The sequence below is a fragment of the Periplaneta americana genome, chromosome 15 (genome assembly GCF_040183065.1).
Source record: "Periplaneta americana isolate PAMFEO1 chromosome 15, P.americana_PAMFEO1_priV1, whole genome shotgun sequence".
Lineage (NCBI taxonomy): Eukaryota > Metazoa > Arthropoda > Insecta > Blattodea > Blattidae > Periplaneta > Periplaneta americana.
The window spans coordinates 171613818-171757996 of NC_091131.1; the positions used below are offsets into that span (position 1 = coordinate 171613818).

General features: G+C 35.7%; 1 protein-coding gene across 1 annotated transcript; it reads left to right on the plus strand.

Moving 5' to 3' along the window:
* Positions 1 to 29221: 29221 nt before the first annotated feature.
* On the plus strand, positions 29222 to 98332 carry LOC138715761 (uncharacterized protein CG3556-like). The gene is made up of 5 exons (XM_069848808.1): positions 29222 to 29299; positions 47162 to 47366; positions 51723 to 51969; positions 75388 to 75542; positions 98093 to 98332. The coding sequence occupies exons 1-5, from the start codon at positions 29222 to 29224 to the stop codon at positions 98152 to 98154; spliced, it is 747 nt and encodes a 248-aa protein (XP_069704909.1). The 3' UTR covers positions 98155 to 98332.
* The last annotated feature ends 45847 nt before the right edge of the window (positions 98333 to 144179 follow it).

A 144179-nucleotide genomic window follows, 5' to 3' on the forward strand; every position in this document is an offset into this window, starting at 1 on the left:
AGTAGGCTTAGAACCCAACCACATTGGCTTCGAAACAGAAATTACAGACAGGGATTCTGGCAGCCTAACTTTAGCAGGGTACCGCAAAATCGAGGTGATTGGAGGAGGCAAGAGCAGGAGAGAGGTAGACGAGACGTCCTATAAGAAATGGCCTCACAAGGGTGCAATAGGCCACCTACACAGTGTAACGTGGGAGAAAGTAGGAATAGAGACATGAATGGACGTCAGCAAAGTCCGGTCAGAATGAATATGGGTCGGGAGCCTATAAATAGCAGAAATAGAGACGAGATAGCAGTGGAACCGAATGCATCACACTCGGGAAACTGCTAGACAGAGGTCTTAAGGGTTCGAAGATTTCTGTAGCTAAGTGCAGTATGTCACTATCAAAAGAATCCACCAACGCGGTAAGCGTAAAGAGACAGAGCGAGATTACTAACCCAGAGTTAGAAAATAATGGGACTTATGTATTGCCGTATATAGATGCTAGAATATTTGGGATAAAGTGTTGTGTGTTGTTGAACTCGGGCTCCACAAATAATGTATGCAGCTTGGAATTTTTAAAAAAAAGTTAGGGATCTAGGAATAAAACTGCAAACTCTACCCATATGTTCACTGTACTGCGCGGGCGCCCTAAGCAAGAAGAAGGGAAAGGTGAAATATCAAGTATGGTTCGAGTTAGAGTGCGGAGACGTGAAATTAAATGCAATTTTTCTTGTGATACAAAGGTTGACTACCGACATCATTATTGGAGTAGAAAGCTTCTAAGAATGGCACGCACTATTAGATTTCAGGCAAAATAGACTAGGGCTTACGGCAGGTGACGGCATGTAGGACATGTCCCATTCAGTAGGGATAGCACTCGAGCGGAGGTAGACGAGAGGACCGCGGAAGAGGTAGAATTACAGGAAGAGTTATTTTTCGTAGAGCATCTCAAAATTTGTAAGAATATAATTATAGAGGTTAATCCGTGGGAAGGTAACGAGGTAACTAGGGGAGTGTGTCAGGTAGACCGCGGAGAATGCGAGTTGTGTATCGGCGAATTAGTCCAGGCGAGACAAATAGGACGTAATCACATTAGCGGTAGGGCCAGCTATCGTAATGAGGATTCGCGTGGCGATCTTAGGCAGGTAGACGCGTCTAACAATAGGAGGACAGGTACTTTCGAAATAGTAAGAGATAAAGTTAGCCAGGCACACGGCCTGAGTGGGAGTGAAAGAAAACACTTAATGGATGTTGTAGGTAGCCATTTAAATGTTTTTTCAGTCGCGCCGGGTCTGTATAGAGTGTATACACACAAAATTAAGGTGGTAGGAATGGAGGAATTTCGGCATAAATGTAGATCCATTTCCCTATCTTTACGGGATCAGGCAGACGAAGTCATAAATGATATGTTAAAAGATGGAGTTACAGAAGTATCAGACTCGCCTTACGTTAATGCATTGTGCTGGGTTAGAAAGCCCAATGGGAGCTTAAGAGTAACGATCGATGCCCGACACGTTAACTCGTTTTCAGTCAAAGATAATTTCAGGACGGAGTCAGTGGACACTATGTTAGGACGTATCAGTGACTGTTCTATATTCACTAGTTTGGACTTGACCAGTTCGTATTGACAGATTCCACTGGACGAGGACTCGAGAAAATTTATAGCGTTCTTACATAACGGGAAAGTTTATCAGTATACCCGATGCCCATTCGGCATCGCGAGTTCTGGATCTGCGCTACTAAGGGCACAGTACATTGACGATTTTCTTATATATGGCAATAATGTTGATAGGCATATTAGAAATATTGATTTTGTACTTACTAAATTGAGAGAGGCTGGTATGACAGTCAAGCTGGGGAAAACAGCATTTTTTAAAATTGAGACAGTTTTCCTGGGTTACGTAATCTCGTCTGACGGAACTAGACCGGACCAAGAGAGAATTCAGAGCATTGCGAGGATCCCGCCGCCGCGGAACCGGAAACAGGTTCGTAGATATCTAGGTATCCTACAATACCAGAATCGGTTCCTCGTCAATTTTGCTAAGCATGTAGCCCCACTCAGAGCATTATTGAAGAAGGATACATCTTTTAGTTGGGGGTCGGCAAAGCAGGAAACATTCGATCCAACGAAACTGCTTTTCGCCGACTCAATTCTGTTGGAAAGACCTAACGACAGCCTACCTTTTCAGATATATACTGATGCGTCTTCATATGGATATGGAGCAATTCTATGTCAGACCGATGAGGATAACAAGCGACATGTAATTGCCACAGCTTCTAGGGGACTGTTGCGTACCGAAAGCAACGCATTAATCACGGAACTAGAGATTTCTGCTGTGTACTTCGCACTACAGAAGTTCCGTCAGTATATCTTCAATAGGCAGATCATCATATTTACTGACCATGTCAGCCGAGCGTTTCTGAGTAGATGCAAATTGACGAACTCTAGAATATCTAGATACGTGCATGAAATTTTGGCTCATGATGTGACGATTAGACATATTCCGGGGGCAGACAATATCTTTGGTGATTGTCTCTCACGTTTGAATTCGAAATCGGGGCTACCGGAAACTATCACCGCCCCCGCGTACGAAATTGCCGTGATGAGAATTGATTCCACGAGGAATGGAGCTCTGACGGGAAAATTTCGGAGAATTGCAGATTTGCAGCAGAAGGATTCCACGGTAAGGGCCTTAATGGGCAAAGCTAAAGAAATCTCACAGGTGAAAGATGAAGTATATGGATTGCGCTCTGGTATCTTGTATAAATTGCATGGTAGGGATATCCAGAAGTGGGAGATATACATACCTGCGAGTATGGAGGATGAACTTATAAATAACTTTCACTTATCTATGTGTCACTCTGTGAGTGATAGGATTATTTTGACTCTGTCAGAATCGTTTTATATTAAGCAACTGGCAAAGAAGGTTAGAAGGGTAATATCTCGCTGCGAGGTCTGCCAGAGGGCGGAACCTCTAAATGTAAGGTATGACAATGTACCACAGGTCATTATCAGGGCTAGAAAGAATGAACTTCTAGCAGTGGACGAACACGGTCCAATGCCCACATCGTCCTTCGGACACAGGTACATATTTGTTACGTACGATGTATTTTCAAAATTTGTAAAGATTTACCCTCTAAGAAATATCTCTAGCAAGTTGTGTGCTGATAAGATGGTTAGAGACTACATACCGACTTACGGTCCGGTAACAGCGGTGCTGAGTGACAATGTGTCGGCACATAAATCGAAAGTGTTTTGCAAAAGGCTGGAAGATGCGGGCGTGAAGCTATACAATTGCTCCGCATACTTTCCGAGCGGTAATCCCTGCGAAAGAGCGCTTAGGGATATATCATTGTACCTCCATATTCTGTGTCACCGAAACCATAAGGACTGGTTTAGGCAATGTGAGGTGATAGAGAGAGTCATGAACCACTCTATCAATCCAACGACCGGAACAGCTCCGATCAAACTGATGTTAGGGATCGATCCTGATCCCATGATAAAGAGTTTGCCGCAGGCAATACAGGAGGGTGAGCCTCCTAGTGCGGAACTACTGTGTAAACTAGCTTTCGACCGAATCAGGAAAAAGGCTGAGTATAGACTCGGTAAAGCCAAAAGATATGGCTGACTCTTTGTTTGAGGAAATACTTTCCATTACATAAAAATGGCATGACGTGCATTCAAAGATGTATGCTGAAATTTCCTTGGAAATTCCATGGCAGACAACTACATAAAACTTGTTGTGGAAGCCATGTCACGTGCATATGAGAAAATGGGGTGTAATATGTCTCTCAAAATACCCTTTTTACATTCTCATCTGAATTTCTTTTCTCCCAACCTTGGAGCGGTAAGCGAGGAGCATGGAAAAGGAGTTCATCAAGAAATATCTGAAATGGAAAGACGATATAAAGGAAGATCATCATCCAGGATGCTTGGAAACTATTGTTGGTTCGTTGTAAAAGAAAGTATCGGGTCTAGTTATAAACAGAAGTGATCCAGAAAATTCGTTTAATGTAAGTTCAAATTTCAAAATTTTTCTCATTATATGCATGAAATATTTTTATTGTTGTTCTGTTTTAAACTATATAACATCATGTTTGTATCGGGTAAACATTTTTCAAATATTATGAGGCGTTTTGAATCCCATTGTCATTTTACCAGAAGCAGTGAAAAATTAAAAACAAGTTTTTCATTAAAAATTAAATTCATTTTCCGCGGAAAATGGTACGTGATGGGGCAATTTGGATTTTAAATTCAGATTTAGGGTACACATAATTATTAGTAATATTCATCTATTTTTGTTTCGGAGCAAGATAAAATATAAAAATTTGTTCAGTGTAACCACAGATTACACTGCCCCGGGGACCACGACGTAGACGTGAATGGAGGTTTTCCCTATTCAACATATCTAAATTGTAATAATTTTATTTTCCCATGTACTTCATTATTTTCTATATGTATCTGTTTATGTGAACTCTCATATTGATCTTTAACTTCTCACTCCCCTTTTTTCGCCTATGACGAAGGTAAAACCATTCTACGAAACGTTGTGAATTCATTTACAACTAAGCAATGTAAAAATAATCCAATCTACATCTCTCCTATACAACCCACCATTGTTTTCTTCCCTCTAGAAGCTATTTTCTGAAGCCTCGCAGTGCGCGCCTCGCACAAATTCGGCCGGACGAATCTGTCCGAGGTGACGCAGCGAGACCTCTCTGCGACGCTGCGCAGACCGAGCATCTCGCAGCTGTAGAAACCACTCACTATCTCTAGTGTAGTCCAGATTTGTGCAATGCAGGCCTTGCACCTCGCACCTCGCATGCGTCGATTCAGAAAAACCAACCCTGACCCTGCGCACCATTTTCGCAATGACGCTGAAAAGCTTGTGGTTTCTCATCCTGCGAGTTCGCGTGAATCAGTTGGTGAGCGCTTGTTATGTCCAATGGATTTCACCGTCTTGCTACTTTTGAAAGAATAAGCCAAAATTATCCTGCATTGTTAGTGGAGAAGACAGTGATATCTTCATCAGACTATTTGTCAACGCTATATGTATCTAATTCTAATATTTTTCTTGTGACGAAATTGGATATATATATAAACTGAAGAACGAAGAGAAAGAAGAAAATTTGAAGCAAGTTTTCAAGAGAAAGCCACTAAATTAGAATCCACACCTGAAAATAATAATGAGTACTGGACTCATTTTAAAAAGCTGTAAACCAAGGCTATCTAAGCGCCTGCACTGCGTGCTCTCAAGAACCTGCAAACCATTTCCTTAAGAGCGATGATTGCACTTTATCTTGCTGAAAAGTGAATCTTGTTGGATTTGTAATGCTTGTAGTATGAGCACGTAATACAGGCGATTTAACATCCCTGCTGTGAACAGATAACAGATTGGTTGATTCACTGGCTGAGAAGAAGCTACCTACTGAAAGATGCACTGGAAGGAATTGTGAACGGGAAAAGAAGTTCGGAGCAGAAATAATTATCAGATGTTACACAATATAAAATATTTGAAACGTATGTGGAGACTAAGAAGAAGGCATAAAAGATGGAAGATTGAATAATGCTAGATTTGCAGTGAAGGATCTATCGTTGGGACGAACACTGTCAGTGAATTAATACGGTTTTACTGCTACATGCACAGCATTTGCGATCAGTAGACTGTCTTTTTCTACTCTATCTAGGCTATCTAATTTCAATTTTTTTCTAGATACGTCAGTATTTTCTTCATATATCCGTTCTTGCGAACCCTCATGTTTGTTTTTCATCTCTTACGTATTTTATATTCCCCTCTTTGCAAGCTATCGTTGGTTAGTCAAGTAGAACAGGTATTTGTAACGACTCCGACGAGTAGGCTACCATTCTTACCTCTTATTTTCTCACCTGAATAGGGAGATAGAACCAATCATCGAAAAGCTGTGAATTCCTTTAAGTTTAAGGAGTGAAAAAATGTGAATTTACAACTTTTCTTTACCACCCACCATTGTTTCTTCCCTCTAGAACCAAAGCTATTTGCTGAGGCCTCGCAGTGCGCGCTTCGCACAAATCCGGCAGCGCGATTCAGTCCGAGACGACGCTGCGAGACCTCTCTGCGAACCTCTGCAGATTGCGAACTTCGCAGCCATAGAAACCACTCACTATCTCTCATGTAGTCCAGAGTTGTGCGAGGCGGGCCTCGCACCTCGCACGTCACATGCGTCGGTTCAGAAAAACCAAGGCTGGCATCACCTGATGCTCGCTGCTCCCACATAGCAGAAAAAATTAAAAGAAATTTAAGAAATTTTAAAAAATTTTCAAAATTTTCAAAAATTTTCAAAATTCGACGAAATTCCAAAAAATTTCAAAATTTTCATAATTTTAAAAAATTTTCAAAAATTTCAAAATTTTCAAAAATCTTCAAAATTTTCAAAATTTGACGAAATTCCAAAATATTTCAAAATTTTCAAAATCTTCAAAAATTTAAAAAATTTTCAAAATTTATCAAAATTTTCAAAAGTTTTCAAAATTCGTCGAAATTACAAAAAATTTCAAAATTTTCAAAAATTTTCAAAATTCGACGAAATTCCAAAAAAAATATATTTTCAAAATTTTCAATAATTTCAAAAAGTTCCAGATTTATCAAAATTTTCAAACATTTTCAAAAATTTGTCTAAGTTCCATAAAATCTGAAAATTTCCAAACATTTTCTCAATTTCTCAAAGTTTTCAAACGTTTTCAGTACTCAAATGACAGGACCGATAGGCTTGAGGCTACACATCGAGCAGCTGGCAGCCACGGCATTCTCTGGGCTAAAAACACTGGCAGAACCTGCATGCTCGCTGCTCCCACGTAGCAGACCAATAATTATAAAAATTAAAAGAAATTTAAGAAATTTTCAAAAATTTTCAAAGATTTTTAAAATTTATCAAAATTTTCAAAAATTTTCAAAATGTTCAAAATTTCCAAAATTTTTAAAAATTTTTCAGAAATTTTCAAAATTGCCAAAAAAATTTTCAAAATTTTCTAATATTTTCAAAATTTTGAAAAATATTCAAACATTTCAAAAATTTTCAATGCTCCCCCTCACAGGACCGAAAGGCTCGAGGGTACATCTCGGGCAGCCACGGCATTCTCTGGGCTAAAACACTGGCAGCACCTGCAGACTCGCTGCTCCCAACTAGAATAATTTTGAAAATTAAAAGAAATTAAAGAAATTTTCAAAAATTTTCAGATTTCGTCGAAATTCCAAAAATTTTTAAAAACTTCAAAATTTTAAAACATTTTCAAAATTATCAAAATTTTCAAAAATTTTCAAAATTTTCAAAAATTTAAAAAATTTAAAAAATCATAAATTTCAAAATTTTCAAAAAATTTCCACAATTTTCAAAAATTTTCAAAAATATTCAAAATTCGAAGAAATTCCAAAAAATTTTCAAATATTTTCTATACTCCCCCTTGCAAGACCGATAGGCTCGAGGCTACATCTGGGGCAGCCACGGCATTCTCTGAGCTACCAAACTGGCAGTACCTGCAGGCTCGCTAGTCCCACCTAGCAGACCAATAATTATAAAAATTAAAGGGAATGTAGGAAATTTTCCAAAATTTTCAAAAATTTTCAAAATTGGTCGAAATCTAAAAAAATTTCAAAATTTTCAAATTTCTCAAAAATTTTCAAAAATTTCAAATTATTAAAATAATTTCAAAAATTTTTTAAATTCGACGAAATTCCAAAAAAAATTTCAAAATTTTCAAAAATTTTCAAAATTTATCAAAATTTTAAAAAATTGCAACATTTGTCGAAATTCCAAAAAATGCAAGAATTTCCAAACATCTAAATTTCTAAAAATTTTCAAATATTTTCAATACTCCCCAGGCAGCACCGATAGGCTCGAGGCTACACTTCGGGCAGCCAGGGCATTCTCTGGCCTACCACACTGGCAGCATCTGCAGGCTCGCTGCTCCCACCTAGCAGACCAATAACTACAGAAACTAAAGGACATTTAAGAAATTTTCAAAAAGTTTCATAATTTTCAAAATTTTCAAAATCCGTCGAAATTTCCAAAAAATTTCAAAATTTTCAAAATTTTCTATAATTTTCAAAATTTTCTAAAATTTTCAAAATTTTCAAAATTTGCAAAATATTTAAAAAATTTTCAAAATTCGACGAAATAAGAAAAAAATTCCAAATTTTCAATATTTTCAAAAATTTTCAAAATTTGTCTAAATTCCAAAAAATCTGAAAATTTCCAAACATTTTCTAAATTTCTCAAAATTTTCAAATAATTTCAATACTCCCCCTGGCAGGATCGATAGGCTCGAGGCTACACCTCGGGCAGCCACATCTTTCTCTGGGCTACCATACTGGCAGCACCTGCAGGCTCGCTGCTCCCACCTAGCAGACCAATAATTTTAAAAATTAAAGGAAATTTAAGAAATTTTAAAAAATTTTCAATATTTATAAAGCTTTCAAAAATTTTCAAGATTTTCAAGATTTGCAAATATTTTCAAAAATTTTCAAAATTCGACGAAATTACAAAAATTTAAAAATTTTCAAAGTTCTCAAAAATTTTTTTTTTTAATTTTCCAAAAATTTCAAAAATTTTCAAAATTTTTCAAAATTTTCGAAAATTTTCAAAATTGGTTGAAATTGCAAAAAATCTTAAAAAATTTCCAAACATTTTCTAAATTTCTCAAAAGTTTCAAATATTTTCAATACTCCCCCTGGCAGGACCGCTAGGCTCGAGGCTACACCTCGGGCAGCCACGGCATTCTCTGGCCTACCACACTGGCAGCATCTGCAGGCTCGCTGCTCCAATAATTATAAAAATTAAATTAAATTTAAGAAATTTTTCAAAAATTTTCAAAATTCGACGAAATTGCAAATAATTTCAAAACTTTCAAGATTCTCAAAAATTTTTTAAAAATTTCAAAATTCGACGAAATTCCAAAAAAATTTCAAAATTTTCCAAAATTTTCAAAAAATGTTCAAATTTCAACCAAATTCCAAAAAAATTCAAAATTTTCAAAATTTTCAATAATTTTCAAAATTTTCAAAAAATTTTTCAAAATTTGTCGAAATTCCAAAAAAACTGAAATGAAATTTTAGAACTGCAAATGGGCAAACACGCGATGGCACAGAAGACATAATTACACAGAATTATTACATTTAATAATAATAATAATAATAATAATAATAATAATAATAATAATAATTTTTAAAGTAACTAATTACTTAAAGGAAAAGTAATTTGACATTACAACTTGCATAGACATACATACATACATACATACATACATACATTACATTCATTACATTACATTACATACATACATATTAGAATTTACATTCATTCAATTATTTATTAATTCATAATTTTCTGCAAACCCAACTGTCTCTAATCTTTCCTACACCCTGCCTTCCTCTTAGTCCCCGCACATGATGCATATTATCTTGATGTCGTCTGTCACCTGATAGTTTCTTCTTCTCCGAACTCTTCTCCCGTTCACAATTCCTTCCAGTGTATCCTTCAGTAGGCAGTTTCTTCTCAGCCAGTGACCCAACCAATTCCTTTTATTTCTCTTCCTGACAAGTTTCAGCATTATTCTCTCTTCCCCAACTCTTTCCAAAACAGCTTCACTTCTTCTGTCTGTCCATTTCGCACGCTCCATTCTTCTCTTTGGCACTGATACTCGTTCACTACTTTCACTTCACTCTCATCTCACTCACTGCACTGGCACTATGGCACACTTCACTGACGCTATACGAGTAGAACACATTTCACTGACACTATAAACTTTTCATTGATCAAAAAATTTCACTATCACTATATATTGTGATCATTATAATCACTTTAAATGATTACAGACCAACTAACCAGATAAAAAGGTTATCCAGACGATTTTACGGCTGTATTTTAATATCTCTCAGATGGTAGTTTCAGTCACAACTGAATGCGGAAATTTCATACGAATTTTAATACCAGACTTTAAACACTGTAGACTACAAAAATGCAGAAAAGAATTTTTTTGAAGTAGGCTATTGCAACAGAGAGATTGCGGCTCGAATTACGAGATACGTCGTTCTATATAATAATAGCATGGTAAGTTCTCAGACACTGTTTTTCTGAATGTTACGTGTTACGGTAATCAATGATACGTCAACGCTTTTCTCATACGGTTCGTAGTTTCTTCCATCGAAAAGGAAGAATTATACATCCCGTGATAATAGAGTATCTCGAAATACTTTTTTAAATTAGGTACTATGTTTATTGTACTCGTTGAAAGACATTCATCTCTTTACAGATTTCTCACAGGAATGTACCCAGCCAATACTTAAAAAAAACTTACCTCACAGTCGACGTCGATAGAGCTGGCTCATGAAGGGGACGTTTACCTGCAAAAAACAAAACAAAACAAAACAAAACATCTCACATTAATCTTATACGACAACATACTACCACTGCCACCACCATTATTATTATTATTATTATTATTATTATTATTATTATTATTATTATTATTATTATTGTTATTATTATTTATTATTATTATTTTTATTTTTTATTTATTATTAGTATTATTATTATTATTATTATTATTATTATTATTATTATTATTACGTTTCTAATGCTTAGTTATTCGAGCTATAACGCATTTTTGGTGTAATGACGCAATTACTATTATCAGCTATCCCATGTCGCAGAAATTACGCCAACTTGCACACACGTAGACAGCGTGAAGCAAAAAACTATCTAGATAACGAGGTTTTTACGCATTCTTAACGAAACACTGATATGTTGCAATAAAATCAGTCTTTTGATGATGAGGTATTGATTTTCTATTGCTGTTTCATTTTAAGCCATAAATGGAATTAGGCTACGTGATGTTGTTTCTTAACTTCCCAACCAAAAATGGACTTACGAGGTTTTGAAAGGAAAATTGGTGGGAGCATTATTATACTGCTAATAATTCTAAACAAAATTATCTTGTTTATTAACATTATATTTATTGAAAATTAATTGAATATGTTGCAGAAATAATTACAAAAACTGTGTTATTTTAATGTGAAGAGAATTTTACATGTTAACATAATCTTTTCGCATCAACATTTTAAGTTTAGAATGGAAGCTATTTTGAGGTTTAATAAAAAATAATTTATATTGTGATTTTAATATAGCACATCTATCTTCCTTGATAAAGACAGAAAATGTATCATACCATTCTTATGAAATTAGTGTACGTACGATTGTTACTTCGTCTCTTAGATAGTAGATCATCATCATATCCTTCACGTATTAAACCCTAAAGGATCTGTTACGGTCTCATGCCAGCGCTTGCGTGGTAGTAGATAAATACAATAATTCAATACTCAATTGTAGTATTAAAATGCAGACAAATTGAATGTGCGGAGTATCATACATGTCATTATGCTTAATTATAATGTATAATTGCGAATTTAGGAATATAGGATATAGTAAACATAACCTATAATATTTCCATATGATTGGCAGGGCATTGGAGACCACTAAAAATAGACAGAAAGGGGCAACTGGGACAGTAAACATAACCTACAACTTCAACATATCTAAATATTCGTGCGGTGCAACTGAAAATTATTGAATCGTGCATTAATGAATGTACAAGAATTTCGCAATATTTACTGTAATCGAAATAAAGGCAGGTAGGTCTATTACACATACGAACAACGTAATTTTCACACCAAAAATAATATTACACCTTAACTCGCAAGGAATTATGTCTGAAGTGTCTCCTAATCATTGTTTTAAATTTTATTAATGCAATTACACTACATTTTAGAGAAATATATGTTACTTTTAATGCATTTCAATTAATTTATATGGTTGAAACGCCGCCCTTCGTGATCGGTTTAAGCGAGTCACATGGTCTGCTTTACGGCCTGTATTAGATCACGATGCAAGTGATACAGTCTATTGTTTCTAGTACACACAGCGCTCCAAGCGGCTAGCAACTATCGCGAGAAATGCAAAAAATCACCCCAAGCTTCGCGACTGTATATACTAGACTGTGTTTGTACGTTGTTTTTCACTGCTCTAGCAGGTTTCATTGTATTGTTTCTATTAATTATTTTTGGTATTTTAGTGATTGTTACTGGTACTTCTCTTGTGTACTGATAAATCCTACTGCATGTATATGATCAATAGTGTAAGTAAATAAACTAAACTATGTAAGTTTGATTTAGCCTATTATATGGTTTGTAAGTATTTTGTACGTGCATTCTATGTACCAATTATTTTTACCAACCAATCTTTTTAAGATTTACAGTATTTATTGTATACATGTAAATTTTGATATGTTATATTGCAACGTTTCTCAAACTATGGTCCGCGGACCACCTGTGGTCCTCGAGGTCTGCCCTTGTGGTCCTTCAAAAAAGACAGAAGAAAAAATAAAATTCAAACGAACTGAGTGTCACTCTATAGCTGAAAATCTCAGAGTTTGGAAATGACACATGGCAATCACCTTTCACTTTTTCTCCTAGTACTGACATTTTATGAAATTTATTACCCTATCCGTCTACTGATTTCCCACTCTACTCTAAACAACAAAAGAGGGATTTAAAGCATTATGAACATGGTGTTTCTTGCCATCTTTTCCCTGCACATCTGGCGCCGCCCTTGCAACCTGGCCAGGGACCACCCGAATTCGTAACAGAGGGCCGAACCTTTTCATGTATTTATGACTTTCTTAATAGTTTTGCCGACACCCGTCTGCAAATTGAAATGGGCACGTACTGTACGTCATACACCAATAATACAACTCTGAGGTCACAATTTGAAACTTATTTTCCAAGTAAATATGACGAATTTTCATAGGTTCGTGATCACTTTCATTGCGATATTGAAACTAACAAACTTTCATTGAGTGAAAGAGAACAGTTAATTGAACTCTCGAATGAGACGGGACTTAAAATTAAATTCCAAGCGAAAGGTATGGTCAATTTCTGGACCTCATCACAAGTGAAAAGAGAATATAGTGAACTATACAATGGTGCTTTAGAGATTGTAATTCAGTTTGCTTCTACGTATCTGTGAGAGAAAAGGGTTTTCATCACTAACTCTAATAAAAACAAAGTAGGCTATCGAAACTGACTCGATGTATGGGACTATCTCCGACTTAATCATATCAGCATACGTCCAAATATAGAACAACTGTGCAAGAATAGGCAGGCTCATCCATCTCATTAATGCGACTACCAACATTTATTTATTTATTTTGTCAATAACTTAAAGTTTATCCAAACTCTAATAGCCTTGAATTATTAAAGAAACAAAATTAAATTATATTCTATTAACATTAGCTTAATTAATATTAATATAAAATTAATTTAATTTAATTAATTTTAATTAATAATTCTATTTTAAAATATAAGTATACTGGTAGACTATTAAAATATGCTACAAAAATGATAAATTTGCTTTCGAAGGAAACAAGAGTAAGGTTGTCCGCGGAACTGTTCCGACTTAAAAAAGTGGTCCCCACTTCAAAAAAGTTTGAGAAACGCTGCTATATTGTATTTCTTCGTCATTAGACAGCTCAAATTTTGCTTTTGGTACTTCTTTCGGCTATTACTATGTATTGTATAATCTGAAGAGGGTTGTACTCAATACTGATTTAACCTTGTTGTGGTCCAACTTCGTTTCGTTGGTGCCAAGGAATTTTGTTTATCCATAGAACTGCTTTCCATCTTTGCGTTGAACTTTTATAGCATGCAATCTTATTACCATGGTTATTAGTTTTGCAAAGTGGAATATTAAACTGGTATATTGATCTGGCAATTAATTGTGGAACCTATTTTAACTCCTAAAATGTTTATCGTTTCTTTTTTAATCATTTTTCCTCCTAGATTTTACGTCTGTACAGCGGTTAAAACTTCTTGCCATTGGCGTACCGTGGGGGAGATTTTATTATATTAAATTGAGTCATCTTTATCACATGTAACTTTAATCTGATATTCGTAATGTTAAAGTATTAGTAATGTTCTTTAAAAACCCTATTAATAAAAAAGTGTTAAACGTAATAGGAAAACAATGTCACAGTAAAAATTGTATATGTTTTTTTGAAGTGAAATGCATCGAGAAGTATATAATTTCATGAGTACAAACAAAAATCTTATATAAACCCTTGCCCCTAACAAGAAGTCTTGCGTACGCCACTGTCTTTTCCACATACGTATTTTTACATCAAAATTGGCGTGTAAACACTAGCCTATGCCAGGCCTTTCCCTGAGGGCAACATAATACAGTACTAAAATGACATCCAGTTCCTTAAAAGTTTGCTGGGAGTCGAACTCGGGATCGCTAGGTTTCGTAGACACTACTTCATTAGAAACCATGTTATTTTTCTGCGTAGGTCTACAGGTATTTATTATCATTTTTGAGATTTCATTTACTCCAAGGCAGATAACTTAGTAACATCCATAGAAAACATTAATAGTTTGGAGTTTCGGAAATAATTTTAAAGATTGCGACGAGCTGATATTGTGTACGATAACATTTACGGGCTATTCCATATGAAATCGGACAACGAAATACCATGACATATCAGAATTGTCTGAAAATTCGTACAGGCGTTTAGTATATGGGAAGTAGTAAATGTTTAAATTTTGGCTTTCATTAGCCAAGTAGTTTTTCAGATAATATTCCTTAAAATGTTGCGTATTTTGTATATTCTTCTTACTTTAAACGCGTACTACTACGCCTGGCTTCAAAATAAAAACTTAAGCTATAGCTAATTTTGTAGTGCACATTTAAGTGTATTAAGTGGGTGTAACACATATGTTTTATTGTTTGTGGAAATTATGGACATACTGTTTTTTTTTTTTTCGTTGTTGGTAACTCTATAGCACCTATTAGATGCTTTACGGTTGTGCTAACAGATGGAGTTACTTGTCAACAATACTGTTTTTTTGTGATTTATAACTTGTTACCACCAAAAAAGTTTGGATATAAAATACTTTAATATTAGTTATTGTTGGGACAAAAATCATACAGTTTTTTTAAAAAGCTATTTTAAATGAAAAGCCTTAAAATAAATATTTCAAATCTCGCTATTAAAAATACGCGCTCCCTGCAGCGTCATGCGGAGATGTGAGAGGAACCAGAATATTCTTATCAGATGGCCTTGAGTGGTTTTGAAACAGCTGGTGTGTTGTCACAACACAAGGAATGAGACGAATACGAGACCCACCAGCAAATCTTCTGCGTGTGTTATTACAGGGTGACAGCGGATATTCAGTTCCAGTGTTTGAAAGTTTTCTTTTATTGTGTTGCAGAAAATTCAACAAAAACTACTATATTAAGGTACGATAATGATTACGTATTGCCTTAAAAGCAAGAATTATAGCTATCAATCGTGCTATTACAGAATCAGGTCACAAAAATAAATGTGCACATTAACGGCACTGGAAAGTCAAATCCTTTTTTATAGGTTGCCCAAAATGGAAAATCGTTTTAGGACAGATCGCTGCTTCAACCCCTTCCAACGATTACACAGAAAAAGGGCCACAGAAAAGTGGAAGGTAGTGCCAAATTGGATATTAGAAAAGTTTAATATTCCCATTAACTTAAAAAAAAAATCTCTGTGAGAATGTGTAAAACCTGTTCCGTGCAATTATACAAGACTAGACCATCCCCTACGGATATTACCGGCACTTCTAAATATTGTGCGGAACAAATTACAAATCCCAATTCTGATAAAACTGATGTAGAAGGTAGTGCAGATAACCCAAGTGTTACAGAGGAAAGAACAGGAGAGGAAATTATTGAAGTGGATAATGCTGATAATACAAGTGACGGTACTATTAATACTAGTACAACAACTACTACTACTACTTCTAATGACTTTCAGAAAGAAATTGCTATTCCAAAATTAAATCAATCGCTCGCTTCTATTGGGGAAAGTCCACTAAAAAAAAAAGAAGAATGACACAAAAGAAGTACGCGAAAACTAAAGCCAAGAAAATTGCAACAGCTTTAAACAGAAAATTTTTTCAGCAATCAGAAAGCAGTGACACTCAGTAAGAACCTGAAGACGAAATATTTGAAAATCTTAAAAGAGCATTCACATCCACTGACAGTAGGAATAAAAAAAATTGAAATTTTAACTTTGCTCCCTTTGTCATGGCCTATTTCAAAGATTAAACAACATTTTGCAGCAACAAAACATATGATTCGAGTAGCTAAAAATTTAGCAAAGAGGGGACTTTTAATGTGTAGCCCAGACAAGAAGAAGGGACAGTCTTTGACAGAAGAAACAATAACTTTGATTCATGAATTTTACCACTCAGAAGAAGTAAGTCGGACAATGCCAGGGAAAAAGGGTTTTGTGACAGTGAGGACAGAAGACGGCAAAAAAGAACATATTCAGAAGAAGTTGGTTCTGTGCAATCTGAGGGAATTATATCAGCAATTTAAAGATAAATATCCTTCCATTAAGGTAGGCTTCTCCAAATTTGCACAGTTGAGTCCTCAGAATTGTGTGTTAGCGGGTTCCTCTGGCACACACACGGTCTGTGTCTGCCTAATCCACCAAAATGTTAAACTGATGATCGACGGAGCAAATTTGGCAGCACTGACAAAGGAAGAGGATTTGCCAATAAAATCCTATAAAGATTGTGTTGCTAGAATCACATGCAATCCTGCACGTCCCATGTGTTATTTTAACAAATGCACACAGTGTCCCGGAACAGAAAATTTAATACAACAATTAGGGATTATTTTTGAGAAGTTTATGATTGACAAAGTAGCCTACAAGCAGTGGATTTGTGTTGACAGAACTAGTCTCGAACAAATGGAAAAGGACACCGATGAATTTATACACGTGCTTCTCGAAAAACTGAACATGCTCAAAACGCATTCATTCATAGCTGCACAACAGAATGACTATTACTCTGACGTGAAAACCAAATTAAATCCAGGGGAATACGCAGTAGTTTTAGATTTTTCAGAAAACTATGCCTTCATTGTACAGGATGAGGTGCACGGATTTCATTGGAACAACCTTCAGTCCACATTACAGCCTTTCGTCATTTACCATAGAAACTACGATGCTCTCCAGTGTGTGTTGTAATATCTGAATGCCTAAAACACGACTCTGTCGCAGTTCACCTCTTTCAGAAACGTTTGGTAAATTTTTTAAAACAAAATTTGCAAATGTGAAAAACTTTATTATTTCAGTGACGGTGCGGCCTCCCAATATAAAAACAGAAAACAGTTCATTAATTAATGCCATCATGAGGAAGAATTCGGTGTAGAGGCGCAGTGGCACTTTTTCGCAACTTCACATGGCAAAGGACCGTGTGACGGTGTCGGAGGTACCATTAAGAGATTAGCTGCAAGACCTAGCCTGCAAAGGCCCGTCGATAAACAAATAACAACTCCACTTGAATTATTCAAATGGGTTGAAACGGATTTGCAAGCAGTTACAGTTTCTTACTGCACAAATGAAGACTATGCCAGTGAACTAAATGAGTTAGAACGGAGATTCGAACTCGCCCGAACAGTGTCTGGAACAAGAACATCGCATGCCTTCATACCTGTCTCCACATCGAAGCTGGAAATGAAACTTTTGTCCCAAGCTTCCGATAGTGTTGAAGTAGCCATCAGTAAACAGTAACAGGTTAGTGTAGTGATTATGCAATTATTTTAGTATTCAGACAAAATACATCTTTCATTTCGAGTTGTTTTCAAATGCGTGAACTACTCGCATGACGCAACTTACGAGCTGCTAGCGTTGGCCAACTACGCGCACGCTCAGCTTGCTGTGGGATGGAGCCGCGCGGCGAAGAAATCCACCATGAGAATTCCTTTCTTTATTTTAATTTCCACACTTACCCAAAGAAAATTTTGGATCTGTAAATTGTGTTTTATTCTATATTAAATCGCCGACATTGTCGTATTTTTATGTTTGAGCTATTTCGTCAAGAAAAAAAGTAATATTAATAAATCTGCCTAGTCAAGTGAATAAGAATTTCTAAAAAAATCCCTCCTAAGTCATTATATTACTCTCTGAGTCTGCTTTAAAAAGAGATGTCGTTGAAAATTCTACCACTAAATGTCTCTGATCAATGTTCTTCCAAAGCTAAGAATTGTATGAAAGTACGATAAAGTTGACGCTCTAACCCACCATTAGGCTTGTCCAGTAAAGGTCTTTCAATGACAGAAGCAACGTTTTTTTTTAATGCGAGGTCAGATTTTCTGAAATTTTGTCCGATCTCACATGGAACAGCCCTTACAACAAGGACAACACTATGTTAGAAAGAGATAGCAATACGCTCAGGCGCTCAGCAATCGCGTCACGCTTTTAAAGCATTCAGTAGTGTCTCCAATTTAGTACAGAGCTCACTGGTCGAAACTGAACAGCTGACACGAACTCGTAATAATAATATCATACGGACTCTGACTATAATAATAATAATAATAATAATAATAATAATAATAATAATAATAATAATAATAATAATAATAATAATAATAACAATAATAATAATAAAAATAAAAGGTATCCCCGTAACATGCCATGAAGACACTTGGGGGCATGGAGGTAGAGCCCCATGCTTTCCATGACCTCGGCACTAGAATGAGGTGGTGTGGTCGGCACCACGCTCTGACCGCCTTTTATCCCCGAGAAAGACCCGGTACTCAATTTTATAGGAGGCTGAGTGAACCTCATAATAATAATAATAATAATAATAATAATAATAATAATAATAATAATAATAATAATAATAATAAACTATGAGTGAATGCCAATATGGTAGACCTACATAGTGTGCAGGCAATATATAGTAGGTATAAACCGTAATCAAGATTTCATGCTAATAAATTTACAGTTACAAAGGAAAGATGCACGGGCAACCTTACATCAGCTAATAATGTCCCGTATGGAAGTGACAGGCCTACAAAAATCAGAATGCCACAGTGTGGCGAACAATACAAAAATATAGTGGAGCGTGTGGTTTACCTGAGCTAGGCGTTTCAGATATTAGTATCAGTGGCCTGATAATGACGCGGAATCAGGCCTATTTCAGTTTATCCTGATGACGTAAATACAGCGAAACATGATAGTGATGTTATTTCTGACGATTCTACAAGTTGGATAATAAAATTAATCCCTTCGCGATCACATCGTCAATGAAAATTATGTTATTCAAAATGAGAGAGTGATTTTAAAAATACACGCAGGTAATATATTGATTTTCCGAGGTATAATTAAGTTAAAGTGTGTTCTGTAAAACTGCCGTTAACTGAGGGAGTAAGAACTTAATGTCTTGCGACATTTTATAAATGCACGAACACTATAAATCGCGTTAGAAACACACACACACACACACACACACAGCTAGTTAAATTTAAAACTAAATTCAAAATAATTCTACCTCCATCAACACAAAACGACTGTGAAAAGAATAGCCATGACAGAACACCAATACTTGCTGTTACATCGTAACGAAGATTAGATTCTTCCAAACAAAACAGCTGGCTACCACGTGCTAACGTGAAAAAGTCGCGAATGTCAGCATGGACTATGGCCGCAGCGGCGGAGCTGCAGCACCCCCAGACATTTGTGGCTCTTGTCTCGTTTTATGTTGTGAAATACTTTTATTATATAATCTATTTAGCGGTTCGAATTTTTCATAAAATTTCGCTCTCATTGACATGCACGCAATCGTTAGTGAAGTCACTTCCTCCCCTGGTGCTGCCAGAGCGAAGCCAGAGATAAGGACTAAGGGTGAAGTCACTTCCTCCCCTGGAGCTGCCAGTCTCGTCTCGGATGCTTTGCGCGTTAGTTTTACCCCTCCCCTTCTGCTGCCCCTTGCCAGCAAATCCAGAGTTTCCAAGAGCTGCAAAATTTGCAGCATTTTGTCAGTAGCGCGCAGTTTTAATAGTAATTTACGTTACAAGAGCGGTATGTTAACGTTTTCATGGTCGAGGAAAAGATTGAAAAAGCGAAACGTAGTTGAGCTTTTTTAATTTCAGAGAACATGAAAACAAACATACCGCTCGTGTATCGTACATTATTTTGTGCGAAGATCGTTTATTACATACCTGAAAGACGAATTTCTAATTAGTTGCAATGAAATCTCCATGTTGGTTTCTGTTTCATGACGGCAACTTCGGAAAACCAAAATATCTTTCTTCAACATTGTTGCTATAAAATGTTTTCAGTGATTACTATACTCCAGCAGGCCGTGATATACGTCTGTCTCTTTTTTCCCCCAGTCTATAAATGCGAACTTAAAACAAACGGTAAGGTTATGTAATGATTTATTTTTAATTTAATATTTTAACAATATTATTTATATAACATATTGCAGTAATAACATCCGCATCTGGAATTTTGTTGATTTTTTCACGGCTTCCTTAATGTTACTTGTATCAGGAATGCAATAAGTTTCGTGGAGTAGTAGACTTTACTTAATTTTTGCAAATATTTAAAAACAATAATTAACATTGCAATTTAGGTGAAATTGCAGTGGTAAGTTTCCAATTTATAATTATTACAATGTTAAACGTCTCTAAAAATAATATGTTAAAAGCCTAAAGCAGTAAAATGAATGTCGCGCTTAAGCGGTAAGAAGAGGAAAATTGTTATGTGTGTTACGTTGGGAATACTGAATGTGGTATTTCACACTTACCGCTTATTGGTACGAGACGATAAAAGTCACCCTCGGCTCTCTTTTTGCGCATGCGCCATCGGTGTAGTATTTCCGTTTCCGGTGTGATGCTGGGCCTCGTTGTAAGCATAAAAATTTTTTTATTCACCGCATTCTAGATTCACCTTCGTCACGATCATATATTATTTACATTTCGGTGATACAAGTTACGTAATTATAATAATAGTGCATTGATAGATTTCACAATTATTACTCCAGCTCCTGTTATCCAAGTCAAACCTTATTTTCGTATAATTGTATTCCAGAATATTTCCTCATAAGTCTTGATAGGCTATATGTATTAAGAGTTAATTTCTGGTGGTAGTATTGATATTAAACTTGGCTAACACAATATTCCATCTACAACTTCAGAGGAGCGGCAAGAACTAGCGCTGAGGTAGTTCTGGATATTTCAATTGTAAACCAACTTACGAATCTCGTGATATGCAAATAAATATCACCAAACGTAGGTGCCAACTTCAGAGGGGCTGCAAGACACTTTGTGTCCAAATTTATAAAACCAGGGGCATCACATCCAGTAAAATTAAGAGTGATCTCAACCTTGTTAACAATTCGAAGAGATATTCCTATGTAAATAAAGCGGCGGAACTAGCGCTGAAGTAGTTCTGGTGATTTTGGAAGTGAAAATTGTTGAATTTATAAGGGTTTCTTTTTATGTAGATACAGTTGATCGTATATGCATCATAGACAAATATATGCATGGCGTAACAAAACCCTAAACTAACCAAATCTAACCTGTCACAGATTCGTATATGCAACATGTATATAAGCGGGGAATTACTTCAGCACTAGTTTAGCCAAAAATTGAATTAATTTGTTTGAAAGATGAAGTAGGTTATAGGCCAAAGATTATTATTTGAACTCTATAGAGAGTAGTGGTTTGGTTCGACTGGAACATCTCGGAAAAAAGAAGATATATATATATATATATATATATATATATATATATATATATATATATATATATTGTGACAGCGACGTGAGATTCGAACTCACCACCAGCGTCCCGCGAGAGAGAGCATATCGCACGGGCTTCATGAAGCATGAGGGACGGCGCGACGAGGGGAAAGGGAAAGGCCCACGCGACGAGGGGAGAGTGCACGCGCAACTGCTGCATGCGGAGTAAGGGGGAATGGACCTTCTCGACCCTTCCAGAAAATGCGTCGAAGTGGAGATATCCAGATAATTCTCTACACACCTGTAGAAGGTTCTCGCAACTATGATTTTGCTATAAAAGAAGAAGCGCCAGCGAACTAGAGTAGAGTTTTCAGTTATTCCGTCAGTGAGTAAGCCAGAGCAAGCAAGCCAGAGTTCGACTCGAGTGTGCGTCCGCATCTGCGTCAGCATCCGAAGGCCTGAGTTCGAGTGCAGTGGACCGCAGTTGGAGGGACCTGAGTTCGAGTGCAGTGGACCGCAGTTGGAGGGACCCGAGTTCGAGTACAGTGAACTGTCTCTGAAGGTCTGTGGTTCGAGATACTGTGAACTCGAGTGACTGAGATAGAAGAACTGTGAACTGAGAACTGGTAGTTCTGATTTGTAAATAGTGCTTTGTAAATATTAGTTAAGATTAACAGTTCATTGTTGTGCGTAATAATCCAAGTAAACTGTCATTGTCGTCGGTGGAGTGCTATAACGAATACTTTGTTGAGTGAAGATCCAATTGTTGACGAGAGCGTTTAAGGTGAATTGTAGAAAGGAATTATTGTTGTGACGAATAAATTACATTGTTGTAACTAATAAAACTCACAATATTTATTATTACTGGTATAGACCTATATTCATTATTATTTATTATTCCACAGTTGAGTAACAAAATGGACAAGGAACCAACCAAAAGAACAAATCGGGACACCCTTAGAACAATAGCATTTTAAATATCATGGTAAATTAGGAAACATACCACTAACTTTATGAGTTCCTGTAGGCCCTAAATGTTTTTATCCATCTATATCACTGATAGAGGAGGTCAGCTGTCGAACATGTTAGTAAAGCAATTCACAATGCCGCTATCTTTCCTGAATTTGAGATCGGTGAATCTTCACACACGCAACAGAGTGACTCCACTTCTCTATCCATGATCCACATTTTTGTAGTTCAGTTCAAATCTATGAACTATTGGGATCGAACAGTAATGGTCCTAAGTTTTACCAAGCGGAAATAACACAGAGCTAACAGTTAATTAACAGTGTATGGTAATTATGTAGTAATAATCGGCCAGGCCTCCATATTCCCGCAATAGAGGTCCAGGGCACCTTCGTTATCATATGTATTTTCTTTTATTAAATTTCGTTTGTATATGATTAACTTTTCTTCCAGTATCCACTTTACACCCTGGATCTCTGTTGTAGTAAGATGATGGCCTGGCCGATATGACCTGTCGATGGTTTGTTTCTACACAATTATTAAAATATATGTGTATACTTGGTAATGTATCTATCCTGGATCTCTATTACGGGAAGATGGCCTGGCTGATGATTACTACTTAATTACCCAAAATTTAAAACTAACCATTATCAACACTCGTTTTTAGGTTGATTTTTTTTGTTATGATCGTCGTCGTAGGTGTGTGCTCGTTAATTGATTAGCAACGGCTATATAACTACTGATAATGGATAAATGCTTAATAAAGAAAATTGTCCCCACTGAAAGTGCAGTGAACGGGAATACAATGATAAATTGGGTTATATTAATGACAGTGAAATTAATGGCTCATCGTCGGGTGGCGATCAAAACCTTGTAATTTCAAAACTGAAAATTTTACAAGAGAAAGATATAATATTACTAATACGATATCATGTTCACGTGCTCTATTTTATGTACATGTCTTAAATATCTGTTTAAATTCGACTGTTTACTAAATATGGTACTGCAATGTTTGCATACCACAGGCATTATTACAGAAGTTTGAAAACTAATCCATCAATCTCGAATGAAAGTAAAAGAAATCCAGTTCACAATTACTGCGGTAAATAAAACATTTTTATGCTTACAACGGGGCTCAGCGTCACACCGGAAGCGGAATTTCTTCACCAATAGCGCATGCGCAATAAAGGGAGCCGAGGGTGACTTTTATCGTCTCGTGGTTAAAAGCCCAAAGCAGTAAAATCAATATCCCACTTAAACGGTAAGAGGAGGGAAATTGTTATGTGTGTTTGGTTGGGAATACTGAATGTGGAATTTTACACTTTCCGCGGATTGGTTTTGTGCGGAAACCAAGCAAATACGCACGATCTCGCACAAAAATTATTTATGAAATGCTTACAGAGGTGCGGTATATATGACAGCTGTCGTTTTGAGAAGAGCTTGATCTCGGTAGACTCTATCTCAGTGCCATAGTCTTTTGCTGTATTCTAGTTTTCAACTGTTGCCTATCCTGAAAACGCTACAGTACTGTATCTACATCTGTGTGAGAAGTTGAAAACTGAGAAACAAATGAGTTTGTGGTTTGTTGTGATGTTGTTGGCGCGATATTTATTTTGTTATTGTTTTGCGCAATACTGCTTTCTAATTGTATATGTTGTAAATTATAATTTTAAACCGTTTTAGTATAAATACAGTGATAGGATAAATAGTTGAGAGGCAATACATTTAATAGGCATAGTGTGGATAGTTCACAGGCAGTGTATATAGTACGTACAGAGTAAATCATTTTTAGGAGTATAGGTTAGGTTACACTCACCTCAGATGTAGGCTAACAGTGTATATAGTGTGTATTTCTTCATTAGGTTAGTAAAAACAAGGTGTGTACTGTGCTATCTATTATCTAGTGTATTATTAATATTTCTGTGATGGGAAATTGGTCTAATTCTAAAAAGGCAAAAGCCAAATCTGCAATTTTATTGCTGCCAGGCGGACAAAAAATAGGGTCAATCTAGAGTTTACAACAGCCACCTCCAACGGACTCGTAACGAATATTCACATGTTTATCACTGGGATTGTGGCGCTGGAAATCAATTTTGAACACTTTTATCACATCCGCTGCTTCTTCTTCTTCTTCTTCTTTCCGACGCTATATCGATCCTTCTTTCGTTTTTGGCTTCGTGAGTGTCTTGTGAAACAATTATCGGATCTGTAATTTCAAAGGATATTGAGAGTCTGACTGTATTTTTTTAAATTTTCATTTTACAAATCTTCATGTGGGTATGTAAGAGTTTTCCTACCTGGATTTCATTTTCAACTAGTATGTCTGGAATCTTCCAGGGTCCAAATCCTAGTTTTTGGCTGATGTCGTGTATTAGTTGGTCTATGGATTGTTTGTGTAGTTGACATTGAAAGAACATATGGTTTATTTCTCCTGACTGTTGTTGACACTCACACAAAGAAGATTCTCCCCTTCCAATGAGGTATAGGTATTTTGGAGTTACTGCTGCATTATGCTTCATTTTGTTAATTACTGAAATGAATGGTCGTGTTAATTTTTTGTGTAAATACCATGGTTTGTCTGCCTGTGTGGCTTCTGTGTTTGTCTTATATTTTGTTTTATTAAGTCAGTGATCTGAATGTTTATTGATGAGGCAGGGTTGGATGTTATGGCTGCTTTCGCAAGAGAGTCTGCAATCTCATTACCTTGTATGCCTTTATGTCCCGGTATCCAAATTAATTTTACTTTGTTCTCCTTTCCTATGTTATATATTAACTGTTTGATGTTTATTACTATCCAGGGGGTCTTCACAGAAAGGGCATTATTTTTATTTTTTGTAATGCACTCACAAGGAGAGGACACGCTCTGTATATCACTGAATGGAATAAGATTGTGTGAGATGGAAGTACAAGACGTACTGTTTGAAGTCATACCTGATATGGGTGGCCAATGACCCCTCGTTTTGAAAATATTGGCTATTGTTTGTGACATACTTCCGTTAGGTGCTCAATAGGGAAGCATTAGCCTGTGTAACAGCGTAGCCCATATGGTTGATGCTGAGTTGTCATCCAGGCAACCCGAGTTCGAATCTTAACTGGTCCTATATTTTTTTCTTTTAATAATGATTAATATTGTGATCACAGTTATCTATTTACATACCTATATCATATTTCTCAATGTATTGAATGCTTCATCATGTTTTAAACAAATTACTAATTAACTACATTGTATTGTAAAGGATAAACAATGAAATACTGCTCACGTAGGAAGGTAAGATGTGTCACTGGTGTCTGTTCTATTTCTGTAGCAGCTATTCCATTTCATTTTGTACCTGATTCATTATGATGTCATAAAAACATACATATTTTCTGCACCATGCACAGCAAATGAAAGAAGGTTGTCCACAGTCACACACATTTTTCCGCACTTCTGCTGCGAAACAGATACCCTTCACACTCACAAACACTTCTCGTTCGTTTATCAATTTTGATGCATACAACGCATATTTCAACATGGCTTTGAATATAGGAACTGACAACTGAAAGTGAATTAAAATAATAATAATAATAATAATAATAATAATAATAATAATAATAATAATAGGCCCTATCAAGCTTTAAAAAATGAAAAGGCATTAGAATTCGAACTCAGGTTGCCTGGATGACAACTCAACACCCAACCATATGAGCTACGCTGTTACACAGTCTAATGCTTCCATATTAGGCACCTAATGGAAGTATGTCATAAACAATAGCCAATATTTCCAAAGCGAGGGGTCATTGGCCACCCATGCCAGGTATGACTTTAAACAGAGTGTCTTGTACTTTCATGTCACAAAATCTGATTTAATTCGGTGATATACAGAGCGTGTTCTCTCCTTGTCAGTGAATCCACGAATATGAGTATAGCTTTTTCTGTGAGGTGCTTTGCTGAGATAAGGCCTGCCGAATTGCAAATAATTCTGCTGTGCAGATGGACGACTCTTTGTGGAGTTTGATTTTCCCTCTACCTGCTGTTGTTGTATTTACAAATGCTGCACCCACCCATCCGTCAGTGTAAATCTGCACTATATAGGGCTCCTGTTCTTCCATGTTGGTTATAAATTCTCGGATTCGTCCCGTATTTGTCTCTTGTTTATTGAAGGTTATGGTGTCTCTGTATGTATGCTTTTTTGGAAAACCTCATACTGGATGCAATATAGTGGAAAGCAAGGGAAGATTGGACAATGTGGAGTGCAGTAATATTCTGTAAAAGTTTGGATTATTTGGGGAATTTGATATCGTATAGGATGTTCGCTGTTTTGGATTAAGTGTGTGATTCCTTTGAGCTTGTTGTATATTGGGCCTCTTGAGTTGCAGAAACTGTGAATATGAATGAATCTGTGGCATGCTAACTTTCTCGTGTGACGTAACGACTGGTACTGTCATCCTCTGAGGAGTTTAGTGCTGAGAGGAATGTGGTTCCGACTAGTCTAGCGCGATTCTGGAGTGACAGCGGCAGTCTGGAAGGAAGTACAATCATACTGAAAACATTCGCTCAATTTACGAGAGCGTTATGCCTATTAGTTTTCTAACGTATTTTTGGCGAGATAGAGATACAACCATTCCTACTTACGTGTTCAGAGAAGGCAAGTATTGTAGAAAATTTTATTTATTTATTTATTTATCTATTTATCTATGTATCTATCTATCTATGTATCTATCTATCTGTCTGTCTGTCTATCTATCTGTCTGTCTATCTATCTGTCTCTCTGTCTATCTGTCTGTCTGTCTGTCTGTCTATCTGTCTATTTTGGTGAAGTTAGTGCCATCACACCACCAGAAATACAAATACAATAAAATAAATCAAAAGAAAAATCATAATACAACTACAATAATATAAATGAAAAGAAGAATCATACTATAAAATTTAGTGATTAGTAGAATTGAATTAAATTTATAAAGTAATCAATTTAAATATACTGTAGGCTACTGCTGAACTCACTTGAGAAGTAAAACTACTTGATTTGTATTAGAAGATGCCACCAACAAATGATTTTCGCATGACATTATAGGAATCTGTTTTTCACGATACCAATCATGCATATTCTAAAAATCCAATGTAATTAAACCAAAAACTTTTTTACAGCATATTTCCTTAAAAATGACTTGTAACGGTGAAATATTTAATATAAGTAATTCATATAATGAAATTTTCTCATGAAATTTCGGCCAATGTATGGGACCAGTGCCCACCCAGCATCGTGATGCACTTGTGGAGCTACGATAGTTAGTGAAATCCGGTTGCGAATGCCAGCTATAACGGCTGGGGGGATGATCGTGCTAACCATACGATACCTGCATTCTGGTTGGATGATCGTCCACCTCTGCTTCGGCATGTGGGCGTGAGGCCAGCAGCCAGCTGGTCAGTCTAGGCCCTCCAAGGGCTGTAGCGCCACAGACTATTATTATATTAATTCATATAATATTAACATAGCTGACATCAAGGAGATGTATGACAAAAATTGCAACAATACATTTAATATATTAATAACAAAATCATATAGGCCTAGGTAAACAATATGTATATGACATATTCACACACTACTACAAACTGAAGACTGCATATTTTTGGACGATTAATACTTCCCACTCTACTCGGCTCGGCTTGGTTGTAGCAACAAAAGAATCTACCTGCAGCCCCCCCTCACCGATGGCAAGAATACCTCAGGTCCCAGCACTAAACTCGTCGGAGGAAGACAGTAGTTTATTGTCTTTAGTACAGAATGGGTATATGGTTACAAAAAACACTACAAATTTACAAAGTACACTACAATTTTACACACAGAACTGAATAAGATAATAATAATAATAATAATAATAATAATAATAATAATAATAATAATAATAATAAAATGTAAACAACAAGTAAGTAGAAATCAGACATAATATATAACATACAGAAAGAAAGAAAAAAAGCATAATAAAATGTGAACAGCAGGTCAAAATAAATTAGACATACAAAGTATAAAAAATAACAATTATTGATAATAATAATAATAATAATAATAATAATAATAATAATATATGATGATGATAAAAAATAAGAATAGTAATAATAATAATAATAATAATAGTAATAAAATAGTGCAGTACAAAGCATACAATGAATACAATATTTTAACGTACACACAGTAAGGAAAATTACGATTATATATAGCTCAACTTATCACATTATAGATATACCATTATCGGAAAATATGAAAACAAAAATACAAAATAAATTGAATATCACTAGAACATAAAAAATGTGAATACGTGGAAACATGCAATACAACACCTGTCATAATAGTAAGTTAGTTTGGCAACTCGTCATAAGATAATTTTCTAACTTGGATTTGAAAGATTTCAATGTTCGGCAGCCCTTGACTGCAGGCGGCAGAGAGTATTGGTGTAACTTTTGATGGGAGTTGGATGAAGAGAGAATTTACAAATAATTATGGGATGGGCTGTGTTATAGACATTCTGACAGACCTCGTAATAGATTTTGAGATTCTCTCCAAATAAGCTTACTGCCATAGGCCCTACATGTTTTTTGACAGCAAAAAATCTTGGCAGTGGGAGTCCAAAATTCCATTTTTGGTATATTGGGCACAAATCAAAGTGTGATGCCTAGGAATTATTTAGGGCCATCTCCAGCAATGGAGGTAGAGGCTGGAGAGAGGCTCTGGGAAAGATCAGAGAAACTGAGTTTCGATATACTATGCTTTTGTCAGATGGTGAGTCCAAGACGTTCAACCATCTGCAGAAACTAAATGTATATGATAATTCACATCCCATCATCAAAGATGAGTGCCTGAACCATATTTCTAAGAGGTTAGGTTCTGGCATAAGAAGTGAAATAAAAAAAATGGAAGACAAGAGGTATAAATTTGGGAGGCAACACTCGGGGTAACTTGAAAGACACTACAATAGTGAAGCTAGGACACTATTATAGGGAGACTATTCTATCCACTATTCCTGATGTTGTAAACATGAAGACTGCTGTGTTGGCCACTCTGTACCATTGTAGAAGCACAGATTCCAAGCCAGAACATGATAATTTAAGTGCCCTAAAGGAGTGAACTCATGGTGCTTCTATGATAAAACCAAAGTGAAGGGAGAAAAGCCAAATTCCCATAAAGAAATGGTCAATACTCCCTTTAATGACACCCGTGTGACTAAAATACTACCTGTATACCAGAGATTGTCATGAGATACCATTTTAGCAGATGTACAGGAGAAATGACACAAAATCCAAATGAGAGTTTGCATAGTGTCAGATGGGCAAAGTGCCCAAAGAAAATTTTGTGTCCAAAAAAGAAAGGTACATCTGGCAGTAATTGAAGCAGTTAGACAATTCAACCCGGGGTCATACCAAAGAGAACTCTCCAGGAGACCAACACAACCTGTGTCAGAAATAAAAAAAGAAAATTTGCAAACAATGAGACCATTGCCGCATCAAACAAAGTATTTGACGTTGTTTGGAGATGGAGAAACACAGAAGACAGAAGGAAAGGGTTGCCAGAATTCACAGGGAGAACGTTTTGAAGCAGAAGGAAGGAAAAACTTATGGTTGTGGTGAGTGCCAATTATTAGCATATAATATATAGCCTACAATAAACTTTAAAACAAATTTCCCGGAACTTTTTTTTTCATCATTTTGGCATGTACTTTTTATAGTAAATATAATCCAATCGTCTTGAAATTTTTACAGTTAGTAGATACCTTGCCCATAAACATGGCCTAGTATGAGTTTTGCCAAATTTTGATTTTGAACAATTTTAAGATTTTTTCAAAATTAATTTTTATTTAATTTTAAATTACAAATTTAAAAATTAGGCCTATATAGTTTTTAAAATAATAGTAGTAAGACAAAATTGATACTAGGTATTATTCTCCTGCCGTTTTTGTACATGTTAAAACTCTGTAAAATTAATTTAAATTTTTGACCCAAAAGTATGTGTTAAAAAATTATGCTTTTTGTTTTTTTTCTTCTAAAAGTGTGTGTGTATGTGTTTTTTTTACAGTATATATTTCAACATGCCCCATTACATAGGTTGTAATATTACATGTTTTGACATTTCTAGATAATTACATTTTTAAGATTGCAAATTTACCAGTTGCGTAATCAATAAATATCTTTGTGATAAGATATATGATGAGAATAAAATTATAGTTAAATACCATTCCAAATTATGAATCCTTACACCTTCCTACTTACAAACTTACAAATTACATTAGCATTATTAATTCAAGATTATAAGACCCTATGTTTCCCTAGTTACAATTTTAAATTCCATTAGCACCAATAATTTAAGTATATATCACTCCTACATTTTCCTAGGTACAGATTTCAATTCAGTAAGCAATAAACACTCAAAAGGATAAAGATAATATACCAGTAAGTTACACAGATAGATCAAAAGACATTAAGGACATGGACATAGTTCCACAGTATCAGTTTTACAAATTATACATACAATTAGAATATAATCATTTTAAAATATAATTACAAATTACCAAACCCCACATAAGGATAGAAACACACTAAATTATAATTAAAAATTATCAAGACTTCACTTTCACTATCCTATGTACAAGTTTTGCAATTTCACTGTCAGTTTGATGTTTCACAGAATTGTGAAGTCTATACTACAGACGAAGGTCGAAAATATTTGTAGATAGTTGGAGGCCAGTGCTTCGCATGTTGTTGGCCACTTGCCTCCTGCTTCTTGGATTTTTCTTATCATGTCGTTCCTTTGTCTGGTCACTATGCTACAATCAAATATTACGTGATTGACTGTTTGTTCCTGCTGTCTGCATGGGCATATGGGAGACTCTATTATTCTAAATCTGTGGAGATATGCCCTCAGCTTTCCGTGTCCTGTTGTCATTGCTGTGAATTCCGGGGAAATGGGTACCTTTCGGCTCAACCTCCTCTTGACTGAGGGAAAAAAGGCTTTGCTTATCCTTCCTTTCGTCGAATTGGACCATTGTTGCTGCCACATGTCGAGCCCCCTCTTCTTCTCTCGTGTCTGGCTTAATCGGGATAAAGATTTCTGTGGTAAGTACATTAAATGTTATCGATCATCATGCAGCTATATGATTTTGAGGCATTACTGTTCTATCTTCACCACTATCGCTGAGGAGACGATAGAATTGTTGGCTTCTTTGTAATATCACATACAGCAACTCTATTTGAAATGTCTTTTGCTTTGCGATCAAGGAACTTATAATACAGTACTGGTAGATTTTATCCAAAACAACATGCTGCACAAAAGAGTACTGTATGTTTGCTAACTTCTCACTAAATACACTTCTCAACAATAATGGAAGTCGGCAGTCGTATTATTTCAGTCATGACCACTTGTACTGATTCTCGTAGTCACTGTGATAATAAAATTCAATAAATTATTTAAAGATTACATTGAATTCCGGAAGGAAGATCAAAACTAATCAAAATGGTAAAAGTTTATATGGATCATTCTGCACTTCCATGCAAGGTTTAGGCCTATACAGAAATACAATCAATCAGTCAAAGGACATTATGGAGCATGTCCACTCCATGTTGATTTCACAAAACGCTTCCACTCTGTTCAGTCTTTTGCTAGTTCCTTTTAGTTGGTAATTCGCATTTCTATGCATTCCTTCTGAATTTCATCTTTCCATCTACTTCGAGGTCTTCCCAGTGGCCTTCTGTTGTTAAAAGTGTTCATATATATTTGTTGCAGTCATCCATACGTATAACATGTCCTGCCCAATTTAATCTTCTGGTCCATATTACATGTACAATTGACGGTTGATTATAAAGTTTGTGAATATCATTATTATGTCGAATTTTCCACTTGTTTCCAAGTATAAAAAATTGGACCAAAATTTTTCCTCGACACTTTGTTTTCAAAAACTATTAATTTGTGTTTTTCCTTTTTAGTTAAGCTCCATGTTTCCGATTCATATAATAGTACAGGTTGGATTAGTGTTTTGTAAAAAACGATTTTTAAATTTCTGGTCAAAAAATGGGAACGTAATAAGTTGTGAATAACATAAAAAGTTTTGTTTGCATTATGTAGGCTGTTAAGTATTTCATGTTTTCTGTCATTAGAATTGTCTATCAAAACACCAAGATATTTGAACTGATTGACTATTTCAAAAGTATAATTTTTTATTTTAAAACTATTGGGAATCCTTTTTGTTTTAGTGATTACCATATATTTTGTTTTACTCGTTAATATTTAATCCAATGTTTTGTGCTTTTTCCATTAATTCAATAAATAGCTGTCTTATTTCAAGCTCATTCCTTCCTATTAATAATAAATCATCAGCATATGCAAAAATTTTATGTTGTCCACCCAGGTTTATTCCATCTGGTATTAAGTCTAACTGTCGTATTATCTTCTCTAATGCTATATTAAATAAGATTGGCAAGAGAGCGTCACCTTGTTTTAATCCTGTTTGATTTACGAATTCTTAGTATTTAGTATTTATTTATTTATTTATTTAACCTGGTAAAGATAAGGCCATCAGGCCTTCTCTGCCCCTTTACCAGGGGATTACAAGTATAATATGAAGAATAAAATTACAATTAATATTAAATTTACAATTACAATTACAATAAACATTAAAGTACGACAAGATACCTGATTAATGAAAGCTAGAGATTTTATCATAGAATATTTTTGTATTTACTGAATTACAAATTAAACCTAGAATAACAAAATTCTATAGTGATGAAATTACCGGATATTGAGATATTTTGTGGTAGATTAAAAGAACTATTTACAAGAAACCATGTCTGAACGAGTCTCAATTACTGACCAAGTGCCTAGTAAGTTTGTGTTTGAATTCAATTTTATCTCGACAGTCCCTGATGCTAGCAGGTAACGAATTCCAGAGTCTTGGCAGGGCTATTGTGAAAGAGGATGAGTATGAGGAGGTGCGATGGGATGGTATTGTTAGTATTGTTTCATGGCGAGAGCGTGTGTTCAGATTGTGGTGGGAAGAAAGGTAAGTGAAGCGAGACGACAGGTACGAAGGAATAGAAGAGTTCAAGATTTCGAAGAGAAAGAGAAGTGAATGTAAATTTCTTTTCTTATCTAGTTTAAGCCAACCTATTGCTTCCAGGGATGGAGTAATACGATCATATTTACGAACATTGCTTACAAAACGTACACACAAATTATGAGCACTTTGAAGTTTTGTTTTGTTGTCGCTGGAAAGGTCAGTCAATAAAATGTCAGCATAGTCAAAATAGGGAAACACAAGTTTGCACAAGGGACTTTTTTAAGCAAGAGGGAAGATGAACATTTATCCTTTTTAGCACATGGATAATAGAATATACTTTTCTGCAGGTTTCTGTGATTCTTCTGATATAATTCCATTTGTTACTACTTTGCTTACCATATCTTTCATACATATTTTACATAATCTGATTAATTTCAAAGGTATTCCAAATTCGGCCATTATATTCCATAGACTATATACAATCTATACAGAAATATGGTGTTTGTAATTCAATTTTAGATCAGATTTCAGATTTGTTTGTTTCATTCTGATTGATTGTGATGTGATTTACAGATACGCTGTCTATGGTATTGCTTGCTCTGAACTGCATTGTTCATGACCACCGGAACCGAAATCTGGACCACTAAGTAAAGAAGCCTAGTGTAGGTCTGGCAGAGCAGCAACATCCTGACGGCAGCTTTGGAAACCTCCACAGCACAGCTCTGGCTGTACAGGTACAAGATCTTATTCAAACATGCAAACCGAAGGTGGATTTTGAGAGATGTGCACAAGAAAATCTCGTTGCTCTTGCACACAGGTTTACAATGATGAGTTTTAGAGGTGGCTTGCCTATATAAAGAATTAATCAATCTGAAATGTAAATGAATTATTCACTGTATCAAGTAATTACGTATATTTTAATAAAATCGATTATTTTAGGGCAGGTACTTGTATTTAACATTGACCATTGTACCGCCTTCACATATTGATATAAATGAGCCGTTCAGAGCAGAAGTGGTGTAAGTCAGGAATGGGTAATGAGGGTTAAAGTAAACATTCTGTAAAATACAGAGCAAAGTAGCAATTAATATTCAGTTTATTTAAACTATTAGTAGTCAGTGAATAGCAAGAAGGACTTATTAATTGCTACTTTGCACTGTATTTTACAGAATTTTTACTTTAAACCTCATTACCCATTCCTAACTTACACCACTTGTGCTCTGAACGGCTCAACTCTACTTGCTAAGTAATTATTTTAAAATGGTAGAGCTGTGATAATTATAAATAAAAGCATATCTGATGATTTAGTGATTACTATGCTTGCATTTCAACTCAATCCTGGAATAGGATGATGGATTTTTAGACAGAAAGATTTTTTTTTTTTACATTTTCATTTCATTTATTATATTCCATAAATCTTACATTAGCAATGAAGATTTAAAATGTGGAACAAGTTAAAATTTTACAATATTACAATTACAATTACAATTTTTACAATTTTGCAATTTTCTACAATATTTTGGCGAGATGTAGTGAGATGAGGTGAGGTCCGAGGATTCGCCAAAAGATTACTTGGCATTTGCCTTATGGTTGGGGAAAACCTCGGAAAACCCCCAACCAAGTAATCAGTCCAAAGGGGGTTAAATGAAGTGTGGCCGAGGACTCGCTATAGACTATCTGGCATCAGTCCCACGGTTGGGGAAAACCTCGGAAGAAACCGACTTTCGTTGGATGAGAGAATAAATCTGTGGGCCTCATTTACATGGTTAGGTGTATGTAAATGGTATTTTTCTTTGATATTGAAGACAGAATTCTATATTGGTAATATATGGAGTGTCTCAAAAACAGATCATCGAAATAATTGAAGGGGGTTTTTTTTTTTTGGAAAAAAAATTAAACATGTCATTTCTTAAGGTGTTACAGAAACTTCGGGAAACTGAAGTACATTTATAACTTAAATTGCCTCATAGAAATATATTATATGTAAATATAGGTAACTGTGGAAAGTGGTTGTTTTAAGAAAAAATTCTCTCTTGTGGCTGAAATGTGCCTCTCCTTTAATCTTCTTTTTCTTTATTACATCCTATTTATTCTCTTTTCGTTGTTTACGTTTCTTCCATGGGGTTACTTCTGCACCTAAAGATGACTCCATAACTAATACAACAATTCGCGTGTTAAAGTTTATTTTTTTTTTAGATGACTTTTGCTGTGTACATAAAAAGCAATACTGCCAGTCTACTACAGTTTAAAATTGTATGCATAAATGTTTCAAGATGATATGAATGGGATATTTGTAAATGCTACCATCAACCTGGTCAATGGCTGTGTTCACAAAAAGTCTTTGGACTATGGTTGTTTTATGAAAACCATTGAAAATTTCCACTCCTATAACATAAGACTAAGGTATTTTTTTTTTTCCACTAACAAATAATTCAGTATAACAGGTGGTTGTGGAACTTGGACTCTCACTTTGAGAGAGGAACAGAGGTTAAGGGTGTTTGAGAATAAGGTGCTTAGGAAAATATTTGGGGCTAAGAGAGATGAAGTTACAGGAGAATGGAGAAAGTTACATAACACAGAACTGCATGCATTGTATTCTTCACCTGACATAATTAGGAACATTAAATCCCAATGTTTGAGATGGGCAGGGCATGTAGTACGTATGGGCGAATCAAGAGCTGGGGAGGCTGAGACATAGATGAGAAGATAATATTAAAATGGATTTGTAGGAGATAGGATATGATTGTAGAGAGTGGATTAATCTTACTCAGGATAGGGACCGATAACGGGCTTATGTGAGGGCAGCAATGAACCTGCTTGTTCCTTAAAAGCTATAAACAACAAATAATTCAGTAGATAGCCACTACAATACACTCACCACATGCTTATTATCTTAAATTTGCAATTTTTGAACTATGGTTCTCTTTTAAAAAGCCCTTCAATTGTAATAATAACCACAGGGTTAAGAAATATGCCAGTAAAAATACCATATTCCTATTTAAAATATTTTTCAAGTTTTCGTTCTCTGAATTTGTTAAGCCCTAGTCCCAATAATGAAAGTTAATCAATGTTTGAAAGGCCGAAAGAAGGGCAAAGAGTATGTGTTATTTGTAGAAAAGACATTCCCTATGTTTTGTTAATTTTCGCTCAAATGATTTTCATTTTTTTAATAAGTAAAATTATGCGAAATCAACCTAACTCAAGAGTGATTAAACAGATACGGAGAGCTGTTCTCTGATTGGGCGGCAAGTCAGAAGTTGAACAGTTCAGAGCCAGGTATAACGCTAATCACAAATTATGTTTGATATCTCTAGAACTACTTGAGTTCGAAGATTGAAACCTTCGGCTTTTGTGTGTGTTTTTTTTTTAAATTCAGGAACATTCCGGAAATGTCGGTTTATTTTTTAGACACCCTATGTATGATCACAGTAACTTTATAAGAAAATAGTGGGAACATGATTCATAGTCTCACTGTGCTACTGCACTCCATCTGTGTTCTTTACAGGTTTGATGTTAAGTTCCATCATGATGTGCTCATTTCTTCTGTGATCAAATTTGGTGTGACCTGCAATCTGTCTTATGAAACTCATTCCACAAGCTGTCATTCTGCTTATATCCTATCTTTTTAAGTCTAAGCTTCTCTTACATAAGCCTATCAGAGGACAGATCTCGCGAGCGGCTTAAGCGAGTGTATTAATTTTTGGCCTCTGAAGGCTTCAATAGGCCTACATTGTAGATAATACCCATTGTTTTTGTGTATTTTTTAATATCATCTCCACCTTTAATGGCTAGATTATATCCCAAATGATTAAATTCATTCACCCTCTCCAGAATTTTGTTGTCTGGATAAAAAATTTCACTTCGGATGGGTTCTTTACTACAGAATGCCATGATTTTTATTTTTAAGATTAAATTTTCATATTTTATTATTTACTCATTTTATGAAGATTATAAATTGAGCTTGGTAAGTCATTTTCTGAAGGTACCAATAACATTAGATAATTCTCAAAAAGTAAAATATCGGTTGTAATATTTCTGTTTATTCGTATACTGCAATAAGATGTTTGTTTCCATTTATTGATGAGTGCATATATTCACAATAAGTAAGATAGGTGATAAGCCACATCCATATCTTGATTGGTCTCCAGTCTGTTAAAATATCTTCAATTTTGATCCATATTTTGGTGGATTTGTTAGAATTTAAGAAATAAATTTAACGTTAATGTACAGTATTTCAGCTGAAGAAATATATTTTTCTCTAGGCTTATACAGAGTCTCTAGATAGACGTTTATCTGTCATTGTGCATTCGCATGTGTTGCTGGCAGAGTCGGATATTCATATCCCCCTGAGTCAAGCACATAGATTGCTCATACAAATTACAAACTACAATAACCACCTACCTTTGTCATAGAAAATGTTTGAAATGATGTCCTTGTGCCACCACACATCTTAAAATTTCCCTTCTTATATTGTTTCTCAGGTCTTCCAACGTATGAGTGTTATTTGAATGAACTTTATTTTTAATTTCCCCATAAATAGAAATTGCATACAGTAAGATATAGGGATCGTGCTTGCTATATTCCCTCACTGATGGCCATATCTTCAAAGATTTCCTCAAGTAAAGCTAACGACAGATCAGCTGTATGCGTTATAGAGCAGGCTTGTGAAAAAATTCCTGTGTACAATCAATGTCAGTTAATTCATCAAGGAATGGTGTGATTATGTTATCCCTGTGCTTTTGTGCATTCACAGTATTTTTTTAATATAATCAATCAATCAATCAATCATTTATTAATGTCATGAGCAACAGTTTGTTTTAATAGATACAAAATAAAATAATATTTTACATAAAATATAAAAACAGATGAATACAACAATACAAATGAAATACAATACTGGTAGTAATAATAATAATAATAGTAATAATAATAATAATAATAACAATAACCAATACTAATAATAATCGTAATAATGAAGAGCAAATATATCTTACAGTGGAGTCAAGAAATTCACTAATACTATAGAATGGATGGTTGGTTAACCAGTTATACAAAACAGATTTAAATTGTATATAACTTGTATGATGTGCCTTTTGTGGTAACTTATTAAACATTGTTATAGCAATAGAATTGAACCATTTTTTGGACTTACTTAATCTAACTCTAGGTTATGAAAGACAGTAATTGTACGAGTACCTTGTATTATAGTAATGAACTTCTGTTTTAGGGTGATAAGTGTTAAGATTTTTCTTAATTTTCATTAGACATTGGAATAAATATATATATATATATATATATATATATATATATATAAATTTATGACAGTTAAAATTTTTTCTTGAATAAATAGTGGTCTACAATGAGCGTCATATGCAGACCCTGTTAAAATACGTACCGGTATAGCTTTTTTTTTTTTTTTGTATAATAACAATCTTGGATATACTACTGCTATTTCCCCAAAATGAATACCATATGGTAATATACTATTGAAGAAGATGTAATAAGAATTTATGAGGTAGAATTTTGGTATTAAAGGTTTTAAATGTCTTAATAAGTAAATTACTCTTGATAGCTTAATACTTAGCAAATTAATATGTTCATCCCATGCTAGTTTAGAATCCAATACAAATCCTAACAATTTTACCTATGACTGAGCTTTGGCGTTCGATGTATTTTTCAATGAAAATATTATATTTTGAGTTTTATTTAAATTTATACTGAAACCATTCACCCAAAACCAATTTACTGCAGTATTATATGATTTCTTCATTGCTGAATTAAAATTTTTATATCGTGTGTGATGAATAAAGAATTGTATCATCTGCAAATAATACAGATTCACAATTAACATTTTCTGGAAGGTCATTCACCATAATCAAGAATAGGAGTGGTCCCAAAATGGAACTGTGAGGCCTGTAAGGCCCTATAAGTCTGTAAGCATTGGCATTTCGTCTGCAAGATCGGGTTTTTCTGCACTGTAACATCTGTTCTGTGTTGCTACGTTACCATGTAAATAAAACCGTGCTTCATCCGGGAAAAAAATTAAATGTGGATCAATAGAGCCATTATTAACATTATACAACACCCAATTACAGAAATTTACTCTATTCATATCACATGGCTGCAATTCCTAAACAAGTAAGGTACATTAGCCACCTGCGTGGCTCAGTTGGTTAAGGTGCTTGCTTGCTGGTCTGAAGTTGTGCTCAGGCGCGGATTCGATCTCCGCTTGGGCTGATTACCTGGTTGGGTTTTTTCCGAGGTTTTCCCCAACTGTAAGATGAATGCCAGGTAATCTATGGCGAATCCTCGGGCTCATTTCACCAAATACCATCTCGTTATCACCAATGTCATCAATGCTAAATAACCTAGTAGTTGATACAGCGTCGTTAAATAACCAACTAAAAAAATAAGGTACATTGCTATTTTCGAGATCTTATAGTGGATATTCTTGCATTACTGTATACATTTTCTATTTATGGAAGAACTTAAAAAAATAAACTGTATTGGATTAATTCGCATATGTTGAAAGAACTGAAAGACAATATAAGAAGGGAAATTGCAGCAAGAAGAAGAGGTAATGCGTGTTAATACAAATCTTCTTAAAAGATGTGTGGCAGCACAATGAAATGATTTCCAACATCTTCTATGACAAAGGTAGGTGGTTACTGTAATTTGTATGATCAGTCCATGCACTTGACTTAAGGGGCTATGAATATCCAACTCTGCTAGCAAATAGTGTGCTTCCTGAACTTCTATTTGAAGGCTCTGTAATATTTTCAGTGATAGGACATATACCAAAGTTATACAGATGTAATGCATTTCGAGGTATTTCAGAGTACCAGTAGTTGTTTAGTCAACTGTCCGAAGGCAGGTCTGAACCTCACAAGTGATACAAGAAGGCACCATTTATGAGGCAATTAGGCCAGGAAATAATAAAGTAGAGTGGTCAGTTTATTTCTGCCTCCATTGTATACATCACCGACTAGCTACATATAACACTAATCAGACTTTAGATGCATACAAACAATTGTTCTTCTTCTGACATATATCGTCAAATGAGATGTACTGCCTGATAATAGATATACATATCAGCCAGAACTTCGATTAGAGGATTATTTCAGAGTAATAGGGTAAATTTTTATTTTGCCTAGTTTGTCCATTTAAATTTAAAAACTATATTAGGTCCGATAAGCTGTACAAGTTATCAAAGATTTATTGTTAAAGCCATCAAACTTATAAAAAATTACATAGTAATGAACACAAATACTGGTATACAATTATTTACATGTTGGATGAACGTTTTCGGTTCAAAGAACCATCATCAGGTATCTCGTAGACACTACAAACAACTTATGTTATAATGTAAACAAACTGTGTGACATAGATTTTAAATGTGAAATATAATTGTACACTTTGATTGATTATAACAATGCATTTGAATAGGTAAGAAATAGTAATAAAATCTATATATACAGAAATAAAATTGTTAAAATGTGATTAATCGATCAAATATGTGAATTAAAACTATATAAGAGGTGACAGTAAGACCAAATCCATATGATTAAAATACGTATAATAGAAGTAACATAAAGACTGCATTTACAGGATGTCAAGTCGGTGTGCAGGTACAAATGAATGGAAGTAGATATATAGCTTCAGATGTAGATAACAATTTCTATGTCACCTCACATGTTTCGAACGTTATGTTCTCTTTATCTTCACATGAAACTGTACAGTATCTACTTCTATTAACATAACGTTCATGAACATTTGTCGCTGGTCCCTCTACAATACCGGACACACACTTTTCTCAATCATTTTCGTAAGTATTTACTTCATTTGTGTTCCCCCTTATTGCAATTTTTACATTACTTGAATGGGTTATTTATGAAAGGGCCTAAGTCTTGAATACTAAATTGTTAGCAATTAAAGAAAAACTGCTTATAGGCCGAAATTTTGAAATTAAGGCTGAAATAAAAATTGTATCATAAATTGTACTAAGCATTTAGAGTGTGAAACTTAGTCCTCTTCATATCTAAATCAATGTATCTACACCCAAAGAGCAGTTATTACATTACAAACTCATTTTCACAAAATAATGACTTAGGCCCTTTCATAAATAACCCATTCACTTGATTTTCAAAATTTATTAACTCTTAAAATTAAGTTTTCCTAACATAGTAAAATTTCTACATATTATTTCAGAATATAAGACTTCAAATTTTTCGAACGTTACATCCTCTTTACCTACATATGAAGTTGTATATCTACTTCCATTTATTTGTACCAGCACATTGATTTGATAACCTGTAAATGCAGTCTTCATATTGCTTCTGTTATACATATTTTAACCATATGGATTTGGTCTTATTTTCACTTCTTATATAGTTTTAATTCACATATTTGATCGATTAATCATATTTTAACAATTTTATTTCTGTATACTTAGATTTTATTACTATTTCTTACCTATTCAAATGTATTGTTGTGCAACCGTCACTTAGGTCGCACTGATTGCTAGCCGGATGGCTACTGCGTTCGTCTTCTGCTCATTCTCGTCAGGATTTCTGACATTACCATTGTACACAACAATGGAAAACTACTTTTCGGGAATAACTAGAGCTCTCAGGATACTATAGGAAGCTACATGACTACTAAACTAAGTCTGAAAATGATTGCGTTATTGTACACTACTTGATTTATTCTATATTTACAAAAATATACAAAGTTACTTACAATGTATTTCATCAGATGACGCCATGCCGCTCAGATTCACGCTCTCTGTGAGTCTTCACCAACTAACCAACTGCCTCACGCGTCTCCTTTCCAACACTTTTTATGTTTCGGTACCCGTTTCCCACCCGGGTTACCGACCACGCCATCCACCAAGTGAGATGGTCTTAAAACACTTTTGACTTCATGTACTTACAAATATCGTCTTAATCAATCATTTCTTATACTTAATTTTAATTTAGTGCATTATAGTGACAAGTCACTATAATGAAATTACGCGCAAGAAAAAAGTCCGAACAATGCGTGACATAATTTAACCAATTAAAATGCATGCTTTGTCCTACTGGACCAATGGGATTGGGCCAGCAACAATCTGAAGCGTAAGAATACTTTCGTTGTAGGCAGTGATTTTACCATGCGCCCGACAAGACTGTCTATTAGAGTCGGGCAAACAGCCTCTTACTCCCGCTCGTCTCGTAGGCGAGACTGGCTGGCCGATAACGCCAGTTCCGAGAATCGTATTCTCGAGATTGGCACTCTCGGGAACGAGGAATACCGGGTCCCGGCCTGTTATCGCACGGCCGACTTATCGCTACGAAATGCGTACACTGACTGCCGGCTTAATTGCCGCTCATCACTGCAATTCGTGACTCTTTCTGAAATATTAATGTTCATGAAGTAATTTAAGAAGGCACAGCAGTGTGGTATGCAATAATACAGCACATTATGATTGTTGACATTCTTACAGAAGTCACACTATTTTTAATGAACAACACTTTCAGTCGTTACCTAATCCTAAGCTAGTCTAAAACAATAACAAGTTATGGTTGGAGCTATGATATACTTTCTCGCTATCAGCATTTCGTTGACATTCCATATTTAATCATTCGATAGTGTTTTGTATACGCTATAGTAATGGATATCATACGACTGTATTATTATTATTATTATTATTATTATTATTATTATTATTATTATTATTATTATTATTATTGCGCGTTCACATCTGGATGTTTCGTTGTTATGCAAGGGCATCTTCATCAGCATGGGTAATTATTGCGCTGTGTAAGGACGAAATAAAATAATTAATACTTATTTATATTATTATAAAGAACCAAAGACTCTGACAAAAGATATTTTTGTTTCCCAACTGATAAAATGCTGAATGTGAAATGGAAAAACTTTTGCAAGGGGAAGGACAGAATTACGAAATAGAGTACATCCTTTCACAAATTGATCATAATTACTTACAAATGCATTTTAAGGAACCCGGAGGTTCATTGCCACTCTCACATAAGCCCGCCATCGGTCTCTATCCTGAGCAAGATTAATTCAGTCTCTACCATCATATCCATTTTTATATTATCTTCCCATCTACGTCTCTGCCTCTCCAAACGTCCTTTCCTTCCGGCCATCCAACTAACACTCTATATGCATTTCTGGATTCGCCCATACATGCTAGATGTTCTGCCCATTTCAAACCTCTGAATTTAATATTCCTAATTATGTCAGGTGATAGTACAATGCGTGCAGTTCTGCGTTGTGCAACTTCCTCCATTCTCCATCCCTCTTAGCCCCAAATATCTTCCTAAGAATCTTATTCTCGAACACCCTTAACCTCTGTTCCTCAAAGTGAGAGTCCAAATTTCACAACCATACAGAACAACCGGTAATGTAACTGTTTTATAAATTCTAACTTTCAAGTTTTTTGAGAGCAGGCTGAATGACAAAAGCTTCTCAACCGAATAATAACAGGCATTTCCCCCCATATTTATTCTGCGTTTCCTCCTGAGTGTCATTTATATTTGCTTTATCATAACAACAGAGAATAAAAGAGGGTTATTATTATTATTATTATTATTATTATTATTATTATTATTAAATTAGTTACTTTACGACGCTTTATCAACTGCTATAGCTATCTAGCATCTGAATGAGATGATAATGCCAGCGAAATGAGTCCAGGGTCCAGCGCCGAAAGTTACCCAGCATTTGTTCTCAATGGGTTGAGGCGAGAAACCTCAGCCAGGTAAAGGCTGGTTCACAATAAACCGGGAACGGAAACGACAACGAGAAATAATCTATACTAATAATAAATCTGTAAGCGAAATTTTTCTGATAATTTTCGCTTTTCCAAAAATAATTGGTGTTAACATATATAATTAATTAATCATCCTGAAACCGAAAATCGCTTTTTTTTTTATTTTTGTTTGTATGTCTGTCTGTCTGGATGTTTGTTACCTTTTCACGCGATAATGGCTGAACGAATTTCGGTGAAAATTGGAATATAAATTAAGTTCGTTATAACTTACATTTTAGGCTATGTAGCATTCAAAATACTTTATTTAAAGGGACGGTTGTAAGGGGGCCTGAATTAAATAAACCGAAATATGTCGCTTATTATTGATTTTTGTGAAAAATGTTACATAACAGAAGTTTCTTCAAAAATGATTTTCGATAAGTTTTATTGCAGGCAAAATTTTGATAGGACTGATATTTAAGGATATAAAAGAGTTTTAAAATGACAACACAATACATTTCCGCCGCCGCCTCAGATTATAGTGTCGTTGTTCCGTAACTGCTATGTGCAAAATATTAAATTTTTTAGTAGGAAGAAAAATAAATTTATTCGTTCCATAGCAGTAGTGCATAGGAGATCGTGAATTCTTACATTTTTACACAATGAACTCTATTAATTTGGAGTGATTTATTAAAAGATGCATTCAAGACTAATTTAGAAAAATGTTAAACGAGTTATATTTGCACCAAATGAGTGGTCTCTGGACCAAAATGATAGCATTTTAATTATTTAAATACAATTTAAATTAAGTAACATATTAAATGATTTATTCTTCTATCAAACACGAATGTTCCCTGGACCCAGTGTTCTATTTTAATTATGTAATTACTTTATATTTATTTCTAATAAGTGCAGCGGAGCACACGGGTACAGCTAGTGTTAAAATAAATGTATTTAAATGTGAACATTCACAATTAACGAGAAGATTGCCGGAGCCTGGAAACGGGAACGTGAAAGTTAATTGTGAATGCTCACATTTAAATGTATTTATTTTAACAATATTTCCGTTATCGTTGTCGTTTCCGTTCTCGGTTTATTGTGAACCAGTCTTAACTTGTCCCAACCAAGATTCGAACCGGAAGCCGATCGTTTCATAGTCAGGTGTGCTAACCGTTACTCTACAGCGATTATTATTATTATTATTATTATTATTACTATTATTATTATTATTATTATTATTATCATCATCATTATATCATTATTATTATTAGTATTACTGTTATCATCATCATTATCGTAATCAATGGGATGATTAAGATTATGATTATCAGGATTATTATGATGATTATTATTTATTACTGTCTTGTAAGTTATCATTAGGTACAAGTATTAGAAATCTGATTAATTCTTAATTTGTTATTCTCGTTCCTATAACATAGGATAATTATTGTAAATCATATAGGCCTATATAATTTTATATTGTAACATGGTTAGAATACAATAATGATTGTTCTGTAACAATAATTTATAACGTGCACACCAATAGAAAGTGTAGTTTTCTATAGTATAGGCTGGTTCACAATAAACCGGGAACGGAAACGAGAACGGAAATAATGTTAAAATAAATGTACAGTATTTAAATGTGAGCATTCAGAATAGTTAATTGTGAATGCTTACCTTTAAATACATTTATTTTAAAAATATTTCCGTTTTAGTTCTCGTTGCTGTTTCCGTTCTCGGTTTATTGTGAACCAGCTTTTAATATTTTCATGTTTCATATCATTGTGTTACAAACAATTTTTTTATTTAGTTGCTATAAAAGATAGCCTAATTACTATAAAGTGTAAACCATCTTGGACTATATGGGTATAGCCTCATTTTCAACTACCTTTATTAAAATACCAATTAATACTATCCGTACAATAACGAGTTTTCATGCGTTGAAGGGTTCCGTACAAATTTTACGGAACAAACGTTTGAATCATGAGTCCTGCGCTAACAGGTTAACTCGCCGTTATTCGAGAACCATTAAAAATTTTGAGTGGCCATCACTTTTAAAAGTAATTTCCATAATTTTTTCTCAACATTTCTCTCGCTTTGACCCCCCATCTAACGTGAAAAACAAAAAAGTTTGCCGCTTACCAGAGGTGAAATCTGAACAGATCAATCTCCATCGAAGTTAATATTTTTTTTTTTTTTTTTTCACTTTCCAAAAATGATTTTCAGTTCGATTTGTTTTTCTATGCTTTCCTTATACATTGGGCAATCAATCCAAAAAATTACAGCGCGATTGATTAAGTACTATGGGATCTACGACATGATATATATTTAAAGAACCGGGAAATGTATAAGCCAATGCTTCCTATAGCAGCACGGCCCGAGCGATATTGCTTCCTTATCAGTACTACAGTCCCGCCTAGACGTCCGAGACTGTCGGGAGTGATCTAGTATCGGTAATCTCGGGACCAAGAGAATCTCGTGTTCTCTATCAGAGTCATTTGGCTGCGTTAAGGTACTCGCGCACTGCTCGGGACTACGGAGATTACACAACTGAGAACGGGTGATAATATGAGGCAGTCTGCCCGACTCTACTGTCTATACCGCTGGCTAAGCATCCCAAGACCGTGTATTCCGCTGACACTGTTCCTGTCTCCTATTTAATACTTCACAGGAAATCATGCCCTGGGGCATAACAGTATCATTACAGTCGACCCATGATATTCATATGAGGAGTGTCCATATTTTGGAGGTGTCCGTAAGGAGAGGTTTCACTTTATAGTAACAACATCAAATTGTCACATTCTTCTGTGTAGCTGACAGAAAAACTATTTTCACATTATAGGCTTTAGAGGCTGCAGATAGTGAACTTGCTGGCAATGGTGGCAACATTGGCCCAGTGCACTGGAACCACAGCAGTGCTATAAACTACCTGGTATCACGTCAGGCTCCTGATGGTTCATTTGGAGACGTGTTTACAACCACTGAAGTTGTGCTTGGCTTGGGACCACGACGACTCAGCTCTGTTAGAGACCTCAATTGTGGTAGTGGTAAGTGTAACATTTAATGAACAGTCAAGTGTTTACAAGCACAAGAAAATGAAAAGGATTCAAGAAATATAGAATCAAATAGATCAATCACAAATAGGTACCAGTATGAATTCAATAAAATTATATTGATATAAAATAGGCTAGGCCTAGGTACTAACTTGTATCTCTAACACTGGTAATGTAATGATTAGGAACTGGATTTTTATGTAATTACATATTATATTCCATTCAAAAGTATTGGAAAGCACGACTCCTAATGGCTTCATTGCCAAATGCAAGGCACTAGACAACAACAACATATTATATTCCTTTCAACCTAACCGTATATAAATAGCAAATCTTTGCCAATCTTGTAATCACCATTAATATATTAAAATTTGATACTACATATTTTTACATATTTACCCACATTACATATTATGGCTTGGTATTACATAAATCTACATATTTAGGGGTTTTATTCATTTTTACTTCTCTAAAAGGAAAAGAAAAACTTCTGCTGTGGAAGTTTACAATTTGGAATACACAGATTTAAAAAGCCCTTTTACCTACTCAAGAAAGGATATACAATATTTCGGGACAAAACATAACATTCTTAGTTCCAGAAAGTAATACAGGCACTCACCCCATACCACCCACTATAAATATGAGTGAGCAAAAGGCAACCTTTCTCATACAACAAAATCACTCAAAAAGTAGAGTTGCCTTCATGTGGTGGAGTGGGACGAGACGACATGATTTGTCTCGAACTATAATTGTTCTGCACACATCTTAACAAGCCGTTCCCATGCAATTTGTAACCTTACCCACCCTCTTCCTAATCCTTCCAGGGAAAACCCGTGTCAAGTCTGACATGAGCCACAATAAAGTAGCCGACTTTTGAAAAGAAGCTGGAAAGATGTTGAAAGATTAAAATAAATAGGTTTTCAGGTTATTGCTTGACCTCTTTACTTTAAATTTAGTAGACCTATACGGAAATGGGATTTTCCGAGCAATTAGAAAATATGGTTCTCGGCTGGAATAATCCTACCCTTCTGAATGTGGCAGGAATGTCACTTTTCAAACAACAGTTTGTAAATACCTATGGTTTGAGGTTTTAGTAGGTACTTTGTTTCTTACAGGGAGCAGCTAAAATGCATGTGTCCCACATCTCCTCTTACTTTCTCCTAATCCAGTAAAGCGAAACAGTGCTTGCAGTACTGTTGTTCAGTCATTTCACTCAGTTCTCTAGCTTTAGAATTTACAGTATAAAGTGCAAGTGAGTTTATCTACTGCTTTTAACTAACTAAAATGGCCTCTGTATCTTCATCCTTAACGACAAAAATAAAATTATGGATTGCGATGGATGAAGCTTTCACTACAGATGGAAAAATAGTAATGTGTCAAGTGTGCGGTAAAAAAGTTGGGTGCTCTATGAAATCACAACTGGAGAGTCTTACCTATCCTATACCTGCCAGATATTGATATTAAATATTTTCATGATTTTACATATTTTGGTACATATTCAGCTTATTTTTCTTACATAAATATGTACATATTTCACACCTTGATATTACATAAAAATCCGGTCCCTAGTAATGATAATCAACACAGGTTGATATTTGATCTTTGATATGACGAACATAAAGTAACCTACAGCATTGCTAAGTTCATCCTGTGAACAGTAGTAAATAGTTCAGGAATTTCAATCCCCTTTTTAATGTCTTAATTAATATCGTTTTACATCAACCATTAAGCAAAAAGCTCTACACTAGGGTTTCCCTTATATGGGCAAAAAAAAATATTTTTTATGTATCAGACGCGTACCCCCTAATGTTGTTCTATATTTTCACAATTTATGTAAAATTTCGACTTAATTGCATGGCTTTAAATCATGCCGACTTTGCTTTCGAATTTTAACTTCATTTCAATTTATTGATGATTAATGAACAAATCAATTTCGCAAGTTTTCTTTATTTTTCTTCTGACAACCATGGTCTTTGTCTTGTTTGAATTTATCTTCATCCCATACTGCTCACAGTTGTCATTTAACTCCACTATCAAATCCCTTAGTATCGTCTCCTCTTCTACTAACAATAGCATATCATCAGCAAATTTTATGCACTTTAATCTTCTTCCTCCTACTATCACACCTCCCATGTTCTGAAAACAGTTCTTTACCAAATTCTCCAAGTAGATGTTGAACAAATAGGTGATGAAGGGCATCCTTGTCATACTCCTCTCACTATTTCACTTTCTTCAGACATTTCTTCTCCTATCCTGACTTTGACTTGTTGTTTCATATAATTATATTGTTGTTGTTTTCTAATGCCAGGTGTTCGATAATAAAGTCATTTCATCTCTTGCACTCCAATATTTGTCAAAGATATTGTCATGGTCAGCCACTGAAGCACAGATTTTGAGGTGTTCCGAATCTATTTCTTGATTTGAGTTGCGCAATGGGCAGTTAGGGGACTGATATATTCCAATTCTATGCAGGTGTTTGGCCAAACAGTCATTGCCTGTTGCCAAACTAAATGCAGCTACAGATGATTTGCGTGGTAAATCGGAAATTAACTGTGGATTGTGATGCAGAGAGTTCCATTTTTTCCCTTGAGATTGTGATATCAAATTTTGTTTGTTGAAGTCTAAGTATGTAGATTTAATAAATCTTTTCACAGAGTAATACGTAGATTTAGTAACAGGTCTGTAAGTAGCAGTACTGCCGTTCTTTGTTAAAGCATCTGCATTCTCATTTCCCAGGATTCCACAATGGGATGATATCCATTGGAATACAATTTTTTTATTGAGTGTTATTAATTGAGAGAGCATTTTAGTTATTTCTGCTATTTGAGATGAAGGTGTGTGGCTAGAGACTATTGATAGAATAGCTGCTTTGGAATCTGACAATATAACTCCATTTTAAAATTTATTGATGTGGAATAGAAGATTCTTGAGACTTTCACTTATTGCAATGATTTCTCCATCAAAACTTGTTGTTCCATATCCAAGAGATCTATAAAGTGAGAAGAGATAGCAGGTAACACCTGCACCTGCATCTTCTAAGTTTTCTTTTAAATTCGGGATGTTGATTTTCTGTTTTAATTCTTGAACCATGGATATGAAACTTCTTTGAATTTTTAATCTACAGAGAGGACTGTATGAATGCCAATTGTTTCCTGGTAATCTGATAAGTTTTTCATTTTGAATCAGTGCTTTTTCTTCTATCGTCATTTTGATGCTGTTAATATTAGTGAGGAATCTCATAGAATCTATTGGAGTTGTTTTGATTCCACCAGTAATGAGCCTGAGAGTTTGGTTTTGAACATGTTCTATTTCGTTTATGAAAGGTGAAGTAATTCAAATTTCTCCGAAGTATGTCAGCACTGGCTGTATAAACATTTTGTATGTAGTGTTCAAAGTATTTCTAGATTATCCCCATTTCTTTCCTGCTAGTCTTTTCAGAAGGGAGAATCTTTTTTGAGCTTGTTCAGAAATATATTTCGAATGGTTGCTCAATATTAAATTACTGTCGAAATAGATGGAACAGTATAAAACAGATTGCAATGAAAAGGAAGGAAAAAAAAATTGAAATTATTTAAGCAGCAGCAAGAGCAGCAGCAGTCAATAATAATGAATTTGGAGGACAAGTATGTGTAATCATTATATTTTACTCTAATAATAATCCGTGGCACTACAGCCCGTGAAGGGCCTAGACTGACCAGCTGGCTGCTGGCCTCACGCCCACATGCCGAAGCAGAGGTGGACGATCATCCAACCAGAATGGAGGTATCGTGTGGTTAGCACGATGATCCCCCCAGCCGCTATAGCTGCTATTCGCAACCGGATTTCGCTACCTATCGTAACTCCCCAAGTGCATCACTATGCTATATTTTACTATATTCAGTTGTATAGCTTAGACAGTGACAATTAACTCTGGAAACACGATTTGTCTTTTGTTCCAAGGACAAAATGAAATGTAAAAAATGACTTTAAAGATCTACATATCATTTTATTCGTTATTTTCACTATAAAATTATAAGCTTCATTTGTTCTGAGACATTCCCTAGTCCTGTCAGAAAATTTTCACCTAGGAATTAGTGTATTTTTCATGTATTAATAGTTCCGCCAACACAAAATTGTGGACAGGTTGAGGTTATTAACCTGGCCTTCTTCAGAGTGGTATTTATTTATTCCTCTATACTTTATTAATTTCTCTTCCTTTATTAGTTTGCATATTTTATGTTTATAATTCTTTAGGTAGATTATATGAATTATATGTAATGTAGTAACAAAACTGTACAAATAATCAAAATGTTTAATTCAGGGAAAGTCAAAACAACACTCATATTTGATAAATGTTTGCTCTTCCAGTAGCTAAACTCCAGCCGTCTACAGCAACAACACTTCCTCCTACTGCTGTGGCAAGTGCGGATTCAAATTTGACAGTGGAAGGCACGACTCCTCGACAAAATCCTAAAGGAGATGACCTTGCAACTGTGACATATACATTATGGGTTGGAACAAACGTGACAGAGAATTTCACCATCAGTGTGACAGCTGAGAAGAATTCGACTTTTTATCACATAATGCAAATAGCTGCAGATCAAGATTCCCACTATGTGTGAGTATCATTTGTTACCACTACTGAAACATAGATAGCCACATTCTGATGCCTCCAAATGTGGTCTGTGATGTAGTCTGTATAGATCCTCCTGAATTCCGATATTCTCTAACACATTAATTTTGATAATTATTCACTTCATTTAAATACCAAAGTAGAGTAGAATTAATTGTATCTGGCAATTGTGGGACAAAGCCAGTGCCAGATAACTGATTTTTCCGGATAATTGGAAAATACTTTTATAGGTTATGTAAAGACACACTGTACTGCACAAACATTTTTTTTTCCATGTTGAAATTGAGTAATTTTCATATAGATAATTAAAAATAAAGTTTTGAAATACATACAATGTTTATTTTTAGTACTGAATAAGGTAATGTACATTCATCAGTTAATAATTATTGTAATACAGTAATACAAAATAGCGTAAAAATACTAAAAGTTTTCGTAACCTTATGACAATTTTAAGTGGCTGTCATGTGAGTCATGTGATGTGATGAGCAGAGTAGCCAACATCGCAACTATAAAGACTATGAACTAGCACTCGATGATTTGAGCGTAAGAACATTTTGCTTGCATTTTGTGGAATCCATTGTGCAACAGCAGCACTTAGCGGTAATAGCCATGATATTATCCTTCACTCGAATGAAATTTTTACGCATTGTAGGAACAGAGAATTTCACACTTTCATATATAGACTCATCCAACACTCCTTCGCAACTGACAAGTTCAAGTTTTAAATTGAAAGATATTATGCAAATCTAGTCTTTCAGGTAAAGCTCCCTGTAAAGCAGATTTGAATAATTTCAAGGGAAAAATTGTTCCGGGGCCGGGTATCGATCCCAGGACCTCTGGTTGAATGTACCAGTGCTCCACCAACTGAGCTATCCAGGAACTCCACCCGACACCGTCTCTTTTTCCCTTGAAATTATTCAAATCTGCTTTACAGGGAGCTTTACCTGAAAGACTAGATTTGCATAATATATACGTCACTGTGTACATTAACAGAAAACCACAATTCCAAGTCACACAGAGATTGTGTGCACTCAATGTCAGCCCACGCGAGTTGTGTGGATATAAAGAGAAAAGTTGAGACGGTGTTGGGTGGAGTTCCTGGGTAGCTCAGTTGGTGGAGCGCTGGTATGTTCAACCAGAGGTCCCGGGATCGATACCCGGCCCCGGAACAATTTTTCCCTTGAAATTATTGAAAGATATTGCCTCCATGCATTGTTTGCAAGGTCCAAGTGACTGGTACCGATGCTATCCTCTACTCCAGGGACATAACAGTTCTTTTTTTTGTTTATTTTTTCACGGGTGAACAGTGTAAAGAGTAAACACAATATTCAGCATGTGCGATCTATGAAAACCACTCACATCTTCGTCAAAAAAATGTTTGTGCAGTACAGTGTGTTTTTTCTCTTTCACATGAATTACTTTTTTTTTTTTTTTTTTTTGCCTGGCCAAAAGTGCCGTTGTTTTGGTATTGCTGGTTATTTGGGTGCCGGATATGAGAGATTTTACTGTACCTACTTATTAAAACCTTTTTTTATTAAAAGAGTTGTATTCCAAGTAAAATGTTGAGATACGGCACAGTTGCAATTATTCAATTCAGTTGCAGCCCAATTCTTTCGTTCTTTCTTTTTCGTAACTCATTCCTTGAATAAAAAAAACTATCACAGAGTGATGTACTAATTGAGTAACGAAAATCATCTCTGAAGATGTGTAGGTATGTTTAATGTTTTCAGTTGAATTTCAATTTTAATTTACTTTTGTGTTTGTCAGACTGTGATTAAGCACACACTAACGTGAATGTTGAAAGAAAACGAAAAAAAGATCGTCGATTTAATAGAAGTTTAAGTTCAGAAATTGTGAGAATTAAATGATGAGATCCCTACTAAAGATAAAAATTGACTTTGAGAGTATCATCATTACTCAAATTTCTGAAAAATCTATTTGCATACTTACCGACTCCAAGAATATACGTACCAATTGAAAGGAAGAATATATGGTCCAGTTTTTGAAAATGGATTATGGAGAAAAAGATATAATGGGGAATTATATAGCATGTTTAAAGAGCCCAATATAATAAATATAATTAAAACCAATAGATTGAGGTGGGTGGGACATGTAATGAGAATGGATGCATCAGAACCTTGTAAAAGAATTATTCTCACAAACCCTGGAGGGCAAAGGAGACGAGGACGACCACATCTGCAATGGATTGATGGAGTGGAGGAGGATCTTGTAAGATTGGGATACAGAAATTGGAGGACTGTTGCACAGGACAGAGACAGATGGCAACGCCTACTGAGGGAGGCCAGGGCTCATAACGGACTGTAGTGCCAATGATGATGATGAAATATGTACCAAACCTATATGCATATAGAATTATTCCAATTCAGAAGCAAGTAAGTAAACTGAAAGAACTCCAAAAGGAAATAACATTTCAATGGATACCTAGTCATTGTAGTATACCTGGAAACGAGAAAGTTAATAATATTGCAAAACAAGCAACTTATTTGCAACCAAGACCTCTTCAAGTGATGTCTCTATCCAGTGCTTTTGCTTCAGTAAAGTCTCATTTTACAAACCTATGGATCAACAATTGGCTCTCTTCTGACAAAGGAAAAATTTTACAGTCTGTACAAAAGAAACCAAATGACCTGGAAATGTACAAAAACTTGCCCAGACATGTTCAAACATTTTTAACAGGAACCAGAACAGGTCGCATTGTCACTCAATTGTATGTGCACCGATTTCACATTTCTGATAATCCTACTTGTCTGTGGCGTAATAATCATGATGAAGATCTGGAACACATTCTTCTATACTGTCCATCCATAAACCACAAAAGAAGTAAATTAAAATCATCAGTACCAGTTGCAGAAGACACAGCCCTGCAGTATATATTGACTACACCCCAATCCTGGCTACTAGCAACAGGCATCTATAATGAACACCAATCAAAATACCCCTCATTTCTCGTGAAAAACAACAACTGAATAGACTACAGTGGACTATATGTTGTCAGCAAACAGCTGGATACATTAAGAAGATTGATTTGATTTGATCATTAGTTCTTACTGTGGATTTGTGGTTGTTGTATCCAGTGCTGTCATGGAGGCCATACATCGTATGGGAATTTACGATTTATTTAATTAATCATATGGGAAAAAGAAAATTTTGTCTGTATGGAGCCATACGGCATATGGGTGCCTAAGTTTTGTACATGGAGATCTGTACAGATCTTAGATCATCTCTTGCTGTTCCTAATGTATTTTGTTTGATCTTCATAAACAAAAATTGTCTACCTCTGCAGCACTGGAATCCAGAATTATATAAAATAATGGTTGAAAAACAAGAAGTGCTGCAAATACGCATTCCAAGATTCATCGAGACAAGTGTGCATCTACAGTGGGGCTACATGGTATATTCTTTAAATCAAGCTTGTTTTACAATTAAAATGTAAAGCAAAACAATTTCTTTACTTCTTCTTTAATATTAAAAAAAATCAGGCGTATAGCCAATGGAAAAATTACCATGACAGCACTGGTTGTATCTAAGCCTACATTCTTTCCTTGTCCAGTATTTGTAATTTATTACTGCTCTTAGGAATGATACTTCTGTCAATTCAGTCAGTCTTTCATAATTGAGTCTTTTTCTAAATTCAGTTTTCGAAACCATAAAGCTCGAATAACCAAAAGGAAAATATAGACGTTGTGTAGAGGACTGATCAACCCCTCACTTTAACCCTACAGTAGTTGCTTAAGTTACTCTGCCACATAGTAGTCACTGTGGACTGGCACTGCGCAAGCAAATAAAAGGTTTAAATTTATTTACAGTCCTAAAGAAGTTATGGACAAACATTTTTGTGGAAAATATACATCTTAAAAAAATGATGTGCGAAATCATTGAATCATTGGAGTCTATCTATGTGGATGATAAGAGACAAGATGCTTCGTATGATATTGCTTGCACCCATGTAACCAAAACATTTTTACATGCTTCTCGAGTTTTGTCTTTGTCGCAGCAACACATGGAAGTCATAATATAAATATATACATGTATTAGATTAGATTAGATTAGGTCTTTATTAGCCAATAGAATTACGAGCATATTAACTTACACTGATTAGTGAGGACTAATTGTAGCAACAGTAACTGCTGCAGTTTTAACTGACATTACAAGTCGCTGCGGACTCTTTACTTTATTTAGCTAGCTAGTAGCAAACTGAGTACAAATTAAAATTATAAAACAAAAATGTTTGTAGCCACTACTGTAAGAGCCAGGCTCATGTACAGTGTGGTCTTAGTCAATAATATAACATAAAATTTACAAGGACAGTTTACTAAATACAGTAAGTAATTTAATTCAAACCGATGAATAACACACAAGAGCAGCAAAAAAAAAAAGAAATAAATAACGACGAAAGAGAAAAAGAGAGAAAAAAACACAATTTAATATAAATTGACAATCAGACAGAAGCCAATGATATTCAATAAAAATATGAATATAGTCGACAGAAATAGAAAGGTAAAAAATATACACATTTGTTAATATTATACATCATGAATAATTTTATAAATTTCTTTTTTAAAAGGTTCAATTTTAAAATATTTCAAATTTGGAAAATGGTTTGTAATTTTATTATAAAGTCTTGGGCCGAAACTAGCATCATGTTTAAGTGCTGCACTTGTATGACATTTAGGCTAAATTAATGGGAAAGTAGACTTTTGAATAACTCTTCTCAGGTTCTCAGCCAGGTGAGTTGGAGATTAGCTTCCAACTTTCGACGGCTAGCTCTGCCATCTTCTTCAGGGAACGAAGTGCTGTGGGACCATGTCTGGCTGGTATATATGCAAAAGTAGGGCTTCCCGCTGCGGGCCAATCAGGAGCTAGTTCCTAGTCCCGACCGCCAGGCGCATTCTGGTTGGTGGAAGCTGCAGCCAATCAGGAACTACTTGCTGGTCCCGACTGTCTGCCATGTGCTGGTGGTCTAAGCGTATTGATGGCAGGTTTCCATGCTGTACTCAGCTGTAGACCCCCGTCTCTGTTGAAATTATTGCCATCTAGATGGATTTCGATGGCTCCCTTGATAACTAAGTCCCAGTAACCTGATGTCTTGTCAAAGATGGTGGTGGCTCCGAAATCTATCTTGTGACCAGTTTCTAGGCTGTGTTGGGCTACTGCAGACTTATCAGGGTAATATAGTCTTATGCAGCATTGATGTTCCTTGCAGCGTTCTATAATTGTTCGTCCCGTCTGCCCGATGTAGCGTTTCCCACACTCACAAGGTATTCTGTAGACACCAGGTGTCCTAAGACCAAGGTCGTCCTTAACTGGTCTCAGCAAGTTCTGGATCTTTGTGGGAGGCTTATGGATGGTCTTAATCCCGTGTTTTCTTAGCAGTCTGCCAGACTTGCCCGAGATGGGCCATAGAATGGGATGTATGCCATGCCCTTCATCTCCTCTTGTTCCTCGGCAGGTGGTTTGTCCGAAAAGGCCCTTCTGAGGGCCGAGCCGATTTCCCTGTTGCCGAAGTTGTTCTGTTGGAACGTCTTATGTAGGTGATGGATCTCAGAAGGGAGCCATCGAAATCCAGCTAGATGGCAGTAATTTCAACAGAGACAGGGGTCTACAGCTGAGTACAGCATTGAAACCTGCCATCAATACGCTTAGACCACCAGCACACGGCAGACAGTCAGGACCAGCAAGTAGTTCCTGATTGGCTGCCGCTTCCACCAACCGGAATTCACCTGGTGGTCGGGACTAGGAACTAGCTCCTGATTGGCCCGCAGCGGGAAGCCCTACTTCTGCATATATACCGGCCAGACATGGTCCCACATCACTTCGTTCCCTGAAGAAGATGGCAGAGCTAGCCGTCGAAAGCTTGGAAGTTAATCTCCAACTCACCTGGCTGAGAACCCGAGAAGAGTTATTCTATATCAAACTCCGAGAAAGCCTCAATTCATATAAGTAGATTTTTGTCTTCGAGTACGATATTCATGTCTATTAGATTTGTTTTATTAGATTTCTGTGATAGTAAGTTAGTAAATTATATTATAAATTTCTTCAATAGTTCATTGTTCCTCAACTGTTGAGAACTGATAAGCAAATGCGAGTTCAGAGCTTAAAATTTGTGGCAATACTGAGAAGTCTTTTGTTGAAAGCTTTGAAAATAGGGAAGAAACTGGGATGACAGGTACGCGGGAAAACCATATTAATAGTTCTCAGTGAAGCGATAGTCCGTGTGGAACCACTGGAAGGTTAAAAAAAAAAAAAAAAAAAAATGTTGAAGACCTTAAAGAGAAAGTGAGAAAAGTAAAGTTAGCAATTCGGAAGCATAATTTCAACTTTGGTCCCTTTAGGTCACATTGTTGTGGACCTTGCTATACTTATGAACTGTATTTTATTTTAAGGGTTACAAGATGGATGACACACAGTTATGTCATTCAGCTGGTTTGCCTGAACTGCTTGTTAAATTTGTCACAGTTCATAGAACCAGTTGTTAATTTTTTTAAGTGAAAATGTAAGCTTTTTTACAGAAATGAAAAACATTAATTCGACAAGAAATTCCCCAGCGTTTAATACTGCAGTAAACATAATGCAAAAATAAACGACAATATAGCTCGAAGTGATCATATTATTATTATTATTATTGTTATTTCTCGACTAAGTATGCAAACAATCAGAACAAGAATATGATAATTATGCCTACAACCTTGAAACCCATCTGCAATTACGTCGACAGTCCTCTACCCCTTCCGCTTCAATGCTAATAGCGCATATAGAACAATGAAATGTAATTAATTGATGAACTAGTGGACTTACTCGTGTTAAATATGAAATATCTGTCCGGCTTACAGCTGTTTCAGTGCTTCACGCACCATCATCAGAGCCTACTAGATCGCGGCGTCATCTCTAACTTCTCTGCCTGTTAGGAGGGTGTGTTTTATTGTTGGAAGGTGTTGAATTGTCGAGTCGAATACTGTGTACCTATCAGACCCCTAATCAACTACAGACAGGCACCAGCACACAAACTAGCCACACACATGGACAAAATCATCAGAAACAACATAAAATTCAGAGGACAACAATAAAGAACACTATAGACCTCGTCAACAAAACAAAACAACAACACATACCACACTGTGCAACACTAGCATCATTCGATATCACCAACTTATACACTAATATACCAATACAAGACACATTACAGATACTAAAACAAATGCTCACAGATAACAACACACCACAAGAATACATTGAAGAAATCATCGAAATCACAGACATCATAACAAAGCAAAACTATTTCACACACAACAACAAATACTACACCCAAACAGAAGGATTGCCAATGGGATCACCCATATCCAGCATACTAGCAGAGATATTTTTACACAACATAGAACAAACATACATACTCAACAATGAACACAACAAGTATGCAGACAACATAATATACTGGCACAGATATGTAGACGATATACTCATACTATACAAAGGAAACAAAAGACAAATACACAAACTACACCAATACATAAACAAATTACACCCAAAACTTCAATACACACTAGAACTTGAAAACAACAACTCCATAAATTTCCTAGACATCACCATAACAGAAATCGACAACAAACACACCTTCAAAATATACAGAAAACCAACCACCACCACCACACACATACACAACACATCTAACCACCCCACACAACACAAACATGCTGCATTCAGGACAATGGTACACAGATTACTCAACATACCCATGAGCCAACAACACTACAATGAAGAAGTGAACACAATCAAATACATAGCACAAGAAAACGGATACAATCCAAATATAATAGACAATATCGTAAGGAAGACAAAACAAAAACTTAACAAACACAAAAATACACAAAACACAACACAAACACAAGAACACAAGAAATACATCACACTAACATATGAAAACAAAAGCACACATAAGATCACATCTTCATTCAGAAAACAGAAATACAACATAACATACAGAACAGAAAACACACTACAGAGACATCTCAACACACTAAAAACACAAACAAATAAATACGACCACACAGGTGTATACAAACTAAAATGTAATAGTTGCGACAAGTTCTACATAGGACAGACAGGCAGATCATTCCAAACACGCTACAAAGAACACATTAAAGCTATAACCAGAGAACACAATACATCTACATACGCCGATCACATAACCAATACTAACCATACATACAATAACATAAATACGGACATGGAAATCCTACACACAAAACCCAAGAACCAAAAACTCAACACACTGGAACAATATGAAATATACAAACACACTAAAACACACCCCGATCAAATCCTCAACACACAGATCAATTTCAGTACACAAACACTATTCGACACCTCAATTCAACACCTTCCAACAATAAAACACACCCTCCTAACAGGCAGAGAAGTTCGAGATGACGCGGCGATCTAGTAGGCTCTGATGATGGTGCGTGAAGTACTGAAACAGCTATAAGCCAGACAGATATTTCATATTTAACACGAGTAAGTCCACTAGTTCATCAGTTAATTATATTCAAGTGTTAAAAGTGGTGTACGCAAGATTCAAAATGGAGAATGAAATGTAGTGTTCAAAAACATAATTTAGCGAAATTCGGAGAGAACAACTTTGCTTATGTATGCAGATGATATGGATCTTGTATTGCCACATAAACAAAATCTTTAAAGAGCTTTGAATGCTTTGACAGAATGGGCAGGCAAAATTAATTTATGCATGAATGAAAGAAATACAGTCCAGATGGTCTTTAGAAGAGAAGGCCGACTTGCAAAAGAGGACTCAATAATGCGTAGTGTCAACAACTTCAGATTGTCAACTCCTTCAAGTGCTTAGGGATCACCCTACAACCAACAACAACGTCATACTGCATTCATATACAGGACAGAACTGCAGTTGCAACAAAAGCTATGTTCGAAATAAAGACCATCACTGTGCTCTCATTGTACACTGTCACGGTACTTTTCTACTGCAAAATTGTCCCTATACTGATAATGAGGTATGGACTAGAATTAATTGGTATAAACTAAGTCTCAAAGACCTAATCACAGTTGAGAAAGTGAAACCTTGGTTTCTCTAAATGTAGGCTACACTTTCCCAGCGATTTATGAACTGGCCAAGGAAACTTTTATACTTGAAGACCTCAGGATGCGACTCTCACCGCCCTCTACCATCCACTCATCAGACCATCTATATATATAATTTGAACTGGGAATGGAAATTATGGGAAAATGGCTGAACGGATTTTAATAAATGATCCCTCATTTTGAAGTTTGAAATCCAAAGTTTTTCAGAAAAATAATTGTTTTCAGTGAAATGTCAATTTTCCTACATCATTTTCCTATTTTCCAAAATCCATCTGTCGTCAGTTTTGAGAAATAATGGCTTTTCAGAATAAAACAAAACACAAACACACTACAATAAACAATATCACACGAAGGCTACGACCTGTAGGATTGCTGACATATATGTAGAGTTCAGATGGCTCAGATTCTCTGACATCATAAATATGTTGACCTTCATTTGTGTAACTTTTTCAGAACGTTTCTGTAATATTGGTTACTGAAAGCTTGAAGACTAGCTAAAAAGAATTTACAGGTCAGATTCTCTGGTGTGTAATTTTCTGAGTACAGCTGTCTGTGTATTGGATATTAAAAACTACAAAACTTAAGAATGTTTGATGACATTATTACCATTAAAATGAAATAGGAGAATGCAGAAAGTTACACAATGCAGAACTACATGCATTGTATTCTTCATCTAACATAATTAGGAACATTAAATCCAGATTATGCAAATCTAGTCTTTCAGGTAAGACTCCCTGTAAAGCAGATTTGAATAATTTCAAGGGAAAAATTGTTCCGGGGCCGGGTATCGATCCCGGGACCTCTGGTTGAACGTACCAGCGCTCTTTCCAACTGAGCTACCCGGGAACTCTACCCGACACCGTCTCAACTTTTCCCTTTATATCCACACAACTCGCGTGGGCTGACGAAACGCCAGAGACCCACATCGAGTGCACACAATCTCTGTGTGACTTGGATTGTGGTTTTCTGTTAACGTACACAGTGACGTATATATTATGCAAATCTAGTCTTTCAGGTAAGACTCCCTGTAAAGCAGATTTGAATAATTTCAAGGGAAAAATTGTTCCGGGGCCGGGTATCGATCCCGGGACCTCTGGTTGAACGTACCAGCGCTCTTTCCAACTGAGCTACCCGGGAACTCTACCCGACACCGTCTCAACTTTTCCCTTTATATCCACACAACTCGCGTGGGCTGACGAAACGCCAGAGACCCACATCGAGTGCACACAATCTCTGTGTGACTTGGATTGTGGTTTTCTGTTAACGTACACAGTGACGTATATATTATGCAAATCTAGTCTTTCAGGTAAGACTCCCTGTAAAGCAGATTTGAATAATTTCAAGGGAAAAATTGTTCCGGGGCCGGGTATCGATCCCGGGACCTCTGGTTGAACGTACCAGCGCTCTTTCCAACTGAGCTACCCGGGAACTCTACCCGACACCGTCTCAACTTTTCCCTTTATATCCACACAACTCGCGTGGGCTGACGAAACGCCAGAGACCCACATCGAGTGCACACAATATCTGTGTGACTTGGATTGTGGTTTTCTGTTAACGTACAAAGTGACGTATATATTATGCAAATCTAGTCTTTCAGGTAAGACTCCCTGTAAAGCAGATTTGAATAATTTCAAGGGAAAAATTGTTCCGGGGCCGGGTATCGATCCCGGGACCTCTGGTTGAACGTACCAGCGCTCTTTCCAACTGAGCTACCCGGGAACTCTACCCGACACCGTCTCAACTTTTCCCTTTATATCCACACAACTCGCGTGGGCTGACGAAACGCCAGAGACCCACATCGAGTGCACACAATCTCTGTGTGACTTGGATTGTGGTTTTCTGTTAACGTACACAGTGACGTATATATTATGCAAATCTAGTCTTTCAGGTAAGACTCCCTGTAAAGCAGATTTGAATAATTTCAAGGGAAAAATTGTTCCGGGGCCGGGTATCGATCCCGGGACCTCTGGTTGAACGTACCAGCGCTCTTTCCAACTAAGCTACCCGGGAACTCTACCCGACACCGTCTCAACTTTTCCCTTTATATCCACACAACTCGCGTGGGCTGACGAAACGCCAGAGACCCACATCGAGTGCACACAATCTCTGTGTGACTTGGATTGTGGTTTTCTGTTAACGTACACAGTGACGTATATATTATGCAAATCTAGTCTTTCAGGTAAGACTCCCTGTAAAGCAGATTTGAATAATTTCAAGGGAAAAATTGTTCCGGGGCCGGGTATCGATCCCGGGACCTCTGGTTGAACGTACCAGCGCTCTTTCCAACTGAGCTACCCGGGAACTCTACCCGACACCGTCTCAACTTTTCCCTTTATATCCACACAACTCGCGTGGGCTGACGAAACGCCAGAGACCCACATCGAGTGCACACAATCTCTGTGTGACTTGGATTGTGGTTTTCTGTTAACGTACACAGTGACGTATATATTATGCAAATCTAGTCTTTCAGGTAAGACTCCCTGTAAAGCAGATTTGAATAATTTCAAGGGAAAAATTGTTCCGGGGCCGGGTATCGATCCCGGGACCTCTGGTTGAACGTACCAGCGCTCTTTCCAACTGAGCTACCCGGGAACTCTACCCGACACCGTCTCAACTTTTCCCTTTATATCCACACAACTCGCGTGGGCTGACGAAACGCCAGAGACCCACATCGAGTGCACACAATCTCTGTGTGACTTGGATTGTGGTTTTCTGTTAACGTACACAGTGACGTATATATTATGCAAATCTAGTCTTTCAGGTAAGACTCCCTGTAAAGCAGATTTGAATAATTTCAAGGGAAAAATTGTTCCGGGGCCGGGTATCGATCCCGGGACCTCTGGTTGAACGTACCAGCGCTCTTTCCAACTGAGCTACCCGGGAACTCTACCCGACACCGTCTCAACTTTTCCCTTTATATCCACACAACTCGCGTGGGCTGACGAAACGCCAGAGACCCACATCGAGTGCACACAATATCTGTGTGACTTGGATTGTGGTTTTCTGTTAACGTACACAGTGACGTATATATTATGCAAATCTAGTCTTTCAGGTAAGACTCCCTGTAAAGCAGATTTGAATAATTTCAAGGGAAAAATTGTTCCGGGGCCGGGTATCGATCCCGGGACCTCTGGTTGAACGTACCAGCGCTCTTTCCAACTGAGCTACCCGGGAACTCTACCCGACACCGTCTCAACTTTTCCCTTTATATCCACACAACTCGCGTGGGCTGACGAAACGCCAGAGACCCACATCGAGTGCACACAATCTCTGTGTGACTTGGATTGTGGTTTTCTGTTAACGTACACAGTGACGTATATATTATGCAAATCTAGTCTTTCAGGTAAGACTCCCTGTAAAGCAGATTTGAATAATTTCAAGGGAAAAATTGTTCCGGGGCCGGGTATCGATCCCGGGACCTCTGGTTGAACGTACCAGCGCTCTTTCCAACTGAGCTACCCGGGAACTCTACCCGACACCGTCTCAACTTTTCCCTTTATATCCACACAACTCGCGTGGGCTGACGAAACGCCAGAGACCCACATCGAGTGCACACAATCTCTGTGTGACTTGGATTGTGGTTTTCTGTTAACGTACACAGTGACGTATATATTATGCAAATCTAGTCTTTCAGGTAAGACTCCCTGTAAAGCAGATTTGAATAATTTCAAGGGAAAAATTGTTCCGGGGCCGGGTATCGATCCCGGGACCTCTGGTTGAACGTACCAGCGCTCTTTCCAACTGAGCTACCCGGGAACTCTACCCGACACCGTCTCAACTTTTCCCTTTATATCCACACAACTCGCGTGGGCTGACGAAACGCCAGAGATCCACATCGAGTGCACACAATCTCTGTGTGACTTGGATTGTGGTTTTCTGTTAACGTACACAGTGACGTATATATTATGCAAATCTAGTCTTTCAGGTAAGACTCCCTGTAAAGCAGATTTGAATAATTTCAAGGGAAAAATTGTTCCGGGGCCGGGTATCGATCCCGGGACCTCTGGTTGAACGTACCAGCGCTCTTTCCAACTGAGCTACCCGGGAACTCTACCCGACACCGTCTCAACTTTTCCCTTTATATCCACACAACTCGCGTGGGCTGACGAAACGCCAGAGACCCACATCGAGTGCACACAATCTCTGTGTGACTTGGATTGTGGTTTTCTGTTAACGTACACAGTGACGTATATATTATGCAAATCTAGTCTTTCAGGTAAGACTCCCTGTAAAGCAGATTTGAATAATTTCAAGGGAAAAATTGTTCCGGGGCCGGGTATCGATCCCGGGACCTCTGGTTGAACGTACCAGCGCTCTTTCCAACTGAGCTACCCGGGAACTCTACCCGACACCGTCTCAACTTTTCCCTTTATATCCACACAACTCGCGTGGGCTGACGAAACGCCAGAGACCCACATCGAGTGCACACAATATCTGTGTGACTTGGATTGTGGTTTTCTGTTAACGTACACAGTGACGTATATATTATGCAAATCTAGTCTTTCAGGTAAGACTCCCTGTAAAGCAGATTTGAATAATTTCAAGGGAAAAATTGTTCCGGGGCCGGGTATCGATCCCGGGACCTCTGGTTGAACGTACCAGCGCTCTTTCCAACTGAGCTACCCGGGAACTCTACCCGACACCGTCTCAACTTTTCCCTTTATATCCACACAACTCGCGTGGGCTGACGAAACGCCAGAGACCCACATCGAGTGCACACAATCTCTGTGTGACTTGGATTGTGGTTTTCTGTTAACGTACACAGTGACGTATATATTATGCAAATCTAGTCTTTCAGGTAAGACTCCCTGTAAAGCAGATTTGAATAATTTCAAGGGAAAAATTGTTCCGGGGCCGGGTATCGATCCCGGGACCTCTGGTTGAACGTACCAGCGCTCTTTCCAACTGAGCTACCCGGGAACTCTACCCGACACCGTCTCAACTTTTCCCTTTATATCCACACAACTCGCGTGGGCTGACGAAACGCCAGAGACCCACATCGAGTGCACACAATCTCTGTGTGACTTGGATTGTGGTTTTCTGTTAACGTACACAGTGACGTATATATTATGCAAATCTAGTCTTTCAGGTAAGACTCCCTGTAAAGCAGATTTGAATAATTTCAAGGGAAAAATTGTTCCGGGGCCGGGTATCGATCCCGGGACCTCTGGTTGAACGTACCAGCGCTCTTTCCAACTGAGCTACCCGGGAACTCTACCCGACACCGTCTCAACTTTTCCCTTTATATCCACACAACTCGCGTGGGCTGACGAAACGCCAGAGATCCACATCGAGTGCACACAATCTCTGTGTGACTTGGATTGTGGTTTTCTGTTAACGTACACAGTGACGTATATATTATGCAAATCTAGTCTTTCAGGTAAGACTCCCTGTAAAGCAGATTTGAATAATTTCAAGGGAAAAATTGTTCCGGGGCCGGGTATCGATCCCGGGACCTCTGGTTGAACGTACCAGCGCTCTTTCCAACTGAGCTACCCGGGAACTCTACCCGACACCGTCTCAACTTTTCCCTTTATATCCACACAACTCGCGTGGGCTGACGAAACGCCAGAGACCCACATCGAGTGCACACAATCTCTGTGTGACTTGGATTGTGGTTTTCTGTTAACGTACACAGTGACGTATATATTATGCAAATATAGTCTTTCAGGTAAGACTCCCTGTAAAGCAGATTTGAATAATTTGATTGTGTGCACTCGATGTGGGTCTCTGGCGTTTCGTCAGCCCACGCGAGTTGTGTGGATATAAAGGGAAAAGTTGAGACGGTGTCGGGTAGAGTTCCCGGGTAGCTCAGTTGGAAAGAGCGCTGGTACGTTCAACCAGAGGTCCCGGGATCGATACCCGGCCCCGGAACAATTTTTCCCTTGAAATTATTCAAATCTGCTTTACAGGGAGTCTTACCTGAAAGACTAGATTTGCATAATATATACGTCACTGTGTACGTTAACAGAAAACCACAATCCAAGTCACACAGAGATTGTGTGCACTCGATGTGGGTCTCTGGCGTTTCGTCAGCCCACGCGAGTTGTGTGGATATAAAGGGAAAAGTTGAGACGGTGTCGGGTAGAGTTCCCGGGTAGCTCAGTTGGAAAGAGCGCTGGTACGTTCAACCAGAGGTCCCGGGATCGATACCCGGCCCCGGAACAATTTTTCCCTTGAAATTATTCAAATCTGCTTTACAGGGAGTCTTACCTGAAAGACTAGATTTGCATAATATATACGTCACTGTGTACGTTAACAGAAAACCACAATCCAAGTCACACAGAGATTGTGTGCACTCGATGTGGGTCTCTGGCGTTTCGTCAGCCCACGCGAGTTGTGTGGATATAAAGGGAAAAGTTGAGACGGTGTCGGGTAGAGTTCCCGGGTAGCTCAGTTGGAAAGAGCGCTGGTACGTTCAACCAGAGGTCCCGGGATCGATACCCGGCCCCGGAACAATTTTTCCCTTGAAATTATTCAAATCTGCTTTACAGGGAGTCTTACCTGAAAGACTAGATTTGCATAATATATACGTCACTGTGTACGTTAACAGAAAACCACAATCCAAGTCACACAGAGATTGTGTGCACTCGATGTGGGTCTCTGGCGTTTCGTCAGCCCACGCGAGTTGTGTGGATATAAAGGGAAAAGTTGAGACGGTGTCGGGTAGAGTTCCCGGGTAGCTCAGTTGGAAAGAGAGCTGGTACGTTCAACCAGAGGTCCCGGGATCGATACCCGGCCCCGGAACAATTTTTCCCTTGAAATTATTCAAATCTGCTTTACAGGGAGTCTTACCTGAAAGACTAGATTTGCATAATATATACGTCACTGTGTACGTTAACAGAAAACCACAATCCAAGTCACACAGAGATTGTGTGCACTCGATGTGGGTCTCTGGCGTTTCGTCAGCCCACGCGAGTTGTGTGGATATAAAGGGAAAAGTTGAGACGGTGTCGGGTAGAGTTCCCGGGTAGCTCAGTTGGAAAGAGCGCTGGTACGTTCAACCAGAGGTCCCGGGATCGATACCCGGCCCCGGAACAATTTTTCCCTTGAAATTATTAAATCCAGATGTTTGAGATGGCATGTAGCATGCATGGGTTAATCTAGAAATGGATATGGAGTGTTAGTTGGAAGACCTGATGGGAAAAGACCTTGAGGGAGGCAGGCGTAGATGGAAGGATAATATTAAAATGGATTTGAGAGAGGTGGGATATGATGGTAGAGACTGAATTAATCTTGCTCAGGATAGGAACCTATAGTGGGCTTATGTGAGGGTGGCAATGAACCTGCGGGTTCCTTAAAAGCGATTTGTAAGTAAGTGATATAGATATTTATATGTGTGATTCTCTTCAGTATTGTCTGGAGGAAGCACAAAAGTTATAATGTCTAAGGAAAGATTACTTACTGATAAATTAAGAGGCCTACAAAATGTTGTAGTGTCCCGATCACTTTAGCAAGATCTCTTAGTAGAATAAAATGATTCTACCCTCTACATTTCAAGATAGTTAACGAAACATGCAGCAGCTATACCAAGATGCTATGTCTATTGTTGGAAAGCAAGGCAAACCTGATATTTTCTTAACTCTCACCTACAATCCACAATAACCCGAAATAGCTACTGCTTCACTCCCACATGAAAAACGGACTGATCATCCTGATTGTTACTTGTATTTTCACATTGAAACTCAGGAACTGAAGATGTATAGGTTCAATAAAAAGTATTTAGCAAAAAGAAAACCTTCAGAAGCATATGGAAGCAAATAACTACCAAAATGTCTGGTATTCCTCATTGGAAATAAATTTGAAAAATTTTAATTTGAACTTCTAATGAACTTAGTTTGCAGTATTTGCTGCACAAGCCACTAGTCTACTAGGAAGACGCCTGAAAAGAGAAGAGATATGGTCTAACTTCTACTGCACAGATGCTATGATGGATAGAGTATGGACACAACCAAATGAAGATCTTTGACATACACTTATAAGCTTTGCAGTTCATGGTTACCACCACAAAATATGCAAGACAACCTGCTACCATACACCTGATGATGACTGTGTGTGTTCTTCATGTGAATCACATTGCGACAGATACCACATAACAAAATGCAGAAATTGATCTGTATAAAAGAATATAGCAAAGTGTAAACACTCGACAATATGCACGTTAATGCACTCTTCCTCTTTATCAAAAACATAACTTAAAAAATATATAGACTTTCTACTACAAAATACAGAGTCTTTCATAAGTAACGAGTCTATCGAAAAATCAACTGTTTTGGATAATTTTTTGAAATGATGTTCATCCTCATGAGAAAGAACCCTTCCCGGTGCCGTACAGTCGATTTGAAAACAAACTCCCCCTCCCCCGCCGCCACTCAAATTAAGCATTTACTCTGTAGACGAAGTGTTTCCAGGCAGGTGGATCAGCTGAACATGCTCAATCTGTTGGCCTCCGTGATCACCTGATTTAACTGCCTTGGACTTCTTTTTCTGGGGATTCATCAAGGATCTATCTATGCGACTAAGCCATGCACCATTCTTGAATTAGTGGAACGAATTGAACACACAATACAAATGGTTATGCATGACATGCTCACCAGAGTCCATGAAGAGTTGATACGTCGCTTACATTTGTGCATTCAGTGAATGGAAGATAGTTTGAAAATTGTACACCATAATTTGTCAACAATTGAAACTGGTTTTACATTTCTGTGTTTTAATCAAGGTTTAAAACACTAATCATTCTTTCATTTAATAGCTCTGGCAGCGAGGGGAGGGGGTGTTTGTTTCCAAATCGACTGTACGGCACAGGGAAGGGTTTTTCTCGTGAGGATGAACATCATTTCAAAAAATTATCCAAAATAATTCATTTTTCGATAGACTCGTTACTTATGAAAGACCCTATACACTATTAAGTACATAAATAAGATACCGTCATCCCATAACTATAGTCCTGGAACACAACTATGGTCCATTCAAATTTTGTACTTCATAACGTAGTACCTCATTTATCTATGTTTTTTCTGTACTGTAGTTTGAAGTCAGGTCACTGCAGCTATCTACAAACGGTCTATATTACTTCTACAATGTTCTTTGAATAGTTGTATCATGTACCATAGTTGTGTTCCCAGGATCATAATTATGGGAAATGACGGTACTTAATTTTCCTGTTTTTACACTTGTCCTCCAATTTTTAATTCCATTTTTATGAAATAAATTCTTTTTTTATTATGAGTATGGCAGTGGCAATACTGAATCTTATGTCTGAATCTCTTTTCTCTTATTTGCAGAGAGCAATCAGTGTAGTGCTGTAGTGCAATGAAACGTCAAAACATTGATCAAGTTTTTTTTCAGTAGTGGAGGTAGCAATAACACTGAAAAAAGTTGTTTTCTAATGCCAGGCGTTGACAATAAAGTCATTTGACCTCTTGCACTCCAATATTTTTCAAAGATATTATCATGACTAGCCACTGAAGCACAGATTTTGAGGTGTTCCGAATCCATTTCTTGGTTTGAGTTGCACAATGGGCAGTTAGGGGACTGATATATTCCAATTCTATGCAGGTGTTTGGCCAAACAGTTATGGCCTGTTGCCAATCTAAATGCAGCTACAGACGATTTTCGTGGTAAATCGGGAATTAACTGTGGATTTTGATGCAGAGAGTTCCATTTTTTCCCTTGGGATTGTGTTATCAAATTTTGTTTGTTGAAGTCTAAGTCATCATCATCATCATCCTTCACGAATTAGGCCTCTGTAGACCTGTTTCGGCCCCATCTAGCAGTCTTCTTAACGGTCTTCCTGGTCGACGATGTCCTCTAGGTTTATATTGCATCATAATTTTTGGGATTCTTGAATTTTCCATTCTTCTTACATGATCTAGCCAATTGAATTTGTATCTGCTGATTTTTTCTTCTACTGACTCTACTTCTAATTGTTCTAAAATTTCTTCATTCCTTTTTCGGTCTAAAAGAGTATATCCTGCTGTCCTCCTCAAAAATTTCATTTCCGTTGCTTTGATTCTGTTCATGTCTTTTTTCTTTAATGTCCAAATCTCGCTTCCGTATAGAAGGGTGGGTAATGCTAGTGTATTATATATTTTTATTCTTGTAGATTTTTGTACTAATTTAGCTTTTAATGTATTGTTTATTATTCCTAGAATTTGTGTAAATTTGGTAATTTTCTTGTTCACATCGTTTTCGTTTTGATAAGATATTTCACAACCCAGATAATTGAAATTTTGCACTTGTTCGAGGCATTGGTTATTGTGTGTTATCTTACTTCTGACTGGGTCTTGTCCTAAAAATGCCATTACTTTTGATTTTTGTGCTGAAATTTCCATCCCAAAATCTTTTAATATTTTATTTAATGTATACAATTCTCTTTGTAAATTATCCTCTGAATTGGAAATTATGACTTGATCATTGGCATAGAGTAAGGTATTTAATGTTAGAGCACTGGTTATTTTGATTCCTGATGTGTAGATTTGGTTCCATTTTAAAATAATTTCATTTATATAAATATTAAATAAAGTTGGTGATAGTGGACAACCTTGTCGAACTCCATTATTAACTAATTTTCTTTCGGATATACAGTTATTTATTTTGACACTTATTTTGCTGTCTGTGTAGATTTCTATTATATTTTGGAATAGCAAATTTGGAATATTTTTTTCTTGTAATATGTCGAATAAAAGGTCTCTTCGGACTTTATCAAAAGCTTTCACAAAATCAATAAAAGCTATATGGGTTTCTAAATTAAATTCTCTTCTTTTTTCCAACAATAGTTTGATACTAAATAATGGATCTACACATGATCTGCCTTTTCTAAAGCCATTTTGAAGTCTAAGTATGTAGATTTAATAAATTTTTTTCACAGAGTAATATGTAGATTTAGTAACAGGTCTGTAAATAGCAGTGCTGCCCTTCTTTGCTAAAGCATCCACATTCTCGTTTCCCAGGATTCCACAATGGGATGGTATCCATTGGAATACAATTCTTTTATTGAGTGATATTAATAGAGAGAGCATTTTAGTTATTTCTGCTGTTTGAGGTGAAGGTGTGTGTTTAGAGACGATTGATAGAATAGCTGCTTTGGAGTCTGACAATATAACTGCATTCTTAAATTTATTGATGTGGCATAGAAGATTCCTGAGACATTCATTTATTGCAATGATTTCACCATCAAAACTTGTTGTTCCATATCCAAGAGATCTATAAAGTGAGAAGAGACAGCACGTAACACCTGCACCGGCACCTTGTTCTCTGGAGATCAAGGATCCGTCGGTGTATAAATGAAGCCAGTTTTGTGGAGGGTACCTAATATTAATTGTCTCTAAAAACAATTGTTTCAGCATTTCAGTGTTTACTTCTGATTTCAGTATTTCTTCTGTTAAATTTAGATTATATTCTATATTTAATAGAGTTAAAGGGTTTGGTTTAATTTGTAAGTTTTCTTTTAAATTCGGGATATTGATTTTCTGACACTGAAAAATGTAAAATAGATGATAGAGTGGTTGGTGTTTCGGAAAGTGAAAAGTTAGAGGGTGTAAGTGCATGTGTAGATCATTTTCAGATGTTTCAAACAATTTGTCAGTGTGGTCAGCAGTGTCAGCTCCTGCATATTTCTTAAGAGGAGGAAAGAAGTTAACAGCGCAAAATGACACATTCTTGAGAGAAACATGCTATAAATTAGCCTAAATGCATACATGTAAGACCAGGTAGTGTTAGAGTTGGCCTTCTCTTTTGTATAGCAATAATCTGTTCTTGTAAGCTGATTTTCCTAAATTGTCCAAAATATGTTTTCACTTCCATTCATTGTTGGATAATTGTACAAATTAACAATTACAAGGAAATTCATAAACTCGTAGCATTTTTCGCGCACACTACAGCATCACACGTGTTGGAAGAGACTATAGCTACTAACACACAACCAGAACTGTTTTACGGAAGTGGGAATGGGAAATAATCTGTTAGGAAAGTGAGAACACTGCACCCACTCACGTGGTCTGTGTTGCCACATGTACATTTTACAAGTTCAGTATCACATGCTTTTGAAGAATATCAGTTCTTGTAAAGTCATACCGCTGTGGTCATACTATCATTATTGTTCAAAGCTGCAGGTGACCGATTAATTTTTTTATGTTAAAAATAATGTAATTTGGAGTACTTTCAATTTCAAATATATTTGTACAAAACTGACAACTTGGCTGTTGTCCTGTCTAGTAGACAATGAATGGAAGTGAATTTCAGGGGATCTGGGATACTAACGTAGAACTAACTACTTCCTCCTTGTTTTATATAAATCTAACTTCAACTTTCAGATATTCTCGAAAGTTTCACACCATGAATAGTAGGTTATATAAAGTGCAATGAATAATATGTTTCCTTTTATAATTAAAAAAAAAAAGTTTACATGATGTCTTTCATAGCTTTACGTTAAAACTATTTTTATTGTGCCTCCTCCTAGATGTGTTATAGTCTGGTTGAATGCAGCATCGTTAGATGGCAGTGGTAGCGAGCTTGCTGCACGACCAGTCGGTTTATATATTTCCCGCCCATGACTGATTCAGAGGAGGATCTCCTCCCTCTCTGTTCATTTACTTGTTTTAAAACTCTGCTTCTGTCTCTCGCCGCTAGTGCGCTGTTGTCTATGTGTGCTAACTGCAGTAAAGGAGGAATGGATTGACTTTCCTCCACACAGACAATCTCACATCTTTCTCACAGTTTTCTAGTAGCACATGATTGCGCGTCGTTTAAAACTCAATCAATCGAGCGAGGTTTTCTTATAGCTGTGAACTTAAAAATTATCGAATCTTCTTCGAATTTCAAGGCAGATATTTCATTTAGTATTTACTTTCAAAAGAAGAAAAATGTGAGGAGGACGTTCCTCCCTTCCCTCCCCCGAGAAACCGCCACTGGTGGTCAGATATTCAAAGCTAGTTGATGTTGCACATATTCTATATTTCTCTTCTCTCAACATTTGTGAGTTTTTAAATAACTCTACACATAATTCTTCAATAGCATGTTGCTGTGCAGTTTCTCTTTATTTATAGTTGCTTATTGTTTCCTTACTTAACATATGATGTTAAATTGTATAAAGTCATTGACAAACAACAAGACGTTTTTGACCTACAGCATGATTTGGACAGACTATATGGAGTATCGATAATTTTCTTCTGTTAAATCTTAATAAATGTTGCTTTATGACGTATTCTAAAAATAAGACAGTTGCTCAAAATTCGTATGAAATTAATGGTGTGAAGTTATATCATTTAAGGATTTGGGTATTTATTTTACACACAACGTATGTTTTAAAATGCACTTAAATCACGTAGTAATTGATGCATATAGAAAATTAGGATTTATAATCAGAAATAGAAAAGAATTAAAAAACATAAATACTATTGATACTCTATATAAAACTCTAGTTAGGAGTAAGCTAGAGTATGCATCTGTAATATGGTCACCTCAGTTACAGTGCCATCAGATGCAAATAGAAAGGATACAGAAAATATTTTTACTTTATTTATATTTTAAAAAACATCATGTGTCGTCTTATGACAAGCAAATTTCATATAATCAGTTACTTTTTTAATTTAATTATAAAACTTTAACATCTCGACGATTAATAAATAGTCAAATTTTACTCTATAAGACTGTTAATGGTATATTGAATAACTGTGACTTTCTTAAATTCCTTCAGTTCAATGTAAAAAAAAACAGAATTACGTCATAGGCAACTTTTTGTTATTCCCATTCCTAGAACTGTTTACTTCAAGAACTCTCCCTTGTTTGTTATGTGTAATACTTACAACTCTCTGTCTTTAAACTGTGATTCTCAATTAGATTTCAGTTTAGCAGTTGAAAAATTTCATACAATATTAAAAAGAATTGTATTTTCTTAGATATTTAAATTATGAAGAAGTGTATTACAATGTTTTTACTCTAGTTTTTAAATAATTTTGCATCATTATATTGACATTTGGCACTATATTAACTGCAATACTATATTCTAGCATCTATTACCGTTATGAATATTTTCTTTCTTTCGTTTGTGTTGTTTGTTTGTTTTTTTTTTTCTTATTATGTATTTTGTGTATGTATCTGTGTAAGCCACCTGTAATTGGAAGCCTGCTTCTGTTGGTTGTGGATTTAAATAAATAAATATTTCATATTAAAATTATGAAATTTGGGTCATTAGCGAAAGAACTCTTTGTTAGAAAATTAGAATGTCACCACTGATTACACATAAAATAGCTTCCTGTACAATTCTTTTTGCAGTTTTGAGGCAACAGAGTGGCCCAATGGACATTATGTACACACCATAGCAGGCTACAAGGAGGAGCCATCTTGTTATCATTATTGGCTGCTGTATCAGGTCCCCACACTGCCTGAACCAGCCAGTCCTCCTGGAAATAATTTTGTCACACCAGTCGGTAAGTTGAATTACTGTGAAACTGATGCTCAGATAGTATATCTTGCTCATATTTAAAAATGGTAGCAGGAAGACCATGCTAAAAGGGATGAAGTTACAGGAGAATGGAGAAAGTTACACAACGCAGAGCTGCAAGCATTATATTCTTCACCTGACATAATTAGGAACATTAAATTCAGATGTTTGAGATGGGCAGGGCATGTAGCACGTATGGGCGAATCCAGAAATGCATATAGAGTGTTAGTTGGGAGGCCAGAGGGGAAAAGACCTTTGGGGAGGCCGAGACGTAGATGGGAAGATAATATTAAAATGGATTTGAGGGAGGTGGGATATGATGGTAGAGACTGGATTAATCTTGCTCAGGATAGGGACCAATGGCAGGCTTATGTGAGGGCGGCAATGAACCTCCGGGTTCCTTAAAAGCCAGTAAGTAAGTAAGCAGGAAGACCATATTGATTTCAGTTTTTAGGATTTTTAGGTTATGTTTTTGAACATTTGAGAGAAAACAAACCTGTTTCATTCATTATACAGTACATGCTCTGGGACCTGGCATGAATAAACTCTGTTCTTATAACTCCTTTCACGACGTACATATCTTATTTTATTTTTCACATCATTTTTGACACAATCATTTACACCCCACCTCTGGCTACTAGCAACAGGCGTCTATAATGAACACCGATCAAAATACCCCTCATTTCTCGTGAAAAACAACTGAATAGACTACAGTGGACTATAGTGGACTTTATGTTGTCAGCAAACAGCTGTATACATTAAGAAGATTGATTATTATTGACACATTCATTCATAGTGTTCTGCCCAAGGGCAAGTCTTTCAATTCAATTTATTAAGTCATTAAACATACAGTGATAGGCTTCGTCACAATACAGAAGGGAGGAGAAAAAACATAGATTACATTTGAAAATACACATATAATTGAAAACAGTAAAGTTTAATTAGAATGAAAACACAAAACATTTTGAAACTCTAAAATTAATGAAAACACTTCACTCCTAATGTAATAATTGTAACTAAATGTAAATAACTTTATTTATTAGAAAACAATTTCGTATGAATTTATGTTAAGAAACTCATCTACAGAGTAGAAAGGATTAATTAAAAGCCAATTATAAAATCTAGCTTAGAAACTATTGGTTGGTAACTTATAATATTGACTGGGAAGCTTATTATGTAATTTCATCCCCATGCCAGAAAAATTTATACTAGTTTTATGTAATCTACAATATGGAATATTAATTTGTTCACTATTTCTAATTTCATGATCATGTATATTGGCTATTAATGAGTAATTGTCTATATTTTGTCGAGTACAAACCCAGCATTCTCCAGTCCTTCCTACTTTCTTCCTTTCTCTTTGTCTCCTCATATGATCCATATATCTCAATGTCGTCTGTCATCTGATATCTTCTTCTGCTCTGAACTCCTCCCGTTCACCATTCCTTCCAGTACATCCTTCAGTAGGCAGTTTCTTCTCAGCCAGTGACCCAGCCAATTTCTTTTCCTCTTTCTGATCAGTTCCAGAATCATTCTTTCTTCATTCACTGTTTCCAACACAGCTTCGGTTCTTACTCTGTCTGTCCATTTCACACGCTCCATCCTTCTCCATATCCACATTTCAAATGCTTCTATTCGCTTCTCTTCGCTTCATCGTAATGTCCATGTTTCTACCCCCATACATGTTTCTGCTGCACTCCACACAAAGCACTTCACTTCCAGAGATCCGCAGAAGGTGCTCCTTTCTCTATTAAAAGCTTCCTTTGCCATTCTTATTCTCCTTTTGACTTTTAGCATATTGTACTTCTAAATATTTCTTCACAATTAGATCGTTACAACAGTTTCTCAACAGCAGTATCTTAAAGACAATATATTTTGTCCATTTTCATTCCTACAGAATAATATTTTTTGGGGAAATTCAGCAGATAGTAAAAATATGGCCTTTTCTTATTACCAAAAAGAGCAATTAGAATAGGTAATATTTGGAACAAAGGCTAGAGAATCATATAGACCTTTTTTTTTTTTAATGAGAGATTCTGACCTTAACAAATCAGTTGAAGCATTCAGAGCTAAAGTGAATCAAGTCACAAATATTCATAAATTGAATTTAAATCGTTTTCTGATTATCTGAAGTTGGATCTTTTCCGAGGAGTAATGGATGAAGTCCTAATTCCAAGCATTTGCCGGTAGGTGACACCAGTCACTTTTGGCTCAGATTATTTGTTCACGATGTTCTGAGCCATATTGGATCAAGTCAACAGAGCGTTGCATCAATTAACATCACAATATTATGTATGTTTTATAAATCTAGAATTTGAGAATGAAGCAATAAAATTATTGCTAGTCAAATTAGATAATCCACTAGAGCAAGTCAACTTTAAGTCCTATTATCTCAAAACTACGTCTCATGGACTTGATCCACTTTAGCCCTGAACGCCTTATATATACTTCTTAATAAATTTCCTCTTATGTAATAAAGAAAATTTTCCAACTAATCCAGCCATATATAGTATATATACTCGCAGAAAGAATGATTTTCATATACCATCGTCATATTTATAATGCTATGAAAGGGGAGTACTGGTATGTTACATGGCAGTAAAAATTTTTAATAGTCTTTCTGAAGACATTATGAATCATAACCAAAATCCTGCATTATTTAAGGTAAAACTAAAAAAAATACTTAATATCTCACACTTTCTATTCTGTAGATGAATTGTTGACATTTCACAGTACTGTGTAAATATTTAATATTATTAAATGGTAAACATATTTCATTGTATAATATGTTACTTGTTTATCCTCTTCAAAATGCTCCCCTTCACCAGCTTTCTGACCGGTTTCTCAAAAATGTGGATAAGTTAATTAAAAGTTCAGTGAAGGAAATTTTATGTTTGCCAGGAGACACGCCCGACGCGATGTTGTACACAGAACGTAAATATAAAGGTCTCAGCCTTTTCAATGCTCAATGGAAGCATATTTACAGCATCTGAATATTTGCGACACATTATTGAGAACCTCGAATCCTCTTGTCGTTTCTACAAGGAACATAGCAGCAGAAGAGAAAGTATGTTCAAGGAAGTTAAAAATTCCACCTGATGATCTGGATATAAGTAACATCAATGTCCATAAACTACGACAAAATCTTAGGAAACAAGAGTACGATAAATGGTGTGCGCTTCCTCATAAAGGAAAAGGTGTTATTATATTTCAAGAATATACTCCCGGAAATAAATGGATTTTTTCTAAGGAGGATCTGTCTTCCTCTGAATGGCGGGACGCAATTAAGATGAATGCTAATGTAGCATCAGTGAGAAGTCTTCATGGGAGATCCTTGGACGGTTACCGTTGCAGATACTGCAACGAGATTGAAACCTTAGCACACGTCCTAGGATCCTGTCAGCATGGAGAACTCCTAAGAAATTCACGCCCTCATAATATCCGAAAACTAATAGCACAGGCCCTTAGAAAAAGATCCTTCGAGGTCCATGAAGAGGTGCACTGCTTTGGGTCTGAAGGCGGCAGAATTAGAAGAGCGGACATCGTGGCTCTAGACAAGACTAATAGTAAAGCCTTTATACTGGACCCAACTGCTAGATTTGAGATGAGTCAGACCCAACCATCTGAGGTTAACAAAGAGAAACAACATATTTATGAGCCTACTATTCCGAATTTTCGTGAAAAATATCAGATGGAAGGCACCTGGGAAGTACATGGTTTAATGATTGGAGTAAGGGGCACCATCCCACGATCAACTGTAAACACTATCAAAACATTTGGAATCCATGATATCATTCCAAAAATAATTACTTCTAGCATTAAAGGGTCTGTGGCAATTCTGGAAAATCATTTATACGGAATATCATAATTTCCCCCCTTTCTATCAGTTAGTGTGTGATTGTTACAATATATGTACAAATTTATTAATTCTTAAATTTAAGCTCTGAGTTCACATTTCAATTTGACTCATCTATTCACTGTAATCGTTATTATTCTTATATGTGCATTATTCTGTGTTTTTGGCAACCCAGGATGCCTGGGCAGACTATTTTTTGGAAATAAATTACATATTATATAGTTTTAATTTTGTATATATATCATATTAGCATCCATCCAGAAAACTTGTAACCTTACAGCCACTTCAGGTTCAATGTCACTCCTAATGCTAAAACCTATATTTCCATAAAAGTGTGCTACTCATATCAGAATCACCATTAACAACTTTCAAAACAGTAGTGTCGTCTGCTAAGATAATAATTTTCCCTGGAATGCAGCTGGTAAATCATTGACATCAACAATAAAAAGAAATGCACACAAAATTGAGCTTTGAGAAAGTTCAACATTAAGAGTAGGCCTGTACTGGGAAGGTATTTTCTCCTCAAATTCAACAACTTACTGCCTATTCATAAGATAACCATTCTACTAAGGAAATCTCGTTTCCTTTATACCATAAAATATAAGTTTATTCTTGACGGCCTTATCTCTACCAGGTTAAATAAATAAATACTAAATAAATAAGTAAATACTAAATATCATAAATAGAGACAGTCAAAATTCTTGAATTAAAGGGGCTAAAATTCTTGATTAAAAAGGATAAAAATTCTTGAGTAAACCTGAAATTTTCACTCTGTTTTATTAAATTATTATGTTGCTTAAGATAATTGACAATTATAATTATATATTCAAAGCTTTACGTTGACAACAATTCTAAGATACTTAACATTATTTAACATTCATAGTTATTAAACACTACTCAAACTCTCACAGATTACATCCCAATACCAAAAAAACTGACAAATTTATCAAAAGTGAATTACATAAAAATAATAAAAACAATATTACTAGTACAAAACCTGAAATATTTCATCAAAATTTTACTTCCAAAGAATTAACTCTAGCTTTACAAAATTTAAAAACCAAGAAATCTCCTGGCCCCGATAACATTCATTCCGAATTTTTTAAACATCTGGGGGAAAAAGCCAAGTCTGTACTTTTATCCATTTGCAATTTGTCATGGAACACCTCAGTTCCTGCAGCTTGGAAAAAAGCAATCATTGTACCAATTCACAAAAAAGGGAAACCTGCTCATGATGTTAATAGTTATCGACCAATAGCACTATTAAGCATGATAGCAAAAACCATGGAGTCCATGATCTCCAACAGATTAACTTGGTATTTAGAATCCCAAAATCTTTTATCACCAAGGCTTTCGACAACTACACCCTACCAATGAACAAGTCATACGCCTCGGCCAAGAAATAAAAGACAGTTTTAACAAGAAAGAAGATACCTTGGCAATATTTATTGACTTTCAGCTAGCATATGACTCTGTTTGGAGAAATAAATTATTACTAAAACTCCAGAAATTAGGTATCTCCAGCAATATGTTCAGATGAATATCAGAATTCCTTAGTCAACGATTCATTGCCACTAAATTCAATAACTCACTTTCTAGTTACAGACAAACATATCGAGGTCTACCTCAGGGCGCTGTCCTCAGCACAACTTTATTCAATATTTATATAAATGACTTACCCTCCCTATTAGAGGAATCAAACATGAAAACAGCACTATTTGCAGATGATATAGTTTTGTGGACTTCCGGATCTTACAGACATAGAGACAAAATTCAAAATTCTGCTCTTAAAGCTCTAAATCAACTACATGAATGGAATACATCAAATTTGATGACACTTAATTTAAGCAAAAGTAACTACCAAATATTTTCACTCGGTAAAAAAGAAAGAGAATTCAATATCCAATACAATGGCCAACACCTTCCTAGGACTTATGAATCCAAATATCTTGGAGTTATTTTCGATAGTAAGTTAACATGGAGCAACCATTTGAAATATATTTCTGAAAAAGCTCGTAAAAGATTCTCCCTTCTAAAAAGACTAGCAGGAAAGAAATGGGGATGCTCTAGGAATACTTTGACCACTACATACAAAATGTTTATACAGCCAGTGCTGACATACTGCGGAGAAACTTTAATTACTTCACCTTTCATAAACGAAATAGAATATGTTCAAAACCAAGCTCTCAGACTCCTTACTGGTGGAATCAAAACAACTCCAATAGATTCTATGGGATTCCTCACTAATATTAACAGCATCAAAATGACAATAGAAGAAAAAGCACTGATTCAGTATGAAAAACTTATTAGATTACCAGGAAACAATTGGCATTCATACAGTCCTCTCTGTAGATTGAAAACTCAAAAAAGTTTCATATCCATTGTTCAAGAATTAAAACAGAAAATCAATATCCCGAATTTAAAAGAAAACCTACAAATTAAACCAAACCCTTTAACTCTATTAAATATAGAATATAATCTAAATTTAACAGAAGAAATACTGAAATCAGAAGTAAACACTGAAATGCTGAAACAATTGTCTTTAGAGACAATTAATATCTGATACCCTCCACAAAACTGGCTTCATTTATACACTGACGGATCCTTGATCTCCAGAGAACAAGGTGCCGGTGCAGGTGTTACGTGCTGTCTCTTCTCACTTTATAGATCTCTTGGGTATGGAACAACAAGTTTTGATGGAGAAATCATTGCAATAAGTGAATGTGTCAGGAATCTTCTATGCCACATCAGTAAATTAAAAAATGCAGTTATATTGTCAGACTCCAAAGCAGCTATTCTATCAATAGTCTCTAAACACACACCTTCATCTCAAACAGCAGAAATAACTAAAATGCTCTCTCAATTAATATCACTCAATAAAAGAATTGTATTCCAATGGATACCATCCCATTGTGGAATCCTGGGAAATGAGAATGCGAACGCTTTAGCAAAGAAGGGCAGCACTGCTACTTACAGACCTGTTACTAAATCTACGTATTACTCTGTAAAAAGATTTATTAAATCTACATACTTAGACTTCAACAAACAAAATTTGATAACACAATCCCATGGGAAAAAATGGAACTCTCTGCATCAAAATCCACAGTTAATTCCCGATTTACCACGAAAATCGTCTGTAGCTGCATTTAGATTGGCAACAGGCCATGATTGTTTGGCCAAACACCTGCATAGAATTGGAATATATCAGTCCCCTAACTGTCCATTGTGCAACTCAAACCAAGAAATGGATTCGGAACACCTCAAAATCTGTGCTTCAGTGGCTGGCCATGATAATATCTTTGAAAAATATTGGAGTGCAAGAGGTCAAATGACTTTATTGTCAAAAGCCTGGCATTAGAAAACAACGACAAGAACATTCATAGTTATACGCAGACAACAGTTCTAAGTTTGTCATTGTAAGGTTTGTTCTTCTATTTGTTAGCACACACGAGAACTGTGAAAAAAAACTTTCCCAGTCAACATTAGAAACTGGAACCCATATAGCTTGGAGTGCTCCATCCACAAAATCACTCTGATCTTCATGTAACAACAGCAAACCTTCTCGCACTGAAAGTCCAGGACTATTTTTAACTATGTGCATTTTTCAAACAGAACTTCTAAAATTTCCAGATTTAGATAATGTATTTATTAATTGCAGAAAAATTGCTTCTTTTCGCGAATAACAGCAGAAAATATGCTAAATTCGCGATTCATAGGATTTTTGCGATTTTTCGCGAGCATTTCGCGAGTTGAAACGTGTAAGTATGTGATTATTTTTACGTGAACCATGTTTTAAACTATGTTTATTTGGTTTTTAGGTTTCTCGCGATTTTGCAAGTCACGAATTTTGACTATCTCTAATCATGAGGCAAGCGATCAAATGCCTTACACAAATCACATAAACAAGTCAGCAAATTCTGTTTTAATTCAAGGATATTGGTATTGAAAACCTATAGAACAACATTTTCTACCATTATGGTAGTTGATTTGCCATATCTAAATCTGCCTAAAACCAACGTATTGCTCATGAAGCAAATTATTTTCTTCAAAATATGTAAAAACTGTCTATTCATGACATCCTCTAATGCTTTGGATAATTGTTCAAATTATATACCACAGTCTAATAGATACAGTCACGAAACTTATACGTATAAAATATGCCAACATTTGACAGATGGCGCGACAGTAGCCCTCTAGCGGCAGGCAAGTTAAAAGTGTGCACACGACATATGATAACACATCAGAAAACGGGTTTTGCGTAATTTATTATATATTTTTATGCTATACAATAAGGGTATATGGTTCTTATTAATTCTACTTCAGAATCCTGGAAGAATTTCACACGCAGTTAATCTACAAGTTTCAGAAGCTGGGAATAAACGTAATTCTTTCTGCTCCTTACAACTGAATCATGGCCCTGATCATGTATCATGGTTTGAAATAATATAATTGTTCGTGCGTGGTCGGTTAATTCAGTTCATTCCTAAATATATTTATGAATCATTGGAACTTTGTATTTCCTGTGAGAAGAGTAAAAATTAGTAGCTTCAAAATTGTAGGGCATATCGCGTGGTGAACTCTTCTCCCCATTTCCTGAGAAATTAACGATTTTGCATACCGCAAATTGGGGTAAACTCGGCCACTGAGATAAACTTGAAAATAAAGAAAAGAGGAGGATTTAAACATTAATATGAAGTTAATTATTTTTCCATTTCTTAAGAACCGGTATTTCCTTTATTATTTTGAGTCACAAATAGTGCTGATGTATGGTTTAAATTTTTATGCCAAGTTTACAGCATTTGACATTACATTTCCAGTTTTCACACATAATGCCCAATTTTAACTTATCCTACCTATATAATACGTAATTTACATGCACTTACTGTTAATATGACGTAGGTGAAAACAAGTAAATGAACACACAATTTTGTTGAAAAAATTGTAACTTCAATTAACCCAGAAAATGTAGGCCTAATTTTATTTTCAGAGCAGAAGTGGTGTAAGTCAAAAATGGGTAATGAGGGGTTAAAGTAAACATTCTGTAAAATACAGCGCAAAGTGGCAGTTAATATTGAATGTATTTAAACTATTAATAGTCAGTGAATAGCACGAAGGATATATTAATTGCTACTTTGCGCTGTATTTTACAGAATTTTTACTGTAAACCTCATTACCTGATTTTGACTTATACCATTTGTGCACTGAACGGCTCAAATAATCACTGGGAATGTACAATCAACACCAATAACAGTCATGCAAATTATTACAGAAAAGATTGCTTTTTATATTAAATTTAAAAAGGCTCTTTTATTTCTTGAGAACCTAATACGTCTGCCACATGAATCTACACCAACACATCAGAAATTTAAAGACACAGTCTGGATTTATTCAAGAAGTGAATATTTTGCAAAAGGATTACTATACTCCATGAAATCTTGCAAAATTAACACCATGATACCTACTTGAATGCTATATAACATTCAACTTTTGAAAAATATAAAGAAAAAAGCACGAATACAAAAATTATGGAATTACTTGCATTAAAAACTGTAGATATATTATCCAAAATCGGAATGGTTACACATTTACACATATGATCTCTGCAAAAAATAATACAATGTAATAGGTATTTACTTTGTTTTTATTTAAACTGTCCTTCCTGACATACAAATAGGTAACTGATAAATAATAAATGTTTTAACGAACAAAATACGTAGGGTACCTACAACGTGGATTATTGGTTATGACTGAGTTACGATTTTCTCTTGGTCTTTAGGGAATCTGAGGAACAACAAATTCGGAGATTTAAACTTGTTGTTACTGCAATTTTCGTCATTGCACACATTGCCTTTATTCCGACGCATGATTAAAACGTTATTATAACATCTCGCATCCCTTTAAATCACGTGCTGGCTGTATCACCCCTATGACCAGTGCCTTGCCTGCCGCTTGGGCGCTAGTGTCGCGAATGTTGGCAAAAAAAGTGTTGAAGTTGCGCGACTGTATATATTAGACTGTGTTATATACTTAAGTAAATAAGGATATTATAATGTATCGGGTACCCATATATTCAGATACAGTAGTAATATGACTTCTAAACTGTTAAAATTCCATTCTGTTACAATAAATTTGCCAGTACAGTAATTAACTGAAGTGTATAAAGTATTTTAATTGTTTAATAGAATTTGAATTGAAATTCTAACCAAAATTATTTACAGACATACTGCTGCAAAATTCTTCATAAATATGTTCGAAATAATGTAAACACAAAGTTTTAATCAGCGAAAAGAACATCCTGATTTCTTCAGAGTTTGTACGACAAGATTCTTTGAGAAGTGACAGAGTATATTTTGAAAAGCAATATGACTTTAACCCTACAAGAGGCTATTTAGCATCAGTATTACACTGTGGAAACATGCTTATCTATAGTTTATTTTGACAAATTAGATTTCGTTATTAGAAAACTGACCATATTTGATAGTACGGAAAATTGAAATTACTTCAGACTTCGTTAATAATAGTATTGCTTCCTCATCACTTAATGTTTTGTTTTGGTAATGCATTCTATCATTGTAAATGTAGAATAATTGAACATAAATACTGAGTGGGGCAGATGAAAGTAGCCCACCTTCTGTTTGAATCGGAATGTGATATTTTGACTGCTTGAAATTCCATTATTGTATTCTATCATAGAGGAAGTGCAAAGAAAGCTTGCCCATTTGACTGATGCGCAGAGAACGATATTTGGTCCTCGTGCCGCCATGCTCGTTACAGGGCTGATAAGAATCACCTAATGCTGATTACAGGGCGGATTCGAAAGTGCGGTCTTGAGCCGTTTGTATTGTGGAGTGTTGCTGTGCAGAGCGGGTAGAAGCCACCGTGTGCTTTACATATTCTGCATTTTATCCCTGATATCAGGAGTTTTATATAGTTCAAAGTGTGTTTGTTAAATAACAGAGTTCTGTATAACATTCTATGCACTTAACAATGCCCCCATTTCGCTCTAAATTAGGAAGTGCTAATAAAATGTTACACAGTCAAACTAGAGAATTGTTTATAAAGTTTATAAATTTATGAAAAACGAAACAGGCTTTGCTCGTAACATAAGGAGTATATACAGATTAAAATAAACCGACCATAGTACCCTAGTTACCGGAACATTACATAGTATTAGTGTTTTATTACAATGTCAAATATCACTAATTACACTTATAACATCTTTGTCATTTCATTCATTGATTTTATGTGTAAAAAAATTCGTGCTTCTGTATTTTCAAAGGTTATATACGGTATTTCTTATAACATCTTTAGCATTTCATTCAGTGATTTTATATGTAATAAAAATGTGTGCTTCTGTATTTTCAATAATTACATATTTCTTACAACATCTTTGTCATTTCATTCAGTGATTTTATGTGTAAAAAAATTCGTGCTTCTGTATTTTCAACAATGTTATGTTATTAGTTGCTCTGCAATAAGGTTTACGTTACGTTACACGTGCTGTGATAAATCTCACTTGAATCATCAAGCCAGCAGACGACTGAGAACTGTTGACAGTTTGTCAATCGAATTGAAGCGAGGTCGAGTGCACCCGAACGTTTCCGAAAGTTCGCGCAGCTTTCCGTGGCAAGCTCTTTTTGCATCTACTCTATCATAACGAAATGAGTAAACAGCTACAATAATGGACAATTTTATGCAATAATCGATTGTTGGCATTCTGCAAAATGATTTACTCGATTCAAGAAAGAGTGGAAATTGTGGAAGCTTATGTGAGAACAGGTTCGATTAAGGAAACTTACGAAATTTTCAGGGACAAGTTTTCTGGATAGAGGACAACCGGCAAAGAGAGCAATAGAGGGTTTGGTAAAAAAGTGACTAAGATCTGTTCAAAATGTGAAAAGATAAAGTGTTACTTCAATTCGCACACCAGAAGTTATTGAGGGCATCCGCCAGAGGACTATTGCATAAAATTGTCCATTGTTGTAGTTGTTTACTCATTTCATTATGATACGATATGATAGAACACAATAATGGAAATATCGCATTTACATTCAAATGGGAGGCAGGCTACTTTTATCTATGCCACACTGTACATTTTGCTGTATAATCATCACACTTGAAAATTCGGTTATGAAATTGTTTTTCTTTCTCCTAGTCTTTATTAAAGAAAAGATTTTTTTTTTTTTTTTTGAGTTCACTGTACCCTTTATAACTGTATATTTTTTTAACTTCACAATTATTACTTTTCTTTTCAAAGAAGCTCGTTAATGTAGAGCCTGATTTTAAACTTGTGGCAACTGCGCGAAAGACGAATTGGCAACCACTTATATGTACTCGCCCAAGAGTCTTGCTGAGGGGTGTTTGAACAGTACGCTCTACGAGTAAGCAGTCACCCATACACACAGAACCCTCCACTCCGAAGCCTCAGAAAGAAGCTCGCACATGTTGGTGCCATGAGATTGAGATCGGGCTCCACCTAGTTCAAGGTTTCATTTGAACAGTTATTTCTCCAAATTATGTATAGAGTTGGGAGTCCGAGGACACCCTTTAATTTCGGAGACAGAAGGGAAAATGTAAAATCTCTAAGTACCCCAGGAAAGAATAGGTGAAGGTGCTAACATTTGCTAGTATTTTTGGATTGTGGCCGCCATCTTAGAGCAAGGTCACATATTTTAAATGGTAAGGGCATATCAAATGAGACTAAAATGGAATTCATTGCTGTAATCAGATTTGCCATATTAAGTTATGTTCAAAAGTTATTAACACAGAAATTTGAAATTACTGGTTACGGTATTGACGAAAGAGAAAAAGATAAGATTTATCCTGGTATCTGGAGAACGCAGATGCCATATCATATCTGTAGATTTCAATTCCCGATATCCAGAAATTTAGAGCAACTGGAACTGTTCAAAAGAAGCCAAGTATAGTCAGGATCAGTTTACTTAATACCCTAAGGGTGAAACCTAACCACTTTTCCCCTATAACTACATATGCTAGTGAATTATAGTGATTTTCTAGCTCTCAGATTGAATTTTCTTTTACCAACTTCGTTTCGAATTTCGGGTACTGACAAGTACTACAACTGGTAGTTATTTTCTAACTGTTATTTGGTAGCAATAATTTTAGTTTGCAGTATAGGAAACTGATGAAAATGCAAGTAAAGAAATACATTTTTAGTTTAGCTCTCATGAATCGTAAACTCTTTAGTCAAAACAATAAATTTCATGACAAAATACATTTTAATATTAATCATACTAGTCCTAATAACTAACATAATATGCGAGAAGTCCAGGAAGAAAACGTATTATTTAATAAATTATTGAATCATTTAGGAACACCTCCCAACATAAAGATGAGATGTGGTAAATATAAGCAAGACATTGTTATTGTTAATATATTATTATTATTATTATTATTATTATTATTATTATTATTATTATTATTATTATTATTATTTCAGTACGTAGCATTGTGATTTTACCCTCTTTGGTGATATAACACTGAAGAGATGACCAAATTAGACTTTTAGGAACTACACTGACGTGATCCTCACTTTAGCAGTTGGTCAAAAACAGCAACCGATGAGAGACTCAACACTAGTCTTGGCCTCATTTGCCAATAGTCCAAAATGCAGTACATTGACATCTTTCGGCAGAAAGTGGTATCAATCAGTTAAATATTGTGTGAATTCTTCATACCAAAGAATGGCACCTGTTCAAGGTCCAAATGCTGCAGAAACTATCAGAGAATGAACCTGATAGATGTGTCGAATTCTGCAAGACCAATGTTGAGGTTTTCAGCCAACTGCTATGTGGCTTGTCTTGAACAGTCCCAGTTGTTCTAAATTTAGATACAGTTCGGCCAGCCATTCCTGGCTGGTGGGATGTGTGTGACAAATTTGAAGCGAGTCTGACCTAGCATGTGACTTACCCGTAGCTGATCCTTCCGTCCGCCCGCCTCCAAGAAGGTTGAGGGACTGTGAGTACAGCCAGTGCAGTGGAACAGTTGAGCGCCTGCAGTTAATGAAGTCGAACGAAATGTTCGGAATATTTACACATAAGTTCTACGCTAAAATAATTGTTTCTTTTTCACTTATAAATATTATACACACAGTTTTACACTAAAACACATATCTCTTTTTCACATGCACAGAGATATTTAGACATCCACCAAAATACATATGGAACATTTGCACTAGTAAAGAATAAACTGTTCACTCCAATTCTTCTATCCCTGATATTGCTCCGTCTTCTGACTCGCTGTCATTACTATCACTGCTATCATTAACTGTAAATGCTATTCTTTAGATAGCATCTTCTACCAAACCTTCCATTTCGAAATAATCAGGTTCAACTTTTTCTGAATGGCAGCAAACATTTTTCCACTTATCTACTCCAATTTCTTCAAAGCTTTGCCGACATAATGCCATAACATCGGCTATCTTGAATGTAGTGTTTCTACTGGCTACCCACTGTTTTGCGTCAGCCCAAATCATCTCTAAAGGGTTCAAATCTGGTTGGTATGGTGGTAGTCTCAGGACACTGTGACCATGTTCCTCCATTATTGAATCTATGAGATATTTCTTATGTTGGGGTTTGTGCCAAGTTATTAAATCATAAAGCTCGGTCTTAAGCATATTTTCTGTGTACTCAATGCCATTGCTTGTAAGCCATGCTTTCATATCATCTTTCCGAGTGTTTGATGTGAGTGGTTTATTAATCTGTACATTGTGGTAGGAAGCATTATCTACCACTAACACGGTATTCGGCTGTAAATTTGGTATTAATCGTTCTTTGAGCCAACGCTGGTAATTTTCAGAGTTCATGTCATTATGGTAGTCACCTGTTGACATTCCTGATGTAAAAATAAGTAGTGCATTTGGAACGAAACCTGATCGGCCACCTGCATGCACGATTATTAATCTGGTGCCTTTGGATGTTGGTGCCATCAAACCTGCCGTGCTGTCATCACTCCAGTTGTTAGGTCTTGTGTGGCTACTATGGATATAAGTCTCGTCTTCATAAACAATCGGACGACCCTCTTCTCGATATTTCTTAATAGCCCATAGGTACGCTATACTCATGGACCTGATGTCATGTCGTTCAGTTAGAGCTGCTTGATTGTTTCTCGTTTTCTTCCATCTGAACCCCATATTTTTTAATATTAATTTTAAACTTGTTTTTCCACCAGAAAAATTGATTCCATCTTTCAGCTTACAAAGGAGTTTGCTTACTGTTGGTATGCATTTCTCTTCGACATAGAAGTTATAAATTGTTCGTCGAATGAAATCTGTATTGAAATTATCTATATCAGTGATCCATTTCGGAACATTGTGTTTTTTACCAGGCGTTTCGAATGAAGCTCCCTGTTCTTCAGCACGTTGCCTCTCCTTGATAATCCTTCTCATGCATCTCTCAGACACGCAGGTCGCTGCTACAACTCTCTCCTGAACCCTCTTCAGAGGTATCAGTGTCTCTCCGGCCTCTGATTCACGCTTCATGAATGCGTGAACGTTAGAAACGACTTCATGGCATTGACTATGCAATGTCTTGGATGCTAGTTTCGAAATAACAGGCGGCATTTCAACACGTAGCAACTTTCGTGTATCCTCACTACACTTTACACTCTCGTCACACTGTCCCCACATGGCTCCGGAAATACATTGACACTGCTCATGCGCCACGGAATGTAGGCTCGCACTGTGTGGCGAGACAACAGCGCATCGAGAATCCACCGGCCAAAAAGGAACGGCCGAACTGTATCAGGGATGTGATAGTGTTGTGTGAAATTGGTGGTCTTTCTGGACATTGAAATTTGGGCTATATTACCGCAGCTGCTTTCCCCAAACATCAGAATCAACTCAATCCTCTCCTCTTTTATCATTGTCATCTCCAGTTTACTGAAACTACTTACTACTGCTTATGGCTTTTAGAGAATCCAGATGTTCATTGCTGCCTTCACATGCCATCCTGAGCAAGATTAATCCAGTCCCTACCATCTTATTCCACCTCCCTTAAATCTACTTTAATATTATCCTCCCATCTATGACTTGGCCTCCCCAAAGGTCTTTCCCCCTCCGGCCTCCCAACTAACACTCTATATGCATTTCTGGATTCACCCATACATGCTACATGCCCTGCTTATCTCAAACGTCTGGATTTAATGTTCCCAATTATGTCAGGTGAAGAATACAATGCGTAGAGTTCTGCGTTGTGTAACTTTCTCCATTCTCCTGTAACTTCATTCCTCTTAGTCCAAAATATTTTCCTAAGCACCTTATTCTCAAACACCCTTATCCACTGCTGGTCTCTCAAAGTGAGAGTCCAAGTTTCACAACCATACAGAAGAACCGGTAATGTAACTGTTTTATAAATTCTAACTTTCCGCTCTTTTGAGAGCAGACTGGATGACAAAAACTTCTCAACCGAATATTAACAGGCATTTCCCATATTTAGTCTACGTTTTATTTCCTCCTGAGTGTCATTTATATTTGTTACTGTTGCTCGAAAATATTTGAACTTTTCTACCTCTTCAAAGGATAAATTTCCTATTTTTATATTTCCATTTCGTACTGTGTTCTGAAACATAACCAGTAATTTCAAATTTCTGTGTTAATTACTTTTGAACACTTATGTCAAATCTGATTACAGCAATGAATTTCTGAGAAAATTTTGGCCTTATTTGATATGCCACATGACAACCTTCAAATTAAGAAAAAATGTCACATTGATCTAAGATGGTGGCCATGTTCCGGAAATACCCCGCAGAGGTTGGCTCTGTCATCCATCCTTTCGAGAGTTGGTCAGATCTTTAATTTTCCCTTCCATCTTCGAAATAGAATGGTGTCTTGGAACTTTTTACTCACCTGGTATTATCATACAGATGAAATTGTTTTAATCAAGTTATGAAAACTTTGCTTTTGCTTTTCTCTTATAACTGAGAATTGTTTTACTAGCTATAGATAACAAAATTGGCATTTCCAAGTTAGAAAGGCTGTCTCTGTCCATAAGTACAAGAATAGTGGAGATGAATACCAATATGTAATCAGACGCACATGTAATTCTCAGTGATGTCACGTCACACAGGACTATATTAGGAGATAGAATCACAGTAGTGATTTGCCAAACACTATGTGAATCATACTGTGAATGAAGTAAAAATGAATGAATGATTACCAGCGGGGTGAAACTGAGAGAGGAGTTTCCGGTAGCAAGACTGTGCAGGCTGTTGTTTTGTTGCCTGATCACCAGAAGCGCTAAACATAAATTTTCTGATTGGATGCTAGTGGGAAATACCATTGTATACGAGATATATCTCGTAGGCAACACAGAACAACAAAATAGCAGCTATATTTCTTTTGAGACGAGAGCCTGATGACTGTTTTATAAGTTGTTTGTATGTATATGTTATTTAATTAAAAAAATATGTGAAAATTTCATCAGAACAATTATTTTATTTTATTTTAAAATATTTAAGATATATTGTATTTATACTTCTTTTTTTTAATTTTTACTTATCTTAATTAAATAACAAACACACAAAAATAATAACATTCATCTTTAACAGTCTTTTTCCTAATAATGGGACATCAGGAGCAGGGTATTATATTCCAAAATATCAAGAAAGTTATTTCATACCATGTTCATCCTCCTCCAGTCTTGACACTTAATTGCTAGCTATTGATGCTGCTCTTCAGTGTGTTACTCAAATTTCTGAAATATCTATTTGCATACTTACCGACTCCAAGGGGGCTATATTTAATATAATTAAATATGTACCAAACCTATATGCACATAGAATTATTCCAATTCAGAAACAACTAAGTAAGCTAAAAGAACTCCAAAAGGAAATAACATTTCAGTGGATACCCTAGTTATTGGGTATACCTGGAAACGAGAAAGTCGATAATATTGCAAAACAGGCAACATATTTGCAACCAAGATCTCTTGAAGTGATATCTCTATCCACTGCTTTTGCTTTAGTAAAATCTCATTTTACAAATCTATGGCTCAACAATTGGCTCTCTTCTGACAAAGGAAAAATTTTACAGTCTGTACAAAAGAAACCAAATGACCTGGAAATGTACAAAAACTTGCCCAGACATGTTCAGACATTTTTAACAAGAGCCAGAACAGGTCACATTGTCACTCAGTTGTACCTACACCGATTTCACATTTCTGATAATTCCCACTTGTCTGTGGTGTAATAATCATGATGAAGATCTGGAACACATTCTTCTATACTGTCCATCCATAAACCACAAAAGAAGTAAATTAAAATCATCAGTACCAGTTGCAGAAGACACAGCCCTGCAGTATATATCGACTACACCCCACCTCTGGCTACTAGTAACAGGCATTTATAATGAACACTGATCAAAATACCCCTCATTTCTCGTGAAAAACAACAACTGAATAGACTACAGTGGACTTTATGTTGTCAGCAAACAGCTGGATACATTAAGGAGATTGATTTAACAATCTTTATAATTTGATCAACAAGACAACCAATATCGCGTTCAGATTTTCAAATGTTAAGCTTCACAGCCAGACCAGACCACCAGGAGCGCACTCTTTGTTCTCTGCTTCCCTGTCGTAACATGTGCCGTGCACTTCTATTATTTTGTTGTTCTGTGATGATTACTATATACTACATCATACTTGGTGCCGCAATAGCAATTGAAGGTGAATTAATTTTAGTTTTGCTGTTCTGAACCTCGACATGTATTGTTTTAAAGTTCAGAATCAAATAATGCAAACATGTAGTAATAACTAGACCCCAGAGAAAGTATTGCTTATAGGGAAATGCACGATGTAGTATAGGTAATGTTTATGAACCGAGGACTCTTGCATGCATCACTGTGCAGGTAGGAGTAGTGCCGGCGTAGCTTAGTACAACGCAGTCAAAAGCAGTCGACACGGGTCTTCAGAATGCCGAGACCAAAAGTACGCAAGATAGAAGCACTAAGGGAATATGTTCGTCAATAAAGTGTGTTTTCCATCCATGGTAATGAACTGTTTTGTGAATTGTGTCATGTGAAATTGGCAGCCGACATGGCATGCAATGTTAAGAAGCATATAAATAGCAATAAGCATAAACGCGCATGTAAAAGACAACAGAATTTAAGCAAGGTACAGCAGGAATCTCCTTCACAACTACATGAACGAACATTTTACAAAGATATGTGTGACGCGTTTATTGCTTCAAATATTCCGTTAAACAAATTAGAAAACGTGAAACTCTGTGGCTTTTCAGAAAAGTACACTGGAAGACAAATTCCTAATGAAGCAACACTGCGGAAGAAGTATATGCAACATGCATATGAGAAATGTCTACGTGAAGTGAAGTGTAAATTACAAAATAAGAAGATATGGGTATCTTTCTATAGATGAAAGCATGGACTCCATTGGACGTCATGTTGCAAATGTGGTTGTCGGTGCCCTTAGTGCGGAATGTTGCTGTAGACCCTATCTCTTAATGAGTGAAGTGTTAGGGAGGGTTAATAATTCCACCATATGTGAACTCTTTGATAGTGCTATGGAGTTGCTATGGCCATCATGTGTGCAATTCGAAAATGTGTTACTATATGTTACAGATGCTGCAAGCTATATGAAGAAATCTGCTAAGTTTCTTGAAACACGTTATCCGAATATGATACACGTTACATGTCTTGCACATGCATATCATAGTTCATTGCAACGCATCAATACGTAAATAATATTATTATCAGTATGTCAAGTACAATGAAATATTTAGATCTCTTAATAAGAATAAATTAGAATTGCACTTTGTAATCACTGGAAACTAGTCAAAAGGACGCACAAATAATGAGACTTTTATGTATTACTTCATTTCTCATGAACCAAACTGTACTACTGCCAGCGTCACGCTGTCTATCATTATTTACCCCATCCCTCTCAAAGCAAGTATGCTATATTGCATACTAAGCTGATAGCAATACTTTTTCCGGGGCCTAGTAATAACAAGTGGTTGACTATGCAATTACGAAATTAATTCACTCCTTAGAAAAATCACAACGAATTACGTTGTTGGGACATTATGCCTAATACTTTCAGGTTAGGTGAAATTAAAGTCGACACCCTAACACATTTACTTTTTAAATTTTGTAACAGGAAAATGTAAAAACTGCTAAATATAAGAAATTTACTACATAAGAACAGAGTGAAGAGACTGCTTTTTTATAGTTCCCATTTGTTCTGGAAAACTAATAATGATTGTAGAAATTACATGCTGTAGGCCTATCTGTGGGAGAGAATGAAGATTCTGTTAATGTTCTTAAAACATAATTCGAATATTACAACGAAGGTATTGCAGCCTGAAGGTGACCATTCATCCCAATTTTTCCGGAACAGTCCCAAATTAGATCCTATGTCCAAGATTTTTTTGATAATATGTCGGAACTCGTATTTGTCCCGAATTTTGCCAAGATGTCATTATTTATCCTGGTTTAGATTTGTTTTTGAGAGATGTGAACTGTAAAGTTGCCAAACATTCAGTTGCCACTACCAGTATTGGTAGTAGGCCTATATCCATAGAACAACAAAATAATAGAAGTGCACGACGCATGTTACAACAGGGAAGCAGAGAACAAATGGTGCGCTCCTGGTGGTCTGCTGTGAAAATTTGAATGGGATATTGGTTGTTTTGTTGATCAAATTATAATGATTGTTAAAGATGAATGTTATTATTTTTGTGTGTTTATGTTATTTATTTAAGATAATAAGTAAAAATTTCAACAGAACAAGTATAAATAAAATATTAGTTGTTTTGATGGAATTTTGACATATTTTCTTAATTGAATAACATAAACATACAAACGACTCGTAAAATAGTCATCAGGCTCTCGTCTCAAAAGAAGTATAGCTGCTCTTTTGTTGTTCTGTGTGGCTTTCTATTGCCCACGAGATATATCTTGTATACAACAGTGTTTCCCACTAGCATCAAATCGTTGAAAAGTTTAGTGCTTCTGGTGATCAGGCAACAAAACAATGGCCTGCACAGTCTTGCTACCGGAAATTCCCCTAAGCCTATACAGTTGTTAAAGACGCACATCAAAAACAAAAGGCTTTTAAGTTACTATGATATAGTAAACCTTCACAGTTACTAAAGACGCACATAAAAAATAAACATATAACAAAGCAATCTACTGCCCATGTCTCACATCCTGAACCGAGAGCTCCCTAGTGCTTATAACCATGTCCCTTAGGTCTGCTCGGACTGGCATGGCAGCTGCAGTGTGCGGCACAGCAGCATATTACATGTTCTGAAAACATTATCCTATGCCAGTGCAAGGGTTTTTACTCTTTATAATACCGGATACTCTAATCGTGGTTACCACTATCGCTATTATCTCTGATGGCGATTTCCTAAAATGTATGTAGACACTCGGCCACTCTTTATTCATTATGGACAACTGCTGAATTACCATAGGGCAGTGTTTCTCAATGTATGTTCCGGGGTTCCGTGAGCTCTATATGATTTTAAATTTTATTCCATACTTTTTTACTTGGTTATTTAACAACATTGTATCAGCTACTACGTTATTTTGCATCGATGGGATTAATGATAGCGAAATGGTATTTGGCGAGATGAGGTCAGGGATTCGCCAAACATTACATGACATTCGCCTTACAGTTGGGGAAAACCTCGGGAAGAAATCCAACTAGGTAGGCCTAATCAGCCCAAGCAGGAATCGAACCCCTGCCCGAGCGCAACTCTGGATCAATAGGCAAGCGCCTTAGCCAACTGGGCTGCTTCGGTGGCTATTTTATACTTAGCGGTTACTGTAAAAATATATAAATATTACGAAAATATGAATCAATAATATCATTAAACCACCGATAATGATATTAATAATAGTAATAATAATAATATGTTTGATGAAAATCTAAAACGGAAAATACCCGTAATAATTATCACTTTCATCACTGGTTTCTCTGCGTATGTGTTCAGTAAAACAAAATACCGAAAAGACAAAATGCAGAAGTACAGTAAAAATGAGACTACAACTTTCTGCCATACAACCAGATTGCAAGCTTAAAAAGCAAATACATTTGTCCCACTGAACAATATTGAGATACTAGCTTTCACTTGTCTCTTAACTGTTAAATACTAATAAAATATTACAAGGATTCCGCAGTTACACTTTAGATTAAAAGGGATTTCGCGGTGGAAAAAGTTTGAGAAACACTGCCATAGAAGAAAGATTTTACGGATGTGTACATGTGATAACCTTAATCGCAGTTAGGTCGATAATCTCAAGTAGAGACTGTAGTCTACCACTGGTATTAGTGTTTAGTTACAGGAATTGATGAGAAGGACATAATTTGTTTTGTGAGGGGACAGCCTATACATTCGCTTGTCCATGACTGATCTTGCTCTATAGCTGACGAAAGAAATCCTGAAAAGGCTGATGTGTTGAATGTAGGGTAGTAGGCACATGCGGTACCCAGGACCTCCCACTCTCCCTCTCTGCATCTCACTCCGCAAAGAAACAGCTCAGGAAGTGAGGCACGGGCAGTATATGACTTGTAATATTATTCAGTTCAAAGTTATGGTATTTAATTAGGCCTATGTTTTTACTTCTAAACTTTAAAAAGACTTTGTTTCATTTAATCTATTGAGCTTATTAATAAATGTTATTCGCTTTCATTCTGCAGGAGTCGATGGACTAATTGTTGAAGATGGGGATCATTACCTATTCTGGTACAAGAAGCTCTGAGTGCCACAAGAAGCCACCTACACATCTATACACTGATGAAAAGAAGTTTTCACTTTTATTTCTACCATTGTCTACTCCAGGTTTACACAATATCAAAGATAAAATCATTACAGTAACCTACCAATACTGTACTGCCTGTGACATTTCATTGCAAATAAATGCAAAGATCAAAATTGGATCTACAGCCAGACTGAGAATTTATCTCTGTTACCCTAATTCTCAAAATTGTTATGATGGCGTTTGGCAGCTGGACTGAAGAAATTTTCGCACAAATAAAAATATATTAATTACACTTAGAGTGCGATCTTATTTTTAAGGAATATGTATCGTAAGTAGGAAACTTTAAGTATGAGTCTAAGAAAAGTACCAATACAGGATTTTTCCTTCATTTTATAAAATCAGCATACTCTCGACACACAAAAACACACTCCAACGAAATTCTCAACACACAACTCAACTTCAAAACACACACACTCTTTGACTCTACACTATATCACAGGAACACACCCTCACAGGTAACAGAACAAGTGGCGCCAAGACCAACAACGACCAGTTCTGAAGATGACCCATAAATAGGTCGAAACATGTAAACGAGGTACGTTGAAATTTAACACAGGAAAGTCTTGCCATACATATTCCGAAGTAATAATATGTTTCCAATCTCTTATTTTGCAGGAAATGTTTCAATCTTTAATTATTATGACGCAAAATTATATTCTAATGAAAACTGTTCATGTTTAAATTTAAATAGTAACAACATTTAATAGTACATTATGCAACGAGCCTATAATGGTAGTAATTAAGACGCAAGTATGATTGCTTATGAAACGAGCGCAAGCGAGTTTCATAATTTTCATACGAGCATCTTAATTACCATTATAGGCAAGTTTCATATGACTTTTTATGCTCGACCATATTTTTCTAACTTGAAAGTATTCAAAATTATGGTTATGTGCGAACTGACCTGAATTGCGAGATGTGCGCAGACGCGAAAGTATTGATTTTTTCCGAGGCCGAATTTAATTGACTTTGGCACAGAATAAGATGAACATTACTCTGGTACAACCTAAAAATTGATTTAGAATTGAAAAACGAGATGACAAATTGAATTTATTTGAATATTATTTACAATTAACTCTAATTATTATAGTAACAGAACATAACCTTCTGCGACAGTATTGGATTTCCAGCCTCCGTGACTTTTCGCTAATTCTCTTTCGATTGCATATCCGAGAATAATCGATACTTGCGGTTTTATAACGGTACAAAGCTGACTTGTCATTTGCTGAACACCTGTACTTTAATGAGTAGGTGTACTTTAATGACATGCATTAAAGGACTGCTACCAGGTGTATAATTACTACATTTTGGCATGGTCGAGCATAAAATATAATAAAGAAGATGTTAAGTTCAAGGAACAGTTCAGATTCAGTCAGTTTCTCTGAAAATAATTTTCCTACAAAAAAAATTCTTGTCCATCTTTTCTTTAAAAAAATTATAATGTACGTAGATTGGTTGCTAGTGCATTCAGATGTGAGTGATTAGGAATGACGTGATTGCCTTGGACACCTCATATTCGGAAAGAGTTCCAGGATGTTATAACTGGAACTTGAAATATTCAGGTGGCCCAATTTGTTTCTGGGTGTGTGCAATAAATGTACAATCCAAAAGAATTCGTGCTAAGAATTTGTAATGCTTTCAAAATTTGAAAATTTTCGGGTCAGTTTGAATGTATGAATCTCGAAGTAATTTCAAAGATAATCATTGACAACGAAAGAAATTATTGTGTCTGGTCCATTGCTGTGGAGTAATGGTTAGCCTGCCTGACCACAGTATGGAGAACATACAGTAAAGACACCTAAGCCATTTCGTGGGAACAAATTCTGAGTGCGCATGTCACGAAACCAGGTGTATTATCTGGAACCTCCACCAGATGGATCTCCATCTACGACAGGCTGGCATAATTTAATATTAACTGAAAACATTCATTACTCATCTTTTAATAATTTTAAAGACATGAGGCAAAGGAATGGCAATATAACTATAATAATAATTACTTCCGTATGCAATCATCATGAAAATATTCACTAATTGACGCTAACGTTCAAGTCACTGTTTGAGGCTTATGTTGGTGAAATTGACCCAAGTAAAACATAATACATCATGGCGTCCGTTGCGGTGAAGTGCGAACATAAACGTCAACAATGGATATAAGTATTTTGACTTCCTAGTGACATAATATTAATGATAGATAATATACGTACAAAATTATTCGTATTACTGACCAATAAAATAAATAAATAAATATTTTACTAATATTTTAATAGTGGTTTGATACTAGCGACATAGTTGGATTCATTGAGAACTAGACCTTACTGAGCTTGAATTTAGTACCAACAACATCAAAGGTGCCGACAAGAGTTGTCCCTACTGATTCTTCTTATACTGTGGCCTGACTGTGAAATGAGAGAGCCCATGTTCAAATCCTGGTTGAGACAAATTACCTGATTAGGGTGTTTTCCGAGGTTTTTCCTCAACTATCTGAAGCAGAATTGCTGGTAACTGTCATTTCACCTCATTAACATCATTTCGTGTACCATCTAAATAGTTACAGATCAGCCAGGAGATCGTGACAGACATGGTTCCAGGATTCGCCTACAGGTGTCATCTGTCTAGGGGAACTACACAAATCCCAGGGAGCCATAGGGGCTTCAAGAGAGTGGATTACGACATACCAAAGAGTGTAGTTAATTCAGACAGATGATGCCATGGTGAGTCACAGAATCTACAGTGGCACAGCCTTCTGGGCAAAGGATGCAGCAGAATGCAAGCAAGTGAATTGTGAACAGATGGCATCGATCTGAGGAGATAGCATATTAACAGGGAGATGAGGGACGTTCCTGTTGACACAGACTCGTCAGAACTGGATGTCATTGCCGAATTGATAAGAAGGCATCAAGCAGTGAATCACCTGCTTGAAGAGCACTTCAAAATCATCACAAATAAGGAAGTTGCATAATAAGCCTAAGGCTACAGTGCTTGCTTATAGGCCCTCCTCTGAAGAAAGAAAAAGATTATTGTGATCTAATACTATTTTCAATTATTTAGGTCTACAATAATCTGTGTTGAAATTAAGACAGAGTAATGTAATGCGTAACATAATATAATACTAACCACACATACAATAACATAAATACAGACATGGAAATCCTACACATACAACCCAAAAACCAAAAACTCAACATACTAGAACAATATGAAATATACAGACACACTAAAACACACCCTGATCAAATTCTCAACACACAGATCAATTTCAGAACACACACACTATTTGACACAACTCTTCATCACACAAACACACCCACACAACAGCAGCAAAGTTGAGATAGCGCCGAGATCTAGTAGGCTCTTAGGATGGTGTCAAGTAGCACCGAAACAGCTGTAAGCCACACATGTTTACATAAGTAACACGAGTAAGATCGCCATTTAATCAATTATTTTTATTTTTTACTGTGTACATTTTTTATTGGATTATCGGCTTCTGTTTTTGTGTGATTTGTATTTGATTCTAACAACATTAATATGTATTCGACTATGTTTATTTTTATTTTATGAGGTTCATTCATTCATTCATTCATTTATTTTATTCCATAGATCTTACATGAGCAATGAAGCTTTAAGATGTGGAACATGTCAACATTTTACAATATTACAATTACAATTTTTACAAATTTTTATAGTTTTACAATTTAGTAATTTTCTACAATTTTTACAATTTTGTACAATTTTTTTACATTTTTTTACATTTTGGCGAGATGTAGTGAGATGAGATGAGGTCCGAGGATTCGCCAAAATATTACCCGGCATTTGCCTTTTCGGTGGGGGAAACCTCGGAAAAACCCAACCAGGTAATCAAATCAAAGGGGGTAATCAAATCAAAGGGGTTGATGCCAAGGACTCGCCATAGACCATCCGGCTTCAGTCCCACGGCTGGGGAAAACCTCCGAAGAAAACAAAGTCCAAAGGGGGATCCAACCCAAGCCCAGACGCAGCTCCGGATCAGCAGCCCAGCGAGTCTGTCGACTGAGCTACATCGATGGCTCTACTAAAAGTATACAATACATAGCCAATCAGATTATTAAATTTACAAACGCAAACGATCATTCATAAGTTGAACTATATTATAATACAAAACAATTTAATTAAATTTAAGGCATAAACAATTCAACCAGTTGTGATATACAGAAATTGATAATACATATCATGCAAACTACTTCAAATTACAAACACAAACAATTTATCAGTAGAGCTATATAGATTACTATTCAATTTAAAGCATATACAATTCATCGGCCAAAACTATACAAATATATACAATACAAAGTAGCATACTTTCATTAAGCTATACAAATTTGTGCAATTAATATCAAGTAGATTAATTCAATTTATAATCATAAACAATCCATCAGTTGAGCTATACATATTACCATTCAATTTACAGTAGGTCTATATACAATTCCTCAGTAGAGCTACACAGACTAGTAATCATTTTAAGAACATATACAATTCATCAGCCAAACTATACAAACATATACAATCAAATTAGTTCAATTTACAAACTTATTTTCGTTAAGCTATACAATTCATATGAAGTAGATTAATTCAATTTATAAGCTTAAACAATTCATCAGTTGACCTATACAGTATACTATTCAATTTACAGTACATACAATTCATCAGTTATGCTAAACAAAAAATACAATACATAGTAAACAGATTAAGTCAATATAAAAACATATTTTAGTTGAGCTATATAAAATTGTACATGTCATTTAAGTAGAATAATTCAATTCACAAGCATAAACAATTCATCAATTGTGTAGAAGGTATGAGTATGTAGAAATTTGGTTAATTCTTTTCTGAACCTTTTCTCGTTGTTCTTCAAATCTTTAAGATAATTAGGCAGTGCATTGAAGACTGTTATACATGAATAGCGAACTCCTTTTTTAAAACAGCTTAGACTAACAGAGGGTAGATGAAGATCTGATTTATGTCTTGTATTAAAAGGATGAATATCTTGATTAGTACTGAATTTATCTTGGTTCTTAATATACAGCATCATTAGGGAAAGAATGTATTCACAAGGTAAAGTCAAGATTTCTAAGTTTCGGAAAATATTTTTACATGAGGTCCTTTTATGCACACCGGCCATTATTCTTATAGCTTTCTTTTGTAAAACAAAAACGTGTTTAGCTTCAGACGAGTTACCCCAGAATATTAATCCATATTTCATTACAGAGTGAAAATATGCAAAGTATGACATTTTAAGTAAGTTTATATCACCAATAGTAGATAAGGATCTTAATGCATAACAGGCAGAGCTCAATTTACGAGTAATACATTCTATATGCGTTTTCCAGTTCAAGTGATTATCCAATTCTAAACCAAGAAACTTTGTGCTTATAGATTCTTTGAGATGAGTTCCATTTAATCGAATACTGTCGGAAACCTGAGCACTATTGTGTGTACTAAATTTGACTGCACTGGTTTTATCAACATTAAGTGCTAGTTTATTTGCATGGAACCATTCATTCATTAGATTCAGCACTGTATTAGAAGTGTTTATAAAATGATCGTATTGTTTGCTTGAAATAATTACACTTGTATCATCTGCAAATAAAATTACATGGGATGAATTGTTTATGGTCAAGGCTAAATCATTAATATAAACTAGAAACAACAATGGACCTAAAATTGACCCCTGCGGAACACCATGTTTAATATTTCTAAATTCTGAATAAGTAACTTTATGACTATTTGGTACATTTATTTCTACTTTATGTTTTCTATTTGATAAGTACGATGTAAACCAACCCAACATCTCATCTTTAATACCATAAAACTTCAATTTTTTTACTAATATACTATGGTCTACACAATCAAATGCTTTAGCCAAGTCACAAAAAATCCCACCTACATGTAGTTTCGAATTTAATGAATTTAGTATTTCATCCACCAAACTAAAAGCAGCATTCTCTGTCGATTTTTGTTTTCTAAATCCAAACTGTTCTAAAACTAATATATTGTTGGACTCCAGGTAATGATATAATCTATTATACATAACTTTCTCAAACACTTTTGAAAATGTTGTTAATAATGATATGGGTCTGTAATTAGCAATAGTACATTTATCTCCCTTTTTGTATATTGGTTTTACTATTGAATATTTGAGTCTTTCTGGAAAAATGCCACATTGCATTGACAAATTGCATAGATAGCTTAACGGAGGGGATAATATTTCAGAACAAGCTTTCAGAACTTTACTTGGAATTTCATCATATCCAGAGGAATATTTTGTTTTTAGTTGTTTTATCACATGCATGATTTCTGCTGCGGTAGTGGGAATAAATTTGAGACCTAAAAACTCAGTGTTAAATGCATCAGTTAGGTAACTAAGTGCAGCATCTTCTGCACAATCTTGAATGTTTAAGTTCTGAATAATATTTATATAGAAGTCGTTAAAATGATTTGCAATTGATTTTGGGTTATCTATTTTACTATCATTGATTTTAATGCAAGTAATATTTTCACTCTTTGAATATCGATTAGTTTCATTTTTAATAATATCCCAAATAGTTTTAATCTTATTATCTGAATTTTGTATTTTTTCATTCAGATACATTTTCTTTGCATCTTTTATAACTTTTGTCAAAGTTTTACAGTAATTCTTGTAGTAATTAAGAACATGAGGATCGTCACTATTCCTACTCATTAAATATAGATTCCTTTTTCTAGCACATGATATTTTAATTCCCTGAGTTATCCACATGTTTTTACTTTTACATTTTTTCACCACCTTTACTGGAAAACATTCATTGAAATAATTCATAAATGTAGTGAAAAATGCATTAAATTTAGTATTAATATCAATGGTATCGGTACTATATACATTTTCTCAAGATTCATTTTGTAGACATGTATTTAAATGATGAAGAGATTCAGCATTTATAATCCTTTTTTTTATTTTTAGATTAACACTTTGGAATTTTTCACTCATATTGAAAACACTTAGAATTTGTGCATCGTGAACAGACAGGCCATTGACTAATGGTACTGTTGAATAGGAATTCAATCTACTTTTATCTATAAATATATTATCAATGGCAGTACTACTTCCAGCTTGTGTTCTGGTTGGAAAACTTACTGTGTGACTAAGATTATAAGTTTCAAGAAGTGAGTTTAATTTTCTTTTACGTGAGCTTTCTGATAGATAATCTATGTTTATGTCACCACAGATTACAAATTCGGTATGTGGTTTATAAAGTCTTTTCAATAATGAATCTAAGTTAGTTGTAAATTTCTTATAATCTCCCATTGGCGCCCTATAAACATATAAGATAATTAAATTTGATATCTTATAACCAATTTGTATTCCACAGATTTCAATATCTTGTTCAAGGCAAAAATCAGATATATCAATTTTACTAAATAATAGATCCTTTCTGATAAAAATACAGGCACCCCCTTTTTGGAAGACATGTCTACAGAAATGAGAACCTAATACATATCCATGTAAAGACAGTTGTAGTATTTCCTGTTGCTTCATATGATGTTCAGTTATACATAATATCTGAGGTTTATGCTTTTGAGTTGCTAAAGAAGTGATCAATTCATCAGTTTTTTGTTTTAATCCCCTAATATTTTGATGAAAAATAGTGAAGTTACTGTGTTCATTACTAGAAACATCAGAGCATTTACAATTTAGTTGAACTTGTTTCAGACACCTTACTGGTGGGAGGTTTAACCTAAAAAAGGAGAAGCCCTAGCATTAACTAACACAGGAATATTACAACTCTGCTTTTTAACATGGCTGCCTCCGATGCTATTAGCAATAAGAACCGAAAGATGCTCCTTGCCTCTACCATTCAGATGCAGGCCATGTGACGTATATTCATACCTTCTTATAGGGCTTACATCTATCAAACCAATGTGTGATGCCCCAGGCCTCATCAGAGCCCGCTCAAGCCGCATATTCACGCTCCGCACCCTCCTGTGAAGATACGGCTTGTCGTACCTGCTGAAAAGACTGAGAAATCCCACATTGGTAAATTTTTATGTAACTATCCCTTTTGATCTCATTATGTACCTAAATCATATCAATATCTAATTACCAGAGAGAGCATTTGGTGTACGTAAACCATTGAGTTAACTGCTACACGCACTAAATCGTAATGTATTAGGGAGCAAGGAAGGGAGGGGAGGGAATGTCATCCTGTCACTACAATAACAACGACTGGAGTACAGTTCCTGCAGAAAATTATTTTTACTATTCAGTAATTTCACTTTATAATATTAAATAACCTATTGTTTATATTTAACATTTAGTTACAACATACATAGTTCTGTGTTACATGATATTAATGTAGCTACATAAGAACAATATATTGCATATAAATACAACATAGAAAACATAGTATTTTACTTTGTACTACTTTGCTCTTCTTCATGACTGCATTTGTTACAGTGCACGACAATATACTTCATTAAGCTTTCCTGGTTTCAAATCGTCAGACCACAATAATCGCATTGATTTTTCAAACATAGCTGCAATGGTAACATGATTTACTTTCTCTAGCTCCTCGGATGTCAATAGAAACATTTTGCCCACACCTTCAGTTTGAAGTGCCCCAACAATAATATTAGCAACGGATCTGTTTGCAATATTTGTCATTTTGTCTATAGATACCCACAATTTTTCATCTTTTTAAGGTTTCTCTAATGTCACGTAAGACATCTTCATAACGTTTTGCTAAATAACCCGTACGGAGAGTAGATTGTCGGGATAGTGTTCTACCTGTATATTTTTGCAAAAATAATCTGACACATGGGTGTTTCAGTTTTTTAAATGGAATATTTGCCCTAAGGAACATGTGGCCCAAGTCTTGATAAAAATCACATTCCATATTTGAACTCGTGGGAATAGCTTCGACTTTCTTCAAATTCAACAACTTAAAACATTCCTTGTGTCTTTTAGAGTTGTAGTGTTTTTGTACATGGTATCTCTTGTTCCCCAGTAGATCGACTTTACATACCATGCATGTAAGTTTTTTACCATCCGTGGAAAAGTCCTGTGATCCGAACTCCTCAACAAATCGCTGCAATTGTACATGCCGAGACTTCTTTTTTTCCGCATATCATAAACTATGTTGTAATGTAAAGGCAAATAAATGCTTTGCACTTAGGTAAACACAAGTAGAACTAATTAGAAGGACTGCGATAGGAAAAAAGTAAATACAGGAAATAGTGTAGAAGGACCAATAAAGAAGAATATGAAGAAGACAGGAAATTCAAATACGCCAGGAAATGCACAGCTATTGAAAACTATCTAAGACAGCACATATAACATCTGAGAGCTCTGTGCATACAATGACTGTACCTTGTAGGTAAGACCCATTCCCCCACCTCGTGACGTAGTCAAAGCTCTCGGTATAGTAAACTTGTGTCCACTGATAATGTACCCCATCTGCTCTCTTTGGTAATTACTTAATTCCGATCCAGTTGTATGTTCAACTATGTAAGCAAGTTTTAATCCTGGTTGAGTGTAAGAGAAGGCCTTATAGCCTTAACTCTGCCACGTTAAATGAAGCCATTATTATTATTATTATTATTATTATTATTATTATTATTATTATTATATAGCTCAGTTGGTAGAGCAGCTGGCTACGGACTGGAAGGTCTACCTCCATGCCCCCCAAGTGCCTTCATGGCATGTTACGGGGATACCTTTACCTTTAACTTTTATTATTATTATTATTATTATTATTATTATTATTATTATTATTATTATTACTATAAATATGTAAATTTGATCACACTCAATTTGAATACACCAAATATACTGTGTTTATCCGTATGTCTGCTCCGAACTATGAAAAAAAGCGTTCTATCTATTTTATGCCAGTGTGACATATTTTATTTATTTATTTACTCTGGTGGAATGAAGACCATCAAGCCTTCTCAATATTGAAGTGTGTTAGGAATAATAACCAACAGAAACTTGTGTCAGAAACTCTTGTGGATAAATTCGTGAAACCTCTACTTAGTAATGTAAGGAAGTTCCTCACAGAAAAAGTTTTCCAGTTTTTTTTTTCTTTCAAGAGCAGAGAATATAATGGATTAACGAAGAAAAAGAAGATATTAAAATTGCGAAACAAAGTAATATTATAATTAAATACTACAAACATAAATCCTAGGACCTATATCCACAAGCAACTTCACTAGCTGTTAGGAGCTGCCATCTAACGACAATTTTTTTTCTATTCATGTTAATATGTTTGACCATTGAATGAGCAGACAGCATAAGCAACCATCGGATGTGTTCGAGCAGGCGGTGCTTAAACACGATGAATGAATTATCACTAAAGTAAGTTTGAAGTTCTAGACCAGGTGTAATTTAAAATCCCGCAGCACACTCATATACTCTAAACCATTGGTTCCCATCCAGGGGGGAATTTTGAGGGTTTTAGGAGGAACATATTTACTGAATGGTCTGTGGAGAAACTTCCGGGCTTATATCGCATTGTCTTGGTGCTAGTGGCTGACGTTTCGACCACTGTGTTGTGGTCATCCTCAGAGCAGTCGAAACCTCAGCCACTAGCACCAAGACAACGTGGTATAAGCCCGGAAGTTTCTCCACAGACTATGTACACTGGCTGTGGAAGCCTATGCCAATATTTACTGAATGTTAATTTTTATGTCACATTCGCTGAAAGTTAATTCTTGTGGACTCACTTTTTTACCCCTCTTTTCACTTTCACTTTTTTCCCTAAGGCCACCTTTACTATTTTCGTTTTCTCACGGCACACCAGTTGAAAAAGGCTGTTCTAGACTATGGATCTATCAATTTTTTTTTTTTTTTTTTTTTTTTTTTTTTTTTTTTTTTAAGGAGGGGTATGAAGGCTAGCACTGCGGCCTAAGGCTTATTTACCACTCAAAATAGTTCCTCTCCTGGTAGATATCATAATTCAGCTACGTAGTGTCATCTGTCAATCCAGTAATGTAAGTTCAAGTCTGAAGTCCCACTTGAACATCTTTTCACCCCTTCCCCCCTACAAATAGTGTACTATGCATCCCCAGACTGATAGTATCTGCATATCAGTCATGATACTACATGTAGCTGAAATAATTATGAATATTGAAGAAGGGAGTGACAGCGGAATTATGAAGGGAAATGGGAAAACCTCGAGAAAAACCTGTAGGAACCTTGGCTTTGTTCACAAATATGACTCCATCATCTCCGCGATTTGAATCCAGGTCTGTAGTCATCGTTTGCCAGTGCTCTGTCAACTGAGTTACCAAGGTGATCATTGAATGTTAGGTTACAGCTTGTCCAATGCTACTACGAAAGCAGTAGATGACTTTCCCAAAGCATAAAGAAATTTAGAACAAGTAATAATTAAATAGAAAGTTCCTATTTCTTCAAATAAAATAATAATCGAAAAATAGAGACTTAACAGGAAGCACTACTTACAATAACATGCTGAAGAATTTCAATCTCTCCAAACAGAAATTACGAACTGGAAAACAATTTTGATACAAAATGGAGCATTGCTATATATCTACATCCCTGTATAACAATTAATTAGAAAGATTTTGGCGATCATGTCATCAGACAGGCACTATCTAACAATCTGGTCGCCACAATGGCCAGATCCTAACCTGTCTGACTTTTGGTTGTGAAGGAATTTTCATAGCATACCCAGCAACACTACAGCATCTGAAGAATACAATTTTGTAAGAAGTAAATAATCCGAGACATTTCCTGCAAGATACTGTACATGATGTCTCAGAAAACTGTGCATTTTATTTGGTTATTAAGGCCGGTATTACATTATCAAAGTTCTTTGAACAAAGAAATTTGAGAATTTGATACAAGAACTTGGATGAAAACTATCTTGGACCATTCTTTGACGACTTTCTGCATGTCGTTACATTTGATCAAAGTTACCATTGAAACAGCTTGAAAATGGCAGATAAACATCAGCTGTTATACGGGTAGGTAGGGAAGTAAAATGACATCTGTCAATATGACCAGCATAATGTGTCTTCTTTCAATACAAAATAAATCTAACTGAAACATAGAAGGCACTAAAACAACAGCTGAAAATAAAGAGTGAAAATGACAGAAAATTTTAATTATAATGTTGGAGTCCTAAAAATACTTATAAATTCATATGAGAACGAGTTTCTTTATAACTCGAAATGCCTGAATTATGAAAAGCCGGGAACTGTCCATTCACAATTCTATTTCAAAGACCTGCGAACGACATCTTTTCAAAAAGCTAACATATTTTCAACCATCCTCATACGAGTTCATATGTTTGGTAGAGAGAGAGAGAGAGAAATAACTCGTCCGGCCTTAATTAAGGATGACCACGAGGATCCGGAAATTAATAGCAAAGAAATATAATCAAATATGAATATTGTTATAAAAATAAAATGTAATAATTAAGCACCATTGATTATCAATTATAAAATAAAATCTGGGAAGATGACTATAAAATTATACTTATAAATAAAAGATTTTATTTAAAATTAGCATATCCTTAATTAAGGCCTTCTGAGTGGTATAAATGAAACTGTATAATCTGCAGGGAATCTTTAAGAATTTGCGAGATGATTTTTTGAATTTCAAAAGATAATATTCATAATTGTTTTAAAAAATGATATGTAAATTTTGATAAAGAACTCCGAGCACCAAAAAATAAACCTGTCACTGACCAATTGAAGAGAGGAATATTATACTTGGCACTAAGGTAGGGAATACAAGGTTCATAAATGGCCCTCTTTTCCTGATCAACCTGATGAGCTTGGTTTAGATCTCTCTCCATGTGTATAGTTGGATCTATGATAATAGCCTTTTGTCGTTGCCTGTTTATTGCTATTATATCCGCTCTTCTGCGAGAGTCGTCTTCAGAAATGCAGTGGGCCTCTTCATGAACTTCCCAACCCTTGTTCCGTAGAAGACAGGCGATAGCTCTACGGACTCTATGATGCCTGTTGTTACACAATAACTCTCCTTTCCGACAAAAGCCCAACACGTGGCCAAGAGTTTCTTTCTCATTGCAGCCAGGTTGACGGCAACGGGTCGTGCTGAAAGCTCTGCCAGGAACAGAGCGCACTGCAGTAAGGTTGCAGGATATCTTGATTGCATTAATATATTCCGAAGACGACAAATTCTTTTTGGTGCTGACCCATGAATTGGCTCTTGGATATTCTTCATAGATGACTACACCTTTCCCCTTATGAGGTAACTGACACCAGGAGTCAAACGATCTCTTTCGCAATTCATCACGTAGATGTCTGCCAGTAGTTTAAGGTGTTATGCTGGCTTCAGGAATTTTCAGGCGCTTGAGAGCAGTTTTCTTCTCTTCTTCAAGATTCCTGACAAGAAGGAGATGATCATCACTGACTTGTGAGAGTCGTTTACAGATGTTAAAATGCTGAATATTAGCTTCCCATTCAGCCTTAATAAGTCCTAGGCCACGTACTTTTATAGAAGAATATAGCATGTCATTAGATGTATCATCAGGAAGAGAGATCATTTCTTTGACGGCACTTCTAATTACTTTATCTAGATCTTTAAGGAAGCGGTCAGGGAGCTGATCGAGTGGAGCACATTGCAAAGGATAGATGAGCCCAGCCCATATATATTCTTCATCTTACGATGTTTGGTGACGTATATGTCACCAAACATGACTAGATCAGACGCTATGGACAGTACTCTATAACAGAGTCGCCAGTATGAAAGGATAATTCCAAGCCTTTGGCGTGAGACGAACTCGATAGCTCAGTGGTAGAGCACCTGACCGGAGAACAGGAAGTCGCAGGTTCGATTCCCGCTCAAGGTTGTGAAGAAATTTTTCTTTTATACCATGGCATGATTGTGACTATAATAGTATTTAAATTCATCAACCATATATATTCATTCACAATCTTCAATTTCTGATCAGGCTTCAGTAATGGAGTTTGTGTAAGAATGTTAAGATCACGTGTTAAATTTCTTATAATTTTCTTTTTATCTAAGTATATTTTGTCGCGAAAATCAACTCCCAGATATCGAATTGCTTCAGATTTATCATCAGTACTCTATATAGCTTACCCATGAAATGAAATGAGAGCTCCTTTAGTTAAAATACCTCTTTCGAGAATTATACACTTGCTTTTAATAGTGTTAATTTCAAGACCTAATTCATCTAATTTACTTTCAGCCATATCAATGAGAGCTGTTGCTGACTTTTCATCTTTTCCAACGAGAGCCAAATTATCAGCAAATGCGAAAGCACTTAGATTTTGAAGATCAGTGGAAAGTGTAAAACCATATTGTTTGCTAATTTCATGATCTGTTAAATTTTCAAGAACGCAATTCAGTGCCAAATTGAAAATTATTGGAGATAATGGAGATCCTTGAGCAACGCCTCATTTTACGCTTATTGGCTTGGTTTTTGTGTGGTTAGTTTCTATTTGAATTGTATTATTAGTTAATAAGGAACCAATAAGTCTGAACAGGTTCTGTGGAACGTCAGATGATTTAAGGGCTCTAAGAATATGTTCACGGCCAGCAGAATCAAAGGCTTTAGACACGTCCAGAAACAAGCCACAACAGTCCTTATTAAGTTTAGATGATTGAAGACAGCCATTTATTGAAGATGCATTGATATGAGTTCCAGGTATATTAATAAAACCTCTCTGATGAGCATTTAATACAATATAAGATCGAAGCTTAATGCCAAGGGCTCTTTCAATGACTCTTCGAATGATGGAGTGATTGTAAGGCAAACATACAACAATCAACTATTGCTTCACAAACAATTATTACAAATGATTGATAATAATATGGTCATTTTTCATTATATAAAAGATTTTATGTACAGTAAGAAAAGTTCCTTATATTTAAGAACAGAAACAATAGGCTAAGCAGTTAATGTCATTTAGATAATATATTTTTGGAAACAACATACAAAAACATTTCTTTGTGGATATTTAAAACTGCCATCTTAGGCTGCAGGTTGTATATATCACACAGCACCTATATTACTCATACATAATACAAAACTGAATTAGGCCCGTTACACACTTGAAGAGATCTCGCTAGCGAGAAATGTTTGCGAGAAAGAAGCGAAGAGCCCTCCTCCACACACTTGGTGAGTTCTCTCTATGATCATCTATGCACTGCCTTCATGCAGAGAATATTTTTCTGATTGTATAAAAGCACTCATTGGGGGAAATAGTACAGGCTATGTATATTATCATACTTTACAAATGATGTACGAACGCCATTATGTTGAATCTGAATCTTCAGGTGATGGAGATATGAAGGTATATGAACATATTTTGTTAATTAAAAGAAAATGTAGGCCTAAAATTAAAGCCAGAAAAGAATGGATAAGAAATTACATTTATCTCATGAAGATAAAGGCGAGTTTCAGTCACTGATTTCGGTCTTTCGGATTTGGATGATATGTTTAGGCTTTATTTCAGGTTGAATAGATCTCAGTTTTTTGCAATTCATGATATGGTAGAGGATTCTGTGCTATGTTCTGATTAAAATTATGCAAACTGTAGAGACATAGATACAATTTCAAATGTTATAATTAATACTATTAAAGCTCATCAAAATAAAATATAGCCCTAGTTATTTTCAGATAATCTGATATTTGTCTCCAGATTTCTTCTTTAAGTTTAGTGTTTTTATAGTTTTCATCCCATGTATCATATAAATAGGCTTATGGGCAGGGCTGGGCAAAATACTGACATCCAAGTATTTCAAATACAAATACAAAATACTTCAAAGAATAGTATTTGAATTACAAATACAAAACACTTTTAAAAAATTAACCAAAATACATTTGTATTTCAAATGCTCAAAATACATTTGTATTTCAAATACTCGATACAATATATAAAGAAATAAGAATATTACTGAAAATCTAAAATATTATATTAACATTCAAAATATTTTTATCTCGAAGTTTTATATGAACACCTTAACTGAACATTCTTCCTTTTCCCAGTCAGCAATGAAATTATGCTACATCTGAATAATTACTGCTCCCTTAAAAAAAACAACAGTTTCTCAAAAAGTTCATCAGATGAGGATCCCTTTGCTTGTTGTATGAATAAATCCTGCAAAACAGAACAGTCTTTCTACAGGCGCAGAGGAACACAAACTTGTATTATACTTTATAAAAGCTTGTTTCACTGTTGGGTAATTCTCTAGAGTGCACAGGGTTGTCCCTTTGCCGTTGAAGAATTGTATGAACTCATACTCCGCAGCAGACAAGTTCTTTTCTTTTTGTTTTTCAAAGTCTGTTGTAAAAGTCTGTTGTACTTGAGTAGAAAACATAAAAAATTTGTTCATCGTCTGAACTGACCAAAAGTGTAGTAGAAAACTGCTCAGCTGATTTCAGACACATATTCTGTATCCTCTTCTCATCATTTGGCGAGGCAGTGTCAGATAGCCTTCTCATCTTAAATGATGGGTAGAAGCATACTGCCAAAATAGCTCAATTTGCTTTAAATTTTGATGAAAGCAAACTTATTAGGATTAGAGTTACTTGGAATAGATGGCGTAGATTACTAGATAACAGAATATATAATCTGTTTTTGAGGGAAATTAATGTGGACAAAAGTTGGCCGTAATAACACGTCTTCTCATTTTGTATTAAATCAAGGGCTATGACAATGGGTTTCAGAACTGCACAATATTCTTCAAGGACTGAAACTCAACATCCTTGGCAATCCCAGTTTTTCATATATACTGTTTATATCATGTTTGAATTGCAATATTTGAGAGATTGAGTCATAAAGAGAATTCCATTGAGTTGGGCAAGGAAACTTTAATGAATATTTCAAGACGTCTGATATAATTTCTGAGGATTTGAGTCTCCTAAACGCATTCCATAATGCTGAACATTTATCAAGTGTTGGGTGATGGATCCTTGATGCTGCTGGAGGTTTCTTTACGGCATTAAGGAAATCAGTTGTGGCAAGAAAAGTAAGTGTATGGCTAGCACATCTAAAATGGGTAGGCAAATAAGACAAAGTTCATTTTTCAAATCCAAATTCAAAACTTGAAGGACAAGAAGAAGAAGAAGAAAATATTTTGAGTATTTGAAATACAAAATACATCAATGTTATGTATTTAAATACAAATTACTTTCGAAAATCCTTACAAATTACAAAATACAAATTTCAAATACTGCCCAGCCCTGCTTATGAGTGACATCACACTAGTTCGATAAGTTTGTGACTACAATTATCAGCCATCTCTCCTCATTGTCAATAAAAACAATACAATTCATCGCCACTTGTGATATTACTTCTTCATCTTTTTCTACATTCAATCGTCATAATGAGTATAAATGTCAAACATCTTCGATAAATGTGTCAAGAAAATTCGCTGAGCTACAGATTTCAGCGGGAAATCGCTCGAGGTTTTCACTTCGAACGAGAATCTCTTCCAGTGCGTGGACGTCCATTTGAATCCATGTTATCTGTCTTTGAATTTTCTCGCAACACATTTCTCTTCAAGTATGTAACAGACCTTATGGTGGCTGGTGGAGAGTAAAATTGGAGGGTCGTAAAAAGCATAAACACAAAGAAAAACACATGCAACATATTGTATAACCAGGAAATAAGACAAAAATATCCTGATGCATGTATCTGAAACCTTAATGTTTGTATATCAGATGAACTCACTTTTTTTAGCTGTAGCGAATTCTTCAATAACCTTCTTGTTGAATTCAGGAATGTCACAAATCACTTTCTTCTCCAGAGAGAGCACAGCTAAAAATGTTTTAATATGATTAGAGTTGAAAAACAATGCTCACTTTCAACTGTTGTCATTGGATGGTAACTATTATTTTCAATATGACACATTCCGAGAAAGTGCACGACATGTTATTTTTCCAAAGAATTGTAAAAGAGCAGCAGCACTGGCTGCTCTGTGCAAATCTTGACGTCTGTATAAAACCTGCAATTCGGTTTTCAGTTTCTCGGCATTTAATGTAGGATAAGCTTTGGTAGTGTCTTTGGGATCATTTGCTGGAAAGTAATTGCACAGTACTTGAAATAATTACTAACTAAAAACAATTTTGAAGCACTAAGATGGTCCGAAAATTGAAATCTGTCTTTAATATTGTTGACAATAACATCGCATACTTCAAGAGCATGAGCACGATTGTTCCTTGGATTTGTGTATTCACTGTATCTTCGTTTGTTGTTAGGCTCATCAGCTGTCACCTTCTCTGATTCATAAGTTTTTCGAATTTCAGAAATGGCATCATTAAAGTTATCTAAAAATTCTCTAACTTTAAGTGCATCAATATTTCTTTGTCAAAGAAAATAGCTATGTGAAGCATAACTTCATGGTAAAATTCTAACCAAAAGAGGAACTGGGGGATCCTTTAAAGTACGAGAAAATCCCGCTGCCTGCCCACATGTATGTCTATCATTTATTTCTGTGTCTCGAATATGTTGAAAACATTCTATTAGACTGTCCTGTGCTGAAAGTATCATCTCGTCGGGGGAACACAAGCGATCCTTTGAACAAACTGAGCAAGATAGTCCATTCTTTTAGGTGATCTTGAAAAAAATGGACCTATTGCCTTGGATGTCTTAAAAAAATATTCTACTTTGAGAAGATGACGATATAGCATTTTGTAAAATCAAGTTGCCTTGATGAGCATAGCAATATACAGTAAAACCCCCAATAAGACACTGTTCAAGGGACTGGGTGTAAACCGCTTATTAACCGGGACCGTGTATTAGGCAGGTATACTAATTTTGACTTACATACAGTATCTATTAACATTTTTCTTTATTGAAATACATGATTCATGAAAGGTAATACAGTATTACTCCATTATGTAATTACTGTACTGTACATCAAAGACATTTACAGTATGTACTGTACTTGATTCTTTCGAAAAAAAGAAAAAGTCATTCATAGATGTTTGCCATGTGCATGTACTCCAAGTCCTCATGTTTACCACACTTCAGTTTCTGCGATTACATCCTCCCCATGTCACAGCTGTAGTGATTGAGTCGCGATTTTTTATTAGCATTCTTAATGTCGATGATGGGATTCCTAATGAATCAGACAGTTGTTTCTGATTGAGTACAGTTTTCATCGTACTTTCGTAAGATTTCCAATTTTTCGACACGGAAAGCACTTTTTGTTTAACACTCATTGTAATCACATTCACAGACACTTCAATACACTAAAGGACACAAACTGCCCAGCAAAAAATTCCAGAATTTTAATATGGCCGAGTGAGGAATGCTGTTTGAGAGAGAGGGTTAGCAAGAGGGTGAGGTATTGTAACTGTATGTAGGCTTTAACCACGCAGATAAGGAGTCTAATAAGAGAGCATAACAAGAGGGTGGGGTATACTAAGGTATGAAGTATGAAGATTTAAATGTGCAGGTAAATGGTCGAATACCAATACTTTTCAGGTTAATGGCACCTGTGAGTTCAATGACCAAGATGTTTCTTTGCTGTTACAGTACATTGCTGAAAATTACATCGAAAATATCCCACAAAACAGGGTATTATGTGGGACTTGAACGCAACAAATGGGATGTTTTATAAGGGCGTTATATATGAAATGTGCAGGGACTGGACAAAAAAGGCATATTACATGGAATAGTGTAATAAGTCTTATTGAGGTTTTACTGTATGTAGTTTGCATTAGGATATTGTTTCTTGACCAGACATTGCACACCACCCTTTTCCCCTCTCATAACAGAAGTCCCATCATCTCGGGAACCTTGTCCACCCCAATTTCATTTAGCTGCTGCAAAATTATTTCTGTTAAGCCCTAAGCACTCCTATCATATACCTAAAATAAGCCCCAAAATCGTTTTTTTAATTTCACTTCCCAACACATATCTTAAAATGATTGTTAGCTGAGATTTGTGCGAATTATCTGTTGTTTCATCAGCTTGCAACGATATATTATAATCAACTCTACTGCTTTCAGTTTTTATATGTTGCTGATATAGTGACAACATACTAGATAACAAATCATTTTGAATAGTTTTTGAGGTGCCTTTGAACATCTTCGCTTTTTCTAAAGATCTCTAGGGCACTATCAATTGTAGCAGTATAATTTATTAACTTTTTGGACACACTCACGTTACTCAAGTCCTCAGTTTCCTCATGACCTCTTAAGGCTAGTTCAAATTCAACACAAAACTTTACTGCATCAATAATGCATGACAAAATATATATGTTCTTGTTCAGCTCTTCATTATGCTTCCGAACATAAATTCTGTAGCCCTCATCAAGTTGTTCTCTAATATTAATTTGCCCTATTAATGCTAAACTTAATTCATCGTCTAAATGAGATTGTGAAAGACCATGTTTTTTAATTTTGTCAGGCAAATGTTTCAAATCCGTAATACCAGTCCTTGCCACCATTTATCGTCACCCCAAACAGCACACACGGAAATAAAAGAATGCATTACTCACTTCACAGCCTCAAATCCACTCACACTTTTCGTACTGTACAACGATTTGTTGAAATATCTGGTGTAAGCCCTATTTCTATCACTACACTCCTGTTTTATATTCAGAACGTGTCTTTTTGATTGTAAATACTTCATCATCATCATCATCATCATCATCATCATCGTCAAGGTTTAGGCCTGGTGGCCTGTTCCTTCCTCTTGGAAAGTGTCCTCCCATCTATTGTGGGGTCTTCCGACATCCCTCCTTCCTTCCGGTCTGTAGTTCAGTATTTTCTTTGGGGAATCTGTCTTCATTCATCCTTAATATATGTTCTTTCCAGTTTTTCTTTTGTCTTGCTAATCTGTCGTGTAAGTTGAAAATTCCCAGTTCCTTATGTCTGTGCTTCTTTTCTGATCCAATAGAGTGTAACCTGCCACTGATCTCAAAAATCTCATCTCTGCAGCCTCTATCCTCCTCCTTTCTGATCGAGTTAATGCCCCGTTTTCACTGTCATACATAAGAACAGGGACTGCCATTACTTTGTAGAATTTTAGTTGGGTCTCTTTTAGTGTTTTCTGGGATAAAATTCTTTTTATTGTACCGCACATTCTCTGGAATTTATTTATCTTGTTGTTAACATTGTTATTTTCGCAATAGGATACGTTACAAACCAAATAATTGAAACTACTCACTTGCTCAATTATTTTATCCTCTATTACTATTTTGGTCCTTAGATGCCTAGTCCCCAGAAAGCCCATTGCTTTAGTTTTTGTTAAAGATATTTTAAGATTATAATCTTTAATAACTTTCAATACGGTAACTTATTTGTTGCTATTTGCAAACAGTCCTTTGAATTACTTAAAATCGGCAGACAGAAGAGTGTCTATGCTCTCTTTGCCGACTATAAAATGTTCTGTTAAAATACTTTGTCATTCTTCAATGGCTGCGTCTATATATACATTAAAAATTGCTGGTGACAATGGACATCCCTGTTTCACTCCCTGGTTTATTGCCACCCTTTTGTTCGTAATTCCTTGTCCATTTTCTATACTTATATATGTTTTCCTATACAGACTCTGAATCACCTTAAGTAGTATATGTTTTGGGTATCCTTTATTTTCTATTATATTCCATAGTTTATTTCTTATAACACTATCAAATGCCTTTTCATAATCTATGAATAGAATATATGTTGGCAGGTTGAATTCTCTTCTGAGCAGCTGTAGCATTATAAATACACAGTCTGAACAAGAACGTCCCTTCCTGAATCCGCATTATTCTTCTTTCAGCAGAGCTTCATTAATTACGTTTATTCTTCTCGTTACTATTTTTGTATATATCTTATAAGCTGAATTCAAAAGGTTTATTCCTCTATTTTCTTTTTTAAAAATTGAAAATATTTTTCCCTCCAGCCATTCTTCAGGTATCCTGTATGTTCTCCAACATATGTTCATAATATCTAGAAGTCTATATTTGAATTCAAACGGTAAATACCTACTTAAGGAGCTACTTTATTCCATTAATTATAAAACACTAAATAATCATACAATATAGACTCGCAAGTTACGGTATACACACGGAACTCATTGAAGAACCAAATAAATTTAAACTATATTTCTTAACTTTACTGAGTAGCAATTTTCTAATGTAACATATTTATTTTTATTTTTAATATATACTACAGGGCTGTGTCTTCTGCAACTGGCACTGATGATTTTAATTTACTTCTTTTGTGGTTTATGGATGGACAGTATAGAAGAATGTGTTCCAGATCTTCATCATGATTATTACACCACAAACAAGTAGGATTATCAAAAATGTGAAATCGGTATAGGTGCAATTGAGTGACAATGTGACCTGTTCTGGCTCTTGTTAAAAATGTTTGAACATGCCTGGCCAAGTTTTTGTACATTTCCAGGTCATTTGGTTTCTTTTGTACAGACTGTAAAATTTTTCCTTTGTCAGAAGAGAGCCAATTGTTGATCCGTAGGTTTGTAAAATGAGACTTTACTGAAGCAAAAGCACTGGATAGAGACATCACTTGAAGAGGTCTTGGTTCCAAATATGTTGGCTGTTTTGCAATATTATCGACTTTCTCGTTTCCAGGTATACCACAATGACTAGGTATCCATTGAAATGTTATTTCCTTTTGGAGTTCTTTTAGTTTACTTAGTTGTTTCTGAATTGGAATAATTCAATGTGCACATAGGTTTGGTACATATTTAATTATATTACATATAGCTCCCTTGGAGTCGGTAAGTATGCAAATAGATTTTTCAGAAATTTAGGTAACACACTGAAGAGCAGCATCAATAGCTAGCAATTCAGTGTCAAGACTGGAGGAGGATGAACATGGTATAAAATAACTTTCTTGATATTTTGGAATATAATACCCTGCTCCTGATGTCCCATTATTAGGATTTAGAGATCCATCTGTATAAATTTGAAGGTGATCCTTGTATGTACTGCAGAGTAGTTCCATGGCATCTAACTTAAGAATGTATTGAGGATCATTTTTGGAATGATTTCCTGGAATTTGTATGCTATGTTCTGGAATCACCCATTTCCATGGAGGAATTTCGGCCCACTATATTTTTCACAGTTTATATTCATGGAGTCCCTCAGTGTAAAATTCTCCGGAGGTAAAATAGTCCCTCAATCGGATCTCCGGGTAGGGACTGTACTGAGAGATGCCAAGAATCGTACTAAAGTACTTATTTGGAACACCAAAAGTCACACCATCCAGTCAATCAGAGCCAAATTTAATATTGAAAAGAACCATATAATTAGACAAAGAGGTAAATATAATACCAAAAGGATTGATATGGAACTCATTTAAGAACTGAATAAATTTAAACTACAGTATATGTCTTAACTTTAATGACTAGCAATTTTCTAATGCAATATATTTATTTTTATATTTTAATTAAAGCCGGTACATGCACTGCCGCACAGACCAAAAGCACGAACTCAACTAATCCCTTTTTCAGTTACAAACTTTCTCTCAGTTGAAGTGAGACAGTTCATCACCCTGGGGATCAACAAGGTTGTAAATTTTCACCCTCCAACCAATGTCACCCACCTTGACCATAGCAAGCCAGTGCCTCTGCATCCACTTCAAGGATGAATGTATTTTTCTGACAACATGCCCAACAGTTAACTAACAGGAGGGTATGTCTATTATATTGACAGCGCAGACATTGAGTGCTGTGCTCCTGACCACTAAATCTGTATAGGAGAAAAGCGTTTCTGACTACTGAATCTCTACATGAAGCGTGCTATTAGATTGAAGCAAAGTAGAAAGTAACTTGAAAATAAAATCTTATCGACTAAGGAAATTCTGATTTAATAACATTAAATACAAAATATTTACTTCTAAATTAACAGCAGGGCAAGAAGAGAGAGTGTGTGACCCTGTGGCCTTTCAAAGGAGCCGTGCCTGGCTGTATCTATTATGAACGTAAATGACTTTGGTTTTTGAACATAATGAAAACAATTTTAAGATCTTTTGGGATGTTGATAGTAATACGTGAAAATAAGATTTATGAAAATTAGTAGTAGAAGTCTAATGCTGAGGATCTTGGATAATTTCCATTCTCCTTCTTGCTTCTCACAAGGGAAGGGTTTCGGCTCGAACAGGAATTTCGTATCCAAAATTCGTTTACAGCCCCATCTTTACATCTCTGTAAAGCTCCCAAAAGCATTCGTTTGTGTAATGTGTGGTTTGTCTGTTAGAGCACTGTACAAGTTGGGGGGTGGGGAGAGCAATGCACAAGTTAAGGGGATGGGACACCTTACCCGTAAGCCTAGCCTAGCCTAGCCTAGCCTAGAAACTAGTGCGAGTGGTAAAATGTCTAAAGCCCATTTAAGAACATTTTTCTCCAACGTTCTGTCTGAAAATATTGCAGCTAATCAAAAGTATACACTGTTGTGTGAGTTATTGGATGCGCACAAGGAGACGACTTTAATAAATGGATCATTCCAAGGCTAGGACTTGGAATGTATGATCATTCCACCTAAAAAACTAAATTGGGAAATCGAGTGTTTATAATGAAAATGCACTCTGTTATTCATAACCAGTTGTCTGCGCCAGTATGCTTCAATATTCCTGGCAGTCAGCTGGTTACGTGAATTGTGAACAAGTTTCGGACTTCAAAAATGTAATTCAGGTGGCATTTGATTTTTCAGCACTGGAGTGTGGTTCAGAAGATTGATCAGGCGTTGCTTCTGTGTGTTGTGCTTATTGCTCTGCTCCATGCTGTTTCATGCAGTTTATACTCATGTAGGCTACATTTTTAAAGAAGTGTATTGACCAATACCAACCAAACGGAGAGTTACACAAATGAATGCTTTTATGGTCTTCATCACCATTGTGAAGTAAGCGTCTGTACAAATTTTTAACCAAAAATTCCTGTTCGAGCCGAAACCCTTCCCTTGTTAGTCCAATTTTGACGAAGTTTCATGCCGAAAGTTTTCAAGTGCAGAGCATTTGATTACTCTTGTTTTCTTACGCCTTGATTAAGAAATACCTCTGATTGAGTTCTGGCTGATATGTAGGCCTACATCTAGCCCTATTATCAGACAGTATATCTCACTTGACGATATGTGTCAAGGAAGAACAATACATCTGAAGTCTGATTATCATAGTATGTAACTAGCCAGTGCTGTATGCAATGGAGGTGAAAAGGAACTGACCACCTTACCTCATTATCTCTTGGCTTAGTTGCCTCATAAGTGATGTCTTATTGGTGTCACCACTTATGAGGTTCAGATCTGTCTTCGGACAGTTGACCAAACAACAACTATTAAGAAAGCCGATATCAGAGCATACGATGCATGTTGGAGTTACTTGGAAAGTGAGAGACCCATCCTAAATACCGCAGTTTCTTTTATAGTGGATTGTAAGCGAACTTATATGAGCACCCATTAAAAATGCTCTGATTGGCTACATAAAGCACATTTTATTACACCAGGTTCTAACAGAAGTCGTAGAAGTATTCTTGCCAATGTATGATGGAGGAAAATGTGCACGAAGTCAAATAACGCTGTTGCAGGTTCAGATAAGTAACTATGGCAGTTTGTGACAGATGTGATATTATAATAAGGATGTGTAATAGATTAAAGGACGAGAAGTATAAAACAGTGTTGCCAATCCTAGGGATTTATTCCTAGTTTTATGCAGTCACTTTAGTTCTAGGGAATTTGAGTGCCATTTGGAATAATTATAGGGATAATATTAATCCTAAATTCATTGTTTCTATGAATTCTTCGATTTTCCCTTTATAACTGAATCTTTCCTTTTATTTCATAATCTTAGTTTTATGTACCTATTTAAAATTTGAGTCAAACATTTTCTTTAACCCTCAACTGGTATTGCTTTTTAAAATAATGTACATTAACGATATCTGTCCATATGGGTCTATATTGACCCATAGATACCAGTTGAGGATTAAATTATATTTCCTAACAAAAATAAAAAAGTCTCTTTCCAATTTTAATTTATTTCTCATTGCTATTAGAAAAGAAAACGTGTCATCACAGATCATATGACAGTCCTTCTCTACATTCTTCACTTGCAACTTTTTCTCGTAGGAAAGTGATTACACTGAATAATAAAAAAACATTTTCGGTGGATATCTTGGTATCCAACATGAGTTCTAAGACAACTGAAACATGCCAATTCCAAATATGCAAATCATTTGTCTCTATTACCCACCATTCTTGAGATATACGACATCATTATGTATAACAACTCTCAGACAGGAGTTTCAGTAGAGTATTTATTGCTACATGGTGTACTAATGAACATGGCTTCAGCTAAGAAAATGGTGCAAATGCGCCACTTGGCACATAATTATTATAGCAACATAGTTTAAGGTATAATACACATATAAAATACATACATATAGAATATACTTCCTTAATAAGTGTGTTTGGTTTGAATTTCTTGGCTGTAGACTTTCGTTTGCACTGAGCATATGGCATGTTGTGCTGAAGCATCCAGCAGTAGTCAGCCAACATCGCTACATTCCATCGACCCCGATAGTGTGATTCCATCACCAAGATGTCCTGATGAAAACATTCACCATGTTCGTCGCTGACTGAACCTAGGTTCTCGGGGAAGAAATCAAGATGTGAGTCGAGGAGATGCATTTTGAGGGACATGTCGCAACCCAGCTGATGCACTTCTGCACAACATTCACATAGTCAGTCGATTTATTATTTCCAAGGAAATTGGCTACGACTGACTTGAATGCCATATACAGGATGGACCATTTAAGTTGATACTGTACAGTATCTCCAAAACTAAGCGTTGTAAAAATAAATGTCTTGAATAAAAGTTGCTTAATATTACAGGGGAAAGTAAATGCCATTTGTCGTGTTTTATTTGGAGGACGCTGTGATGGTTATTTTAGGGTCAATTTAATTTTTTTAAATAGGAACCTATATATTTTTTTGTTGTTTTCTCATTCCTCATAAAAAAACTAAACAACTTTTGTATGAACCACTTTGTGATTGTTTTTACACCAATATTTCGTTACTGTAGTTACGTTAATAGAAAACCACAATTTAAGTCACACAGAATTGTGGGCACTCAAAGTTGGGTTTCTGGCATCTTGTCAGCCCATTTGTGTAGTGTGGATATACAGTGAAGAATTGTGACGGTGTGTGGTTCCTGGGGTAGCTCAGTCGGTAGAGCATTCGTGCGGTAAGCGAAGGGTCCCGGGATCGATACCCTGCTCCGTAATAATTTTCTCTTGAAATTATTAAAGCCTGGTTCACAGGAAGCATCTACATGAAAGCCAAATTTGCACACTATTAAATAACAATTCTTGTACATACACTTAAATTGAAAATTTTTATTTGAAAAGCATTTATTTGAAAATATAAATAAAAGCCGCTCCACTGAGTAAAACACGACTTGAGCTTTAGTCCGCCACTGCACTCATCCCCGTGCTCTCGACCACTTGCTTTCTGCAGCCTTGCCCGAGAGCCAGTCCGGAGCAGCTCCCTTGAACCATGGAGCTACGGTGCGTCACATATATACCGTATATATAATAATTTGAATTGGTAATTGAAATTAAGGGAAAACGGCTGAACAGATTTTAATAAATGACCCCTCATTTTGAAGCTTGGAACCCAAAGTTTTTCGGAAAAATGGTAGTTTTAAGTGAAATGTCAATTTTCCTACATCATTTTCCTACTTTCCAAAATCCATCTGTCGTCAGTTTTGAGAAATAATGGGTTTTCTGAATAAAACAGAACACAAACACACTAAAATAAACAATATTACACGAAGACTGAGACCTGCAGAATTGCTGATATATTTAGAGTTCAGATGACTTAGATTCTCTTGCATCATAATTCCAATATGTCGATCTTTTAAATTATGGTTTATTTAACGACGCTCGCAACTGCCGAGGTTATATCAGCGTCGCTGGTGTGCCGGAATTTTGTCCCACAGGAGTTCTTTTACATGACACTAAATCTAGTGACATGGGGCTGTCGCATTTAAGCACACTTAAATGCCATCGACCTCGGCCGGGATCGAACCCCCAACCTCGGACATACTGCGTGTTCAGTTCAAAGTGTGTCATGGCTCGCTGTATGCCATCATGTGGCTAGCCGATGAGCCTAGAGAGTTCAATCTTCCTACACTTCCACAGACGCGCATTATCTATGTGCCAGAGAAGTTGCCTGGCAAGTACGGCGTTCATTGTGAAGAGTACGTATCGATACGTACGGTAACGCCGGTAGTGGCAGGAATGTGAACTGTTTGGAAACACGTACTGAGGTGAGTTTTGTCTTACTATCGGGATTATGGGGAGAGGGTCAAGACGATTACTTACGTATTTGTTGACATTAACTTCAACGGTCAACATGATCATGGAGCATTTGATTTGTGTTGTGGAATGTTGCCGTACGCAAACGATGATAACAAATACCCTGCGTACGACTTGCCGCGCAAAACACAGTTCGAAAGAGGTTATGATAGCACACAGACCGTACACACCGCCATCTGTTGCTACGACGTTCAAGTTACATCGTACACGTTCTCAAGTTCAGATTTAACGCCTTGAATAATAGGCAACTTCTCTGACATAAAAGCTGAAACTCGCTTCAAATCGCTGACTCACAACAGTGACGTCATGACCCACTTTGAAATGAACATCCAGTAAAAGGCCAGCGCAATACTAACTTTGCCACCCAGGGTGACTGTCGATCTTCATTGTGTAATTTTTTTAGAACGTTTCTGTAATGCTGATAATGAAAAACTTCAAGACTTACTAAAAAGAATTTACAGGTCAGATTCTCTGGTGTGTAATTTTCTGAGTATACAGCTGTCTGTGTATTGGATATTAAAAACTACATGATGACATTACCATTAAAAATGAAATATTATTATAGTGAATGCCATGATGTATTTATCACTAATTATACAGATTAATGCTTTACTGATGATAAGAAAGTGAAATCTTTTGGGTTTATATAAGTAGGCGTACAGAATATTTGAAGTTAGATCTTCATTTCTATGCTATTTACTGAGTGACGGCTAGGCTATGTAGTAGCCTAGTCTATACAAAACTTACGTAATATAACAATATTGTTATTCAAATGAAATATTTTTATAGTTATTAATCAAATGGTATGGGTCTTTTCGATAGTATATTTAATGGTGGTGTGGTGTAGATATTCAAAGATGAAAGAATTTGTAAAACAGTTATGCTACCGGTTGTTCTTTATGGTTGTGAAACTTCACTTAGATAAATTTATTTCTTATTCTGATAAACCTCCCCTTTTATCCGACTTACACACCACTGCAGGTAGTGTTGACACATTCGGACCTTCCTATCACGGTATCGGCATGACGCAGGGCCACCGCAGTGATAACACAGAGCAATCACAAGACAAGGATAACACCCAATCCTGTGTTGGGAAGCACATGCATGCGCTATCCACACAGCTACACGGGAGACACCTATTGATAATATGCGATAAGAACGGTTTTTATTACTTAAGCATCGATTTGAACGAATAAATAGAATTAAACATTCATAGTTATAGCCTATTTCTTGTTGAAATGTGAATTAAATAAAAAATATATAAAGATAATATTAAAATGGATTTGAGGGAGGTAGGATATGATGGTAGAGACTGGATTAATCTTGCTCAGGATAGAGACCAATAGCGGGCTTATGTGAGGGCGGCAATGAACCTACGGGTTCCTTAAAAGCCAGTAAGTAAGTATATATATTATTGGTTTTCTCATTATATACAGTATTTAGAAGCTGCGAACAGGTTAAATGCTACACGCTACTGTTGGTTGCCCTCTCTCCCTTGCCATGCTTTGACGCTCGTCGTAACAATCGTGGTAGCCACAGATGTTCCATCAACTGCTCCCGCAATGTATCTACGAAACAATTTTATTTTGAAACTTCTAATTGTAATGAATAAATGTCCAGTAAATACATTTTCATTTAAAAGTTGTGTATTTATAGGGTTAATCTTTTAATTATTTGCTAAAGTTTCACTTAAAATATTGACTGCATTGTGTAGTTCCTTCTCAACCAGTGACCCAATCAATTCCTATTCCTCTTTCTGATCAGTTTCAGCACATTATTTCTTCAACCACTCTTTCCAACACAGCTTATCTCTCGTAGTACACTCCAAGTATTTGAAGCTGTCCACTTGCTCTACTGCCTCATTTAGAATTCGCAGGTTTACCATGGTCTTCGTCTTGTTTGCATTTATATTCATCTCATACTGCTCACAGCTGTCATTTAGCTATTGAACTCTTAATTCATTAATTATTTACAAAAGCGTAATGGCCTATTTAAATATTTAAATTTTATTTTTTGTTAGTATTTTATACTCATTATGAAGTATAAATATTTAGATTCCATGCTCCAGTGTTTGTTACGAGATAGTTAGCCTTAATAAAGCTTCATTAAGGCTAACATACGTCCCGTAGAAAAGTAGAACTGCGTTCATAAAACTTTTGTTGGTACAGAGAAGTGTTTCGACCTTCGTTGTAAATCTCAAGTTTTTGTGAGTATAAACAGGTTCTTTTTTAAAATTTATATATCTTATCACCATTCGTGAGCTGCCACAAGGGCAAAGAGTAGGCCTACTTAACCATAGAAATTTTTACAAGTTCATGAAAAACCATTAATACAGTATACTGTATTGGTATTGGCAGTTAAGCGGTTTCAAGACGTGACCATGGCAACAGCTGAACCTGCCACCCAGAGTCCATGCTGACATTCGCGACTTTTCACGTTAGCGCGTGGTAGCCAGCTGTTTTGATTGGAAGAATCTAATCTTCGTTACTATGTAACAGCAAGTATTGGTGTTCTGTCATGGCTATTCTTTTCACAGTCGTTTTGTGTTGATGGAGGTAGAATTATTTTGAATTTAGTTTTAAATTTAACTAGCTGTGTGTGTGTGTTTCTAACGCGATTTATAGTCTTCGTGCATTTATAAAATGTCGCAAGACAGTAAGTTCTTACTCCCTCAGTTAACGGCAGTTTTACAGAACAAACTTTAACTTAATTATACCTCGGAAAATCAATATATTACCTGCGTGTATTTTTTAAATCACTCTCTTATTTTGAATAACATAATTTTCAATGGCGATGTGATCGCGAAGGGATTAATTTTATTATCCAACTTGTAGAATCGCCAGAAATAACTCACTATCATCTTTCGCTGTATTTACGTCATCAGGATAAACTGAAATAGGCCTGATTCCGCGTCATTATCAGGCCACTGATACTAATATCTGAAACGCCTAGCTCAGGTAAACCACACGCTCCACTATATTTTTGTATTGTTCGCCACACTGTGACATTCTGATTTATGTAGGCCTGTCACTTCCATATGAGACATTATTAGCTGATGTAAGGTTGCCCGTGCATCTTTCCTTTGTAACTGTAAATTTACTAGCATGAAATCTTGATTACGATTTATACCTACTAACCTATATATTGTTTGCACACTATGTAGGTCTACCATATTGGCATTCACTCATAGTTTATTATTATTATTATTATTATTATTATTATTATTATTATTATTATTATTATTATTATTATTATTATTATAGTCAGAGTCCATATGATATTATTATTACGAGTTCGTGTCAGCTGTTCAGTTTCGACCAGTGAGCTCTGTACTAAATTGGAGACATGGTGGAAACATAGTAGAGGTGTGGGACAAGCTGTGCGTGTTTTCGTTCAGTCTGCGCATGACGTCACCTTTACTGCAGGCCGCACTCGAATGACACAGTCAACATAACAGATTGTTGATGGTTAGATCTGCGTCCATAGATTTAAATGAATAAATAAAACTCATGGTTTGTGTATTCAGTAAATATTGACAGTATAGGCTATAATAGGGTCTATCTTGAAGTGATAACATTATAAAATAGTGAACAATAAATTAAATTCAAGAGTCAAGAAATAATGTAATATGGTAGTGCAACGTTAATAATTGCCTTCTGTAATATACACGTACTTTTATAATAATTATAATACATTATGCTACAAATATGCACAAAATTAGGCCCATATATCACACAAATTATATTACACATGAATTCAAGTACAATAGGAACTACCTTGAAATGATAACGTAATAAAATTATGATCTATTACATATTAAACTCAAGTTTCAAGAAACAATGTGATATGGCAGTGTGTCATTAATAATATTGACTTCTGTAATATAGGCCTACACGTGGTTTTATAATAATTACAATACAATGTGTAATAAATATATACATACTTAGATCTATACAGTTATTTATAACGTACATTATTTTGTATATGAATTCAAATACTTTTGAAACCTTCATTAACATATGTATATGAATTTCTTGGAATAATTTGTCATTATAGTAAACAAATATTTTTATATATTCAGGCTATTGGAGACATAATATAGTCTACTACATTATTTACCTTATTATTCCACACACGACATAATATAATTTCACCATTATAAATCCCACTCTGTTAAGTAAATACTTATTCTTATGCAATCTTTTTCATTTTCTTTATAATATTTCTCTTTGAAATTCCAGACATTTTTATTATTTTATTAATTTCTTTAATTCTAATAAATGTTCTTGTTCTAACCAATGTCGCAATTACTTCTGGCGGAAGAGGAGAACTGATTTCTGCTTCGTTTTTCATGGCAGAATTAACCAAATTTACAGTCTTTTTTATTATAAATTTCTCATGAGAAACAGAATCTCCGTGCACATCTGAGAATATACTTCAATAAGCATGGCAACCAATTGTAGATCCTTAGAAGGGAGAATTAAGTTTCCACGGGACACTGTAGTAATCCAGCCTTTTTGATTAGCAGAAGTTGACAATTTTGTGGGAATTCCAAGATTCGGGTATTGCTCCATATGTTTTGATGCAGCATATCCTGCAATATATTTTAATCCTTCCTGGGATATCCGCTGTCTTGCAGAGATTTCATATATTTTTTCTGGGAGGCCTATATTTTCTTCAGGATCTCGATCGTTGGTAAATTTAACCGGTTTCAGAATGCCTTTAAGAAATTCTGCCGTTGCACATAGTTCTTTCTGCAGACTATCATTGACTTCTGATTGGCTTGTACTAGGACCCACTATTAATGCCTCTTCTTCCGAAAGCAAATCGGAGGTGTTTTTGTTCTCACAAAACTGAGATAATGGATCTCGACCTAGTATGTACCACTTCAGTCTATGTTTAAAATCTAAAGCAGAGGGATGATCGTTTGTTCTACCCATGCTTCTAATTTCCGAAAAAAAGTTTTCTACCAGATCTTGGTTAAGTTTTCTTGTGATGATGTATTCAATTTTGTACTTGTACCTCATTGCCTCATACAACAATGTTAATGATTTATTATTTATTATAATCCCCTCCTGATAAGGTAATTTCCTGTTTGCTTCTCCTACTTTAACTGTGGTCATGACGTCATTCATTTCTGAGAGTATAATATTCTGATCTTGAAGGTTTATTCCGTAACTATGCAGCCCACGGTGGGTACCGAATTTAGAAACGGTATTAAATAAATCAAACCAATCATTAGTTAATTTTATTGCCTTTGAAGTTTCTTTCCATTCATTTGATCTCAACAGCTCGTTTTCACCACACCATTTCAAAGCCTTTGCAACTCTGTTGGAAAATAATTGTGCTCCCAAACTAACTTTTTGTCTTTGGGTACCACGGACACTTAAGTGTAACGGAGTTAACTTGTAAGCTAATTTTGTATCAGAGGACGAGGATGCACGTAAAAGTTCATGAATTGGTTCTGATGAAATGTTCAATCCGTTCAAGTTGAAACCATGATCTAGAAAGTGATTCCTGTGTAATTTCAATAAATGTGGAGCGTCTTAAAAAACAAATATTTCTCGAGTTGAATCATTTGGATTAGGAAAACTGCAATTTAGTTTGGTAGAAATTTTCAAATCACGCCACAATTTTCTGTTACTTCCACCTAAATCGCTAACTGTGGCCACAACTTGAAAACCACTGCCTTCTAACTGGCAAATTATGTCTGTTAAGATTTCTTTTGTCATTGTCTGATCATATTTATAGTATACGGGCTGCTTCCACCTTGCAAACAAACCACGTGCAAAAACAACCTGCACTGTTTTATGAGGTCAAATTATTTGTTCTTCCCTACTGTCAAAAGAAACCTCCTCATTTAAATACATTTCATCAAATGCTAATACTGTTACACGATCTAACTCCGACATATTTGTAGCTCTCGCCTTCATTAATTTTAAGACATCATGAAGTACCCCTTCCTCAAGCGATAATTGTTTTACTACCCATTTTCTCAGAGTTGACAAATCAGGTAACGGGTAATTTAATTTTGTTCTTAAGTATCGGTATGTTTTTAGACTTAGGTTTCGAAGTGTTATTGCAGTACCGTAATCTTCTACAGACCATTTCACCCTATACTTTTTATTCAAAAGAGCATCAATTTGCCCAATAGTGAAAAATGGTTTCAAAATTTCAGCCACTTTAGATTTAACTTCTGTTTGTCTAATGTTTTTCAATGAAATTACATCCTCATGTAATTTTCTTTTGTCTTCTTCATGTTTCCTGTTGGCAGCTGTCAATTCCTTAATCCTCGTTTCTAGAGAGCAATTCTTCTCTTCTAATTCTTCTCTTCCAATTCTTAGTATTTGGCATTCCTCTGTGACAGTAGACTCAGTGGCTCCGCGATTTTCCATTGTTACATTAGTGCTGGATGCTCCTATTGCGCTGAAGTGAAAGAAAGTTAATAGGTACAGTAGCCTACATGCAATCAGGGGCGTATTTAGGCCTCGGCAGACTAAGCAGCTGTCTAGGACGGCAGATTTGAGGGAGCGAATTTTAAGCTATTACTGTTAATTTTTTATATGTTTTTTTTTTAATTTTATTCATAACTCTTTAAAGAGTACATGAACTTAAACGCACAATGAAAAGGATATGAATAACATTGGCAACAATCAGTTCAAATTATGTATTGTAATTAATGTCTAGTTAGGTTTATTAAAGAAAATGTACTCAACGCAATGAGCTGCGATCGCTGTCTGCAGTAAAGATGACGTCACACGCCTCGGCCGCTATCGCAACAGCATGCGCAGTCCCACACCTTTACTATGTTTCCACCATGATTGGAGACACTACTGAATGCTTTAAAAGCGTGACGCGATTGCTGAGCGCCTGAGCCTATTGCTATCTCTTTCTAACATAGTGTTGTTCTTGTCTCCCTTGCTGTAAATGTTATCACTAGGAAACGGAATTTGGAGTAGTAAAAGCTAGTATTGGCATCTACACAGTCATTTGTTTACAACTCATTATACCAAGTCCTCCCCTCCATGACATACTCGCAGCTCTCTGCACGTCAACATCAGGTGAACGGGACAGTTGTCGCATAAGAACTTCAACATGCAGGTTTGCAGTTCAGAGTAGTGAAGTGCAGGTACAATGCCGAAAGTGAAACCAACTAACAATAAAAAATTGAAAGACTAGCCTATATTTATAAAAGCTCCAGATCGAGTATCAAAATTCAGGAAACAATTCCCTAAATTGTCGCTTCCCCCATATCCAGTTCTTAAGAGCTAACGAAGCTTGCAATTATTACGCACATCACCTCAAATCTGTGAAGAAAGTGGTCCAGTCTTTCGATCTCGATGACGCCGCTGCGATTCAAATACGCCAGGAACTGCTAAATGATAGAAAAATCGAGAAAGAAGCCATGGATATTAAGACAAATTTTGGATATTTACCGGATGCCATTATTCAATTAGAAAGGTCAGGAGTGGAAATAGTTGAGCAAATAATTATGATGAGGACTATTGTAAATAAACTGAGTGCAGTAGAAGGTGAAATAGGAAAACGTATTGGTGAAAAAATGAACAGAGGTTTGATTAAAAGTGATGGGTACGGTATTCTTAGTCGGATTTCAGATGTACTAACAAGGATGTGTCACAATGACATCATTCAACATGTGAATTTAATTGACGTATCTTGTTTCAAGTACTTTCCAATTGTCTCTCCTAGATGTAGAGCGGAGTTTTTCCATGTTAAAAAATTTCCTTCCTTGCAACAGAGCAAAGTTGTATTTTGAAAATTTGAAAATAATATTTACAATTTATTATAATAAAGCACTGCAGGAATAATTGTTTCATCAACAAAACATAGCATTAATTGAAAATGCCATTTCGTTTGGTTCTACATTTTGTTCAACATTTAATGATACTGTATTAGGCTATATTGTAAATATTGTAGCATATTGCAAATATTGTAAATACTGTAGTATACGGTGTATACATATTATCATATTTCATGACATTGTAAATAAAGGTTTTAATTTAACACGCTCCTGACAGAAAAACACACATATTCAGAGGCAAGTTCCATATAGAAGACAACTGTCTATCAGCCATCAATATGTCCACTGACAGGCGAAGATGCAGAGGTTGATATTTGTAATGTTGTTTATTGCTGTCTTGTGCGTTGCCAAGAAAAGCACATATAGTTAAAAAAGGAATGCAGATTATGTACACTATTCCATTTGTTTATTCTGAAATACGTTTATAGCACGTTGCGTGTAAGTTTGTATGAAGTGTACTGTACTAGTCCATGCTCTGTGACGCAGCTCGCTTGACAGTCAGTGAGCTACGAATATCTATACTACGTTTCACCATTCTTTATATTACTCCAAATCCCTTTCCCTGGTTATCACAGTCTAGTACAGCGATGCCCAACCCCTTCTCATAAGAGCTAATGACGTCACAGCGTGGCTTTACCCCACCTCCTTCGTTTGGAGGCATGACCGTGGATGAACCACTTCCCCTACTTTTATTCACTCAGGGGCGGCTGACTGTAATGGCAGGTTCCAAGGCAACCAAACATACCATACCAGGAAGAATATTTTTGTGTTGCAGAGGAAACGACGGTCAAGTGTCTTATTTGCAAAACTCATTTATCGTGGGTTTCACGATATAATATTAAACGGCACTTCGAAAAATACCATCATACTGATTATGGCCAACATATTCTATCTGGTAAGCAATCATTGACATCACTTGCTATTAGAGTTTGAATATATTTGCTGAGTTTTAAATTGACTATCTAAGTAATAAATTTCACTTGCAGGTGAAGCAAGATTACAGAAACTAAACAATATGAAAGCACCAACTCCTGACGGCTTTAGTACTGGCAATGTTGTTAGAGTTTCTTATAGAATTTCTGAACACATTGCAAAGAATATGAAGTCTTTTAACGAAGGGGAGTTCATAAAAGACTGTTTAATTATAGCAGCCGAAGAAGTTTGTCCTAATGTAATACCCGCTTTTCAGTTACTAAGTCTGTCTCGAAATACCGTGACAAGACGTGTGGAAGAATTGGGATGTGATATAGAGAGACAGTTACAGGACAAAATAAAATCATTAACATGTTTTTCTCTAGCGTTGGATGAAAGCACGGACAGAACTAATGAAGCTCAATTGGCTGTGTTTTTGAGGGGGATTACTAGTGAATTTAGTATTATTGAAGAGCTTCTATACGTAGTTTCTCTTAAAACACACACGTGTGGTGAAGATATTTTCAATGCTGTGCGAGATGTTGGTTGCAGATTAGAACTTCCTTGGGCAAAACTAGTTAGTGTTGCGACCGATGGGGCCCCGTCGATGAAAGGGGATGAAAATGGTTTTATTGGCAGACTAAGGAAGTTTCTAAGGAATATGGATATGCCCTCTGATTTTTTGTCTATACACTGCATAATTCATAGGGAGGCTTTATGTGCAAAATCAGTTGCTTTAAATAATGTTATGTCCGTTGTTGTGAACTGCGTGAATTTTATTAAATCAAGCTCCCTTCGCAATAGACAATTTAAAGAGTTGCTAGAAGAGCTAGGATCTCATTATGAAAATGCGCCATATTATTGTCATGTCAAGTGGCTCAGTCGAGGTGCCCTGTTAAGACGTTTCTTCCAGCTACGATGTGAAATAAATAACTTCATGAAAAAACAAGTAAGCATAAAAATGTAAAATACTCATATCTAGTATCCATTATAACGTACCCTTAAATTATAACTGGTTTGTTATAATTTATAATATTTATTATTTGTAGGGCCATGAAGTTCTAGAACTAACTCAAGAAGAATGGCTGTGTGACCTGGCTTTTTCGACCGATCTATTTCATCGCCTTGATATCCTAAATATGAGTTTGCAGGGGAAAGATAAAAACGTAATTAGTTTATCTGACGCAGTGAATACATTTATGACAAAATTAACACTATGGCAAAGTCAACTGGAAACTGGCGACTTATATCATTTTCATTCCTTGGAATCAATTTTTACAATAAATGTCACTCTGTTAGAAAAATATGTAACAATTATAAAGGAACTATATGACACTTTCGAGTCCAAATTTCGAGACTTGAAAACAATAGAGGCGAAAATTAGTCTTTTTAACAACCCGTTCAATTTTGCTTGCAAAGATGCTCCGCATGATCTGCAAATGGAACTAGTTGCTTTGCAGAATTCTACAGCCACGAAATGTTCTCAGAAAGAAGGTTGGGATTTGTTTAAATCTTTACCCAGGGAAACATTTCCCAGATTGCGAATGTTTGCTGCGAATTTAATGACAATCTTTGGTTCTACATATATCTGCGAGCAGATGTTCTCGAGAATGAATCAAATAAAAAGCCAATCTCGTAATAGAGTAGGGCACGAACATTTGGTCCACCTTTTAAGACTCTGTTGTTCATCCTTTCCGGCAAACATTGACGAACTGGTTGGAAGTAAACAGTGCCAACAAAGCCACTAACAGAAAAGGTGTTCAAGATGCTTATTTGATTTTCTTTCCATCACAAAATAATGACATTGAAATTAACTGAAGCCGCCACTGTAATAAGAAAAGTTTGTGACGTCATGACTACATGAATGCGTAGTAGCTTCGTAAAGAGAGGGTGGAGGTAAATCCGCCGACTCCTCTTGCGGTTAAGGTTGGGCATCGCTGGTCTAGTATATACAGTTGCGAAGCTCAATACGTAGTAAATATGCAAACATTAGATAGTTGCTCACCACTAGGATCGCTAATATTGCCTCATTACAGGCAATGCAAAATAGTACCGTCACAGTCTATTGTTTCTAGCACCCTCAAAACTCAAGCTTCGTGACTGTATATAGTAGACTGTGATGTTATCGTACACAATATCAGCTCGTCGTAATCTTTAAAATTATTTCCGAAACTCCAAACTGTTAATGTTTTCTATGGATGTTACTAAGTTATCAGTCTTGGAGTAAATGAAATCACAAAAATGATATTAAATACCGGTAGACCTACGCAGAAAAATAACACGGTTTCTAATGAAGTAGTGTCTACGAAACCTAGCGATCCCGAGTTCGACTCCCAGCAAACTTTTAAGGAACTGGATGTCATTTTCGTAGTCTTTTTAGTACCGTATTATGTTGCCCTCAGGGAAAGGCCTGGCATAGGCTAGTGTTTACACTGTAATTTTGATGTAAAAATAAGTGGAAAAGACAGTAGCGTACGCAAGACTTCTTGTTAGGGGCAAGGGTTTATATAAGATTTTTGTTTGTAATCATGAAATTATATAGTTCTCGATGCATTTCACCCAAAAAACATATACAATTTTTACTGTGTCATTGTTTTCCTATTACGTTTAACACTTTTTTATTAATAGGGGTTTTAAAGAACATTACTAATACTTTAACATTACGAATATCAGATTAAAGTTACATGTGATAAAGATCACTCAATTTAATATCATAAAATCTCCCCACGGTACACCAATGGCAAGAAGTCTTAACCGCTGTACAGACGTAAAATCTAGGAGGAAAAATGATTAAAAAAGAAACGATAAACATTTTGGGAGTTAAAATAGATTCTACAATTAATTGCCAGATCAGTATACCAGTTTAATATTCCACTTAGCAAAACTAATAACCAAGGCAATATGATTGCATGCTATAAAAGTTCAATACAAAGACGGATAGCAGTTCTATGGATAAACAAAATTCCTTGGTACCAACGAAACGAAATTGGACCACAACAAGGTTAAATCAGTATTGAGTACAACTCTCTTCAGATTATACAATACATAGTAATAGCCGAAAGAAGTACCAAAAGCAAAATTTGAGCTGTCTAATGGCGAAGAAATGCAATATATGAATATAGCATATCAAAATTTAAATGTATACAATAAATACTGTAACATCTTAAAAGGATTGGTTGGTAAAAATAATTGGTAGATACAATGTACGTACTAAATACTTACAAAACATATAATAAATCAAACTTACATACATCACATATTAATTTTGCATGAGATCTCGCCAACCTCATTGAATACTACACGGCTACTATGAAGTAATATGGCCACAAAGTCATTCAAATATGGGCTCCTGCATGACTTGTATCGTCTCAAATGCAAGTAGTAAGGCCGTAAAAGCATTTACGAGAGGGGTTCGGCCGGCGCCGTGGATCGTGTCCCGGCATAGCTCAGTTAGAAAGAGCGCTCAGCGCGCAGAGCTGAGAGGTCCTGGGTTCGATTCCCGGTGCCGGTACGAATTTTTCTCGTATTAAATAGTAACAAACTTACATAGTTTAGTTTATTTACTTACACTATTGATCATATACATGCAGTAGAATTTATCAGTACATAAGAGAAGTGCTAGTAATAATCACTAAAATACGAAAAATAATTAATAGAAACAATACAATGAAACCTGCTAGAGCAGTGGAAAACAACGTACAAGTTTCCCCCTTACTGAAATTTTCTTCTGCAAGTGAGCATGGAACAGGAAACAGTAATTTTACTTGCATTCCAGGGCGAACGTGACAACATTTATTTGTGCAATGTCTGCTAGTATAACTGTGTTGGAAGACAAACTAATTCTCTCTTCGTATTGCTTGGATCCATTGTTTTAGGATTTCAGGACAAGAATGCAAAATTAATATATATAGCCTATCGATGGCCCAGAACCATACTGTTCCAAGTCCATTTTATTATTATTGTTTTTTTTTTCAGGAGAGCACTTTTAAGCTGCTGGCATTCAAAGCTTCATGCAACAATTCGGAATAGATTCATAGCAATCTTATGGAGAGGAATATTTACAATTTTGTTCGATTCATATAATTAGGCATATGCAGACGACAACTGGAACACAGTGAAACAGATTTCTTTCTTATAAAAAGTTGGACTTAGAACAGTATGGTTCTCAACCATCGATATATATATATATATATATATATATATATATATATAAATGGTCAAGATTCTAACCTAGGCTTACAGTATCACTTCGTTTTACCTTCGGTTTTCTCGTAACAAAAGCAGAATAAACTTAGGCCTAACTATGGAAATGGATACCACTTCTCATTCTTTGGTCATCTAAACAACTAAATGTCACACAACGTCTCTCAATTTTTGTTGTTTTTATTGCGCTTATAGAACATGAACTTATAATAATAGTAATAATAATTATAATAATAATAATAATAATAATAATAATAATAATAATAATAATGATAATAATAATGGTTTATTTTAACTGGCAGAGTTAATAGATCGACTATTGCTCAGATTTTTTGTATTCGACAGGTATTGGAGAAAAAATGGGAGTATAAGGATACAGTACATCAGTTATTCACAGATTTCAAAAAGGCATATGACTCGGTTAAGAGAGAAGTTTTATATAATATTCTTATTGAATTTGGTATTCCCAAGGATATAGTTCGATTAAATAACGCAATTTAACGTTAACACAACCTGTAGGTCTAGATTATCTGTTACTTCATTAGGTAGGGATCTTGCTTCTGTGGTTACACTCTTATTGTAGAACTGCATCATTGTGATCAGCAAGAGTATTACATCTATTCTTAGAGACTACTGTAACACTGCTTCAATCACTGTGGAGCTGCGCTTGAGCGTGGTTTCGATTCCCGCTTCGGCTGATTAACTGGCTTTGTTTTCTCAAGTTTTCCCGAACTGTAAGCAGAATGTCAGATAATCACATGTCGAATCTTCGACCTCATACTCTTCAAAAACATCTCATTAGCTTGTAGTTAATACAACGTCGTTAAATAACCGGCTACAAACGTCTTATATCAGCCAGGGAATATAATATCACAGTCTAATATATACAGTCGCGAAGCTTGGGATAATTTTTTGCATTTCTCGCGATAGTTGCTAGCCGCTTGGAGCGCTGTGAGTAGTAGGAACAATAGACTGTGCCATTGCCATCGTGATCTAATACAGGCCGTAAGGCAGACCATGTGACCCCCTTAACCCGATCACGAAGGGCGGCTTTTCAACCATATAAATTAGTTGGAATGCATGAAGAGTAACATATATTTCTTTCAAATGTAATGTAATTGCATTAATAAAATTTAAAACAATGATTATGAGACATTTCAGACATAATTCACTTGAGAGTTAAGGTGTAACAGTATTTTTGGTGTGAAAATTTCCTTGTTCGTATGTGTAATACCTGCCTTTATTTCGATTAAATATTGCGAAATTCTTGTACATTCATTTATGCACGATTCAATAATTTTCAGTTGCACCGCACGGGTATTTAGATGTGCTGAAATTATAGGTTATGTTTACTGTACCAGTTGCCCCTTTCTGTCTAATTTTAGTGGTCTCCAATGCCCTGCCATTACATATGTACCGGTATATTATGTCGTATGAAAATTATAGGTTAGGTTTACTATATTTAACTTATATTCCTACTGTATATTCGCAAGTATACATTACAATTAAACATAATGTCATGTATGATACCCCTCACATTCAATTTGTCTGTATTTTAATACTAGAATTGAGACTGAATTACTGTATTTATCTACAACCTAAGAGACATAGTAACACAATCAATCATACGTACACTAATTTCATAGGAGTGGTATAGTAAATTTTCTGTCTATAATTAAGAAAGGTAAATGTGCTAAATTAAAATCACAATGTAAATACATTTTTATTAAATCTCAAAGTAGCTTCAATTCTCAACAAATGTTGATGCAAACAGATTATGTTAACATGTAAAATTCTCTTCACATTAAAATAACACAGTTTTATAATTATTTCTGCAACATATTATGCAGCAAGAAGTACACGAAACTTATGGACACAGTGCACTAAATAAAACGTAGGAATGATACGCAATAAAGTTATAATATAATATTTCATTGAGCTCCATACACTGAAATAGAAAACTCGAACATGCATTACGGCGGTCCAGATCGAAAAGACATTGCCTGTGCAGTATTTCGCATTGTTGTGAAAAGTTGTGTAAACTGTGAAATGTTGTTATCGGTTGTAATAACTGTAAATGGCTAAAATACAATAATTTGAATAATAATATGGGACAAGGTGACGTTTGCTGCACTATAAATTCTAAGAGGTCAGAGTTATCCTTCTTCCAAAAGATCCAGGAAGGTGAATTTATAATAGTACATTATGCAACGAGCCTATAATGATAGTAATTAAGAAGCGAGTGTCATAATTTTCATAAGAGCTTCTTAATTACCTTTATAGGCGAGTTTCATACGACTTTTTATGCTCGACCATATTTCTAACTTGAAATTATTCATTTTATTTGTATCTAACTGACCTTGAGCAATACCTCGTAAATTGTGAGATGTGCGCAGACGCGAAAGTATTGATTTTTTCCGAGGAACAGATGTCCACATTGACCTTGATAGCCTATAAGAACCTACTGAGTAAACTAAATATTAACTTTGATATAACATTGAAATTAAATTATACATTGAAAAACGAGATGATAAATTGAATTTATTTGAATATTATTTACAATTAACGCTAATTATTATAGTAACAGAACATAACCTTCTGCGACAGTATTGGATTTCCAGCCTCTGTGACTTTTCGCTAATTCTCTTTCGATTGCATATCCGAGAATAATCGATACTTGCGGTTTTATAACGGTACAAAGCTGACTTGTCATTGGCTGAGGTTTTATAACGGTACAAAGCTGACTTGTCATTGGCTGAACACCTGTACTTTAATGAGTAGGTGTACCTTAATGACATGCATTAGAGGACTGCTACCAGGTGTATAATTACTACATTTCGGCATGGTCGAGCATAAAATATAATATATGCTTTATGAAGGTTATGTATGAACCTTATGTATTTCGTATTTCAATAGTGGAAGGAAGGTGTTAATTTTTTTAAAAGAACACGATATCGAAAGTACAATATATTTTATCGTCTGCTAGGGAAAGAGTCTGTGAAGAGGCGATAGTAGCGATCCTGGTGGCTAGCAACTATCCATGGATGCATATTTCAGCTGTCTATGTATGCATATTTAGACAGTTGAGCTTCGTGACTGTATATGCTAGACTGTGATAATATGTTACAAATACATTTCCTTAGACACGAATTCTGTTGCTCCAAGCCAAATATGATGTAATTTTCTCATTCTTTTAGGAGCGAGAATTTAAAGTTTTAACTACTGTATAAAATCATAGTATCATGTTTCATACCATTTGGTTAGAGAGAAAATCATAGAAATAAAATATGCTTGCCATATTTTGCCACAATAAAGATAACATTAGGATGCAAAACATACAGCAAAATCTCTTTTTTGCCAAAAATTGATCCATCATATTTGCCTTGGAATCACAAAATTTCTGTATGGCCTCTATGTAGAGGCATTTCGTCTTCATATTTTTCAAGGAGTTTTCTATAGCATTCGACACTGAAGGTTTTATTGATGTGAAACAAAACAGTTTAATTTTTAGTAGGAAGACAGTTCGGAAGGTGAAGAATTCGTATAGGACGTCAGTTGACTTGAAAACACTAGGAAGTAGGTAAAATATAGAAATAATTGATCGGTACAGATAACCTAAAACTGATTATTTAATACGAGCAATGAATAGGAAGAACATTTAAAAATAAACGTGAAATGCACATTATATTTCACTTAGTACAGGGACATCATTTTATTTTTACTTCAATTTTTATTGTACCTGAGTTTTTTAATGTACTTCACTCTCACTCCTTCTACTAATGAAGTTCAACCGTCCTCCGTCACAGTAGCCTTACGGTCATAGTAAATAGTACGTTCCAAAAACATATTCGCGTTTTCCAGTGACGAAAGAGCTTTCAATATTGCATCATTTTCCATTTGCCTACGTCGCATCCCGGTTTCCCCCACCTGCTTCTATTCGCATCTCTGTAAATGCTACTGGCTAGGCTACGTCCTACAAGAGAGTTGGGGCTGTGTAAACCTAAATATGTGAGCTCCAAGCCTTTTGGCCACTTGTCTCACTTCGGGTTTGGCCGCTGGTCTGTCTTAGCTCTTTTTTGTAAACATTAATTTCTGTTAGGAATTGGTCTACGTAATATTATACCCATACAATTGTTTCAAATAACTTAAATAAAAGAGCCTCGTTAAGTATTAACTGTCACGTGATTTCCTCCCTTTTTACGACGCTGCGACGTAACCACTTGGACGGACAGTAGATAGCATGTCTGAGTAATTTTATCTTTTCGGATCGGGCAGAAGTGAAGATTGAATTTACAGTACGTAAGGTCTCTTTTATAGAGTAAGTACAGAATTATTTCAACATGAGTTACTGAAACGAAGTACGAACCCGGTAATTGGAATTACATACGTACAATAGTCTATAGTGCGATAAAATGCACATTAGAACTGAAGCGTGTATCGAAATGAACAGCCACCATTTTGAAAAATGTGTTTAAATATTCATAGGCCTATTATGATTATTTTTCAATTTAACTTCATTCTCTACAGTGTACGCTAATGTGCTGTAGACAGTATAATATACACTGCATAATGAATACGTCCGCATGGAAAGCTTAGTTCGTGAGGAAAAACACTGATTGTTAATACTGTACTGTATTTTGATTAAACAAAAACCTAGTAAAAATTATCAAACTGAAAATCGCGATATTTCGTAGTTTACGTAAATGGATGAACTACTTTTCTTCCC

Excerpts from the sequence above, each read along its gene's own strand:
- LOC138715761 (XM_069848808.1), top strand. The coding sequence starts at position 29,222 with ATGGAGGTAGAGGCTGGAGAGAGGCTCTGGGAAAGATCAGAGAAACTG. Across the intron at positions 29,300-47,161 it reads TACTATGCTTTTGTCAGATG|GCTTTAGAGGCTGCAGATAG; the intron begins GTGAGTCCAAGA and ends TTCACATTATAG. Across the intron at positions 47,367-51,722 it reads AGACCTCAATTGTGGTAGTG|CTAAACTCCAGCCGTCTACA; the intron begins GTAAGTGTAACA and ends CTCTTCCAGTAG.